General features: G+C 35.9%; 4 protein-coding genes across 8 annotated transcripts in view; 1 reads left to right on the plus strand and 3 right to left on the minus strand.

The window, feature by feature from the left end:
- Nucleotides 1–9517: 9517 nt before the first annotated feature.
- epb41a (erythrocyte membrane protein band 4.1a) lies at nt 9518–54665 on the plus strand. 4 transcript variants are annotated; one of them, XM_058046433.2, is made up of 21 exons: nt 9518–9694; nt 16572–16891; nt 18446–18763; nt 19307–19411; nt 20228–20270; nt 20355–20430; nt 21885–22103; nt 22177–22264; nt 23799–23951; nt 24040–24137; nt 25463–25638; nt 27216–27445; nt 27617–27691; nt 29084–29131; nt 31235–31297; nt 33621–33791; nt 49247–49375; nt 49480–49596; nt 50976–51056; nt 52244–52348; nt 54422–54665. In XM_058046433.2, the coding sequence occupies exons 1-20, from the start codon at nt 9676–9678 to the stop codon at nt 52340–52342; spliced, it is 2628 nt and encodes an 875-aa protein (XP_057902416.2). In that variant the 5' UTR covers nt 9518–9675; the 3' UTR covers nt 52343–52348; nt 54422–54665. The 4 variants fall into 4 exon arrangements, with proteins under 4 accessions (XP_057902416.2, XP_057902417.2, XP_078648028.1 ...); XM_058046434.2 differs by having other exon boundaries at nt 9519–9694; nt 49495–49596; XM_078791902.1 differs by lacking the exons at nt 9518–9694; nt 27617–27691; nt 29084–29131 and having other exon boundaries at nt 16590–16891.
- A 42036-nt stretch (nt 54666–96701) lies between these two features.
- tmem200b (transmembrane protein 200B) lies at nt 96702–106930 on the minus strand. The gene is made up of 2 exons (XM_078791904.1): nt 106672–106930; nt 96702–99038 (listed from the first exon to the last, which is right to left on the minus strand). The coding sequence occupies exon 2, from the start codon at nt 98985–98987 to the stop codon at nt 97788–97790; it is 1200 nt and encodes a 399-aa protein (XP_078648030.1). The 5' UTR covers nt 98988–99038; nt 106672–106930; the 3' UTR covers nt 96702–97787.
- Nucleotides 106931–110794: 3864 nt separating this feature from the next.
- lrrc71 (leucine rich repeat containing 71) lies at nt 110795–125120 on the minus strand. Its single transcript, XM_078792554.1, has 17 exons — nt 124900–125120; nt 124769–124807; nt 120603–120731; nt 120248–120355; nt 119060–119135; nt 117555–117629; nt 117404–117472; nt 117151–117310; nt 116989–117072; nt 115825–115923; nt 114715–114783; nt 113888–114016; nt 113722–113782; nt 111941–111984; nt 111733–111844; nt 111322–111413; nt 110795–110947 (listed from the first exon to the last, which is right to left on the minus strand). The coding sequence occupies exons 1-17, from the start codon at nt 124976–124978 to the stop codon at nt 110795–110797; spliced, it is 1578 nt and encodes a 525-aa protein (XP_078648680.1). The 5' UTR covers nt 124979–125120.
- An 899-nt stretch (nt 125121–126019) lies between these two features.
- Nucleotides 126020–138428, minus strand: part of ash1l (ash1 (absent, small, or homeotic)-like (Drosophila)) — a 41577-nt gene continuing 29168 nt past the window's right edge. For both annotated transcript variants that reach the window (XM_058046253.2, XM_058046254.2), the window contains exons 20-27: nt 137223–137480; nt 135442–135528; nt 135234–135324; nt 135031–135169; nt 134778–134950; nt 132621–132787; nt 130710–131160; nt 126020–128129 (exon numbers count right to left, since the gene is read on the minus strand). In XM_058046253.2, the coding sequence (XP_057902236.2) occupies nt 128038–128129; nt 130710–131160; nt 132621–132787; nt 134778–134950; nt 135031–135169; nt 135234–135324; nt 135442–135528; nt 137223–137480 (1458 nt within the window). In that variant the 3' untranslated portion in view covers nt 126020–128037. The remainder of the gene's footprint in view (nt 128130–130709; nt 131161–132620; nt 132788–134777; nt 134951–135030; nt 135170–135233; nt 135325–135441; nt 135529–137222; nt 137481–138428) is intronic.

A 138428-nucleotide genomic window follows, 5' to 3' on the forward strand; every position in this document is an offset into this window, starting at 1 on the left:
TTTAAAAATATATCATATTTTTCTTCCAATTTTTCCAATAGTTTTTTCCATAATTTTACAACTTAAAAATATACAATATTTTTTCCTTCCAATATTTTTTTTCCCAAACCAAATTTTTTGTTTTGATTTGTTTATTTTCCATAATTGTACAACTTAAAAATATATAATATTTTTTATAGACTATTTCAACTTTATGCTACTTAAATTATATATAGTTTTTAGGTTATTCTCATAAAATTGCGACTTTTTTTGTCATTACAATATGATTTTTTTTCCTCTAAATATTTTGACTTTTTTTCTCATGACGTGACAAGTTTTTTGGATGTTTGGAAAGTGCAAATATTATTATTTTTTGAACTACTAAAATAGTTGTCAACCAAAACCAAACAAATCATTTTGCTTGTAGACCAGTGTTGGTGTGTAAAATTCATGTGGTGTCCAATCATCACTGCTGTTATCATTGAACGAATGTTGGGAGAGTGGAAAGTATGGACTATAAAATGCTAAGATGCTAAGACGACAATTCCAAGATTCCTGGGTCCCAAATGGAGACAAAAGTCCAGACTCCTGACCTTAGCTTCACTGACTATGTTTGAGTGATAGAAATAAAAAGATAAGGATGGACTTGACACGGAAAAAAAAGATGCTGACGATTTGACCCAGCTGAGACAGCATGGACACTGGACTCAGTTCTTGGACTTGGTCAGCACTTTGTCAACAACAGAATCAAGGTACAGTCAGTACCAAAAGTTTGGTTCTACCTTTTTTTGTTTTTTAGTAATCAGCAGTAGAACATCGGTAAGTTTCAGGAAAATATCAGTTCCTCACTAGAAAAGGGACAGCTTTTGTAACAGTTCAAATATCTAAAAAACTCAACAACGGGGTTGTTTTACACCAAAACAAACATGTATTTACAAATATAACACTATGAATTAAAATGAAAATTAAAACAAACTTAAATTGTATTACTATAAAAATTAAAATTGTAATAAAAAAAAACTCTTAAACTATATTAGGAAAGCAGGAAGTGAACAAATGTAAGAGTTACTGATTGTAAAAGTACCAGATGGAGGGGTAGGATTTAATAAGCTTTTTGGAGTAAAATTAAAATTAAAATTAAAATTAAAATTAAAATTAAAATTAAAATTAAAATTAAAATTAAAATTAAAATTAAAATTAAAATTAAAATTAAAATTAAAATTAAAATTAAAATTAAAATTAAAATTAAAATTAAAATTAAAATTAAAATTAAAATTAAACTATATTAGGAAAGCAGGAAGTGAACAAATGTAACAGTTACTGATTGTAAAAGTACCAGATGGAGGGGTAGGATTTGATAAGCTTTTTGGAGTTAAATTAAAATTAAAATTAAAATTAAAATTAAAATTAAAATTAAAATTAAAATTAAAATTAAAATTAAAATTAAAATTAAAATTAAAATTAAAATTAAAATTAAAATTAAAATTAAAATTAAAATTAAAATTAAAATTAAAATTAAAATTAAACTATATTAGGAAAGCAGGAAGTGAACAAATGTAACAGTTACTGATTGTAAAAGTACCAGATGGAGGGGTAGGATTTGATAAGCTTTTTGGAGTTAAATTAAAATTAAAATTAAAATTAAAATTAAAATTAAAATTAAAATTAAAATTAAAATTAAAATTAAAATTAAAATTAAAATTAAAATTAAAATTAAAATTAAAATTAAAATTAAAATTAAAAAACAAACTTAAACTATATTAGGAAAGCAGGAAGTGAACAAATGTAACAGTTACTGATTGTAAAAGTACCAGATGGTACTAATTAGCTTTTTGGAGTTTAATTAAAATTAAAATTAAAATTAAAATTAAAATTAAAATTAAAATTAAAATTAAAATTAAAATTAAAATTAAAATTAAAATTAAAATTAAAATTAAAATTAAAATTAAAATTAAAATTAAAAAATTTACCCATTATTATTTACATAATTATTTACATAATGGATACCATAGCAATTTAAATTTTTATTTTTATTTTAATTTACAAATATATATATAATTATTAAATAATTACATTTACTTTATTTTTCACATTTGGAGCTGGACTGTGCGTGTTCACAGTTTACAGTGTGGGTGTTTAAATAAAAAAACAAAATTATATCTGGATAAAAATAATTAAGAAAAAAATATATATTATGAAAGCAGGAAGTGAACAAATGTAACAGTTACTGATTGTAAAAGTACCAGATGGAGGGGTAGGATTTAATAAGCTTTGCTTCTTCCTACTCCTTTTGGACATGTGGAACTGTGAACTGATTATGGGATGCATTCAATTGTAATCTGATGCATGTTCAAATGAAATTAAACCATTACCATTACCATATTCAGGTTTCTGTAATTACAACAATTTCAGTTTTGCTAAGAAACCAATCAAATGTGTTGCTGATGAACTTTCTTTTTTCTTTGTTTCTGCTTCCAATTTGCGTCACCGTGGGATCCGTGACTCCCGGTGATGATGTCCGAAATGTCCCCATCTGGTGAGTAAAGCGTCATGCATGACATTGATTGTGTTTCTTAATGTCATTCAAACATTTTAATCCTCTGTCACACTTCAGCCCGTAGTCACAGAGGTTTCATGTAAAATTTGGTTAACTAATTAATTAATCATTGAACTAATCTATGAACCATTATTAGTCAATTATGCATAGAATAGTGCTTCTGGCAATGGTTGAATTTCATTTGAACATGCATCAGATTACAATTGAATGCATCCCATAATCAGTTCACAGTTCCACATGTCCAAAAGGAGTAGGAAGAAGCAAAGCTTATTAAATCCTACGCCTCCATCTGGTACTTTTACAATCAGTAACTGTTACATTTGTTCACTTCCTGCTTTCCTAATATAGTTTTAATTTTAATTTTAATTTTAATTTTAATTTTAATTTTAATTTTAATTTTAATTTTAATTTTAATTTTAATTTTAATTTTAATTTTAATTTTAATTTTAATTTTAATTTTAATTTTAATTTTAATTTTAATTTTAACTAGGATTCGATTGAACCGTAAGGATTCGCTGAGTTAAGACACACCCTTAAGACTCATTGGTGACAATTCCTGATGACACGCCCCGCTTGGCCATCATTGGCTGCCGATGATCACGTGACATTGCTTGGCCAATCAGTGCTCCGGGTAATTTAGTGCATTTAAAAATGTATTCAAAGAGGTTATAATGATACACTCCAATGGCCACTAGGTGTCAGTAATGTTCCATTCATGAAACAATTCCACCGCAGGAAGTACTGTCCAGAACAGGAAGTAATTTTTTTTTTATTATGTGTACTATACTGCGATACCCCCGCAACCCTAGTGATTATAAGTGGCATAGAAAATGTATTTATTTCTACAATATTCATTAATAGAAATCTAAAGGTGACTATAGGGGTGTTATTTCAAGTCTAGAGTGCTCTAATAATGTTAGAAACTGTATTTAGAAGGTCGTATGTGATTTATAAACAAGGAATCCTACTTTGTGGAAATTTAGCTTGCTTTAACAACAAAAACTAACAACTATGTGTACATTGAGCATCGAATATTTCCTGTGTACTTCAAGTACCATGACTTTGTTTCCTTTGTGTGTACCAGCCAGCCATACTCGGCGAGTCAAATATTCAATCTAATTTTAGCGGCGTCAAGCAATGATTAATATTTGGCTATGAGGAGATAAAACCCATAACAGTAATTGAAACATTGGGAATGAGGTGATGTCAATTAATCCGGTTTAAGGTTAAGTACCCTTTCATCGCCATAGTTACATAAATGTCAAATACCTTGACCGACATCAAGGTTAGCGATCATTAGCATTCACAAGTCTTATTTTCTGTCTTATATGTCTTATTTTTTCTTATTATGTCCACTATAATGGATAAGGGTAACTATAGGGGTGTTATTTAATATGTAGAGGGCTCTAATAAACAGCTTATGGTGATTTTCTTCAACAGTATATAACACATGATTTGACTTGGTTCCCAAACAGGGATACTTGCCATGTAATGATACAGCTCACCACTAGAGGGTAGCATTTACATATGTGTCATTTTAAGACCCCCCCCTGAGAGTACGTCTATTTATAGTCTAGTTTCCGACCCCTGTCTGGGTGTTTTTTATTGTTATCCAGTACTTCCTATGAATGATTGTATTATGTCGTGCTGTGTGAGTGTATTACAGTAACACTTTACTGTGATTTTCTATGCAGTTTTTTTTCAGCACAGTATTTTGGCTAATGATGTATGGGAACAAAAATGGTTATTTTTAAGTCCTTCAGTATATGCAGTGTAATTTCTGAAAATATCAAAGTGGCCTGTGCATACTTTCTTTTTTCACTCTGAGGCCCCCACTGGACAGATTTGGACACCCTTGGTGTGCTATGCCTTTATATACCAAAAATTAAAATTAAAATTAAAATTAAAATTAAAATTAAAATTAAAATTAAAATTAAAATTAAAATTAAAATTAAAATTAAAATTAAAATTAAAATTAAAATTAAAATTAAAATTAAAATTAAAATTAGCACAAACAAGTGTGTATAATTAAAACAATAATAACTACGTCTTTGGTATGAGTTAATAACACAACAGGATGTACGCTAACCAGAAAATGAATGCAAACCAAGGCAAAATTTTAACCAAATAAATTAAAATTAAAATTAAAATTAAAATTAAAATTAAAATTAAAATTAAAATTAAAATTAAAATTAAAATTAAAATTAAAATTAAAATTAAAATTAAAATTAAAATTAAAATTAGCATAAACAAGTGTGTATAATTAAAACAATTATAACTACGTCTTTGGTACGAGTTAATAATACAACAGGATGTACGCTAACCAGAAAATGAATGCAAACCAAGGCAAAATTTTAACCAAATAAATTAAAATTAAAATTAAAATTAAAATTAAAATTAAAATTAAAATTAAAATTAAAATTAAAATTAAAATTAAAATTAAAATTAAAATTAAAATTAAAATTAAAATTAAAATAACAAAAACACTTAATTTTAATTTTTGTAAGTGATATGACCTAATAATAAATAATTAAATAATAAATTTTAATTTTAATTAAATTATATTAGGATAAAAATAAAAATAAAAAAATTTAAATTATATTAGGAAAGCAGGAAGTGAACAAATGTAACAGTTACTGATCGTAAAAGTACCAGATGGAGGGGTAGGATTTAATAAGCTTTGCTTCTTCCTACTCCTTTTGGACATGTGGAACTGTGAACTGATTATGGGATGCATTCAATTGTAATCTGATGCATGTTCAAATGAAATTAAACCATTACCATTACCATAACTAAGTAAACATGCAAGACCACAGTCCGACTTCCATAAAAAGATTCATGTTGTATTCATAATGTATACAAAAAATGAAGCATTCCCTAGTGAACAAGGTCTCGATTGTGTGCCGGGATTTGAATCCTGAAGAGTAGCGTCCTCCCGGCTCCTCCCCAGGGAGTTGCGGTGCTCGCTTGGTGACCGTCTGGCTCAGCACCTGCTCTTCACACTGGGATGAGAGAAGCCGCTATGATAGTGGGTGGGGGTGGGTGGGGGGGGAGGGGTACACGAGGGGCAAAGGGTGGCTCTTTTGTGTTGTGATGGGGGAAGGAGTGTATGTTTATGGAAAGCTGACTTACATACAGATGATACTTGGCACTTTTGTTGTGGACGTACTCTTCCTCGGACAAAATGCTGTCCTTTCACCCCGCCCTAAAAGGGTGGGTCCATGATGGTGGGTCCATGATGGCGGACCATGGTCATTTTATCTGAATGGAATGCTAACAAACATAATATCATTATGTTTTTTCTTCTTTAGAAAATAAATAGATTGAATCTTGCACCGAGTTCTCAATCTATACCTGTCTAATTTAATCGGACTGGTTTGATGACAGGCGAAAATTCTTGCAATTGATCCAATTCCCTGAGAATACGAGAATAGTGTGTCTTGTTTGGAAGTGGCTTGATGCCAGAAATTTGTAGACCATATCCAGGACTCCAGCCCCCCTCCAACCCCCAAGTCTTGAATAGGTTTTTTTTTGACAATGCTAACAAGGCTCCAGCTATTATTAGAAAAAACCTTTTATACTGCACAACTGAAAACATTGTACTAATAAGGGAGGGGGTCATTCTTTGGATTAGTTTAGCATCTGAAGTTGTTTGTTTATTTGACAAGCTCAAAATGAAAGAAAAACTTAAAAAAAAAAAACAACTTTAAAGATCTGTCCGTGTTGTTGTTGTTATGATTTGAAAGGAAGGCTATTCTTAGCATCTCTGCTTCACTGTCAGGCCATCCAGGTTCTAATACTTTTGGCAGGGTCAGTAACATACACATACAGTGGAATTAGGGCATTAGTGCATACAATTATTAGAGACCTCTAGACATGATATAACACCCCTATAGTAAATTTTACATCAGTGTAATGCAGTTTTTTTTTATCAGCAAATCAAATGATGAAAAAGATCAGGGACAGGAAGTGACATCAGGGGTTATGTCCGCAACGGTAACCCGTTTTTGGGTTTATTGTGAGAACTCAAACCCGCGATCAAAGCCTGTTGTCCCGGCGGTGAAGTCTGGTGCTTGTGTGTTATTAAATTACTGACACTTAGTGACCAGTGTTGAATAATAGGCCATAATCAACCATGTAACAGGTATGATTTATTCATGAATATATTTTTGAAAAACCATGGAAGAGTGGAGGCCACACAGCGAGGAGACCCGGGTTCGATTCCGCCCTTCCTCCCACATTCCAAAAACATGCAAGGTTAATTGGCGACTCCAAATTGTCCATAGGTATGAATGTGAGTGTGAATGGTTGTTTGTCTATATGTGCCCTGTGATTGGCTGGCCACCAGTCCAGGGTGTACCCCGCCTCTCGCCCCAGACAGCTGGGATAGGCTCCAGCACCCCCGTGACCCTCACCCTCGTGAGGATAAGCGGTAGAAAATGAATGAATGAAAATACAAATTCAGCAACACGGTGGACGAGTGGTTGGCGCGCAGACCTCACAGCTAGGAAACCCGAGTTCAATTCCACCCTTGGCTATCTCTGTGTAGAGTTTGCATGTTCTCCCTGTGCATGCGTGGGTTTCCTCCCACATTCCAAAAACATGTCTATGTCTCTTTATTTATCCATGTTTATGCTTGCAAAAAAAACCCCACTAAACTCATCACACAGTAACTTAACACTGCAAAAGTGTACCTAAAAATATACAAAGAAGTACCAATATGAGTTTTGAAGTTTCCCATTCTGCATTGTGTCTGAGCAAAGCAGTTCATTGGAGGACATGCGGCATAGAAAGTGGTTAGTGCGCAGGCCACGCAGCTAGGAAACCCGAGTTCAATTCCACCCTCAGCTATCTCTGTGTGGAGTTTGCATGTTCTCCCTGTGCATGTGTGGGTTTTCTCCAGGTACTCCGGGTTTCCTCCCACATTCCAAAAACATGCTAGGTTAATTAGCGACTCAAAATTATCCATAGGAATGAATGTGAGTGTGAATGGTTGTTTGTCTATATGTGCCCTGTGATTGGCTGGCCACCAGTCCAGGGTGAAGACAGCTGGGATAGGCTCCAGCACCCCCCCCCCGCGACCCTTGTGAGGATAAGCGGTATAAAATGAATGAGTCTGATTGCCGTAGCCATTACTTCCATCTTATAAGAAGTCGCAATAAAGCGCTAGCATATTACATTACGCAACAAATACAGTCCAAATACAACCATAACTACCATCCTCTCAGTCTCACGCGGTCTGTTAAATACCACATAGATCAACTCCCTAATCCAATTTAGGTTCCTTTTGAATTCATTGAAACGATTTGAGCCCCCACGCTTCCTTCATGTAGTCCCAATCACTGAGTGAAAATGGATGCATTGATTTTTATATGGCTGTGGGATCATCAGTATCCTTGGTTACTGGTGGTGATGGTGAAGCCCTGCAATGGACGGGAACACATCCAGGCTATGATTGGTGCAGGTTTTCCACTGCTCTATTTTCATTGGCTGGCTCCACAAACACATTTGTCTCATTGCATAGCAGTCTCCCCCCCGTGTGGGTTCATTATTCGTTAGCCCTGGGTTGTGTCTTACAGGGTTTATTAATCACGTTACACAACAGGTTGGAAGCTGTAAACACAGTGGAGGCTGGTGTCTGATGGCTTCTTGAGTGTGTGTCTTTTTATATTATTTTTTGAGAAATTAATATACGCCTCGGTTTGCGTATTTTTCAGTTAAGGTGAAAAAAATTCACACCGAAACGTTTCCTCGCTTTGTGTATACCTCGCATGCAATAGCACTTCTTTTTATTGGACAACGGCACATTCTAAAAATATAATTTAATATTTGCTATATTAATATAATATAAATATGAATAAATAATATATTCAATATAATAATATTTACTATAGAAAACAGCAAAAAAATTGAAACCAGCAGTAACTCAACAAGAATAATGTTAAAATATGAAAAGAAAAAAGATAAAAAGTCATAATTTTATAAGAATAATGTCAAATTATGAGGAAAATATAATATAAAGTCACATTATTATGAGAAACAGACAAAGCAAAATTATGAGAATAAAGTGAAAATATTATGGGCATAAAGTTCTAATTATGAGAAGAAACATTTACGAGAATTAATTTAAAATATGAAAAGAAAAAGTAGAAAAAGTCATAATTTTATAATAATAATGTCAAATTATGAGGACAATATCATATAAAGTAATTATTATGAGAAACAGACAAAACAAATAAAGTGAAAATGTTATGAGAATTACCTTTTTTGAGAATTAAGTTAAAATATGAAAAGAAAAAGGATCAAAAGTCATTATTTTATGAGAATAATGTAAATTATGTGGAAAATATAATATTAAGTCACATTATTATGAGAAACAGACAAAACAAATTTATGAGAATAGAGTGAAAATATTATGGGAATAAAGTTCTAATTATGAGAAGAAACATTTACGAGAATTAAGTTAAAATATGAAAAGAAAAACGATAAAAAGTCAGAATTTTAATAAGAATAATGTCAAATTATGAGGAAAATATAATCTAAAGTCACATTATTATGAGAAACAAACAAAAAAATATGAGAATAAAGTGAAAATATTATGGGAATAAAGTTCTAATTATGAGAAGAAACATTTATTAGAATTAAGTCAAAATATTGCAAAATAAAAACAAAATACATATTCTAAGGAGAAAACGTTGCAATAATTAGAGAAATAAAACAACCTGTATTGTTATTAGGAAAAATAATTGAAGTACATTTGAGTACCATAGAGTTGAAATATGAGAAAAATACGTTTTTCTAAGGTTGAAGAAAAAATAGAGCTGAGATTCATATTTCCAACTGCTGTACTCTAAAATCAAATATTATGAAATATTAATACTAATATTACTACTATGTATTAAATATCTAAACTAAAATATGTATACACTACCACGGTAGCGTCAAACTAACCATGCACGTCCACATCTCCCGTGCCTGTAAGACAACAAAGAGGGCGTACGCCTCGTTTTCCCAAACACATTGTTGGAAGCCGCTTGATAAACGCTTATGAATTACCACTCGGATAATATTACTTGAAGGGAATCCATTACCTTTGAGCACCTATTTTCCAACACATCGTCGTTTATATTTACTGCTGGATGGTCACAGCCGACCCGGGTGAGTGTTTTTTTTAACATCTCTACGATACCGCTGACATATTTTATTCACATTCAGCGCCATTTGCAGACAGGTACACCCACCGCCCCTTTTATTGTTGCCTCTTTTTTAAAAAACGAACACAGCGATTTACCGTGTGAAGAAAACGACTTACGGTGAAAAATAATAACACTAAAAGAATGATTTTTGGAACATTTAACGGTGCGGAGAAGTGTAGATGTGACTCACGTTTGGCTCGTTTGAAATCGTTGTGTTCGCTTTCGACGTTCGGATTTCGGACGCTACATTATTGTTCGAAATGAAGACGTATAGTCACTATCGACATATCGGGGAATCGTACTCCAACATGGTTGTTTTAATACCTGGATTTTACCGATTTTATCATTAAATTTGTAGGAAACGTAAAAAAACCCACCTCAAATAAAGATGCCCTTTTTTCCCCCTCAGAGTGAGACATCATATTCATTGCTTGTCAAAAGTTCACAAAGTTACAAGCCGAACCAATACAAATTAAATAAAATACTGTTTTATTATTATTATATTTTAATATGGCTGCATATCACACTTTTTAAATATACACTGATTTAATAAAGTAAGCTTAATATTAAATATTATCCTTAATGTGATGTAATGCAGCCCATTCCTGCAACCACAAATGTAAACATGATGGGTAGTTTGGTTGACTGGAAGTGTTATTTTTAATGAAGGATGATGAAGATGGATTAGTCATCACGGTGTTGGTGGTATGTGTCAGTAGACCAACTGTACTACAATGACACATCCGCAGATATTGTCATGGTTGTCAATAGTAACCAAGCATCCAAGAATCGCATCCTTTTGTAGTTAATAGAGGCAGATAACACAATGTACTGTACATAGATGGTGTATGATGAAAAATATGAAGAATCGTGTACCATGTTGGTCCCGGAGGTTGTGTTTCGACTTGTCATTGTGTTTTTTTTTTTTAACATATATGTACAGTATTTATTCATAAATCAAGCTGTTTTGTGGTTAAATATGGAATATTAGTCACAAGATGGTGGCTCCACTAGGATTATTATCACAATATTTTTAGGATGTATCACAATATATATATTTGTGGGTAGACATACTGTATATAAACACCACTATCATGCTACTGTAGGTGTTGGGATGCTAACATTGGACATTAGCATTGCTAGCATGCTAACATTAGCATAGTATGATTTTTAGCCATTTTCATTGCTAGACACTATTCTGGTAGGTGTTAGCATGTTAAAATTAGCATTGATAGCATGGTAGTGTTATGGTAGTGGTAGCGTTGTGCTATGTTTGTGGGTAGACATACTGTATGTAAACACCACTATCATGACACTGTTGGTGTTGGGATGCTAACATTGGGACATTAGCATTGCTAGCACGCTAACATTAACATAGTATGATTTTTAGCCATTTTCATAGCTAGACACTATTCTGCTAGGTGTTAGCATGTTAAAATTAGCATTGCTAGCATGGTAGTGTTATGGTAGTGGTAATCTTGTGCTATTTTTGTGGGTAGACATACTGTATATAAACACCACTATCATGCTACTGTAGGTGTTGGGATGCTAACATTGGGACATTAGTATTGCTAGCATGCTAACATTAGCATAGTACGATTTTTAGCCATTTTCATTGCTAGACACTATTTTGCTAGGTGTTAGCATGTTAGTGGTAGTGTTGTGCTATTTTTGTGGATAGGCATACTGTATATAAACATCACTATCATGCTACTGTAGGTGTTGGGATGCTAACATTGGGAAATTAGCCTTGCTAGCACGCTAACATTAACATAGTATGATTTTTAGCCATTTTCATAGCTAGACACTATTCTGCTAGGTGTTAGCATGTTAAAATTAGCATTTCTAGCATGGTAGTGTTATGGTAGTGGTAGTGTTGTGCTATTTTTGTGGGTAGACATACTGTATGTAAACACCACTATCATGACACTGTTGGTGTTGGGATGTTAACATTGGGACATTAGCCTTGCTAGCATGCTAACATTAACATAGTATGATTTTTAGCCATTTTCATAGCTAGACACTATTCTGCCAGGTGTTAGCATGTTAAAATTAGCATTGCTAGCATGGTAGTGTTATGGTAGTGGTAATCTTGTGCTATTTTTGTGGGTAGACATACTGTATATAAACACCACTATCATGCTACTGTAGGTGTTGGGATGCTAACATTGGGACATTAGTATTGCTAGCATGCTAACATTAGCATAGTACGATTTTTAGCCATTTTCATTGCTAGACACTATTTTGCTAGGTGTTAGCATGTTAAAATTAGCATTGCTAGCATGGTAGTGGTAGTGTTGTGCTATTTTTGTGGGTAGGCATACTGTATATAAACATCACTATCATGCTACTGTAGGTGTTGGGATGCTAACATTGGGACATTAGCATTGCTAGCATGATAGCATTAGCATAGTATGATTTTTAGCCATTTTCATTGCTAGACACTATTTTGCTAGGTGTTAGCATGTTAAAATTAGCATTGCTAGCATGGTAGTGGTAGTGTTGTGCTATTTTTGTGGGTAGGCATACTGTATATAAACATCACTATCATGCTACTGTAGGTGTTGGGATGCTAACATTGGGACATTAGCATTGCTAGCATGATAGCATTAGCATAGTACGATTTTTAGCCATTTTCATTGCTAGACACTATTTTGCTAGGTGTTAGCATGTTAAAATTAGCATTGCTAGCATGGTAGTGGTAGTGTTGTGCTATTTTTGTGGGTAGACATACCGTATATAAACACCACTATCATGCTACTGTCGGTGTTGGGATGCTAACATTGGGATGTTAGCATTGCTAGCATGCAAACATTAGTATAGTATAATTTTTAGCCATTTTCATTGCTAGACACTATTCTGCTAGATGTTAGCATGTTAAAATTAGCATTGCTAGCATGGTAGTGTTATCGTACTGTAAATTTGTGCTATTTTTGTGGGTAGACATACTGTATATAAACACCACTATCTATGCTAGCATTGGCACATTAGCATTGTTAGCATGTTAACATTAGCATAGTATCATTTTTAGCCATTGTCATAGGTTGACACAATGTTGCTAAGTGTTATCATGTTAAAATTAGCATGTTAGCATTGCTAGCAACTATAATACAGAATAGTTAAATATTAGTGTTAGTATTGTTTACTATATATATGTATGTGTGTGTGTGTGTATGCTTGTCTGTTTTGGTCTTATGTCTCTTCTGGTCAAATATTCGCTGCCTCTGATTTCATCTGGGTCAGGCCAGTTTCTGGATTTTCTCTGGATCCTGTGCTAAACAAGCATGTGTGTGTGTTTGTGCAGGAGGTTGGATGGGTGCGGCGCATAGTGTCCTTTAATCCCACACAGGGCCCGATTAATTTTAAAGCCGATTTCTGTCCTTAAGCTCACTTTCTAGCATGCAGGCATCAATACTCCCACTGTACTTAATCATAATGTATTTCTCAGAAATCTTTCAGGGCTGAGTTCAAGACTCATTTTGAATTCTTGAACATAGAAAATATATTGCTTCATTTTGATGTGTATTAGGTATTTTGATGTGTATTAGGTTGAGAATACACAATATAATACCATATAGTAAAAGAAAATGTTTAATGTTGTTAAGCCTTGTTTATTTTATTCTGCAATGGTGGTGCTTTGAATAGTGTTAAACTTGTGTTTCTAGCCATAACGTCTTAAGCATATGAAAAAATTGTTGACGTTTGATTTAAAACAAGCATGCTTCTTCATGGCATATTATTAGTAAAAAAAAAGTAATACAATATTACATATAGTTTGCATAAATTAAGCACAAAAGTAGCCCAATTAACTAAAATACAAATGTAAGGCATTAAGAAGACGCATTCAAAGACATTATGATGACATGTAGAATTCTAAACTGATTGCTAGGTGTCCGTAATGTTGGGTGAGACACACAAGCATCAGACCTACCAGCTAAAACTCAACTATGAATCGCTGAGGTCACTTCCTGTCCGACCCCACTCAGCACTCGTAGTACCAGAATGCATTTCCAGCATAACATGAGCACAATAATAATAATGCCCTTAAGGATCATTGCATGACACCAATGAGACAATAGCCATTGAAGGTGGTCGTTAATTCTTCATTTGTTCAGATCACCATCTCATTTTCAAGGATGACCTGACCAAAAAAAAATAGGAAGTAAAAAAAACATCAAGGAACTCCCAATACTGCATGTATTATTTTTGTCTTATATGTCTTCTTTACTCATATTATGTCTACTAAATTGGGAAATAGGAGCGTAAAGTTAACTATAGGGGTGTTATTTTATGTCTAGAGGGCTCTAATATTATTATCATTCTAGTCCTATTTCCCGCGTTTGTCAATGAGAATTCTTGTCAGATTTAAACTCTTGTGACACACCAACAAAGTACAATGTCTTATTTATAAATAAAATATAGTTAGAGCATAGAAAACCTGTTTAAACCTTCTAAATATGGTTTTAACATTATTAGAGCCCTTTCGACATGGAATAACACCCCTATAGTCACCTTTACACTTTTTTCATTCTCATTTTCTACCGCTTATCCTCACGAGGGAGTCTATCCCAGCTGTCTTCGGGCGAGAGGCGGGGTACACCCTGGACTGGTGGCCAGCCAATCACAGGGCACATATAGACAAACAACCATTCACACTCACATGGACAATTTGGAGTGGCCAATGAACCTAATTAACCTAGCATGTTTTTGGAATGTGGGAGGAAACCGGAGTACCCGGAGAAAACCCACGCATGCACGGGGGGAGACCATGCAAACTCCACACAGAGATGGCCGAGGGTGGGATTGAACTCGGGTTTCCAAGCTGTTAGGTCTGCGTGCTAACCACTTGATCGCCGTGCAGCCCTATTTCCCAATATAGTAAACATAATAAGATATAAGGCATAAATGGGACATTGTGTTTTTGTTATTAGTGATCATTGTGCCTGTTGTGAGATCATTCACACCTGCAATAAAAGCCAATCGGGTCTGGTGCTTGTGTGTCTCACCCAACATTACAGTAGCATTAGTGACCAGCGTAGCACCATTTATCATTGCAATGTCTTTGAATGCCTCATATTTGTATTTTACTTCATTACTTCAAACAAAGCTGAGATGTACGCTGTCTTTTCTTTCCGTTTAATACATTGCATTGATTTGTCGATATGTATATATTTTTTATTTTTAATGGGGGGGGGGCAAAAAGGTGCAACCCTGAAGTAAAAAGGGCAGACAGCGTCAGCAGCCTCACGCTGCTGAGCTCCAGCACATGCTGACTGAACATTCAGCCATGAGAACACGAACAGTTTGTTTTTATGAAAAGCGGTGTTTAGTTGCCCCCCCCCCCCCCCGGTGCTTTGGAGCCTACACTCGCTGTCTGTGCCCCGTCAGCGTTTGTGTGGCAACACACACTCCAGCACTGCAGGCAGAGCAGCTTCTGCAGCCTCACAGACTGGCAGCAGAACTGGATGGTGGTGATAGTGTGCTATTTTTGTGGGTAGACATACTGTATGTAAACACCGCTATCATGCTACTGTAGGTATCGGTATGCTAACAGTGGCACATTAGCATTGTTAGCATGTTAACATTAGCATAGTACGATTTTGAGCCATTTTCATAGCTAGACACTATTCTGCTAGGTGTTAGCATGTTAAAATTAGCATTGCTAGCATGGTAGTGTTATGGTAGTGGTAGTGTTGTGCTATTTTTGTGGGTAGACATACTGTATGTAAACACCACTATCATGCTACTGTACATGTTGGGATGCTAACATTGGGACATTAGCATTGCTAGCATGCTAACATGAGCATAGTACAATTTTGAGCCATTTTCATAGCTAGACACTATTCTGCTAGGTGTTAGCATGTTAAAATTAGCATTGCTAGCATGGTAGTGTTATGGTAGTGGTAGTGTTGTGCTATTTTTGCGGGTAGACATACTGTATGTAAACACCACTATCATGCTACTGTACGTGTTGGGATGCTAACATTGGGACATTAGCATTGCTAGCATGCTAACATTAGCATAGTACGATTTTGAGCCATTTTCATAGCTAGACACTATTCTGCTAGGTGTTATCATGTTAAAATTAGCATTGCTAGCATGGTAGTGTTATGGTAGTGGTAGCATTGTGCTATGTTTGTGGGTAGACACACTGTATGTAAAATTACATTATTTTTCCTCACAATATTACAAATTTATTCTCATAATTTTTTTCTTGTAAAAAAAATTGTAAAAAAAAATTGTAAAATTACAGTGCTTTTTTCCATTTCTGCTGTTTTTTTCCCCAACCATTTAAACATTCTTTTTGTAAATTCTCATCTCTGATTTAGGACTTTTTCTCCATAATATTTTGTCTTTTTCTCATAACATTACAACCTAATATTCTCAAAAATGTAACCTTTTTGTTTTGTTTTTTTCTTTGTTTACTTCAACATGATTATAAAATAATTTATAATTATTTTTCTGCATAATATACAAAAATGTAAAAATACAGCTTTTTCTCATTAGTTTGCGACTTCTTCCTCTTAATATTTTGACTTTATTTTTACAAAATGAATTTTTAAATTTTTGCTGTTTTTGTTTGGTTAGGTTACAGTTTAGGAACACCAATAAATGGATGCAAATGGCCTGAATGTTCCTGTATTAAATCAATGTACAGTAATTAATTATAATTTAGATTGTATGGTTGTTAGCTGGCTAGCTCGTTAGCTTGTTTGTTTTTTTTTATGCCATAAAATAATAATAATCGGATATGCGGTAGTGACATTTAATCTGTATCTGGGTTATCTGAATCACCATCCAGGATCTTTAATTTATCTTTTGTGTCCCTCTCCTCACAGTGGTCACCATGACAACAGACGAAGCAGAGAGTCACCAGAAGAAGCCAAGGCAGCAGGAGGAGGCTGGCCAGGAAGCCAAGCCATCCTCTCCAGAGGAGGAGAACCTCCGGCCTGGCGTCCGCACCTCTGCTGGCCGTGGCCTCTCCCGCCTCTTCTCGTCCTTCCTGAAGAGACATTCTCAGTGTGAGAGCGAGGGCGGGGACAAGGGGGAAAAGGACAAAGAAGAAGCCAAAGCTCCCATTGCTGACCCCGAGCCTGAGCTCAAGATAGACGGAGAGGTGGCTCACGACCAGCACTCGGTCAGCAGCGCCGAGGCCCAGGTTGAGTGGCTGAATTATTATTATGATTATTATTATTATTATGATTATTATTATGATTATTATTATGATTCTTCTTCTTCTTCTTCTTCTTCTTCTTCTTCTTCTTCTTCTTCTTCTTCTTGTTCTTCTTCTTGTTCTTCTTCTTGTTCTTCTTCTTCTTCTTCTTCTTCTTCTTCTTGTTCTTGTTCTTGTTCTTCTTCTTGTTCTTCTTCTTGTTCTTCTTCTTGTTCTTCTTCTTCTTCTTGTTCTTCTTCTTCTTCTTCTTCTTCTTCTTCTTCTACTTCTTCTTCTTCTTCTTCTTCTTCTTCTTCTTCTTGTTATTCTTGTTATTATTGTTATTATTGTTATTCTTCTTATTTTTTTAAATTAATTAATTAATTAATTAATTTTAATAGCATAGAGTCACCATATCAAAGACAAAATATATATATATTTTTTGTCTTTGATATGGTGACTCTATGCTATTAAAATTAATACATAAATTAATTAATAAAAAATACATAAATTAATTATTAATGACTATATATAAATATTGAGATTAATTGAGAATTGAGAACGATATAAAGCCATTTTTAAAACTTGTGGACTCCAGCAAACCACAGTGAGAGCTATGCATGATACTCTATGCTATTAAAATTAATAAATAAATAAATTTTAAAATTAATTAATTTTAATAGCATAGAAAAAAATCAATAAATTATTTAATTTTAATAGCAGAGTCACCATATCAAAGACAAAATATATATATATTTTTTGTCTTTGATATGGTGACTCTATGCTATTAAAATTAATACATAAATTAATTAATAAAAAATACATAAATTAATTATTAATGACTATATAAAAATATTGAGATTAATTGAGAATTGAGAACGATATAAAGCCATTTTTAAAACTTGTGGACTCCAGCAAACCACAGTGAGAGCTATTATCCACAAAGGGCAAAAACATGGAACATTGGGGAACCTTCCCAGGAGTGGCCGATCAACCAAAAAAAACCCCCAAAAACTGCGTTTTGACTCATATTGGCACTATGGGCATTTTCGTAATATTCGTAAAATATAAAGGTAGGCATAGTTTGTATATATTTTATTTTTATTTTCCTGAAATTAAGCATTTTTGAGCATGAAAATGGCTAGAATACAAATATAAAATGTATACTCATATCTCATTTATCTGACTGTAATAAATGCATTTCCACGATATAGGATTAAATGTTCATAAATAAAATATAATTAAATTAATTAATATATTTTTTTTTAAATAAGAGGTTTAACATTATTAAGAGTTCTGTAGACATGAAATAACACGCCTGTAGTCCACTCCGTTTACGCCACAGTGCAACTAGCGAGCTAACAAGCTAGCCAGCTAACAAGCTAATCAGTTAGCTTCAAATTTATTTCTTCTAAAATTAACCATCTATGCATTATGTGTACTCTACTGTCTATTATGTCTATTTTACTTGGTAATAGGAGTGTCGGGGTGTACTATAGGGGTGTTATTTCATGTCTAGAGAGCTCTAATAATGTTAACCCTATTTTTAATCTTTCTCAGGCCGCCCAGGTAGAGAAGAAAGAAGCTCAGAAGGAGGAGGAGGTGGTGGAGGAGGAGGGGAAGGAGGAGGCCGGGAAAGACAAAGAGACCGACAAGGAGAAAGCAGAGGTCTCCACGCTGGAGAAAGAGGAGGACAACAACAAGGAGGAGGAGACGGAGAAGGGGAAGGAGGGTGGCTCTGACGGCGGCAGTAACAGAGACAAAGAAGAGAAGGCCACGGAGGAGGAGCCGAAAATTCCCAAAACTCCACGTCGCCCCAAAACCATGCAGATTAAAGTCACCCTGCTGGATGACACTCTGTATGAGTGTGAGCTGGATGTAAGATACATCTCTTATTATTACACTTTAATATTCCACTTTTAAAGTGAATGATGCTGTTGCCGAGCAGAAATGAGGCTGCCTCACTTTGTTTGCAATTGCGCCTTGATTATGTCATTGCAGAAATGTTATGAATATTTCATAACAACTAAGTGTTATGGCTGAGCAGATAATAGCTTTCATGGAATTCCGCCGCTAGGCCGCGCTAGGCTATGCTAGGCTATGCTCCTCTCTGCGTTATTCGATGAATAAACCACCACAGTAAAGCCGTAAACGACAATTAAATGTTTTTTTCTCTGCTAAGTCATTTTTAAATACTTTTATTTAAAGGGGGGGGGGGCTGCACGGCGGTATAGTGGTTAGCGCACAGGCCTCACAGCTAGGAGACCAGGGTTCAATTCCACCCTCGGCCATCTGCATCATGCAAAGGTGCCTCTCTCCACCAAAGGGAGCCAGAGCCCAGAGGGAGGCTGATATCACTGCAGCGCCCTGGCAGCCACAACCAATGCAATGCTTTGCTGTTTCTCCTTGTCTTTGTCGCAGAAACACGCTAAAGGCCAGGAGCTGTTCACGAAAGTATCCGACCACCTCAATCTGCTGGAGAGAGACTATTATGGTCTGGTTATCTGGGAGATGCCCAACGTGAAGGTGAGCTGGGGGCGAACTGTCACTCATTTGTAGCCAGTTCAACAACCGTTATTAGCAACCTCTGCATTCCATAAGGACTGTAAAAACATAGCTACAGCATAGAAAATCTGTTAACGGCCTTCTAAGTGTGATTTTTAACATTATATGAATCCTCTAGATATGATATAGCACCCCTATAGTCACGTTTGCACTCATATTTCCCAATGTAGCAGACATAATAAGTGAAAGTGACAGTCAATAAAAAAAAAAATTAACATTAGAGCCCTCTAGATAAGAACTAACACCCCTAAAGTCACCTTTACTCTTGCATTAACCAATATAGTTCACATAAGAGGAAAAAAATCTTATTCATAAATGGAATAGTTTCATAACTGAGCATACAAAAACCTTACAAACTTCACATTATTAGAAGCCTCTAGATATGATATAGCACCCCTATAGTCACCTTTGCACTCATATTTCCCAATATAGCAGACGTAATAAGTGAAAATGACAGTTAATAATTTTTTTTTTAACATTAGAGCCCTCCAGATAAGAACTAACACCCCTAAAGTCACCTTTACTCTTGCATTAACCAATATAGTTCACATAAGAGGAAAAAAAAATCTTATTTATAATTTGAATAGTTTCACAGCTGAGCATACAAAAACCTTACAAACTTCAAATTATTAGAAGCCTCTAGATATGATATAGCACCCCTATAGTCACCTTTGCACTCATATTTCCCAATATAGCAGACGTAATAAGTGAAAATAACAGTTAATAAACATAAATAAGACATAATATACACTCACACATGTCTTATCGTTTTTTCAGACTTGGATGGACCTGACCAAGGAGATCCGCAGGCAGGTGCAAGGTAAGCACCGACGCTGTCCACAAAGACACCTGTCCTCATCTGTTTTGTAAGGCATGACATATTAACTAATATTTTCTTCTCAAGGTGCCAACTATAATTTCACATTCAATGTGAAATTTTATCCACCGGATCCAGCCCAACTGTCTGAAGACATCACAAGGTACTGAATATGCGTTGCAGGGATTTGGACAAAATCCATATTTTCATTTGCTAAATGAAGAAAAGAGTACAGTGACACTTCTGTGGTTATTCTGGATGCATTTACCTTACATTACATTACCTTAACAATGCCTGAAGTCATGAAGTCAGCCATGGCATGTCTGCTAAAGATAGAGTGATGAAAAGTTCTCCCATTTTGTGTGGAAGTGGTATTTTTGGGAGTTAAGTTAAGAAGAAATAGATTCAATGCTTGTTGGTTAGCTTGCTAGCTTGCTAGCTTGCAAAATAACTGGACATTTATTTTACCCATGGAATATCGCAATATATATTTTTTCTGGAATTAATTAATGAATAAATGATTGCCATTTTGTGGTAGAAGCTGGTCTATTTTTAGTCAAAACAATGAGATATTACCTTACATTACATTACCTTAAAAATGCCTGAAGTCATGAAGTCAGCCATGGCATGTCCGCTAAAGATAAAGTGAAGAAAAGTTCTCCCGTTTTGTGTGGAAGTGGTATTTTTGGGGGACTTCTTAAGTTAAGAAAAAATAGGTTCAATGCTCGTTGTTTAGCTTGCTAGCTTGCAAAATACCTGTACATTTTTTTTCCTCGTGGAATATCGCCATATATTAGTTTTTTGGGAATAAATTCATGAATAAATGATTGCCATTTTGTGGTAGACTATGGTCTATTTTTTGTCAAAACAATGAGATATTACCTTACATTACATTACCTTAACAATGCCTGAAGTCATGAAGTCAGCTATGGCATGTCTGCTAAAGATAAAGTGAAGAAAAGTTCTCCAATTTTGTGTGGAAGTGGTATTTTTTGGGGCTTCTTAAGTTAAGAAGAAATAGATTAAATGCTCGCTGGCTAGCTCGCGAAATAGCTGTACATTTATTTTCCCCATGGAATATCGCAATATCCATTTTCTCTGGAATTAATTAATGAATAAATGATGGCCGTTTTGTGGTAGACTATGGTCTATTTTTAGTCAAAACAATGAGATATTACCTTACATTACATTACCTTAACAATGCCTGAAGTCATGAAGTCAGCCATGGCATGTCTGCTTCTGGAAAAACACGTTTAAATTTAAATTTAACCCCAAATTTTTTGGGTTAAATTAACCCCTGTGTGTGTGGCCCCTCTTTTTCGTGACTTGACGCCCCCCCCCCCAGGAAATAGATACAAATAGTATCTATTGAAATACATTTTTTAATTTAAATTTAAATCTTCAATAATTTCACCATAAAGTGACGAAAAGTTCTCCCATTTTGTGTGGAAGTGGTATTTTTTTTGGGCTTCTTTAGTCAAGAAGAAATAGATTCAATGCTTGATGGTTAGCTTGCTAGCTTGCGAAATAGCTGGACATTTATTTCCCTCATGGAATATCGCAATATCTTATTTTTTTGGGAATTAAAGGACGTCATCTAATGTTTATCCTTTGCAGGTACTACTTGTGTCTGCAGCTACGCAAAGACATCCTGCAAGGGCGTCTGCCTTGCTCCTTCGTCACCTTGGCCCTGCTGGGTTCCTACGCCCTGCAGTCAGAACTGGGCGAGTACGACCCCGAGGTGCATGGCAGCGACTACACCAAGGAGATGAAGATGGCTAACGGGCAGACAAAGGAGCTGGAGGACAAGATGATGGAGCTGCACCGCACTTACAAGTCAGAACACCGATTTAAAAAATATGATATTATAAAAAATATCATATTAATTACAGTACTTCCGTTTTTGCAGGTCAATGAGCCCAGCTCAGGCCGACATGATGTTCCTTGAGAACGCCAAGAAGCTGTCCATGTATGGAGTTGACCTCCACCAGGCCAAGGTTAGCCATAAAGCCATAAAAATGCACATACAAGTCGTCATACATCAATATTACTTCATCCCCATAGTATAGGAATATATCCCAGCAATTTCAGTACTATAGATCAACATTCCATACATAGAAAAAAAACATGTAAGTACTTTACATAACAAGTCTGCCAGTGCGGGCCTTAACAACAGGCAAGCATGTGACTTGTCAGATTTTATAGGCGAAATCAGGTCAATCTGTTTGCATCAGGCTGGGGATTTAAGCCACACCAAACTTTAGAAGTCTTTGCTTCCCCCTTGTGGTTTTTTAGAAACAATACAAGATGATAATTCAAAGCACGGCTGCAAAAAACAGAACAGCATTTTAAGTCAACTTAACTGGAAAAAATAACAATTTAATATGAATAATAAAGTCTTATAATAAAGAGCGTGTGGGTCAAATAAAAAAGAATATGAAAATATTGGAAAGTGTCTAAAAATAATACATGGTATAGTCCAGATAACAGAGATTTATCTTAATATTCAAGTTTAGTAGTAATTACTGTAATACATTCAGTAATACAATATTGAACCAGTCATGATGTGCTATATATATATCACTATATTGACACTTACTATGGTACCCATTATTGGATGGTCATATCACCTCGTACTTCGGTATGTGACAAAAATAAAATAAAAAAAAAAAGTGATATAAATGTGATATGACCTAATAATAAATAATTAAATAATAAAAAATTATAAAAAACAACCTATATTAGGATTTAAAAAATTATAAATAAACTATATTAGGAAAGTAGAAAGTGGGGAGTGAGTGAGCGTAGTACAAATAAAAATAAATAAAAATAGTAGTACAAACAAAAATTAAATATTTTTTAAAATAAATAAAACAAAAAAACAACCAAAAAACTAACGAAAAAAAACAACTTAAACTGTATTAGGAAAGCAGGAAGTGAACAAATGTAACAGTTAGTGATTGTAAAAGTACCAGATGGAGGGGTAGGATTTAATAAGCTTTGCTTCTTCCTACTCCTTTTGGACATGTGGAACTGTGAACTGATTATGGGATGCATTCAATTGTAATCTGATGCATGTTCAAATGAAATTAAACCATTACCATTACCAATTAACATAGCATGTTTTTAGAATGTGGGAGGAAACCGGAGTGCAAATAAAAAAATAATAATAAAAATAGTAAAAATAAAAATAAAATTAAAACAATTAAAAATTACAAAATTTAAAAAACAAAAAAAGAAACAAAATAAAAAAAACAACTTAAACTATATTAGGAAAGCAGAAAGCAGGAAGTGAACAAATGTAACAGTTACTGATTGTAAAAGTACCAGATGGAGGGGTAGGATTTAATAAGCTTTGCTTCTTCCTACTCCTTTTGGACATGTGGAACTGTGAACTGATTATGGGATGCATTCAATTGTAATCTGATGTATGTTCAAATGAAATTAAACCATTACCATTACATTATACAGTGAATAACGTACATAATTGCGTCTAATGGAATCTGCTATTCTTTTGCCCGCCTATGTCAGGATCTCGATGGCGTTGACATCACGCTGGGAGTTTGTTCCAATGGACTCATGGTTTACAAGGACAAACTGAGGATCAACCGTTTTCCGTGGCCCAAAGTCCTGAAGGTGTCATACAAGCGCAGCAGCTTCTTCATCAAAATACGGCCATCGGAGGTAACCAGTCATAAAACACTCACCCCCACTCGAGACACTCCTCTTTGGGAGTCTTTTAACCGTCACATCCTTTCCTCGGTTTCAATAGGTTGAACAGTACGAGAGCGCTATCGGATTTAAACTTCCCAATTACAAAGCAGCAAAGAAACTGTGGAAAGTCTGCGTGGAACATCACACCTTCTTCAGGTAACATCTTTGGAGATTTGAGCCTACAGTCATGGTTAGTGAATGATACAAATATTAATATTATATCATGAATACATATTAATTAATTATATTATATATTAATTCATTAATTAATATTAAGGTCTGCTGTCTTAGTTTTCATTCATTCATTTTCTACCGCTTTTCCTCACGAGGGTCGCGGGGGGTTGCTGGAGCCTATCCCAGCTGTCTTCGGGGGCGAGAGGCGGGGTACACCCTGGACTGGTGGCCAGCCAATCACAGGGCACATATAGACAAACAACCATTCACACTCACATTCATACCTATGGACAATTTGGAGATGCCAGAGGGTGGAATCAAACTCAGTTCTCCTAGCTGTGGGGTCTGCGTGCTATTATTTCTAAATGGCAAAAATGCTACAATGCTAACATGCTAATGTGAACATGTTAACACCTACCATGATAGTGCTAAGTGTTCATATCAAGTGTCTACCCATGAAAACGGATAAAAATGCTATTATGATAAAAATGCTAACTTTAGCATGCTAACATCTAACATGATAATAGTGTTATAAAAATGTTTATACCTACAGTATGTTTTATCCCATGGAAATTGCAAAAAAAATGCTAGTATGCTAACATTAGCATGCTATTGTTAGCATGCTAACACCTACCATGAAGGCTAAATGCCCCAAACAAGTGATCTGATCCTGATCCTCATGAGGGTCGCGAGGGGTGCTGGAGCCTATCCCAGCTGTCTTTGGGGCGAGAGGCGGGGTACACCCTGGACTGGTGGCCAGCCAATCACAGGGCACATATAGACAAACAACCATTCACACTCACATTCATACCTATGGACAATTTGGAGTCGCCAATTAACCTAGCATGTTTTTGGAATGTGGGAGGAAACCGGAGTACCCGGAGAAAAGGCCGAGGGGGGAATTGAACCCTGGTCTCCTCGCTGTGAGGTCTGTCTGATGTCTGTCTGATGTCTCAGTTTTTATGATGGCAATTTGCATACACTCCAGAATATTATAATGACTAATAAACGAATGGCAGTTAATTGCTAAGTCCCTATTTGTCATGGAAATAAACTGAAACCCAAACATTTCCACTGCATTTCATCCCTGCCACAACAGCACCAGTTGATTTTTTTTTTATGCATTAAAATGTAAAACGGATCGGTGCCGACCCTAACACATTAGGAGGGTTAATTAACATGTGATAACAATCTCGAAAAACAATTAAGCAAAAATGAAAGCAATACTTGTGTCTTTCACAAAACGTTTAGCCATGACTGTAGATTACGGCGTGCTTGAGATCACTGCTGCTGATAAAACTACGCAGGCTCACGTCCACGGAGATGGTCACCACTCCCAGGAAGTTCTTGGCGTTGGGCTCCAAATTTCGCTACAGTGGTCGAACTCAGGCTCAGACCAAACAAGCCAGCTCTCTCATCGACAGACCGGCTCCACTTTTCCAGCGATCTTCCAGCAAGAGGAATTCTCGCAGCATGGATGGAGGTAGAGTATTCCTGGTATATAGTTGGTATTTATGTATACCGTCAATTCCGGACTATTGAGCCACACCCACTAAATATACTGTATAGGCTGCATTTGTCTAGACACACAGATGCACTATAAACCTTGCAATCACTTTTACCAGAAAGTAGTCCAAGGAGAAGCTGTAGTAATGGCAATAGTAATGGTTTTATTTCATTTGAACATGCATCAGATTACAATTGAGTGCATCCCATAATCAGTTCACAGTTCCACATGTCCAAAAATCAGTAACTGTTACATTTGTTCACTTCCTGCTTTCCTAATATAATTTAAGTTGTTTTTATTTTTTGTTTTTTTAATTTAATTTAATTTATTTAATTTTTTAATTTTATTTAATTTATATTTCATTTATAATAATTATTTTTTATTTTTACTACTATTTTTATTTTTATTAATTTTAATTTGTACTCCGGTTTCTTCCCACATTCCAAAAACATGCTGTTACAATTGAATGCATCCCATAATCAGTTCCCAGTTCCACATGTCCAAAAGGAGTAGGAAGAAGCAAAGCTTATTCAATCCTACCCCTCCATCTGGTACTTTTACAATCAGTAACTGTTACATTTGTTCACTTCCTGCTTTCCTAATATAATTTAAGTTGTTTTTTTTGTTTTTTTAATTTAATTTATTTAATTTTTTAATTTTATTTAATTTATATTTCATTTATAATAATTATTTTTTATTTTTACTACTATTTTTATTTTTATTAATTTTAATTTGTACTCCGGTTTCTTCCCACATTCCAAAAACATGCTGTTACAATTGAATGCATCCCATAATCAGTTCCCAGTTCCACATGTCCAAAAGGAGTAGGAAGAAGCAAAGCTTATTCAATCCTACCCCTCCATCTGGTACTTTTACAATCAGTAACTGTTACATTTGTTCACTTCCTGCTTTCCTAATATAATTTAAGTTGTTTTTTTTTTGTTTTTTTAATTTAAATTTTAATCCTAATATAATTTTATATTTAAAAATAATGATAATTAATTATAATAAATTAATAATTAATAATAATAATTTAAAATAAATATGTTTTCTTGGTTTGTTTATTTATTTTTCATCTTATTTTGTGTAGAAAAATAAAAAGTAAGATATTTGAGAACAGTGGGATGTTTTATCAGAGCTTATATTGTAAAAAATTGGAACCAAAGCAAAGTTTTTTTTTAAATTTTTTGTTTTTAATAAATTTGTTTTTGGGTTTTTGGGGGAAAACGTAAATAAATTGAGTTTGAGACCCCTGCAATATACAATTGTGCCATTGGAAATGAATGGCCATTTGGCGCCCTCTAATGGTGGGAAATCATATTAATCATTCTACTGTTCTACATGGTGACACATCACAGGAAATGGAGTGGTTGTTTTTTCCAACCTGATTGGTGCCGGTTCGATGCACCTTCCAACCAGGAGCTAACTTGCTAGCTGAAAAAGACAAAAATAAAAATAACTTTTGTTTACAGTTTGGCTTAGCGGAAGTTGTTTCGTATTAGCATTGCTTAGCATTGCCTTTGCTAGGTTGACCCTTTCTGTGTTCCTTCCAGCCATGGCGTCCACTCCAGACAACAAATCAAGCCGCCCAGTGAGCGCGCCCATCATGTCGCCCGTGTCTCCAGGGGAGAACACGCCGTCCCCGCTGCTACACAACCTTCACCTCGCCACGCGCAGCAACAGCTCCACACCCAAGTTCCACCGCTCTGTCGACAGGAAGTCGGACATCAAGGGATCCGCTAAAAATCAGAGCCCCAAACCCGATTCCACTCCAGAAATCAAGGTATAAACAATCTATTGATTTTGTTATTGTTATTGTGGAGCGAGACATGTGATCTTGCATCGGTCCGGCATTGGTCACATTAACCGACAGTGACTCGCAATGAAAAATATATTAACGGTGGTTTGGCTTGGAATTGAACATGATGTGTGTGAGCTGTGTCTGTACTACCAGACATTGGCCAGAAGAGAACGGAGGCATTCCCCCTCTGTGACCAAGACCAACGGGGAACGAGAGAAAAAGAGCCAGGTTTGTTTACAGAGTGCACGATCTGAGCAAAAGAGGGATTAGCATGTTAGCTACACAGTCGGGAAATCAGGAAGACCTGGGTTTGAATCTCCGCTTGTAAACAAACTAAAAACATTCCATGTGCTAGTTTCACCAAAAGCATTGAACTTCAAACCTGAAATGCCAGCGACGCTATGATGCCCAGGGCCCGGGGGCTTGTTCCTATCGGTGTTGTTTGATAAGTGCTGAATATTTGAGCTGTGATTTCATGACAGAATGCCGCTAAATTTCATAAAAAAAGTAGAAAATGAATCAGATTCAATATATATTGGTATCGACTTATAATAATTCTATGCATCGCTAATAAAAACACAAGCTACACAAGCTAAAACTCAACTCTGAACCCTATGATGTCACTTCCTGTCATGTCCTGCACATGCACATATCTTACTTATATCTTATATGTCATATCCTCTCTTGTTGTGGCACTATATTGGGTAATAGGAGTGTAAATGTCACTATAGGGGTGTTATTTCATGTCTAGAGGTCTCTAATAATGTTATAAAAACTGTCCTGAATAGGTTTTCTATGCTATAATTATGAAAAAAAATTAAATTTAGCTTAAAATTAGCTTGTGATATTGTGATATTCAGTTGGATTCTAACGCTTTTGTGATGAATTTAAAGCCGCATGAATGAAGTTGCATTATTTACAGTACTCACATTATTTATATAGCACAATTAGTACAACTAGTAAAGTAAAAATAAAATACAATAAATAAAGGTACAAATTGAATTTAATCCAAAACTAAAAGATAAGAAATAAATAAGAAATAAGAAATAAAATCGTAAAATAAAATATTAAAATACGTATTAAAATATTAAAAACAAGAAACAAAGCAATAAAAGTAAAAAAAAAACTAATTAAAATAAAAAGAAAGAACTAAAAGACACTCCGAGTTAAAATACTGAGAATAAAAGTGGGTTTTAAGCCAAATTCTTTTTTTTTTATTCAATTTTTCCCTTTGCTTATTTGCATCATGTTGAATTACATCATATGGCAAGAAATTGCACCATATTATATCGAATTGAATTGATTTGAACTAAATGATTATCGTATCGTTAAAGTATCGCATTGTATTGCCAGAAAATTCCATATATCGTTAAAATATCGTACTATCTCTGCAGTGCATACGAATCGTATCGCGTATCGAATCGTCCTCAGTGCTGAGATTCACACTCCTAATTTCCAGCATTGCATTGACTTTATACGGGAGAACATATTTGACACACTTTGTGCATGCATATTATTATCATTCATTATATATTTTTAAAAAATATTGTGATATCTGAGTGAATTCGAGGCAAAACAGTCCAACATAATTGTGTCTCTTTTCTCCGATGGGGGGAGCAGCACTCTCCTCAGGACAAAACAAAGATGGAGATGATGCGAGTGAGGAAGGTTAGCGTGTGTCTGCTAACACGGTGTTGTCATTGCCTGCTTGAGTTTTTCAACTTTTTTTTTTTTTTTTTTTTAAATTTTACGCACTGACGCTTTTGTACATGTTCAGCTACTAATTCATTTCCAACTGTGTTGTGTTTATTTTTGGATTTTTGGATTTCTTTTCATGGGACGGCACTAAAGAACTGATACTTTGATACAATTTACTGTCCCCTCAAATATAAACATGGCTAAAATAGTGTAGAGGGTTCTAATAATGTTAAAAGTAGCAACAGCTTCGTTAATTCAGTAGACAACATACATTGATGGTGTGTATTAAAAAAAAAAAGATTTGCACTGCACTGTTTTGCATCAACAGTTGCATCACTGTTGATATTTAAAAAAAAACATTAAAAAAAAAAAAAAAAAAATTTTTTTTACCAAAAAAAAAACAAAAAAATTGACACAAGTATTGTTTTCATTTTGCTTAATTGTTTTTCAAGATTGTATCACATGTTAATTAACTCTCCTTTTGTGTTAGGGTCGGCACCGACCCGTTTTACATTTTAATGCATAAAAAGAATCACATAACATTTGTTTATTGCATCAATGCTTTTTGACTTTGTCCGGAAACTCAATTTCGACAAAAATAAAACAAAAAAAATAATTTTTACAAAAAAAAATTAATTAAAAAAAAATTACAAAAAATTGACACAAGTATTGTTTTCATTTTGCTTAATTGTTTTTCAAGATTGTATCACATGTTAATTAACCCTCCTTTTGTGTTAGGGTCGGCACTGACCCGTTTTACATTTTAATGCATAAAAAGAATCACATAATGTTTGTTTATTGCATTAATTTTTTTACAAAAAAATTTACAAAAAAAATAATTTACAAAAAAAATAATTTTAACAAAATAAAAATAATAATAACAAAAAAATATATTAATTAATTTATTAATTAATTAAAATAATATGACTATAAAGCAATATTTTTGAGCTCACAACCGAAATAATAAGTGTACAATTAGCCAACACAATGACAACCAGCTCCTCTTCTCATCATGGAAGCTTCAGGGGATTCTCATTTTGACCGTTTTTTTTTTCCAGTATACATGTGACGTGAATTCACTCATTTGATTGGCTGATTTTCACATTTACAATTTGGATCATGGAAAGAATGGCAACAAGTACACTGAACCAAGATCTGGACCTGTTCTGGTTTTTGATTTCAGTTTATACTAAAGTTCTGTTGCTGAAAACAATAACTTTTTCTTACCTTATCTTGACATTAATATATATATATATGGGTCATAATTCACCCCAACACCATAGATGTTTCTTTAGTGATTAATACTAAAATGAGTAAATAAATAAAACTAATTTAAGAGATATGTTCTATAGCCCTCAGTAATAGCCAGGTAAGAAAATAACCTTCAATTTAATATGATATATATATTTTTATATATAATATTCTTTTTATATATATATAATATTATTTATATATATATAAATATAAATATATATTTTTTATTTATATTATTTAAAATTTAAATTATATATATATATATATATAATATTCTTTTGAGGTTCATTTTACCATTTTTGGAAATTGAAATGGAGGGGTATAGTGACAAAAAAAGGCCTACATGCCCACACCAAAAGTATTAAAACCAATATTTTCATGGATGAGGAAGCCTAAGAAGGTAACCAAGACATGAGAAGCAAATTTAATGGTAACTTATTGTTTTTTTAGTGTATTTTATACCTGATTTAATACATGAGTCAAAACCTTCTTTGTAATAGTTTTTCTTTTTAATTGTAGTATTTTTTTAATATTCTGTAAAGCACTTTGTGTTGCATGTCATTGCAGGAAAAGTGCTCTACAAATAAAGTTAAATTTGATTTGCATGTTTAGCATGTGTGTTCCCCTTTGCTTGCAATGGGAATGTTCCCCACCACTTTTTATTTTTTATTTTTCATGATTCATGTTTTTTTACCCAGGTGGGTGCTGTTCATTGTATTCCATTGCAAATCCAACGCAGTATTCATTTATTAGGTTTGATTACAAAATATCTCAACCGGATGTTTCATTTTTTTTTTTTTTTTTTTCAATTTTCTGCAGAAACGAGCTAAGAAACTTGAGGGTGAAACTATTTATATCAGACATAGCAATTTGATGTTGGAGGTTTGTATGGACTTTTTGGATGTTTGCTTCTGTTTCACTGCTTGCGTCATTCCTTTTTTTTTTTTTTTTTTTTACTTTGACTCTTCTGTTTCTCTTTATTCACTGTATTGTTTTCAGCTTAACCCCAAAGGCTTGCAATGCACCATTTTCCTCTCTGACTCTGATGCAAGTAGCTTCACTTTTTCTTTCACATTGTCATCTGTCATGTATTTATATTTATACTACATAATCTATATGACTGGGAGAAGTTATCCTTTGTAAGGTTAAACTGGGTCTGCAGCATTAGTGCTGAAACGAATAAGACATTGGCGAGTGTCATTCATCAGTTTGAGGAAGTTGGACTCAAACCGAAACGTACTGTAAATCATAAGAAAGAATATAAATCCAGTTAGTCTGGGCTTATATGATTATCTATTTCAGGATCAATGGCGCTTAAAAGTACCAAATTGTCCTTCCTGTCATATATATTATGTGTACATAAACAACCTTGCATGCTGTTGTTTTCATGGTCCTGTCCCTTTAATTGGGACTCCTTGTTTTTCCATTGTGTACACCCCACATCGTTTCATTTAGCACATACTCTGAAATCATTTTCAAGTATTTGGACAAAGTGGTTTTTAGGATTTTGATGGTCTTTTAGGAATTTGATGATGAAATAAGTTGAATGTTGCAGCCAGATCACAGCCCAATTTAGCCGGGGTGTCCAACTGTCCAATCATTAGTATCAACTTGGGTCAAAAATATATTAGGAAAGCAGGAAGTGAACAAATGTAACAGTTACTGATTGTAAAAGTACCAGATGGAGGGGTAGGATTTAATAGGCTTTGCTTCTTCCTACTCCTTTTGGACATGTGGAACTGTGAACTGATTATGGGATGCATTCAATTGTAATCTGATGCATGTTCAAATGAAATTAAACCATTACCATTACCAATTAACATAGCATGTTTTTGGAATGTGGGAGGAAACCGGAGTACAAATAAAAATAAAAATTAAAAAAATAGTTGTAAAAATACAATTTAAAAATTTTTAAATTTAAAAAAATTAAAAAATAAAACAAAAAACAACTTAAACCCTATTAGGAAAGCAGGAAGTGAACAAATGTTACAGTTACTGATTGTAAAAGTACCAGATGGAGGGGTAGGATTTAATAAGCTGTGCTTCTTCCTACTCCTTTTGGACATGTGGAACTGTGAACTGATTATGGGATGCATTCAATTGTAATCTGATGCATGTTCAAATGAAATAAAACCATTACCATTACCAATTAACATAGCATATTTTTAGAATGTGGTAGGAAACCGGAGTACAAAAAAAATAGTAGTAAAAATAAAAATTTAAATTTTAAAAAATTTCAAAATAATTAATTATATTTTTAAATATTTTTAATAATTATTAATTAAATTAAAAATAAAACAAAAAAAAACACAAAAGCTACTTAAATTATATTATGAAAGCAGGAAGTGAACAAATGTAACAGTTACTGATTGTAAAAGTACCAGATGGAGGGGTGGGATTTAATAAGCTTTGCTTCTTCCTACTCCTTTTGGACATGCGGAACTGTGAACTGATTATGGGATAAAATTGTAAATTTTTTAAATAAAAAAAATAATTAATTATAATAATATTTTTAGATATTTTTTAATAATAATCAATTAAATAAAAAAAAACTTAAATTATATTAGGAAAGCAGGAAGTGAACAAATGTAAGAGTTACTGATAGGATTTAATGAGCTCTGCTTCTTCCTACTCCTTTTGGACATGTGGAACTGTGAACTGATTATGGGATGCATTCAATTGTAATCTGATGCATGTTCAAATGAAATTAAACCATTACCATTACCAAATAACATAGCATGTTTTTGGAATGTGGGAGGAAACCGGAGTACAAATTAAAATAATAAAATAAAAATAGTAGTAAAAATAAAATGTTAAATTTTTTAAATAAAAAAATAATTAATTATAAAAATATTTTTAGATATTTTTTAAATAATAACCAATTAAATAAAAAAACCAAAAAACCACTTAAATTATATTAGGAAAGCAGGAAGTGAACAAATGTAACAGCTACTGATTGTAAAAGTACCAGATGGAGGGGTAGGATTTAATAAGCTTTGCTTCTTCCTACTCCTTTTAGACATGTGGAACTGTGAACTGATTATGTGATGCATTCAATTGTAATCTGATGCATGTTCAAATGAAATTAAACCATTACCATTACCAAAACCCTAAACCTATCATTGTCCAAATATCTTACTAAATGCATCTTTCCCATCTATGGGACTTTTCCCTACCCGACGCTAACATCCTGTCCCTTCTTAAGGACGTGGATAAAACCCAAACGGAGATCATGCGTCACCACACGAGCATCAGTGAGCTGAAGAGGAGTTTCATGGAGTCGGTACCTGAACCTCGACCCAGCGAGTGGGACAAGCGCCTTTCCACCAACTCGCCTTTTCGCACGGCAAACGTCAACGGTCAGCTACAACCAGCGGTGAGTCCGTCACACTGGAGAACCCCAGTCTGATTGCTTCTTGGTTCTACGTGGAGGAAAAAAAAAATGTCGGCATGCATGAAGCATTAATACGATATTAATTTTGAGACAATTCCACAGCCATGCCATCCGTCATCACAGACAAAGGCGGGATTTTGGCCAGTAATTTTATACTGTAGTAATCATATGTAGAAATAAACAATATAGGCCACATAAAGACCGCAATGGAACCTTGGTTAGCGTTATTAATCCGTTCCAGAAGGTCCGTGTAAAAACCGACATACGTGTGGATACGCCGGGGTTGCCTTTACACGTCTGTAAATGGTTAAAACATGTGCAAACATCGATAAATAGCTTGTTTATAGTCTAAATCGGTGAATACATTGAGTTATTTTTGTCCTCCTGTGGTGTCACTAAAACTACAAATATGGACGCCAGTCGCCGTTCTGCTTGAATTTGCTTCTCTGCAGAAAAAAGCTAATTTTCACTTTTTTTTTGGTTAACATCAGGTGTTTAAATTAAAATTAAAAAAACATTTATTTTAAATTATTTTAAATTATTATTATTATTATTATTATTATTATTATTATTATTATTATTATTATTATTATTATTATTATTATTATTATTATTATTATTATTATTATTATATTAGGATTAAAATTATACTTATTATAAAAGTAACCTTAAAGAGCAGAGAATCGAACCCAGGTCTTCCCGATCTCCTGACTGTGTGGCCTACATGCTAACCACTCGACCGCCATGCCGCCAATTATCAATTTATAATAATAATAATAATAATAATAATAATAATAATAATAATAATAATAATAATTGTTATTATTATTATTATTATATTAGGATTAAAATTATACTTATAGTAAAAGTAACCTTAAAGGGCTTTTTGGGGGGGGGGGCATGCAAAATCCACAGAGAGATGCCTAAGCAGAAAATCAAACCCAGGTCTTCCCAATCTCCTGACTGTGTGGCCTACATGCTAACCACTCAACCGCCGTGCCGCCAATTATCAATTCATTATAATTAATTATTATAAATTAATTATATATTATTATATATTATTATATATTATTATATATTATTATATATTATTATTATTGTTATTATTATTATTATATTAGGATTCAAATTAAAATTATACTTATAATAAAAGTAGCTTTTGGGGGAGGGGGGCATGCAAAATCCACACAGAGATGCCCAAGCCTAGAATCGAACCCAGGTCTTCCCGATCTCCTGACTGTGTGGCCTACATGCTAACCACTCGTCCACCATGCGCCACTAGCAAGGACCTTTTGTGCTAAATGAATAAATGAATGACATTACTAACACAAAAATGAAGATACGCACCATATATGTAGCTTTTATGTACATTGTTAATGCTAACAGCTAACCAAGGTTCCACTGTAGTGTCGGTTTAGAAGTGGGGATGTTGCTGTTTTTTTTTTCCCCCACTTGCTTTAAATGCCCACGGTCAAATTCCAAGCTATTACAGTATACATAAGTTAATTACATAACATTACATCAGTTATCTTCAGGACTTTGTTGTTTTTTTTTTTTCTTCCTTCTGCAATACCCAATGTAATTAATTAGGAATCAAACCCTACATTACCGCCCCGTGACAAAATATGGGATTTTTTTTTTTAACAGTGATGTGTCTTGTTCTTTTTCTTGTTGGACTCTACACTGATGTTCCACTTGATGGCGCTGTTGGCTTCTGTCATTGCAACGCTTCTGCATGATAGTAAGAGCAATAGCAGTGAGGCGGGGCGGGCGGAGGGAGGGGGGGCTATATGGCTTACTGTAAGACCTTTTTTTTTTTTTTTTTTTTTGGCGTGCCTGTGCGCAGTGTTACGACACCAGCTACATAAAAACTAGCTGTGTGCCGCATGTGAAGGGAAAAAAAAAGGTGCATTGCATTTGGTTGTCTGGCCGAGGCTTGCAGAGGTCTTACTTAATCCATCCCGGTCCACAAGGAGATTCCCAGAGGCTCACTTGCAGGAATGAGATCACCAAACAGTCTTGAATCCCAGATCTGGAAATAACTTTGCTGTGGCTTTGCTCTTAAAAAATGGCTGCTGCTGAGTGGCATGGCTGGGCACAACCCCCGATGGTTTCTCCGCATGTTCCTTGAGCCTGGTTGGATCAGTGGAAGTTCCAAGAGCAAAAGAACAATGGGAAATAAGACATCTGTCATCCGACACTTCCTGTTTGTCTCAGATATTGCTGTCCCATCATCTTTCCCCAAATAAGTTTCGGCAATTCTCATTTCTTAAACTCAAAATACATTTCACTTCCAGACGATGTACAGTAGATCATATGGCGTTGCTATTATCATAATTCCTCAAATGCTACGTCTCAATGTATTACAGGGTCTAGACCAGGGGTGGGCAAACTTTTTGACTCGCGGGCCGCATTGATATGACAAAATTTACGGGGGGGGGGCAGACTATATATTTTACACGTAACAGTCCACCTGGTATTATTGTATCTGTAAAATTGTCATGCAATCTGCTATTATTATTTATTATTTTATATTTATATTTAAATATTTTAAAAATAATAAAATATTATAATAATTACAATAAAATTAAAATAATAATAATAATAATTATTATATTATTATTATGTAAAATATGCAAATATAACAATAATATTATATATAATTAATATAATAATTAGCATTAATATAATAATAAATAATAATATATAATAAAAATCATAATAATCTAATAATCAATAATAATCTAATAATAATTATAATAATTATAATAATTATAATAATCATAATAATTATAATAATTATAATAATAATTAATAATACTTTGGAAAGATTGGGCGGGCCGTATTCAAACACTTGGCAGGCCAGATGTGGCCCCCGGGCCGTAGTTTGCCAAACTCAATTTACTTGGGGGGGCATTGGAGCTCGGGTCTGGGTGAGACTGGGCCTCATCAGGTTTTCCAAAAAAAAAAACGCATTTATTAAAAACAAATTTTTTTTTAAAACGTCCATTTTTCTACAAGAAAAGCTCTGATAAAACATTCCACTGTTCTCAAATATCTTACTTTTTATTTTTCTACACAAAATAAGATGAAAAATTAATGAACAAATCAAGAATAAAGAAAATCAATCAGTAATAAATAAATAAATATAATAATAATAATAATAAAACAGCAAATAATAAAAACTTAAACCACATATAGTTGGTGGGTAGACTAATTATATTTTTCAGATTAAAATGAACAAAGCATTATTAGAGCCCTGTAGACGTGACAAAACACGACTATAGTCACATTTATATATTTTTTTATTTACAACATATTGCGCAACTGCAGGGTCTTGAGACACATGCTAACTCGCAAACTAGAGAGCTAGCGACCTAAACGGTAAGCCTTCAAGTTATTTCCTTTAAACTTAAATAGTCAAAAACGTACCACTTCCACACGGATAGGGAGGATAATTATTAACAGTTATTTAACCGGTAAAAAGCGGTAGAAAATGAATGAATGTGAATATATAACTCCATCTACTGGTCACATTTGGTATTACAGTTTACTGCGTGACCTTCCTGTGACCTCTCCATGCGCCCTCCATGATGAGGTCAGTGCCTCTGATGGTGACACCCTATAAATTCTGTCTTATGGGCCATTATTTTTCGCTGAGCGCGTGGCAATGTTGATTTATTGTCACCGCCTTCCCCTGAGCTCCAATTTTCATTTTCTTCCGACGCTGCTCTGAATTAGCCGTTGCTCTGCAGCATCGAGGCTGGTGTGTGTTTTTTTTTTCCCGCAAATTGGGTTACACAGCTAAATGTCCCAATCAGATTAACCGGCGACAAGATAAGCAATACAATAATCTCCAGTGAGACGGCTTGCATGTTTGTGTAAGTGAAGACGCGGCACCAAGTAGATTAGGGACCTTTGGAAATCTGTTTTGTTTTTTCCAAATTCCAAAAACAGGTTGTATCCAACCATAAAACGGCAATGATTTATTAATTTTATGTATTGTCGAAGTGGCAAAGTTTTACTGTTGCTTGTTAGCTTTCTTTGTTATGAGTGAACAACGGTAGTTAAAGAGAGAATCGGATTTTCATTGCAAATGTTCACTTTGCTATGTGATTGTAACCAGTTATTTAATTAGTTAATTAGTTAATTGGGGTTGATTTAGTTAATAAAACCGGTAGTGTGGTTAGCGCGCAGACCGCGGTTCAATTCCACGCTCGGCCATCTCTGTGCGGAGTTTGCATGTTCTCCCCGTGCATGCGTGGGTTTTTTTTTCCGGGTACTCCGGTTTTCCTCCCACATTCCAAAAAACATGCTAGGTTAATTAGCGACTCCCAAATTGTCCATAGGTATGAATGTGAGTGTGAATGTCTTACTGAGAACAAACTTTGCTTACAGAACTCGATTCATCACACTGCAACTTCATACTCAATGAATGTGAGTGTGAATGGTTGTTTGTCTATATGTGCCCTGCGATTGGCTGGCCACCAGTCCAGGGTGTATTCCGCCTCTCGCCTGAAGACAGCTGTGATAGGCTCCAGAACCCCCGCGATCCTCGTTAGGATAAGCGGTCGAAATTTAAAAATTTTAAAATTTTAAAATTTTAAAATTTAAAAATTTTAAAATTTTAAAATTTTAAAATTTAAAAATTTTAAAATTTTAAAATTTTAAAATTTTAAAATTTAAAAATTTAAAATTTTTAAAATTTTTAAAATTTTAAAATTTAAAAATTTAAAAATTTTAAAATTTAAACAAAAAACAACAACAAACAAAACAACTCAAACTATATTAGGAAAGCAGGAAGTGAACAAATGTAACAGTTACTGATTGTAAAAGTACCAGATGGAGGGGTAGGATTTAATAAGCTTTGCTTCTTCCTACTCCTTTTGGACATGTGGAACTGTGAACTGATTATGGGATGCATTCAATTGTAATCTGATGCATGTTCAAATGAAATTAAACCATTACCAATTAACATAGCATGTTTTTAGAATGTGGGAGGAAACCGGAGTACAAATAAAATATAAAAATAGTAGTAAAATAAAAATTTAAAAATTTAAAAATTTAAAAATTTAAAAATTTAAAAATTTAAAAATTTAAAAATTTAAAAATTTAAAAATTTAAAAATTTAAAAATTTAAAAATTTAAAAATTTAAAAATTTAAAAACAACAAAAACAAACAAACAAAACAACTTAAACTATATTAGGAAAGCAGGAAGTGAACAAATATAACAGTTACTGATTGTAAAAGTACCAGATGGAGGGGTAGGATTTAATAAGCTTTGCTTCTTCCTACTCCTTTTGGACATGTGGAATTGTGAACTGATTATGGGATGCATTCAATTGTAATCTGATGCATGTTCAAATGAAATTAAACCATTACCATTATTTACAAAAATATACAAAGTATGTAATAATGTGTGAGATTCACAATGGTTCCTTTCAGCTGATAACTACTCCATCGAGTCTTGGCGACCCGCTAATTAGAAGAGGTAGTTATACTAGTAGTAATACTCAATATACTAATTGCCTAAGGTATCTAGAATATAACAATTAATATAGAGATTAATTAACATTAATGTTTAAAAACCCGACATATTCCTTGCAGATCCAATACCTCCGTACTTTCCCTTTAAATGTCTCATCCATTCACTACCATCTTCCTGATGACCATATTCCACTTGTCTGTTCATTGTTATTTGTCTCTCCTGGTCTTCCACTGCTGTGCACAGCGAGGGAGGCCGTCTCTGTTCGGACACAAGGTAAGAGCGTATAGCCTGTCCCCGACACCAGGGGGATCTCCGCCGCTCAGACGTGGCTTTCCGCTGGACGATGAGGACAGTGAGTTACATTGGGTTGATGAAGGGGAGGAGGATGATGATGAGGAGGAAGAAGAGGAGGAACAGGAACAGGAACAAGCCCGGGGTCACACGTTAGAGGTGACTCTCAGAGTGCCAGATGAGGTGAGGAGCTTGGGCAGCCCCGGCGAGCTAAGCCCATCCAGGCTCCACGGACACCACAGGCGCTCTCGGATGTCCTTCTTCCTGTCAGGGCTGCTGGCGATGGCCCTGACCATGCTGTGGTTGCTTCTGATTTGAAATACAAATCGATGCGACGAGGCGTCCTCGCTCAAATACCGCTTCCATCCCTCTACCTCAAAGTTCCTAACGGATTCAATGTCATGGTTTTTATTTCAGCTGGCCTCATTGCTATGGTTGAACATATTTTAGGGTCATTTTAGCGGCCTAAAATGCCTGATTTCATGGCAGCTTTTTCACAAAGTTGCTTATTTTATTCAATAACGTGTCATCCGCTTGTGATTTTATGAATTGGTTATCAATATTTGAATATATAATCGTTGTACGTTTAACCCCAAACAGCACAGGATCTAACAAATCTAACAACATCCTTTATTTGCATATTTAAACCCTTCCATAGTGATGGGAGTTGCAGTTTTTGTTGTGCTAAAATTGCATGAGAAAGTTGTGATTTTTTTTCCTTGTCTAATTATATGAACGTTAAGTTGCTGTGTGATGAGTTTAGCGTTTTTTTTTGTAAGATGATAATTATATCTATCGTTGAAGAACGAGTAGCGTCGTTAAGATGAGAACAAATCAAGACAAACCACTTCGTCGGAATTCATAAGCTCGGCTCCTTTTTTCCTTGGCGGTATGACGTGATGTGAATTTTATTGTGCTGAAATTGCGAGAGAAAGTTGTGATTTTTTTTGTGTGTGTGTAATTATTTGAACGTTAAGTTGCTGTGTGATGAGTTTAGCGTTTTTTTGTAAGATGATAATTATAGGCGGGAAACTTGTTGAAGAACGAGTAGCGTCGTTAAGATGAGAACAAATCAAGACAAACCACTTCGTCGGAATTCATAAGCTCGGCTCCTTTTTTCCTTGGCGGTATGACGTGATGTGAATTTTATTGTGCTGAAATTGCGAGAGAAAGTTGTGATTTTTTTTGTGTGTGTGTAATTATTTGAACGTTAAGTTGCTGTGTGATGAGTTTAGCGGTTTTTTTTGTAAGATGATAATTATAGGCGGGAAACTTGTTGAAGAACGAGTAGCGTCGTTAAGATGAGAACAAATCAAGACAAACCACTTCGTCGGAATTCATAAGCTCGGCTCCTTTTTTCCTTGGCGGTATGACGTGATGTGAATTTTATTGTGCTGAAATTGCGAGAGAAAGTTGTGATTTTTTTGTGTGTGTGTAATTATTTGAACGTTAAGTTGCTGTGTGATGAGTTTAGCGTTTTTTTGTAAGATGATAATTATAGGCGGGAAACTTGTTGAAGAACGAGTAGCGTCGTTAAGATGAGAACAAATCAAGACAAACCACTTCGTCGGAATTCATAAGCTCGGCTCCTTTTTTCCTTGGCGGTATGACGTGATGTGAATTTTATTGTGCTGAAATTGTGAGAGAAAGTTGTGATTTTTTTGTGTGTGTGTAATTATTTGAACGTTAAGTTGCTGTGTGATGAGTTTAGCGTTTTTTGTAAGATGATAATTATAGGCGGGAAACTTGTTGAAGAACGAGTAGCGTCCTTAAAATGAGAACAAATCAAGACAAACCACTTCGTCGGAATTCATAAGCTCGGCTCCTTTTTTCCTTGGCGGTATGACGTGATGTGAATTTTATTGTGCTGAAATTGCGAGAGAAAGTTGTGATTTTTTTGTGTGTGTGTAATTATTTGAACGTTAAGTTGCTGTGTGATGAGTTTAGCGTTTTTTTTGTAAGAGGGTAATTATAGGCAGGAAACTTGTTGAAGAACGAGTAGCGTCGTTAAGATGAGAACAAATCAAGACAAACCACTTCGTCGGAATTCATAAGCTCGGCTCCTTTTCTCCTTGGCGGTATGACGTGATGTGAATTTTATTGTGCTGAAATTGCGAGAGAAAGTTGTGATTTTTTTGTGTGTGTGTAATTATTTGAACGTTAAGTTGCTGTGTGATGAGTTTAGCATTTTTTTGTAAGATGATAATTATAGGCGGGAAACTTGTTGAAGAATGAGTAGCGTCATTAAGATAAGAACAAATCAAGACAAACCAATTCGTCGGAATTCTTAAGCTCGGCTCCTTTTTTCCCTTGGCGGTATGATGTGAATTGCGAGAGAAAGTAGTGATTTTTTTCCTTGCGTGTAATTATTTGAACGTTAAGTTGCTGTGTGATGAGTTTAGCGTTCTTTGTAAGATTATAATTATCGGCGGGAAACAAGGTGGAACCTTGGTTAGCGTCGTTAAAGCCCCTGTTAAGATAAGAATGAATCAAGACAAGCCAATTCGTAAACTCTGCTCCTTTTTTCCTTGGCGGTATGACGTGATATGAATTTTATTGTGCTAAAATTGCGAGAGAAAGTTGTGATTTTTTTCCTTGCGTGTAATTATTTGAACGTTAAGTTGCTGTGTGATGAGTTTAGCGTTCTTTGTAAGATGATAATTATAAGCGGGAAACTTGTTCTCGTAAAGCTCGGCTCCTTTTTTCCTTGGCAGTATGACGTGATGTGAATTTTGTTGAGCTGAAATTGCGAGAGAAAGTTGTGATTTTTTTCCTTGTCTAATTATATGAACGTTAAGTTGCTGTGTGATGAGTTTAGCATTCTTTGTGAGATCTACAGCTTTGTCAGCCTACAGCTTCTTGGTTTCAGCACCTATTTTTGTCTTTTGTTTTTATTGAGTTTGGAAACAAAACTGTTGAAAATGACGTGCACGATGGGCCAAGTTTAAGCAGACAATCACGCCAAAATTTCTCAGGACAATACTTGACGGATCGTTCCAGCATTGGTTCCATCTTCAGTCAGTGTGGAATGAAAATAGTTGATCAGATTCTGCCTAGGGAATAATTATTGGAATTCTTGGACTACTCTCAGTAAGAGACATGGAGAGATTCACTCCGAAAAATGTGACGCCAGGACTGTGGATTATCGGGAATAGAATTGTATAATGTCAATTTATCTATGAAATGAAGTTGCTGCGTGATGAGTTTAGCACTTTTGTATTTGACATTGTACGTGATGCATTCACTGTTGGCTGCATGACACTTATCGTTATCTTCTTGCTCAAGGTGAAGTTTACAAATGTATTGCCTTTGTTGTTTGTGGCAATGGTGCAGCACCGCTGGAATACACAATACCGTATATCAATGAAGGCATGCTATCATTTGGATTATTTGTCCATTTATCCAGAAGAACATTTGTGTGTGGTCACCGATTGTTACACCCGCAAACGTAATAACTGCCCTGTGGGCGAACATGTGCGTTTTAGTTTACAGTATATTATTGTATGTGTGATTTTGTGTGTATATGGGGAAGAAATAATCAAAAGAAATAATCAAAATATAATAATAGTAATAATAATTTTATTAAAACAATTGCAATTTTCACAATTATGTTATCTTTTTAAATTAAAATAAATTATAATTTAATAATTAACGATTCCTATAATGTGTTCAAATGATATTTTTTGAATAATATTTTTCCCAGAAAAAAAAAATATTTTCCTAAAATCCTCAAAATGACATCTACACCTTCTCCCTCATTAAACGAAGAAAGAACAAACAACAAAGATCATTATTTTGTCTCATATTACATTTGTGGGAAGTTATTACTTTTACAGTTTTTCACTTTCCAACATATGTAATAAATTTCCCACAAACGTAATAAAAAATTGCCTTCTGCAAACGTAATACTAAATTATTACATTTTGTTTGTGGGCGTACATGTGCGTTTTAGTTACAGTATATTATTGTATGTGTGATTTTGTGTGTATATGGGGAAGAAATAATAAAATAATAATAATAGTAGTAATAAAATGTTATTAAAACAATTGCAATTATCACAATAATGTTATCTTTTTAAATTTTAAATAAATTATAATTTAATTAATTAAATTTTTTTTATGTATTCAAACGATACTCTTTTTTTTCCCACAAAAAAAGAAAAGATCATTATTTTGTCTCATATTACATTTGTGGGAAGTTATTACCTTTACAGTTTTTCACTTTCCCACATATGTAATAATTTCCTGCAAATGTAATAACTATTACATTCAGTATTACTTTTTACATTTGCGGGATTATTACATTCAAAGCTGCAGATTTGTATTACGTTTGTGGGCAGTTATTACGTTTGCGGGCGTAACACCGATATTAAAAAATAAGAGAGCCAGTAATTCCACACCACCAAGGTCTCTAAAACTAGCCATGCCGTTATGGTACCGAGCTTTATACATACCGTACGACATGACTTGATGAATTGGGAAGCTGGAGTATCACTTACCTAAACTGAAAACGAAACCCATCATTTTATGGGTCGGCCTCGCCAAACTTTACAGGAGACGCAGTTTCATTTTCTCTGAACGTTTACTAAAAAGCCAGACTCATTCATCAGACTGCCAAGTAGAGAAGTCTGAGTCATCGTTCTAAAGGACACTAAACTAATTTGTTCAGTGTCATTCTGTTGTAGTGTTGTGCTCTTCGGATAAAAACCCATTTTTGCACAAAATGTTTGCAAAGAATGATTTTATTCCACAATACAATCCCATTCAGTGATTAAGTGGAGTGGCCCTCCGCGTCTTCCATATTCAGCCGTCCGTTGTTTAGAGCGGTATATTGCTTCCGGACTTTGAGTGGTGTCAAAAAGTGTTTATTTTTTTTGCAAGTTTGTAACATTATCAAACTAACTCAAATATCGGTCAATGAAACAGCATGATTTATTAATGAATAGATGTGAAAATTTGTGGCGAGGGACTACTGTACATAGATTGTATGCATAGTTTGCTTTTGGATAAAACTGCCATCTTATAAAGTTTATTTTTTTTTTATGTTTTTTTTTTAATGCTACATTGTACACTGCCTCCCTGATTTTACCGACCACTTTAGGGGTTTGTATTGTGCTTCTGACAGTGAATAACTACAATTGGCCAGTTGCTACAAAAGAGTATTAACATTCCAAGGCTGTGCGTTTATAATTTATAATAACAGATGTATAAAATGATAGTAAATCAATGAACATTGCGGTGAAAGATGCTGCTGGCATGCGGACTTAAAGGTAAAGACTTATTGTGCTGTTTATATCAAGCTTAGCCAAAAACAAGAAAAAGCACTTCTTGCGGTTGGATTTCTCCTTTTTACCAGCAAGGAAGTATTTTGGGGAAAAATTATACTGATATGGAATATTCCACCATCCTCTCAAAAGACAATAACACAGACAATTGCAAGACTCAAAGTGACTGAAACTACATTGGAGTTCAGGAAGTGTTATTAAATTGTTTGCATTACCTTTATAATGTCTTAAAGTACACTGCCTGAGCCAAAAAAAAAAAAAGGTTTGAATCCAGCCTCTCACTGGATAATTACTGCATGGGTGATTATTTTTCAGCCGGAAACAAATGACGCCGTTAGTAGTTTCATCATTGACGCAACATCTAAGGCAGAGGTCGCAACCAGTAGCTCAGGGGCTGGTTTTTGAGTAGCTCACCAAAGGTCAAAATATATTTGCTTTAGCTCGTAGTTATTATGCCGCTATTGAATAACAAACGAGCACAAGATAGCATGGAGACAAGGACCTCACAGAGATTTGCTTTATAAATACATAAAGTACACAATTGGAGTTGTGGATACAGTTAAATTCGGCCATTCGGCTGTGGTGTTTTTGTGTCCTTGTTGTGTGGATACAGTTAAATATTATTATTACACCTATAGAGCCAGACTAATATCTCAGTACATTTTCAGTTTCACTTTCAGTCCTACTTGGTCGGACACAAGAAATTATTAAATGACTCACACATGTTTGCCATGCATCTTCACCATTCGGCTGTGGTGTTTTTGTGTCCTTGTTGTTTGGATACAGTTAAATATTATTATTATTATTATTATATAATTAGCTATTATTATATTCCTTAGCTTATCTTACTGATTATTGGTACTGTGTTGCTATCGGATAAAAAATGTATTTTTTTATTATTTTATTATTATTATTTTAAAAAAATTTAATACTTTTTGAAATAATTTAATATTTTTTTAAAAAATTATTAAATTATAATTAGCTATTATTATTATATTCCTTAGCTTTTCTTACTGATTATTGGTACTGAGTTGCTATTGGATAAAATTTTAATTTTTGTATTATTTTATTATTATTATTTTAATAAGATTTAATAAATGTTTTAATAACATTTTTAAAATTTTATTTTTAAAATTTTATTAAATTATTTAAAATTTTTATTATTTTATTAGCTATTATTATTATATTCCTTAGCTTTTCTTACTGATTCTTGGTACTGTGTTGCTGTCGGAAAAGTAGTCAATGATCACACTCACTAAAAGGTTTTAAACTGTATAAAAAAAAAAAATAAAATTTAATTTAAATAAATTCCAATAGCTTTTACCACAGCGATAAGGTAAATTTTGTTTTTTGGGGTTGAAATAAGCAAAGAAAATAAATATTACAGAAAGGAGCGGTATAAAGGATAAAATTGGTTGGAGAAAACAAATTGACATTGTGCCACAGTAAATGCGTGCCATAAACTAAGCCAAAACTGGTCCAGTGAGCATAAATATCAAGTGTTGAACCTTTTTACGGCAAGGCAGTGTATATTATGTGTGGAAGAAAAAGTCCTCTGCTTGTATTATTTTGTTGAAAGTATAAAAATGGAAAAGAGAAAGGACGTACGTTTGCATGTTGGAGACTGAATTGAATATTTGTTTTTATTTAGTGTGGTGCACGTTCATGAAATAAAAATAAATGAAAGATTTTAAGAGATAACTCAATGGCATGGATTTTTTTTTTTTACTGACTGACGGCTTCCCCTTACAGGAATTGAAACCTTAACCTTCCTCTTGTGTTAGCTTTCTAGTCTCATGTCGGGTCGGTCCTACTTGGTCGGACAAAAGAAATTATTAAATGACTTGCCCGTTTGCCATGCATTTTCACCATTCGGCTGTGGTGTTTTTGTGTCCTTGTTGTGTGGATATAGTTAAATATTATTACACCTATAGAGCCAGACTAATATCTCGGTACATTTTCAGTTTCACTTTCAGTTCTACTTGGTCGGACACAAGAAATTATTAAATGACTCACACATGTTTGCCATGCATCTTCACCATTCAGCTGTGGTGTTTTTGTGTCCTTGTTGTGTAGATACAGTTAAATATTATTATTACACTTATAGGGCCAGACTAATAGCGCGGTACATTTTCAGTTTCACTTTCAGTTCTACTTGGTCGGACACAAGAAATTATGAAATGACTCACATGTTTGCCATGCATCTTCACCATTCGGCTGTGGTGTTTTTGTGTCCTTGTTGTGTGGATACAGTTAAATATTATTATTACACCTATAGAGCCAGACTAATATCTCGGTACATTTTCAGTTTCACTTTCAGTCCTACTTGGCCGGACACAAGAAATTATTAAATGACTCACACATGTTTGCCATGCATCTTCACCATTCGGCTGTGGTGTTTTTGTGTCCTTGTTGTGTGGATACAGTTAAATATTATTATTACACCTATAGAGCCAGACTAATATCTCGGTACATTTTCAGTTTCACTTTCAGTCCTACTTGGCCGGACACAAGAAATTATTATATGACTCACACATGTTTGCCATGCATCTTCACCATTCGGCTGTGGTGTTTTTGTGTCCTTGTTGTGTGGATACAGTTAAATATTATTATTACACCTATAGAGCCAGACTAATATCTCGGTACATTTTCAGTTTCACTTTCAGTCCTACTTGGCCGGACACAAGAAATTATTATATGACTCACACATGTTTGCCATGCATCTTCACCATTCGGCTGTGGTGTTTTTGTGTCCTTGTTGTGTGGATACAGTTAAATATTATTATTACACCTATAGAGCCAGATTAATATCTCAGTACATTTTCAGTTTCACTTTCAGTCCTACACAAGAAATGATTAAATGACTCACACATGTTTGCCATGCATCTTCACCATTCGGCTGTGGTGTTTTTGTGTCCTTGTTGTGTGGATACAGTTAAATATTATTATTACACCTATAGAGCCAGACTAATATCTCGGTACATTTTCAGTTTCACTTTCAGTCATACTTGGCCGGACACAAGAAATTATTAAATGACTCACACATGTTTGCCATGCATCTTCACCATTCGGCTGTGGTGTTTTTGTGTCCTTGTTGTGTGGATACAGTTAAATATTATTATTACACCTATAGAGCCAGATTAATATCTCAGTACATTTTCAGTTTCACTTTCAGTCCTACACAAGAAATGATTAAATGACTCACACATGTTTGCCATGCATCTTCACCATTCGGCTGTGGTGTTTTTGTGTCCTTGTTGTGTGGATACAGTTAAATATTATTATTACACCTATAGAGCCAGACTAATATCTCGGTACATTTTCAGTTTCACTTTCAGTCCTACTTGGCCGGACACAAGAAATTATTATATGACTCACACATGTTTGCCATGCATCTTCACCATTCGGCTGTGGTGTTTTTGTGTCCTTGTTGTGTGGATACAGTTAAATATTATTATTACACCTATAGAGCCAGATTAATATCTCAGTACATTTTCAGTTTCACTTTCAGTCCTACACAAGAAATGATTAAATGACTCACACATGTTTGCCATGCATCTTCACCATTCGGCTGTGGTGTTTTTGTGTCCTTGTTGTGTGGATACAGTTAAATATTATTATTACACCTATAGAGCCAGACTAATATCTCGGTACATTTTCAGTTTCACTTTCAGTCATACTTGGCCGGACACAAGAAATTATTAAATGACTCACACATGTTTGCCATGCATCTTCACCATTCGGCTGTGGTGTTTTTGTGTCCTTGTTGTGTGGATACAGTTAAATATTATTATTACACCTATAGAGCCAGATTAATATCTCAGTACATTTTCAGTTTCACTTTCAGTCCTACACAAGAAATGATTAAATGACTCACACATGTTTGCCATGCATCTTCACCATTCGGCTGTGGTGTTTTTGTGTCCTTGTTGTTGTATTGAAGGTTGCGGGTTCGATCCTCCAGATACTGAACCCCCAGTTGCTCCAGATGCTGCGTCATCAGTAGTGCTAACAATGTGATAGAGATAAAATGTGGTGTGCCCCAAGGATCAATTTTAGGCCCCATTCTTTTTAATTTATATATGCTCCCACTTGGCAGTGTTATCAGTTTTTTGGTTTTTTTTTTGTTTTATTTTGTTGAAATAGATTTTCCTGACATAGTCAAAAAGCCTTGATGCAATAAATAAATGTTATGTGATTATTTTTATGTATTAAAATATAAAACGGAAGTCTAACACAAGAGGAAGGTTAACCAAAATCGGGACAACACTGTTGTTGTTGTTAGCATAGTGGGTTTTGTAGCCTGAATATGTTGTGTTTAGTGTCTTTCCAAGTCTTAGAGAGTTTGTCTCTGACTCTGTTCGTCTTTCCAGTCTCCGGTTTTGAAGACCCAGACAATCACCATCTCAGATGTCACCAACTCTCTGAGAGGAACTGTGGCCTACAAGGACGTCCCTTTAGTTCACACTGAAACCAAGACCATTACATACGAGTCAGCGCAGGTAAGTGGAATACTACATTCCCAATTAAAATACTTCTTCTACCTTGTATTTATATTTTTTTTTAGTTCATTTATGCTCGGAAACTGGAGTCTAACACTGAAAAGGTTTCTCTCCCACAGCCGGTGGACACCTTGGCGGAGCGGGACTCGGGGGTTCTGCTGAGTGCCCAGACCATCACATCGGAGACCATCAGCACAACCACCACCACCCAGATCACCAAGGTCTGCCTCATGACTCGACAACTCGATACCGATCAATATTGCAATTTGCTTGAATGCTGATGATTGATCACCGCTGTCAGTCAACCCAACCCTTCCCAGTTAGAGAGATGTTATGTAAATAAGTCATTCCATCTTCGTTCAAATCCATATGTGCATACCATGATACTAAATCACAAGCAGGACTCCACTTAGCTGTCAAATTATTTTGATTTTATCAAGTAAAAATAAACAAAAAAAACACAAAAGTAATCTCCATCTTCCCAACACGTCCCCAACAGGACATTAGGATGTGACATTTGGAACGCTGGTGCTCTAAAATGTGAATTCCCAAGATAAACAACTACTCTATACGGAGCATAAATCAAAAAAAAAAAGAAGGAATACAATAGTATTGATTGAAATACCAAGTACTGCATCAGAAAGTTGCAGTGAGCAGGCTCCATTATTGCTATATACGCATAAGCAGCCGCCTTGGTTAGCATGTTTTTCAGTTAACATCAAAAATTTTGCCTCGGTTAATGTACATTTTCTGGTTAGCGGCTTGTTGTGCTATACATACACTAAGAATACACTGTTATTAATTTATTTTTATCATAAACCGCCCTTGTGACTAGCTTGCTAGCTTACGAAATGGCATCTATACGTGGCTCAAAAATGTTAACACACAACATGTTTTAATATTTTTATATGCATAAAATAATTCTAAATTTATATATTGTAATTTCCGTTGCAAAAGACGCACCGGTGTTTAAGCCGCACCCACTAAATTTCGAGACAAACACAAATTTGTACGTATATAAGCCACACCGAACACGCATGTCTGTGTCATAAAATGGCATATCGTGGCATGAACAAGTCCGTGAGGAGCCAATCATGAAAAAAAATTCAAAAAAAAATTGGAAACGACAGTTGGTCATTACTCAATATAACAGTCTGACTTACGGTGTCGTCTTACAAAAGAACACTAAATTCATCACACAGTAACTTAACGCTCAAAAGGTAGCCAGGAAACATACAATACATTTGGATTGAAAATGGATGGATGGCTGGCTCAGTAATGCTGCCTTTGTTCACGTGACACAGTAGCGGAGAGGGAGGCTGACATCACTGCAGCACCAATGAAATGCATTATGGGAAAAAAATTTGAATAAATTTTTTTTTTTAATTTTAAACACTTATTGGTACTATACAAACGTGTTTTTCAACAGTTTTACAACAGTTGGAGAATTTTTAGTTTTCCAGCCTTATTATAGGCGCTTAATTGTGTAAAATGCCACTAGCTAATAATAACAAAAGTTGGCGTAATTAAAATTAAATTAAATTAAATAAATTGATAATAAACCTCGTTCCGTACTTCTCATACCATGTTTCTGTACTAGACCGTCAAAGGAGGAATCTCTGAGACTCGCATAGAGAAGAGGATCGTGATTACTGGAGACACCAAAATTGACCACGATAAGGTAAATTGTGGTTTCTTCTAAGATCCAAGTCCCCAATTGTGCATTCATTGATGAGCGGAAGTGCCCACACCAGTCCGGGTAGGGTCCAATCCAGCAGGGGGAGACCAAGTGTTTGGGATGGAGGTGTTCTTTCCTTTTCCCTACTTCTGATGTAGCCTGACATCTGTGGCTCCACGGGAATGGGAAGCAGGCATCCTGTCACTATCCGAAGGCGAGTGTGTGGGGGGCCACCCGCTCAAAACACCTAATGGGGGCGCATTACCCCTGGCTAAAGGTCCTGGCTAAAGTAGCTAAAGGTCTGCAGTAGAGAACAGCAGAACGAGGGCATTGTAGGCATAAGTTCTAAGTTCCATACTTACATTTTCTTCTGTTTATCCGGGGGGTCCGGATGTGCCCGGGGTCAGCAGTTTCAGTAGCCACTTCATCATACTCTTCCAGGTGACCCCACGGATCTGATCCGAGTAAGAAAACTTGACCTACCCACGTTTTCCCACGACCGGACTCAGTCTCAGTCTTCGATCTCCAGCTGACTTATAGATTCAGATTGCGGAGTGCCATCTCCGGGTCAAGGATAAGATCCCGTCCCACGAGGAGGAGTTTTAAGTACCTCGCGGAACACAAGATTGAAAGGCGGATTGCAGTGATGGGGACTGAAAGCCGGGCTGAAATCCAAAGCTCTTAATTTATTGGACGATTTATGTTCCTATTCTCATTTATGGTCTTGAGCTTTGGGTAGGAACCGATTGCAGGGTACAAGCGGTCGTAAGAGTTTCTCTGAGAAACTTAGAAGCTAGATGAAGTAGATTCCGGATTCTTCCGGACGCCTGTCTATGGAGGTGTTCAGGGCACGTCCGACTGATAAAGAAAACTAGCCCGGAAAGACCCAGGACACGGTGCAGATACTAAGTCTCTTAGCTGGCCTGGGGATGCGTCAAGATCTGCCCGGATCTGCATGCGACCAGACCTTGGATAAGCAGAAGATGTATGGATGTATATATTGACAGGACATAATACAACATCAATTTACCAGATGATCGTTAAAAACCGTTTGGTCTAACTATGTGACACCAAGAGGTCAGGAACCCTGACCTGACTGGCGTTAGTTAGCCAAGGTTGGTGTAGACCGTCATCTCCACGTTGTTCTGCTGAACAAACCTGTTATTGTTGCTGTGTCCCATGTTGTTCAGGCTTTGGCTCAGGCAATTAAAGAAGCAAAAGAACAACACCCAGACATGTCGGTCACTAAAGTGGTTGTCCACCAGGAAACGGAGATTTCTCCCGAGTAAGACGAGGTGAGTGTCCACACTCCGTCTTTTTATATACGTTCCGTCAATCCAACTTCATATCCCTCATGAAAAATGATCCATGTGCAAGAAACATTACATTTACATTCATTTAAGTCACGCCCAACATTTTTAAACATAATACAGTGGAACCTCGGTTAGCGCACGCCCTCGTTTGCATACTTTTTTTCGGTTGGCGTAAATTATCGTGCGCATTTTGAGAATCAGGATCAGAATTGCCTTTATTGTCATTGTATTGCATACAACGGTGCATTTTGTAGAAAGTAAAATAAAAATAAAAAAATTAAAAATAAAATAAAATAGAAAAAAAAAAAAACTAAAATAAGGAATAGCAATATAAATATAAAAGTGGCAGGTGCTGTTCAAAATAAGTGTAAATATATGTACATCAAAAACAATAACCTATGCATTAACAAAATGTTGAATTGCAGTCAAACAAAATACAGTGGAACCTCGGTTAGCGCACGCCCTGGTTTGCATACTTTTTTTCGGTTGGCGTAAATTATGGTGCGCATTTTAAGAATCAGGATCAGAATTGCCTTTATTGTCATTGTATTGCATACAACGGTGCATTTTGTAGAAAGTAAAATAAAAATTAAAAAAATTAAAAAAAATAAAAATATAATAAAAAATAAAAAAAAATAAAAAAAATAAAATAAGGAATACCAATATAAATATAAAAGTGGCAGGTGCTGTTCAAAATAAGTGTAAATATATGTACATCAAAAACAATAACCTATGCAGTAACAAAATGTTGAATTGCAGTCAAACCAAATACAGTGGAACCTCGGTTAGCGCACGCCCTGGTTTGCATACTTTTTTTGGGTTGGCGTAAATTATGGTGCGCATTTTAAGAATCAGAATCAGAATTGCCTTTATTGTCATTGTATTGCATACAATGGTGCATTTTGTAGAAAGTAAAATAAAAAATAAAAATTAAAAAATAAAAAATAAAATAAGATAGAAAAAAATAATAATAAAATAAGGAATAACAATATAAATATAAAATTGGCAGGTGCTGTTCAAAATAAGTGTAAATATATGTACATCAAAAACAATAACCTATGCATTAACAAAATGTTGAATTGCAGTCAAACAAAATACAGTGGAACCTCGGTTAGCGCACGCCCTGGTTTGCATACTTTTTTTTTGGTTGGCATAAATTATGGTGCGCATCTTAAGAATCAGAATCAGAATTGCCTTTATTGTCATTGTATTGCATACAACGGTGCATTTTGTAGAAAGTAAAATAAAAAATAAAATAAATAAAAATAAATAAATTATTTAATTAAATAAAATAGAAAAAAAAAATTTAAAAATAAAACAAGGAATACCAATATAAATATAAAAGTGGCAGGTGCTGTTCAAAATAAGTGTAAATATATGTACATCAAAAACAATAACCTATGCAGTAACAAAATGTAGAATTGCAGTCAAACAAAATACAGTGGAACCTCGGTTAGCGCATGCCCTGGTTTGCATACTTTTTTTCGGTTGGCGTAAATTATGGTGCACATCTTCAGAATCGCTTTTATTGTCACTATTTAATGCGTTTTTACGGAAATGTAGTATTGCTATTTTGGACAATTTATTTGAATTGAGTCACAATTTTTCATTTGTAGTGTATATTAATCAAAAATCACGCTAACGGTAAACATTGATTGAATACGATTATATACGAATTCGTATATACGAATACGAAATACGATTGAATTGACAAAATAACTAAACAGGAAGATGTGTGTAAAACTAGAATGCTAAATATTTTGGATTACTTCATATTAAAAAATTGATTTGGTTAGAGACGACACTAACCAAGGTTCCACCGTACTGCAATTATTAATAAAGTGCAACCATATCATAACTTATAGTCCAGAAAATACGGTACTTACAAATTTTTTAGTTTGTTTTTATGGCTTAAAATTATGGCTTAAAAAGTTTTTATGTCTTAAAATTGTTAGGGATTATAAAAAAAACATTGAATGCTTGCTGCTCTATCCACTGATTCTCTCTTTTTCTTCCTCCATTTTCTTATGACGACTGCCACCTTGAACCTGTCAGCTACCCCCACCCCCCTCCCCCCACACTACCACTACCACACTCACTTTTTTACCTCAGACCTCTGAGCCACCCCCCCAACAACACTCACTGCCTTTGATAGAAATCACCAAGACCACATCAGACGGACTAACTTGCACCGCTGGACTATGAACTTTAACGTTCTGACGGAAAATTCCCAAGAATCTTCTCAGTTCCCTGTCTTGTTCCACTTACTGCCAAAAAAAAAAAAAAAGTTTTTTTAAAAGAAAGAATTAAAAAAAAAAAAAAAAAAAGTACAGCTGTTGTGAAATAACACTTCTCCGATTTGGAGATTTTTAGAAATTTTTCAAAAAAAAAAAAAAAAGGGCATTTGGTCTTTTAAATCTTGAAGATAAACTGTACTTTATTTTTCTACAGCTTTTCTTACCAACAATTGGTTATCAGCAATGTGGAGTTTTTAAACAATGTGGTCAAACAGCATCAACGCACAGGGAATGTGGGGGGGTTTCTTGGGACGGTACACGTCCAATTCCCATTTGTACAGTCCGTGTTTCAGTTTCCCTTTCAATGTGAAGAAGTTTTTTTTTTTTTTCAATATCGGAAAAAAAATTTTTTCCTTTCTCTTACCTTATTTAATTAATGTTAAATTAATTGTTTGGTATTTATTGTTGTCGTGCTTGTAACTAACGAGATATTGACATTATTTATTCTCACCTGCACTGTAAGAGCATACATATTGTACCTATTATTATTATTATTATTATTATTATTATTATTATTATTATTATTATTATTATTATTATTATTATTATTATTATTATTATTATTATTATTTTCTTTTAGCAGCATTGGACACGTGTATTCCTATTCAGCGTGGCAGTACTTTGGTATCCGGTGGTAGTACACGTACACAAAAAAATTTATTGAAGCCACATCATTACTAATTCGGTTTTACCCTGCTGGAGGCTATACAGTGGAACCTTGGTTAGTGTACGGAAATTTACGCCGCAATTTTGCCTTGGTTTGCGTACATTTTTCCCGTTAGCATAGCTCCTTGTGTATACTGTGTATACACTACGGTTAAAAAAATAAAAATACAACCCCAATTAGCGTCTTATTCGGCTAAAAATGTAGAAATTTTGGCATACATTTTCCAGTTAGCGTACAATAGTACAAACACAAACAGTGGAAACAGTGGAACCTCAGTTAGCGTGTTTTTTAGTCCATGTCGAACATACATTTTCCGCATTTTTATCATACTATTTTGTTGTATTATCAAAAAAAAACATGAATCTAACAGTGTTTTTAATGTATTTTTTAAATCACAAAACATCCTTAGCTTCTAGCAAAGGAGCTAGCTTACTGACAAAAATGGCTCCATTTTGGATTACTTATGCGAGAAACACGATTTAAATGAAGAAATAACAAAACAGGAAGTTGTGTGTAAAACTAGAATGCTAAATATTTTTGGATTATTTCATATTAAAGAATTTATTTGGTTAGAGACGACGCTAACCAAGGTTCCACTGTACTGCAATTATTAATAAAGTGCAACCTTCCAATTACCTTTTGACTTCTGTAAAAATAAAACAAAAACTGCAACAACAACAAAAATTAATCTCTCAATCGCGTTTACATTTTAATGCGTTTTTTACGAAAATGTAGTATTGCAATTTATTTGAATTCGGTCACAATTTTTCATTTGTAGTGTATATTAATCAAAAATCACGCTAACGGTAAATATCATGAGCAATCGCATTTAATTAATTAATTAATTTTGCGCCTTCACTGCATCACGTTATATTATTTATTAAGAAATCATGCTGTATCGTGTTTGAATACGCCCTATTATTTAAAAAAAAAATATTCATAACAAAACACATTCTTGCCTATGTTAAGAAATTAATTAATTTGAATTAAAATACAAATATAAGGCATTCAGAAGACACATTGTTATGATATGTAGTATTCTACACTGGTCACTAGGTGTCAGTAATGTTACATTATTGAGAATGCTAAGTTCACGTTATGTCTTGTTTATTGTCTTATTTTCTGATTATCGCTGCAATATTGGGAAATAGGGGTGTAAATGTGACTATAGGGGTGTTATATCATGTCCGGAGGGCTCTAAATTATGTTAAAAAACCTTATTTAGAAGGTTTAAAAAACGCATTTGCTACAAAACTATTTCATTCTTCTTTACCACGGTCAGGTCTGGAACCAAAGAACCGTGATAAATGAGGGATTACTAAGTATGACCTCGAAGTATGAGGTCTTTTTGGCGCTTTATCCATATTTTACTGAGTTTTTAATCTTTTTAAGTTGTATAACTTGGGAACATTCGGCTTTGTGGGTAATGTACTTCATTAAATACAAACATATCATGATTTAGAAGTTGCGTTACCATCGTGTACGTTATCACACGGGTATCCAAGAGGTGCAACGCAAGGTGATAAGTGAAGTCCATGTCAATCGAGGGTGGTGGCGCATTAAAATAAGACAATATGATTCAACTACAGAAACCTCAGTTAGGATAGGCGGACATCAGTTTGCCTCCATGTTTCATTTTTCCATGTACATGTGTAACTACATCTACAAATACCAGGTATTTTTTCAATTCTAAAAATGTGATATTTTTGTAAGAAATGTCCCAGGCCTTAGATGCTGTTTTCACCTCCAATTGAAACTGCTGGTTACTATTGTTTAGGCAACATAGTAGAAGTGCAGTATATGTATATTGTTCTGTACGTTTAAAGTAGTCATGTGGGTTAGGTAGTCAACAAAGGGAGTATTTATACATCTTTTTGGAAGGTTTCTTATACCCGCAAATGTAATAACTGCCCACAAACGTATATAATAAAATAATAAATATAATAAAATTTGCCTACTGCAAACGTAATACTGAATTTCCTGAATTTCCATGTGCGTTTTAGTTACAATATAGTATTGTATGTGTGATTTTGTGTGTATATGAAATAATCAAAAGAAATAATAAAATATAATAAAAATAGTAATAAAATTTTACTAAAACAATTGCAATTATCAAAATTTATGTTATCTTTTTTCATTTAAAATAAATTATAATTTAATTAATTAAAGATTTTTTTAATGTATTCAAATTATACTCTTTGAATATTTTTTCCACAAAAAAAATTATTTTGTTAAAATCCTCGAAATAACATCTATACGTTCTCCCTCATTAAAAGAAGAAAGAACAAACAACAAAGATGATTATTTTGTCTCATATTACATTTGTGGGAAGTTATTACCTTTACAGTTTTTCACTTTCCCACATATGTAATAATTTCTTGCAAATGTTACATTTTGTTTGTGGGCGTACATGTGCGTTTTAGTTACAGTATTTTATTTTATGTGTTATTTTGTGTGTATGTGGGGAAGAAATAATCAAAAGAAATAATAAAATATAATAATAATAATAATAAAATTTTATTAAAACAATTGCAATTAGCACAATTATGTTATCTTTTTAAATTTAAAATAAATTATAATTTAATAATTCAAGATTCCTATAATGTATTCAAATGATATTTTTTGAATAATATTTTTTCCACAAAAAAAAGAAAAATAATTATTTTGTTAAAATCCTCGAAAAAACATCTATACGTTCTCCCTCATTAAAAGAAAGAACAAACAACAACAAAGATTATTATTTTGTCTCATATTACATTTGTGGGAAGTTATTACCTTTACAGTTTTTCACTTTCCCACATATGTAATAATTTCTTGCAAATGTTACATTTAGTTTGTGGGCGTACATGTGCGTTTTAGTCACAGTATTTTATTGTATGTGTGATTTTGTGTGTATGTGGGGAAGAAATAATCAAAAGAAATAATAAAATATAATAATAGTAATCACATTTTATTAAAACAATTGCAATTATCACAATTGTGTTATGTTTTTAAATTTAAAATAAATTCTAATTTAATAATTAAATATTCCTATAATGTATTCAAATGATATTTCTTCCAAAAAAAAAAAAGAAAAAAAAGAATTATTTTGTTAAAATCCTCAAAATGACATCTACACATTCTCCGTCATTAAAAGAAGAAACAACAAAGATTATTATTTTGTCTCATATTACATTTGTGGGAAGTTATTACCTTTACAGTTTTTCACTTTCCCACATATGTAATAATTTCTTACAAATGTAATAACTATTACATTCAGTATTATTTTTGCAGTAGGCAAATTTTATTACGTTTGTGGGAAATTTATTACATTTGCGGGATTATTATTACAGTCAAAGCTGCAGATTTATATTACGTTTTTGGGCAGATATTACATTTGCGGGTGTAACAATGTAATAATCCATCAAATGTAATAAATTTATCACAAACGTAATAAAATCTGCCTACTGCAAACGTAATACTGACAAATACTACAAATGTAACAACAACAACAAAGATGATTATTTTGTCTCATATTACATTTGTGGGAAGTTATTACCTTTACAGTTTTTCACTTTCCCACATATGTAATGAAATTCAGTATTACGTTTGCAGTAGGCAAACTTTGCAAATTTATTACATTTGCGGGATTATTATTACATTTAAAAATGCAGATTTTTATTATTAAATTTATTACGTTTACGGGTGCAACAAGTTTTGTCATGTTTAAGCACGGTCATGCTAAACCCTTTTTGCTAATATCAAAAAACTCAAAAAAGTGTATTTTCCATCCCATCTTTTTGTACAAATTCTGGCAGTTGCATCTTTGTGTATTGCATGCATGCAAACAAATTTACACTGCAGTCAAACGATATGAATAATTAATCGAGAGACACACTTAACATTATTTACTTTGGCTTATGGAATCCTGTTTTTTGCACATTCCCAACATGATGCAATATTCTGTATAGTTCCCCAAGAGGTAGTATATCGTTGAGTATGCTGTTGTCTCTATCATGGCGTTGGAGCAACATTTTTCTATGTTCTTTGTTTAGCTGGTTAGCCATCACCATCACCATCACCATCAAGAACATGTAGTACAAGAGCAACATTGAATAAAATGGATTTTATCCTGTGTGTTGTCAATAGTTATTTTTTCCCAAAGCATGGAATGGAATGGAATGGAATGGAATGGAATGGTGGTGCTCTAAAATGTGAATTAGCTGTGACCTCACAACTAGGAGACCCGAGTTCAATCCCACCCTCGGCTATCTCTGTGTAGAGTTTGCATGTTCTCCCCGTGCATGCGTGGGTTTTCTCCGGGTACTCCGGTTTCCTCCCACATTCCAAAAACATGCTAGGTTAATTAGCGTAACTAAGTAACTTAGCATTACTCGCATTTTAATCTCTTTTCATCAGTAGACAAATATATAAACACTTAGCACTATCATGCTAGATGTTAGCATGTTAACATTAGCATAGTAGCATATTTATCTGTTTTCATAGGTAAAAACATATATCAAGACTTACCCCACCATGGTTGGTGTTAGCATGCTGGTGTTAGTATGCTAGCAAGTTGACATTAGCATAGTAGCATTTTTAGCCATTTTCATAGATAGACACTTATATAAAGACTTAGCACTATAAAACTAATGTGCTAACATTAGCTTGGTAGCATTACTCGCATTTTAATCTCTTCATCAGTAGACAATTATATAAACACTTAGCACTATCATGCTAGGTGTTAGCATTGCTAGCATGTTAACATTAGCATTGTAGCATATTTATTTTCATAGGTAAAAACATATATCAAGACTTACCCCACCATGGTTGGTGTTAGCATGCTGGTGTTAGTATGCTAGCAAGTTGACATTAGCATAGTAGCATTTTTAGCCATTTTCATAGACACTTATATAAAGACTTAGCACTATGATACTAATGTGCTAACATTAGCATGGTAGCATTACTCGCATTTTAATCTCTTTTCATCAGTAGACAAATATTTAAACACTTAGCACTATCATGCTAGGTGTTAGCATTGCTAGCATGTTAACATTAGCATAGTAGCATATTTATCTGTTTTCATAGGTAAAACCTTATATCAAGGCTTACCCCACCATGGTTGGTGTTAGCATGCTGGTGTTAGTATGCTAGCAAGTTGACATTAGCATAGTAGCATTTTTAGCCATTTTCATAGATAGACACTTATATAAAGACTTAGCACTATAAAACTAATGTGCTAACATTAGCTTGGTAGCATTACTCGCATTTTAATCTCTTTTCATCAGTAGACAAATATATAAACACTTAGCACTATCATGCTAGGTGTTAGCATTGCTAGCATGTTAACATTAGCATAGTAGCATATTTATCTGTTTTCATAGGTAAAACCTTATATCAAGACTTACCCCACCATGGTTGGTGTTAGCATGCTGGTGTTAGTATGCTAGCAAGTTGACATTAGCATACTAGCATTTTTAGCCATTTTCATAGATAGACACTTATATAAAGACTTAGCACTATAAAACTAATGTGCTAACATTAGCTTGGTAGCATTACTCGCATTTTAATCTCTTCATCAGTAGACAATTATATAAACACTTAGCACTATCATGCTAGGTGTTAGCATTGCTAGCATGTTAACATTAGCATTGTAGCACATTTATCTGTTTTCATAGGTAAAAACATATATCAAGACTTACCCCACCATGGTTGGTGTTAGTATGCTGGTGTTAGTATGCTAGCAAGTTGACATTAGCATAGTAGCATTTTTAGCCATTTTCATAGATAGACACTTATATAAAGACTTAGCACTATGATGCTAATGTGCTAACATTAGCATGGTAGCATTACTCGCATTTTAATCTCTTCATCAGTAGACAATTATATAAACACTTAGCACTATCATGCTAGGTGTTAGCATTGCTAGCATGTTAACATTAGCATTGTAGCATATTTATCTATTTTCATAGGTAAAAACATATATCAAGACTTACCCCACCATGGTTGGTGTTAGTATGCTGATGTTAGTATGCTAGCAAGTTGACATTAGCATAGTAGCATTTTTTATCTATTTTCATAGGTAAAAACATATATCAAGACTTACCCCACCATGCTTGGTGTTAGCATGCTGATATCCCCCGCGACCCTCGTGAGGATAAGCGGTAGAAAATGAATAAATAGTGTTGAGTGTTAAGATGCTGTGTGATGATTTTAGCGATTTTAAGTGATTCCTGCGATTTCCAATGTGTGGAGTTACCCAGTCCTCACGGATGTGAACCTGTGAAGCTTATATAGTGTATGCACAAATGGGCTCAAACATCGGAAAGTCATATGCACTGGAAATTAAAACATCCGTATCATAATCACCGGAATCTCCTGGGAAATAACTTTTTTAATTCCTCATTATTCCGTATAATTTATGTCAGCACACCTACCGGAGATGGGATGTGTTTATTTTTTGTGCAGCCCCTGCAATGACAGCCTGGAAACAAAATGAAAGCAACCATTGTCACGACTCCACGTCTCTCGTGTCTCATTTCAGCCTTTCAACCCAATCAGGCTTCATCACAAACGCTTTAAAGTGACGGTTGCAGGCTGTCAAAGGCGATGTTGACGTACACGGCTACAGACCGTCTTTTGGTCATCCCCCCCCCCCCCCCCTAACACGAGACTTATTTTGTTCCCAAAATCCTTATTTCACCCTTCTGCCTTCTAATCCTGACTGAAGGACGGAAGAACAGATCCCGGAGCTTTAAGAACCGCACTGCAGGGTAGCGCCCAAAATAGCAACTACAACACAACACGGCTACATTATGGGACATATGTTGTAGACCGCATGGACGCCAACTATCAGCGTGAAATATTCATCGTGGAATTCATCTTTTATATTCGTCTATTTATTGATCAAATAAGAACCGAATGTGTTTTATTGTAAAATCATCAAAGCTTAAATGAAGGGTGTCCAAAATGCGGCCTGGGAGCCAATAAAGTTAAAATATTATGGGAATAAAGTCATAATTACAAGAAATTTCCAAGAATAAAGTTGGAATGGAAAATTAAAAAAAACAGCAAAAATTAAGAAAAAAAATCTGTAATTTTAGGAAAGAATTTTAAAAATTTTTAACAAAAAGGAAAAGCGCACTTTTACAAGAATAAACATATAAATGTTATTAAATAAAATATGACAAAAATATTCATAAAGGAAAACGAATGTAATTTGAATAAGTTAGTCGGAAAAAGTCCAAATATTATGGAAATAAAGTCATAATTACAAGAAATCTCCAAGAATAAAGTTGGAATGGAAAATTAAAAAACAGCAAAAATGAAGAAAAAAAATCTAGAAGCCAAAAATGTACCACTTCCACACAGAACGAGAGGATAACCTTTTTTTTATGCCCTGTGATTGGTTAGCGACCAGTCCAGATTGTACCCCGCCTCCCGTGTGAAGGATAAAGAAGCCAAAAATGTACCACTTCCACACAGAACAAGAGGATAACCTTTTTTTTACTGCCCTGTGGTTGGCTAGCGACCAGTCCAGGTTGTACCCCGCCTCCCGTGTGAAGAACAAAGAGGTCGAAAATGTACCACTTCCACACAGAACGAGAGGAAAACCTTTTTTTCATGCCCTGTGATTGGCTAGCGACCAGTCCAGATTGTACCCCGCCTCCCGTGTGAAGAACAAAGAGGTCGAAAATGTACCACTTCCACACAGAACGAGAGGATAACCTTTTTTTAATGCCCTGTGGTTGGCTAGTGACCAGTCCAGATTGTAACCCGCCGCCCGTGTGAAGGATAAAGAAGCCAAAAATGTACCACTTCCACACAGAACGAGAGGAAAACCTTTTTTTTTCATCCCCTGTGATTGGCTAGCGACCAGTCCAGGTTGTACCCCGCCTCCCGTGTGAAGAACAAAGAGGTCGAAAATGTACCACTTCCACACAGAACGAGAGGAAAACCTTTTTTTAATGCCCTGTGATTGGCTAGCGACCAGTCCAGGTTGTACCCCGCCTCCCGTGTGAAGGATAAAGAAGCCAAAAATGTACCACTTCCACACAGAATGAGAGGAAAACCTTTTTTTTCATCCCCTGTGATTGGCTAGCGACCAGTCCAGGTTGTGCCCCACCTCCCGTGTGAAGAACAAAGAGGTCGAAAATGTACCACTTCCACACAGAACGAGAGGATAACCTTTTTTTTAATGCCCTGTGATTGGCTAGTGACCAGTCCAGATTGTAACCCGCCGCCCGTGTGAAGGATAAAGAAGCCAAAAATGTACCACTTCCACACAGAACGAGAGGAAAACCTTTTTTTTTCATCCCCTGTGATTGGCTAGCGACCAGTCCAGGTTGTACCCCGCCTCCCGTGTGAAGAACAAAGAAGCCAAAAATGTACCACTTCCACACAGAACGAGAGGAAAACCTTTTTTTTCATCCCCTGTGATTGGCTAGCGACCAGTCCAGGTTGTACCCCGCCTCCCGTGTGAAGAACAAAGAGGTCGAAAATGTACCACTTCCACACAGAACGAGAGGAAAACCTTTTTTTAATGCCCTGTGATTGGCTAGCGACCAGTCCAGGTTGTACCCCGCCTCCCGTGTGAAGGATAAAGAAGCCAAAAATGTACCACTTCCACACAGAATGAGAGGAAAACCTTTTTTTTCATCCCCTGTGATTGGCTAGCGACCAGTCCAGATTGTACCCCGCCTCCCGTGTGAAGGATAAAGAAGCTAAAAATGTACCACTTCCACACAGAATGAGAGGAAAACCTTTTTTTTCATCCCCTGTGATTGGCTAGCGACCAGTCCAGATTATACCCCGCCTCCCGTGTGAAGAACAAAGGGGTCGAAAATGTACCACTTCCACACAGAACGAGAGGAAAACCTTTTTTTAATGCCCTGTGATTGGCTAGCGACCAGTCCAGGTTGTACCCCGCCTCCCGTGTGAAGGATAAAGAAGCCAAAAATGTACCACTTCCACACAGAATGAGAGGAAAACCTTTTTTTTCATCCCCTGTGATTGGCTAGCGACCAGTCCAGATTTTACCCCGCCTCCCGTGTGAAGAACAAAGAGGTCGAAAATGTACCACTTCCACACAGAACGAGAGGATAACCTTTTTTTAATGGAATTTGGAATTATTTTTTACAAATATTTCCTTGGTGATGGTTTGAATACGGCGACTGCCTTCAGCAGCATTTTTATCTTTATGAAATCATATTTCATGGGCTCATTTCCCCAGCCCCCGGCCCCCCCCCCCCCGTCTCCCCACAGCCCAAAATGATCTTCTGCCAATGGAAACGGTTGCCTGCGGTTGATGTGGTGATCAGTCCTGGATGTCATCATAGATGTCTGCAAACATTCTGCAAGCTCAGATGGCTTTCCATCTCCATTAGCGTCTGTTCCACACGCCGCTAGTTCGAGTCTACACCTGCCTGCTCAGTGGGGGATGCCACTTTTTTTTTTTTTTTTTTCCACAGTGGAATTTGAGAATATTATTAGTTTATGTTTCACTCCATGTAGCACATTTTGCATCATAAGGCTGACTATTATGTATTTAATCCTCAACTCATTGAATTATTGCGTGGGTGAAATGTGTTTGACTTCCTCTAGCAGCCAATTGGCGGTGCGGTGGAACAGATTGTCGAGCTTTGCATGCTTACTTTGACGATGCGGCATTAGCCGTAAAAAAAAATATATATATATATCAGTAAGCGCAGATTGGCTCTGCACATTTGGTGATGTAAGCAAAGCTGACGGGGCACCGTGCGAGGGACGGTTGCACAACATGCTCGCAGTCAACGATGCAACCCTCTCAGTCATCTTCGGTTCTAATCAAAATAACCAAAATGGGAATATTTGAATTTGCATGAAAAACACATTATTGCCACATTGTTTTGTAGTGTTAATAGCTAAAGTTAAAGCTAGCTTCTGGTCTTCGGAGTACAAATGTGACTTTTTTTTTTTTTACCACAGTGACATTTTGTTTTAAAAAGAAACCAGCAATGCAATTAGTTCTGAGCTCGTTTTTGTCCCACAGGGAAGTGGACATCACATTCAGATTCAGTGATTCCCATTTAGCATTCCTGGTACATTGCGCTGCGTGCGAGGTGTTACCATGCTAATGTTAGTATGTTAGCATTACTCGCATTTTAGTCTCTTTTCATCAGTAGGCATGTTAGCATTGCTAGCATGTTGACATTAGCATAGTAGCATTTATAGCCATTGTCATAGATAGACACTTGTATAGACACTTGTAAGACTTAGCACTATGATACTAATATGCTAACATGCTAATGTTGCTAATGCTAATTATTTGTATTTTAATCTCTCTTCATCAATAGACAAATATATAAACAGTTAGCACTATCTGTTAGCATTATCATGCTAGGTCTTAGCATGTTAGCATTGCTAGCATGTCAACATTAGTATAGTAGCCTTTTTAGCCATTTTCATAGGTAGACACTTATATAAAGACAACACTATGATTCTAATATGCTAACATTAGCATGGTAGCATTACCCGCATTTTAATCTCTTTTCATCAGTAGACAAATATATAAACACTTAGCACTATCATGCTAGCTGTTAGCATGTTAGCATTGCTAACATGTTTCCATTAGCATAGTAGCATATTTATCTATTTTCATTGGTAAAAACTTATATCAAGTCTTACGCCACCATGCTTGGTGTTAGCATGCTGATGTTAGTGTGGTAGCATTGCTAGCATGTTGACATTAGCATAGTAGCTTATTTAGCCTTAGCACTATGGTACTAATGTGGTAACATTAGCATGTTAGCATTACTCGCATTTTAAGCTCTTTTCATCAGTAGACAAATATATAAACACTTAGCACAATCATGACAGGTGTTAGCATGTTAGCATTGCTAGCATATCAACATTAGCATAGTAGCATATTTATCTATTTTCATTGGTAAAAACATATCAAGATTTACCCTACCATGCTTGGTATTAGCATGCTGATGTTAGTATGTTGGCATTGCTAGCATGTTAACATTATCATAGTAGCATTTTCAGCCATTTTCATAGGTAGACACTTATATAAAGACTTAGCACTATGGTACTAATGTGCTAACATTAGCATGTTAGCATTACTCGCATTTTAATCTCTTTTCATCAGTAGACAAATATATAAACACTTAGCACTATCATGCTAGGTGTTAGCATTGCTAGCATGTTAACATTAGCATAGTAGCATATTTATTTATTTTCATAGGTAAAAACATATTTAGACTTACCCCACCAAGCTTGGTGTTATCATGCTGATGTTAGTATGTTGGCATTGCTAGCATGTTAACATTAGCATAATAGCATTTTTAGCAATTTTCATCGGTAGACACTTACATAAAGACTTAGCGCTACAGTACTATTACTTGCATTTTAATGTCTTTTCATCAGTAGACAAATATATAAACACTTAGCATCAGCATCATGCTAGGTGTTAGCATGTTAGCATTGCTAGCATATCAACATTAGCATAGTAGCATATTTATTTTCATAGGAAAAACATGTCAAGACTTACCCCACCGTGTTTGGGTGTTAGCACCCTGATGTTAATATGTTAGCATTGCTAGCATGTTAACATTAGCATAATAGCATTTTTAGCAATTTTCATCGGTAGACACTTACATAAAGACTTAGCGCTATAGTACTATTACTCGTATTTTAATCTCTTTTCATCAGTAGACAAATATATAAACACTTAGCAGCATCATGTTAGGTGTTAGCATATTAGCATTGCTAACATATCAACATTAGCATAGTAGCATATTTATTTTCATAGGAAAAACATGTCAAGACTTACCCCACCATGCTTGGGTGTTAGCACGCTGACGTTAGTATGTTAGCATTGCTAGCATGTTAACATTAGCATAATAGCATTTTTAGCAATTTTCATCGGTAGACACTTACATAAAGACTTAGCGCTATAGTACTATTACTCGTATTTTAATCTCTTTTCATCAGTAGACAAATATATAAACACTTAGCAGCATCATGCTAGGTGTTAGCATGTTAGCATTGCTAGCATATCAACATTAGCATAGTAGCATATTTATTTTCATAGGAAAAACATGTCAAGACTTACCCCACCGTGCTTGGGTGTTAGCACGCTGATGTTAATATGTTAGCATTGCTAGCATGTTAACATTAGCATAATAGCATTTTTAGCAATTTTCATCGGTAGACACTTACATAAAGACTTAGCGCTATAGTACTATTACTCGCATTTTAATCTGTTTTCATCAGTAGACAAATATATAAACACTTAGCAGCATCATGCTAGGTGTTAGCATGTTAGCATTGCTAGCATATCAACATTAGCATAGTAGCATATTTATTTTCATAGGAAAAACATGTCAAGACTTACCCCACCGTGTTTGGGTGTTAGCACCCTGATGTTAATATGTTAGCATTGCTAGCATGTTAACATTAGCATAATAGCATTTTTAGCAATTTTCATCGGTAGACACTTACATAAAGACTTAGCGCTATAGTACTATTACTCGCATTTTAATCTGTTTTCATCAGTAGACAAATATATAAACACTTAGCAGCATCATGCTAGGTGTTAGCATGTTAGCATTGCTAGCATATCAACATTAGCATAGTAGCATATTTATTTTCATAGGAAAAACATGTCAAGACTTACCCCACCATGCTTGGGTGTTAGCACGCTGATGTTAATATGTTAGCATTGCTAGCATGTTAACATTAGCCTAATAGCATTTTTAGCAATTTTCATCGGTAGACACTTACATAAAGACTTAGCGCTATAGTGCTATTACTCGCATTTTAATCTCTTTTCATCAGTAGACAAATATATAAACACTTAGCAGCATCATGCTAGGTGTTAGCATATTAGCATTGCTAACATATCAACATTAGCATAGTAGCATATTTATTTTCATAGGAAAAACATGTCAAGACTTACCCCACCGTGTTTGGGTGTTAGCACGCTGATGTTAATATGTTAGCATTGCTAGCATGTTAACATTAGCATAGTATCATTACACTAACTGGCAGGCGCCACGATCGAAGTCACCATATGAATACGGCCTGTATGTTGCGTCATTAATATCGGCCTGCTGTCAGCCCCTTTGGCTGTGTGAGCTTCCTAGTTAGAGCAATGTGCATCTTTCCTTCTTACGGCGTTACATAACTTTTCCTGCAATATGCTGAGTCATGCTTCCTGCAAGGGTGGTCGCGGTTCAACGTAATTGGCGTCTAAAGCCTTTTTTTCTAAGTGAATCTTAATGAATAGCATGTTTTCATAGCACGGCCATCAGTGAGATCTTACGCTTGGAACAAGAGGAGGCCTTCACCTAAGCCTGGAGGAACCACCCCCGCCCCCCCCCCAGACCCCGACCACCCCCACCACCCCCACCCGGTAAACATCTGGATGGCCTTGTTTTGTTCTTCACGTTAATTTGGTTGAGTTACAAGATGAATCACCTGCCTGTGTTGTTTTATTCCATAATAATAATAATAACCAAGTTATTATTATTATTATGGAATAATAACCTCTGGGTTCTATCTGCTCTTTAGAGTCGGAAAAAAAAAACAACGAAACTTCGAGATCGTATCGCCGAAAAACAGCCGCTACTTCCTGAGGGTAGATTTACAAAATAAAAAAAAAAGCTGTTGTTTCTATTAATTTTTATAAACGGACTGAATGCTTAGCATGTTGTTAGCATGCTGTTAGCATGTTGTTAGCATGTTGTTAGCATGTTCCTCCTCTCAGGCAGAGGCTTACAGCGGTTTCATACCTCGGCCTTCATTGGCGATTTAAGCCCCTCGTTTTTATCACTGAAAGAAAAAGTTAAAACCTTCAAAAAATATATATCAAATATGAAAGTCATAATTATGAGATAAAGTCAAAATGATCAGATGAAAATGTGAAATATGAGATAAAAAGTCGAAATTATGAGAAACGATTCAAAATGTTGAGATGAAAAGTTTAAATTACAAGATAAAAATTAAAAAATTATGAGAAAAAGTCAAGATGATGAGATGAAAAGTTGAAATTATGACATAAAAAAGTCACAAATCTGAAATCGGAAAGTCATAATTATGAAATTAAAAGTCAAAATTATGAGATGAAATGTCATAATTATCAAAAAGAATGTCATATTATGAGGTAAGAAGTCAAAATTATGAGGAAAAAACTCAAAACTTTTCAACGAAGAGATGAAAAGTTTTAATTATGAGCTAAAAAGTCATAATTATGAAATTAAAAGTTATAATTATGAGATGAAATGTCATAATTATCCAAAAGAATGTCATATTTTTGAGATAAAAAAATATCAGAAAATATTCACAATGATGAGATGAAAAGTTTAAATTATGACATAAAAGTCATAGTTATGAAATCGGAAAGTCATAATTATGAAATAAAAAGTCATAATTATGAGATGAAGTGTCATAAATATCAAAAAGAATATCAAATTTATGAGATAAAAAGTCAAAATTATGAGAAAAAAATTCCAAATGCTGAGATGAAAAGTTTTAATTATGAGATAAAAACTCATAATTATCAATTAGGAAAGTCGTAATTATGAAATTAAAAGTCATAATTATGAGATGAAATGTCATAATTATCAAAAAGAATGTCATATTTTTTAGATTAAAAAAATATCGGAAAAAATTCACAATGATGAGATGAAAAGTTTAAATTGTGACATAATAGTCATAATTATGAAATCAGAAAGTCATAATTATGAAATTAAGTCATAATTATGAAATTAAAAGTCATAATTATGAAATTAAAAGTTATAAATATGAGATGAAATGTCATAATTAGAATGTCATATTTTTTAGATTAAAAAAATATCAGAAAAAATTCACAATGATGAGATGAAAAGTTTAAATTATGACATAAAAATCATAATTATGAAATCGGAAAGTCATAATTATGAAATTAAAAGTCATAATTATGAAATCGGAAAGTCAGAATTATGAAATTAAAAGTCATAATTATGAGATGAAATGTCAAAATTATGAGAAAAAATTCCAAATGCTGAGATGAAAAGTTTTAATTATGAGATGAAAACTCATAATTATCAATTAGGAAAGTCGTAATTATGAAATTAAAAGTCATAATCATGAGATGAAATGTCATAATTATCAAATAGGGAAGTCATAATGATGAGATAAAAAGTCAAAATGATCTGCTAATTATGAATTTCCTATTTGCTAATTATGACTTATGTATGAGATCAAAAGTATTATATAAAAAGTCGTTGTTATGAAATAAAAAGTCCTAATTATCAAATACAAAAGTCATATTTATGACCCCGCTTAGCTCCCTTGGCGTTGGGACACATTTACAGCAACACACAAAAGCAAATACAAGTGTAAAGGTGACTATAGGGATGCTATTTCATGTATACAGGGCTCTAATAATGTCAAAAAAATGCATTTGCAAGGTCTTAAAACTGGTTTTCTAAGCTCTAACTATAAAAGTACTTAAGTCATTCCCTCTCAAGTTAGCGTGCCTCAAGTTAACTCGAAATAACGGTGAGTTGAAAGAATTATTTTCCTTTTGGGAAGCATTTTGCAAACATATAAACAAATCCACGGTGCTGTTTTAATAACCCAGAAAGTATAAGCATGCAGCATAAAAACACATCCGTCACGTCTTATTGTCTTATTGTATATTGCTGATTAGACGTTTACCACCGGCTCTGCAAAGCGTGGCCGAGTTGTGCAATAAACGGAGACTCCGGCCCTACAAATCAAAAACGTCCATGAATCATCTGCCTGGGTGCCTCCGTGAAGATAGTCAATCAGAAAGATGAATGAATGTCCAGCCCATAAAAATGAATCAGTGAACATTGCATCAATATCTACAAAATATGATTCCATATAAAGCCCAATACCAGGAATACCGGAAGTTGAATTATAGTGGAGAATTCTTCTGAAGTAAAGGAAGGCTCCACGGGGGTCGAGTGGTTAGCACAGAGACCTCACAGCTAGGAGGCCAGGGTTCGATTCCACCTTCGTGCATCTCTGTGTGGAGTTTGCATGTTCTCGGTGGGTTTTTTTTTCTTTGTGTTCATGAATTAGGGTTTTAAGTTTAACAAAAAAAGTTAGACATTGACTTTGTTAAAACGGCAAATTAAAATGGCGGTGTTTGACTGCGCCGATTTTTGACAAAAATCATAAGGGGGTTAGTTATTTAAAGATGAAACCTCACACACGCTCAACAGGGGCACCAGAAGCATCCAAAAATGGCATAAAATGCCAGATTTTGAATTTGGTGATTTTTGACAAAAAACGTAAGGGGTTAGTATGTCGTTTTTTTTCATTTTTTTCAACTTGCTTCTAATGCACTTTTCTGTTCAAAAATAAAGATGAAACCTCACACACGCTCAACAGGGGCCCCAGAAGCCCCCAAAAATGGCATAAAATGCAGGAGTTTGAATTTTGTCATTTTTGACAAAAAACGTAAGGGGTTAGTATGTCGTTTTTTTTCATTTTTTCAACTTGCTTGAAATGCACTTCTCTGTTGAAAAATAAAGATGAAACCTCACACACGCTCAACAGGGGACCCAGAAGCATCCAAAAATGGCATAAAATGCCAGATTTTGAATTTGGTCATTTTTGAAAAAAACGTAAGGGGTTAGTATGTCGTTTTTTTTCATTTTTTCAACTTGCTTGAAATGCACTTTTCTGTTCAAAAATAAAGATGAAACCTCACACACGCTCAACAGGGGCGCCAGAAGCACCCAAAAATGGCATAAAATGCCAGAGTTTGACGGCGTTGATTTTTGACAAAAAACGTAAGGGGTTAGTATGTCGTTTTTTTCAGTTTTTTCAACTTGCTTTTAAAGCACTTTTCTGTCAAAAATAAAAGTGGAAACCTCACACACGCTCAACAGGGGCCCCAGAAGCCCCCAAAAATGGCATAAAAAGCAAGAGTTTGATTTTTGTCATTTTTGACAAAAAACGTAAGGGGTTAGTATGTCGTTTTTTTCATTTTTTTCAACTTGCTTGAAATGCACTTTTCTGTTCAAAAATAAAGATGAAACCTCACACACGCTCACAAGGGCCCCAGAAGCCCCCAAAAATGGCATAAAATGCAGGAGTTTGAATTTTGTCATTTTTGACAAAAAACGTAAGGAGTTAGTATGTCGTTTTTTTTCATTTTTTCAACTTGCTTGAAATGCACTTCTCTGTTGAAAAATAAAGATGAAACCTCACACACGCTCAACAGGGTCCCCAGAAGCACGCAAAAATGGCATAAAATGCCAGAGTTTGACGGCGTTGATTTTTGACAAAAAACGTAAGGGGTTAGTATGTCGTTTTTTTCAGTTTTTTCAACTTGCTTTTAAAGCACTTTTCTGTCAAAAATAAAAGTGGAAACCTCACACACGCTCAACAGGGGCCCAAGAAGCCCCCAAAAATGGCATAAAATGCAAGAGTTTGATTTTTGTCATTTTTGACAAAAAACGTAAGGGGTTTGTGTATCGTTTTTTTTCATTTTTTCAACTTGCTTGTAAAGCACTTTTCTGACAAAAATAAAAGTGGAAACCTCACACACGCTCAACAGGGGCCCCAGAAGCATCCAAAAATGGCATAAAATGCCAGAGTTTGAATTTGGTGATTTTTGAAAAAAACGTAAGGGGTTAGTATGTCGTTTTTTTTCATTTTTTCAACTTGCTTGAAATGCACTTTTCTGTTAAAAAATAAAGATGAAACCTCACACACGCTCAACAGGGGACCCAGAAGCATCCAAAAATGGCATAAAATGCCAGATTTTGAATTTGGTCATTTTTGAAAAAAACGTAAGGGGTTAGTATGTCGTTTTTTTTCATTTTTTCAACTTGCTTGAAATGCACTTTTCAGTTCAAAAATAAAGATGAAACCTCACACAGGCTCAACAGGGGCGCCAGAAGCACCCAAAAATGGCATAAAATGCCAGAGTTTGATGGAGTTGATTTTTGACAAAAAACGTAAGGGGTTGTATGTCGTTTTTTTTCATTTTTTTCAACTTGCTTCTAATGCACTTTTCTGTTCAAAAATAAAGATGAAACATCACACATGCTCAACAGGGGCCCCAGAAGCACCCAAAAATGGCATAAAATGCCAGAGTTTGAATTTTCTCATTTTTGACAAAAAACGTAAGGGGTTAGTATGTCGTTTTTTTTCATTTTTTCAACTTGCTTGTAAAGCACTTTTCTGACAAAAATAAAAGTGGAAACCTCACACACGCTCAACAGGGGACCCAGAAGCATCCAAAAATGGCATAAAATGCCAGAGTTTGAATTTGGTGATTTTTGAAAAAAACGTAAGGGGTTAGTATGTCGTTTTTTTTCATTTTTTTCAACTTGCTTGAAATGCACTTTTCTGTTCAAAAATAAAGATGAAACCTCACACACGCTCAACAGGGGCCCCAGAAGCCCCCAAAAATGGCATAAAATGCAGGAGTTTGAATTTTGTCATTTTTGACAAAAAACGTAAGGGGTTAGTATGTCGTTTTTTTTCATTTTTTCAACTTGCTTGAAATGCACTTCTCTGTTGAAAAATAAAGATGAAACCTCACACACGCTCAACAGGGGCCCCAGAAGCACCCAAAAATGGCATAAAATGCCAGAGTTTGACGGCGTTGATTTTTGACAAAAAACGTAAGGGGTTAGTATGTCGTTTTTTTCATTTTTTCAACTTGCGTGAAATGCACTTCTCTGTTGAAAAATAAGGATGAAACCTCACACACGCTGAACAGGGGACAGAGAAGCATCCAAAAATGGCATAAAATGCCAGATTTTGAATTTGGTGATTTTTGACAAAAAACGTAAGGGGTTAGTATGTCGTTTTTTTCATTTTTTTCAACTTGCTTTTTATGCACTTTTCTGTTAAAAAATAAAGATGAAACCTCACACACGCTCACAAGGGCCCCAGAAGCCCCCAAAAATGGCATAAAATGCAGGAGTTTGAATTTTGTCATTTTTGACAAAAAACGTAAGGGGTTAGTATGTCATTTTTTTAATTTTTTCAACTTTCTTGAAATGCACTTTTCTGTTGAAAAATAAAGATGAAACCTCACACACGCTCAACAGGGGCGCCAGAAGCACCCAAAAATGGCATAAAATGCAAGAGTTTGAATTTTGTCATTTTTGACAAAAAACGTAAGGGGTTAGTATGTCGTTTTTTTCATTTTTTTCCAACTTGCTTGAAATGCACTTTTCTGTTGAAAAATAAAGATGAAACCTCACACACGCTCAACAGGGGCGCCAGAAGCACCCAAAAATGGCATAAAATGCCAGAGTTTGAATTTGGTCATTTTTGACAAAAAACGTAAGGGGTTAGTATGTCATTTTTTTAAATTTTTTCAACTTGCTTGAAATGCACTTTTCTGTTGAAAAATAAAGATGAAACCTCACACACGCTCAACAGGGGCGCCAGAAGCATCCAAAAATGGCATAAAATGCAGGAGTTCGAATTTTGTCATTTTTGACAAAAAACGTAAGGGGTTAGTATGTCGTTTTTTTTTTTTTTTTCAACTTGCTTGAAATGCACTTTTCTGTTGAAAAATAAAGATGAAACCTCACACACGCTCAACAGGGGCCCCAGAAGCCCCCAAAAATGGCATAAAATGCAGGAGTTTGAATTTTGTCATTTTTGACAAAAAACGTAAGGGGTTAGTATGTCATTTTTTTAATTTTTTCAACTTTCTTGAAATGCACTTTTCTGTTGAAAAATAAAGATGAAACCTCACACACGCTCAACAGGGGCCCCAGAAGCCCCCAAAAATGGCATAAAATGCAGGAGTTTGAATTTTGTCATTTTTGACAAAAAACGTAAGGGGTTAGTATGTCATTTTTTTAATTTTTTCAACTTTCTTGAAATGCACTTTTCTGTTGAAAAATAAAGATGAAACCTCACACACGCTCAACAGGGGCCCCAGAAGCACCCAAAAGTGGCATAATATGCCAGAGTTTGATGGAGTTGATTTTTGACAAAAAACGTAAGGGGTTAGTATGTCGTTTTTTTTCATTTTTTCAACTTGCTTGAAATGCACTTTTCTGTTCAAAAATAAAGATGAAACCTCACACAGGCTCAACAAGGGCGCCAGAAGCACCCAAAAATGGCCTAAATGCCAGAGTTTGATGGAGTTGATTTTTGACAAAAAACGTAAGGGGTTAGTATGTCGTTTTTTTTCATTTTTTCAACTTGCTTCTAATGCACTTTTCTGTTCAAAAATAAAGATGAAACCTCACACACGCTCAACAGGGGCCCCAGAAGCACCCAAAAATGGCATAAAATGCCAGAGTTTGAATTTTCTCATTTTTGACAAAAAACGTAAGGGGTTAGTATGTCGTTTTTTTTCATTTTTTCAACTTGCTTCTAATGCACTTTTCTGTTCAAAAATAAAGATGAAACCTCACACACGCTCAACAGGGGCCCCAGAAGCACCCAAAAATGGCATAAAATGCCAGAGTTTGAATTTTCTCATTTTTGACAAAAAACGTAAGGGGTTAGTATGTCGTTTTTTTCATTTTTTTCAACTTGCTTGAAATGCACTTTTCTGTTCAAAAATAAAGATGAAACCTCACACACGCTCACAAGGGCCCCAGAAGCCCCCAAAAATGGCATAAAATGCAGGAGTTTGAATTTTGTCATTTTTGACAAAAAACGTAAGGAGTTAGTATGTCGTTTTTTTTCATTTTTTCAACTTGCTTGAAATGCACTTCTCTGTTGAAAAATAAAGATGAAACCTCACACACGCTCAACAGGGTCCCCAGAAGCACGCAAAAATGGCATAAAATGCCAGAGTTTGACGGCGTTGATTTTTGACAAAAAACGTAAGGGGTTAGTATGTCGTTTTTTTCAGTTTTTTCAACTTGCTTTTAAAGCACTTTTCTGTCAAAAATAAAAGTGGAAACCTCACACACGCTCAACAGGGGCCCAAGAAGCCCCCAAAAATGGCATAAAATGCAAGAGTTTGATTTTTGTCATTTTTGACAAAAAACGTAAGGGGTTTGTGTATCGTTTTTTTTCATTTTTTCAACTTGCTTGTAAAGCACTTTTCTGACAAAAATAAAAGTGGAAACCTCACACACGCTCAACAGGGGACCCAGAAGCATCCAAAAATGGCATAAAATGCCAGAGTTTGAATTTGGTGATTTTTGAAAAAAACGTAAGGGGTTAGTATGTCGTTTTTTTTCATTTTTTCAACTTGCTTGAAATGCACTTTTCTGTTAAAAAATAAAGATGAAACCTCACACACGCTCAACAGGGGACCCAGAAGCATCCAAAAATGGCATAAAATGCCAGATTTTGAATTTGGTCATTTTTGAAAAAAACGTAAGGGGTTAGTATGTCGTTTTTTTTCATTTTTTCAACTTGCTTGAAATGCACTTTTCAGTTCAAAAATAAAGATGAAACCTCACACAGGCTCAACAGGGGCGCCAGAAGCACCCAAAAATGGCATAAAATGCCAGAGTTTGATGGAGTTGATTTTTGACAAAAAACGTAAGGGGTTAGTATGTCGTTTTTTTTTCATTTTTTCAACTTGCTTGAAATGCACTTTTCTGTTCAAAAATAAAGATGAAACATCACACACGCTCAACAGGGGCCCCAGAAGCACCCAAAAATGGCATAATATGCCAGAGTTTGATGGAGTTGATTTTTGACAAAAAACGTAAGGGGTTGTATGTCGTTTTTTTTCATTTTTTTCAACTTGCTTCTAATGCACTTTTCTGTTCAAAAATAAAGATGAAACCTCACTCACGCTCAACAGGGGCCCCAGAAGCACCCAAAAATGGCATAAAATGCCAGAGTTTGAATTTTCTCATTTTTGACAAAAAACGTAAGGGGTTAGTATGTCGTTTTTTTTCATTTTTTCAACTTGCTTGTAAAGCACTTTTCTGACAAAAATAAAAGTGGAAACCTCACACACGCTCAACAGGGGACCCAGAAGCATCCAAAAATGGCATAAAATGCCAGAGTTTGAATTTGGTGATTTTTGAAAAAAACGTAAGGGGTTAGTATGTCGTTTTTTTTCATTTTTTTCAACTTGCTTGAAATGCACTTTTCTGTTCAAAAATAAAGATGAAACCTCACACACGCTCAACAGGGGCCCCAGAAGCCCCCAAAAATGGCATAAAATGCAGGAGTTTGAATTTTGTCATTTTTGACAAAAAACGTAAGGGGTTAGTATGTCGTTTTTTTTCATTTTTTCAACTTGCTTGAAATGCACTTCTCTGTTGAAAAATAAAGATGAAACCTCACACACGCTCAACAGGGGCCCCAGAAGCACCCAAAAATGGCATAAAATGCCAGAGTTTGACGGCGTTGATTTTTGACAAAAAACGTAAGGGGTTAGTATGTCGTTTTTTTCATTTTTTCAACTTGCGTGAAATGCACTTCTCTGTTGAAAAATAAGGATGAAACCTCACACACGCTGAACAGGGGACAGAGAAGCATCCAAAAATGGCATAAAATGCCAGATTTTGAATTTGGTGATTTTTGACAAAAAACGTAAGGGGTTAGTATGTCGTTTTTTTTCATTTTTTTCAACTTGCTTTTTATGCACTTTTCTGTTAAAAAATAAAGATGAAACCTCACACACGCTCACAAGGGCCCCAGAAGCCCCCAAAAATGGCATAAAATGCAGGAGTTTGAATTTTGTCATTTTTGACAAAAAACGTAAGGGGTTAGTATGTCATTTTTTTAATTTTTTCAACTTTCTTGAAATGCACTTTTCTGTTGAAAAATAAAGATGAAACCTCACACACGCTCAACAGGGGCGCCAGAAGCACCCAAAAATGGCATAAAATGCCAGAGTTTGACGGCGTTGATTTTTGACAAAAAACGTAAGGGGTTAGTATGTCGTTTTTTTCATATTTTTCAACTTGCTTTTAAAGCACTTTTCTGTCAAAAACAAAAGTGGAAACCTCACACACGCTCAACAGGGGCACCAGAAGCACCCAAAAATGGCATAAAATGCCAGAGTTTGAATTTTGTCATTTTTGACAAAAAAACGTATGTCATTTTTTTAATTTTTTCAACTTGCTTGAAATGCATTTTTCTGTTGAAAAATAAAGATGAAACCTCACACACGCTCAACAGGGGCCCCAGAAGCACCCAAAAATGGCATAAAATGCCAGAGTTTGAATTTTGTCATTTTTGACAAAAAAACGTAAGGGGTTAGTATGTCATTTTTTTAATTTTTTCAACTTTCTTGAAATGCACTTTTCTGTTGAAAAATAAAGATGAAACCTCACACACGCTCAACAGGGGCGCCAGAAGCACCCAAAAATGGCATAAAATGCCAGAGTTTGAATTTTGTCATTTTTGACAAAAAACGTAAGGGGTTAGTATGTCGTTTTTTTCATTTTTTTCCAACTTGCTTGAAATGCACTTTTCTGTTGAAAAATAAAGATGAAACCTCACACACGCTCAACAGGGGCGCCAGAAGCACCCAAAAATGGCATAAAATGCCAGAGTTTGAATTTTGTCATTTTTGACAAAAAAACGTAACAATTTTTCTGAGCCCCATCACTGCATTGCAGTCGGAGAGTTCACGGATGATTATGGCCAACGAGCACTCCTTTTCAGTAACCTTAAGTAACCTTTCCAACAAGATGCATTTCACCATTGTATGTTTTTCAAGCTACTGTCAGCAAAAGGAGGGAACGTTTGAACTGAATGGCTCGTCTATGCTGAAGAATCGATGATGTGGTTGTTAAATGGAAAAGAGTAAAATCAGCACAGTTTCTGGAGGTAATTTAGTGATGGTCTGGATTCATGGCAGCCCATCAGCCCGTCTGCAGACACCTGACTTTCACTTTTTTTTTTTTTTCTGCAATCAGCCTGCTAAGCAGTCCTGAGGCGGTGAGCACTGACAGTACAGGAGCACGCCTCAAAAAACACCACAGAAACAAGCTCGTTTTTTTTTTTTTCTTCGTGTTTACCGGCAACAATCAACAATCCAAGTCTGATGCAATTGTAGCATCAGAATGGTGAGAATGTTAGGAGTCGGTACTCGCTCCAAAAAGGTTGAGTGAAGAAAGGAACTGGTATTTATTGAAATCAGGGGGGGGGGGTGAAAGCAGGGCAGTGATGAAAAAAAAAAAAAAAAAAAAAACGGCGTGATGGAAGGAACACTTGATGTTAGCTGACTGAATGGAAGTAAACTCCTACGGTGGAAAAAATGCATCTCGGGACGCAAGGGTGTAATTCCATCACTGTGGGAAACCTGCACACTGTGCATGTAACATACTGTACAAAGACAGAACACCGTAATGCATAAGGCTAAAAACAACCAATTAGCTAAAAATGTCATCCAATACTTTTCTACAAGAGAGGAGAAATATGATCTCAGGGAAGAACTACATTTGAAAAAATTAAAATTAAAATTAAAATTAAAATTAAAATTAAAATTAAAATTAAAATTAAAATTAAAATTAAAATTAAAATTAAAATTAAAAGTAAAATTTAAATTTGTCATTATTTTAGGATCCAAATAAAAAGTAAAATACAAAAAAAAAATTTAAAAAATTTAAAAAAAAAAAACTTTAAACTATATTAGGAAAGCAGGAAGTGAACAAATGTAACAGTTACTGATTGTAAAAATACCAGATGGAAGGGTAGGATTTAATAAGCTTTGCTTCTTCCTACTCCTTTTGGACATGTGGAACTGGGAACTGATTATGGGATGTTCAAATGAAATTAAACCATTACCGTTCACAACCACATTCATAATCAGTGGGAATTGAACCCACTCTAGCTGGCAAACTCAACTATCGACGGCCGAAACCAGACTAGCCCGTACCAGTACCTGAACACTTACCTTTTACCTGTTTATGATGTACATGCAGCTTATCCTTCTCCAGGAAATGTTCTGGTACTTTGTTGTAAAAGTCTGATGACCTCTTGGTGAGCTTGGTGAGATAATCCTCCATCTTGGCAGGCAAATTCATTTATTCATTCAGCAGACCTAGTGAGGACTGTTGTGGTTCCATATTTAGTATCTATGCTGGTTCCGACACATAAAGACACACTGAGACCAAGTGGAGGGATGACATCTTTATTCCACATGTCTTCAACTGTCAGGTAGCAGTACTTGGTAGCAGTAGTCAATATAGATAGATTGCTCTAATACACTACAAGGACGCAGATCATGCACATAAAACAATTTGTTAAACAGTGAGTCCATGATGTAGCGAGGTCGGCAGCGTATGACATTTCTATGTATTTTATCGTCTGATTAACAATAAGGATGTCAGAAAAATGTTAAAACCTCACACATGCTCAACAGCAACCCAGCAGCATCCAAAAATGGCATAAAATGCCAGAGTTTGGATTTTGTGATTTTTGACAAAAAACGTAAGGGGTTAGTATGTTGTTTTTTTCTGTTTTTTTCAACTTGCTTCTAATGCACTTTTCTGGTCAAAAACACAGTGGAAACCTCACTCACGCTCAACATGGGCCCAAGAATCACACAAAAATGGCATAAAATGCCAGAGTTGGAATTTTGTCATTTTTGACAAAAAACGTAAGGGGTTAGTCGTTTTTTTCATTTTTTTCAACTTGCTTCTAATGCACTTTTTTGGTGAAAAAAACAAAAGAAACCTCACACACGCTCAACAGGGGCCCCAGAAGCATCCAAAAATGGCATAAAATGCCAGAGTTTGAGGGTGGGGACTTTTGACAAAAAACGTAAGGGGTTAGTATGTCGTTTTTTTCATTTTTTTCAACTTGCTTCTAATGCACTTTTCTGTCAAAAATAAAAGTGGAAACCTCACACACGCTCAACAGGGGACCCAGAAGCACCCAAAAATGGCATAAAATGCCAGAGTTTGAATTTTGGGATTTTTGACAAAAAACGTAAGGGTATGTCGTTTTTTTCATTTTTTTCAACTTGCTTGTAATGCACTTTTTTGGTGAAAAAAACAAAAGAAACCTCACACACGCTCAACAGGGGCCCCAGAAGCATCCAAAAATGGCATAAAATGCCAGAGTTTGAATTTTGGGATTTTTGACAAAAAACGTAAGGGTATGTCGTTTTTTTCATTTTTTTTCAACTTGCTTGTAATGCACTTTTTTGGTGAAAAAAACAAAAGAAACCTCACACACGCTCAACAGGGGCCCCAGAAGCATCCAAAAATGGCATAAAATGCCAGAGTTTGAGGGTGGTGACTTTTGACAAAAAACGTAAGGGGTTAGTATGTCGTTTTTTTAATTTTTTTCAACTTGCTTCTAATGCACTTTTCTGTCAAAAATAAAAGTGGAAACCTCACACACGCTCAACAGGGGACCCAGAAGCACCCAAAAATGGCATAAAATGCCAGAGTTTGAATTTTGGGATTTTTGACAAAAAACGTAAGGGTATGTCGTTTTTTTCAGCTTTTTTCAACTTGCTTCTAATGCACTTTTCTGGTCAAAAAAAACAAGGGAAACCTCACACACACTCAACAGGGGCCCCAGAAGCACCCAAAAATGGCATAAAATGGCGGTGTTAGAGGATGCTGATTTTTGACAAAAAACGTAAGGGGTTAGTATGTCGTTTTTTTCATTTTTTTCAACTTGCTTTTAAAGCACTTTTCTGTCAAAAATAAAAGTGGAAACCTCACACACACTCAACAGGGGACCCAGAAGCATCCAAAAATGGCATAAAATGCCAGATTTTTAATTTGGTGATTTTTGAAAAAAACGTAAGGGGTGAGTATGTCGTTTTTTTAAATTTTTTTCAACTTGCTTTTAAAGCACTTTTCTGTCAAAAATTAAAGTGGAAACCTCACACACGCTCAACGGGGGACCCAGAAGCATCCAAAAATGGCATAAAATGCCAGATTTTTAATTTGGTGATTTTTGAAAAAAACGTAAGGGGTTAGTATGTCGTTTTTTTTCATTTTTTTCAACTTGCTTCTAATGCACTTTTCTGGTCACAAACACGGTGGAAACCTCACACACGCTCAACAGGGGCCTCAGAAGCACCCAAAAACGGCATAAAATGTTGGTGTTGCGGGCGTTGATTTTTGACAAAAAACGTAAGGGGTTAGTATGTCGTTTTTTTCATTTTTTTTCAACTTGCTTCTAATGCACTTTTTTGGTCCAAAAAATTAGGAAACCTCACACACACGCTCAACAGGGACCCATGAAGCACCCAAAAACAGCATAAAATGTTGGTGTTTGCGGGCGTTGATTTTTGACAAAAAACGCATGTCGTTTTTTTCATTTTTTTCAACTTGCTTTTAAAGCACTTTTCTGTCAAAAATAAAAGTGGAAACCTCACACACGCTCAACAGGGGACCCAGAAGCATCCAAAAATGGCGTAAAATGCCAGATTTTTAATTTGGTGATTTTTGAAAAAAACGTAAGGGGTTAGTATGTCGTTTTTTTTTAATTTTTTTCAACTTGCTTTTAAAGCACTTTTCTGTCAAAAATTAAAGTGGAAACCTCACACACGCTCAACAGGGGACCCAGAAGCATCCAAAAATGGCATAAAATGCCAAATTTTGAATTTGGTGATTTTTGAAAAAAACGTAAGGGGTTAGTATGTCGTTTTTTTTCATTTTTTTCAACTTGCTTCTAATGCACTTTTCTGGTCACAAACACGGTGGAAACCTCACACACGCTCAACAGGGGCCCCAGAAGCACCCAAAAACGGCATAAAATGTTGGTGTTTGCGGGCGTTGATTTTTGACAAAAAACGTAAGGGGTTAGTATGTCGTTTTTTTCATTTTTTTTCAACTTGCTTCTAATGCACTTTTCTGTCAAAAATAAAAGTGGAAACCTCACACACGCTCAACAGGGGACCCAGAAGCACCCAAAAATGGCATAAAATGCCAGAGTTTGAATTTTGGGATTTTTGACAAAAAACGTAAGGGTATGTCGTTTTTTTCATTTTTTTCAACTTGCTTGTAATGCACTTTTTTGGTGAAAAAAACAAAAGAAACCTCACACACGCTCAACAGGGGCCCCAGAAGCATCCAAAAATGGCATAAAATGCCAGAGTTTGAATTTTGGGATTTTTGACAAAAAACGTAAGGGTATGTCGTTTTTTTCATTTTTTTTCAACTTGCTTGTAATGCACTTTTTTGGTGAAAAAAACAAAAGAAACCTCACACACGCTCAACAGGGGCCCCAGAAGCATCCAAAAATGGCATAAAATGCCAGAGTTTGAGGGTGGTGACTTTTGACAAAAAACGTAAGGGGTTAGTATGTCGTTTTTTTAATTTTTTTCAACTTGCTTCTAATGCACTTTTCTGTCAAAAATAAAAGTGGAAACCTCACACACGCTCAACAGGGGACCCAGAAGCACCCAAAAATGGCATAAAATGCCAGAGTTTGAATTTTGGGATTTTTGACAAAAAACGTAAGGGTATGTCGTTTTTTTCAGTTTTTTTCAACTTGCTTCTAATGCACTTTTCTGGTCAAAAAAAACAAGGGAAACCTCACACACACTCAACAGGGGCCCCAGAAGCACCCAAAAACGGCATAAAATGGCGGTGTTAGAGGATGCTGATTTTTGACAAAAAACGTAAGGGGTTAGTATGTCGTTTTTTTCATTTTTTTCAACTTGCTTTTAAAGCACTTTTCTGTCAAAAATAAAAGTGGAAACCTCACACACACTCAACAGGGGACCCAGAAGCATCCAAAAATGGCATAAAATGCCAGCTTTTTAATTTGGTGATTTTTGAAAAAAACGTAAGGGGTGAGTATGTCGTTTTTTTAAATTTTTTTCAACTTGCTTTTAAAGCACTTTTCTGTCAAAAATTAAAGTGGAAACCTCACACACGCTCAACGGGGGACCCAGAAGCATCCAAAAATGGCATAAAATGCCAGATTTTTAATTTGGTGATTTTTGAAAAAAACGTAAGGGGTTAGTATGTCGTTTTTTTTCATTTTTTTTCAACTTGCTTCTAATGCACTTTTCTGGTCACAAACACGGTGGAAACCTCACACACGCTCAACAGGGGCCTCAGAAGCACCCAAAAACGGCATAAAATGTTGGTGTTGCGGGCGTTGATTTTTGACAAAAAACGTAAGGGGTTAGTATGTCGTTTTTTTCATTTTTTTTCAACTTGCTTCTAATGCACTTTTTTGGTCCAAAAAATTAGGAAACCTCACACACACGCTCAACAGGGACCCATGAAGCACCCAAAAACAGCATAAAATGTTGGTGTTTGCGGGCGTTGATTTTTGACAAAAAACGCATGTCGTTTTTTTCATTTTTTTCAACTTGCTTTTAAAGCACTTTTCTGTCAAAAATAAAAGTGGAAACCTCACACACGCTCAACAGGGGACCCAGAAGCATCCAAAAATGGCATAAAATGCCAGATTTTTAATTTGGTGATTTTTGAAAAAAACGTAAGGGGTTAGTATGTCGTTTTTTTTTTATTTTTTTCAACTTGCTTTTAAAGCACTTTTCTGTCAAAAATTAAAGTGGAAACCTCACACACGCTCAACAGGGGACCCAGAAGCATCCAAAAATGGCATAAAATGCCAAATTTTGAATTTGGTGATTTTTGAAAAAAACGTAAGGGGTTAGTATGTCGTTTTTTTTCATTTTTTTCAACTTGCTTCTAATGCACTTTTCTGGTCACAAACACGGTGGAAACCTCACACACGCTCAACAGGGGCCCCAGAAGCACCCAAAAACGGCATAAAATGTTGGTGTTTGCGGGCGTTGATTTTTGACAAAAAACGTAAGGGGTTAGTATGTCATTTTTTTCATTTTTTTTCAACTTGCTTCTAATGCACTTTTTTGGTCCAAAACATTAGGAAACCTCACACACACGCTCAACAGGGACCCATGAAGCACCCAAAAACAGCATAAAATGTTGGTGTTTGCGGGCGTTGATTTTTGACAAAAAACGTAAGGGGTTAGTATGTCGTTTTTTTCATTTCTTTCAACTTGCTTTTAAAGCACTTTTCTGTCAAAAATAAAAATGGAAACCTCTCACACGTTCAACAGGGGACCCAGAAGCATCCAAAAATGGCATAAAATGCCAGATTTTTAATTTGGTGATTTTTGACAAAAAACGTAAGGGGTTAGTATGTCGTTTTTTTCATTTTTTTCAACTTGCTTCTAATGCACTTTTCTGGTCACAAACACGGTGGAAACCTCACACACGCTCAACAGGGGCCCCAGAAGGACCCAAAAACGGCATAAAATGTTGGTGTTTGCGGGCGTTGATTTTTGACAAAAAATGTAAGGGGTTAGTATGTCGTTTTTTTCATTTTTTTCATCTTGCTTCTAATGCACTTTTTTGGTCCAAAAAATTAGGAAACCTCACACACACGCTCAACAGGGACCCATGAAGCACCCAAAAACAGCATAAAATGTTGGTGTTTGCGGGCGTTGATTTTTGACAAAAAACGGAAGGGGTTAGTATGTCGTTTTTTTCATTTCTTTCAACTTGCTTTTAAAGCACTTTTCTGTCAAAAATAAAAATGGAAACCTCTCACACGTTCAACAGGGGACCCAGAAGCATCCAAAAATGGCATAAAATGCCAGATTTTTAATTTGGTGATTTTTGACAAAAAAACGTAAGGGGTTAGTATGTCGTTTTTTTCATTTTTTTCAACTTGCTTCTAATGCACTTTTCTGGTCACAAACACGGTGGAAACCTCACACACGCTCAACAGGGGCCCCAGAAGCACCCAAAAACGGCATAAAACGTTGGTGTTTGCGGGCGTTGATTTTTGACAAAAAACGTAAGGGTATGTCGTTTTTTTCATTTTTTTCAACTTGCTTTTAAAGCACTTTTCTGTCAAAAATAAAAATGGAAACCTCACACACGCTCAACAGGGGACCCATAAACATCCAAAAATGGCATAAAATGCCAGATTTTGAATTTGGTGATTAGTATGTCGTTTTTTTTCATTTTTTTCAACTTGCTTCTAATGCACTTTTCTGTGGAAACCTCACACACGCTCAACAGGGGACCCAGAAGCATCCAAAAATGGCATAAAATGGCAGATTTTTAATTTGGTGATTTTTGAAAAAAACGTAAGGGGTTAGTATGTCGTTTTTTTCATTTTTTTCAACTTGCTTCTAATGCACTTTTTTGGTCCAAAAAATTAGGAAACCTCACACACACGCTCAACAGGGACCCATGAAGCACCCAAAAACGGCATAAAATGGCGGTGGTTGACGGCGCCGATTTTTGCCAAAAATGACAAGGGGTTAATATGTTCCACTTTAATGGTTTTAAACATAATTCTGTCTCATGCACGTCTTTGAGAAGATGATTCCGTGTGTAACTGCGAAGTTGGAATTCGGAGCGTCGATGGCGTATAAGTTGGTGTGAGACAACAGCGTCTGTCATCTCCTCTGACTCATCTCCTCGACCAATGAGGAGATGAGCTGCTTAGCACCGACGCTAGTCACTTCATAATAAAAGACCATTAGCTCCGAGTAGCTTTGACGCCGGGATTAAGCTGGTGTTGCGTTTTTGACAGCGCCAATACCAACATGTCGTATAAAAGCGACCCCGTACCGCTGGGGCATATTAAATAATGCAACACATTAGCAGTATATTTGCTATGGTATATATATATATATATATATATATATATATACACACTTAGCACCATACTGGCAAGGTTAACAAATACATAAATAAAAAAAAAGATCACTTTCCCTTTACTGGGAAATGAAAGGGCAAAGATTTACTGCTTAATGTGGAGAATAATATCACGCCACGGTTATTTATCATCGCATGATTTGCCTCTCGCATGGACTATGAAGATAATCTCTCCGATGCAATGTGACACACGAGTGGGTGCATTTTCAGCGGGTTCACTCGTGCCTACAGCGCACAGTCATCTATGTGCGAACGCGCTGTCTTGGAGTTCACTGACAGATTAGCTTTGCTATCGCTAGACTGCAGTCATGCAATGCGAAAAAGAAATAAATAAATAAATAAAAATGACGCGGAGCCACATCACCGGATCCCTCTCTAATCCACTTTACAGTGGTGGTGGGATGTGGTCTCCGTGGACGGCGAAGGAGTGAGATGTCACGGGGAGGCTGAGAAGCTAGTATGGGAAAGTAAAGCTCATCGGTTATGGATGGCCCCACTTTGGCATGGCGCAGACACCGCAGGTTGCAGTATTTTAACCCCCCTCCCCTCCGTGATGACAGATTGCTCTGTCACCACAAGCCAATTAGGATTAAAATGAAAAATTAAAATTGAATATTTTAAATTGTTAAAATAGAAAATAGAAAATATTTTAAATATTTTTAATATTTTAAATTGAATATTTTAAATATATTTAATATATTTTAAATATATATATATGTATATGAATATTTTTAAAAATTAAATATGGGTTTGAACATTATTAGAGGCCTCTGGACATGAAATAACACCCCTATAGTCACCTTTACACTCGCATTAACCAATACTTTGAGCGAGAGGACTGGTCTACAAAAATTTTAATTTTAATTTTAATTTTAATTTTAATTTTAATTTTAATTTTAATTTTAATTTTAATTTTAATTTTAATTTTAATTTTAATTTTTTAAATAATTTAAATATTTTTTTAAATAATTTAAATAATTTTTTCTAATAATTTAAATTTTAAAAAAAATTTAGGATTAAAAATTAAAAAAAACAAACTTCAATTATTTTAGGAAAGCAGGAAGTGAACAAATGTAACAGCTACTGATTGTAAAAGTACCAGATGTGTCACGATGTGGGCGTCACCCTCTCGTGACAGCTCCTTTAGTTTCCTTCCTTGCCTCTGTTCCGGGTTTTCGTGCCCTTATTTTGGTAACTACTTCCTTTCTTGTTCCCTTCCGTTTTCTCTCTGACTCTTTTCACACACCTGTCTCTAATTTCCACACTCCCTATTTAGTTCAGGTGTGTGCTCTTTCGTTTGTGGCTTCATTGTCTTTGTGTTTGGTTTGCCTGGTAGTTGCTGTATGCATAGCTTTAAAGTGTCATTCAATTCCTTTAGGGGTAGGATTTAATAAGCTTTGCTTCTTCCTACTCCTTTTGGACATGTGGAACTGTGAACTGATTATGGGATGCATTCAATTGTAATCTGATGCATGTTCAAATGAAATTAAACCATTACCATTACCAATTAACATAGCATGTTTTTGGAATGTGGGAGGAAACCGGAGTACAAATAAAAATAAATAAAAATAGTAGTAAAAATAAAATAAAAATAAAATAAAACAAAACAAAAAAAAACAACTTAAACTACATTAGGAAAGCAGGAAGTGAACAAATGTAACAGTTATGGATTGTCAAAGTAATGTTGTATGTGGGAGGAAACCGAAGTACAAATAAAAATAAGTAAAAATAGTAGTAAAAATAAAAATAAAACAAAATGAAAAAAACAACTTAAACTATATTAGGAAAGCAGGAAGTGAACAAATGTTACAGTTACTGATTGTAAAAGTACCAGATGGAGGGGTAGGATTTAATAAGCTTTGCTTCTTCCTACTCCTTTTGGACATGTGGAACTGTGAACTGATTATGGGATGCATTCAATTGTAATCTGATGCATGTTCAAATGAAATTAAACCATTACCATTACCATTACCATTACCATATATTTGTAGGAAAGGGAAGTAGCTCGGGTTTATATAAATAATGCGGGGGACAGCTCTGTCTTCTCGCTCTGCATCCATGCAGCAGAAACATTAAAGTGACGGTGAGGGACGGGAGAACAATACAGCGGAGTCGTGTCTGATCTCCGCCCCGCAGGGAAACTGCTTGCAGCGTTGCAAAGTCCTTCAATTACTTTCATCAGGTCTAAGGCCTGCCACAAGAATGCAGCGTTCAATTGCATGTGAAACAATGCTCGCTGGGTCGATGCTGATATGCTGCATAAAGGCAAAATAGTTTGACCTAATGTCTGAATTTTTTTTTTTTTTTGTTCTAGTTCACCCAGGCTGCCCTCTGTCACTTTTATGGGTGGAATTTCTAGGTGCGGTCAAGTCACGAAAAAGGCGTCCAGTCTTGGGATCTGTTCTTTACTGATCTGTTCTTTACCTTGGTAAGGCGCCTTCAGTTGGTACATTTGTTCACCTCCTTCTTTCCTAATATAGTTTATTTTTTCATTTATTTAAAATTTTAATTTTTATCCTAATATCAATTTAAATTGAAATTGAAATTTAATTTTAATTTTAATTTTAATTTTAATTTTAATTTTAATTTTAATTTTAATTTTAATTTTAATTTTAATTTTAATTTTAATTTTAATTTTAATTTTAATTTTAATTTTAATTTTAATTTTAATTGAAATTGAAATTGAAATTGAAATTGAAATTTAATTTTCAATTTTAATTTGCAATTTTAATTTGCAATTTTAATTTGCAATTTTAATTTTCAATTTTAATTTTCAATTTCAATTTTCAATTTCAATTTTCAATTTCAATTTTCAATTTCAATTTTCAATTTTCAATTTCAATTTTCAATTTTCAATTTTCAATTTTTAATTTTCAATTTTTAATTTTCAATTTTCAATTTTCAATTTTCAATTTTCAATTTTCAATTTTCAATTTTTAATTTTTAATTTTTAATTTTTAATTTTAATTTTTAATTTTAATTTTAATTGAAATTGAAATTGAAATTGAAATTGAAATTGAAATTTCAAAAGTGATGTGGTGCTATTCAACGGGCCGTCAAATTGATCGCCGTCTTGAATTGGGCAACACAATTTTTTTTAATTAGTCGCCACATCCTTTTGCACAGTGTTGCTGAGAGTGCTACTAGCTTCCCAGCATGCTTTGCTGCACTCGTTTTGTAAAAAGTTGTTAAAATGAGTGTAAAGAGTGTTATTTTGTGTGTAGAGGGCTCTAACGATGCTCAAAAACTCTTTTTTTAAAAAAACAAAAAAAGGTACCACGGTCCAGTTAATCCCAATAAATGAGGTATTACTGTACTATGAGAGTATGAGTACTTAACTAAAAGTCCACTATGAAGCCAGTTCCTGTCCTGTACAAAAATTACCTGTCCTTATTTTTTATATTGTCACTATATTGGGTGTAAATTGGACTGTAGGGGTGTTATTTCATCCTTTGAGGGCTCTAATTTTTTTTTTGCTAAAGTATTTAGAAAGTTTTAAACAGGTTTTCTATGCTCAAACTACTGAAAATATTCTATATTTGGAACCAATTGACCACAATAAATGTGAGATTACTGTAGCATGAAAGTACAAGACATACTTTATGTATTTTGGATGATGTCACGTTGACAGACACGACTCCGGACATTGTGATTGCCCCCCCCCCCCCCCCCCCCCCCAGCAAGAGACTGTGAATATCAGCGTCCTTCAAGGACTGCAGCACCTTCGTGACCTGCTGGGCTGTTTCAAGTGTTCTTGAGGTTATTCAGGGACACGGGAGGCCTCCAGCAGACATCCTCTTCTCTTTTGTGTCTGGCAGGTCCCATATTTAAGACGACAGGCCCCCCCACCCCACCCCCCTCGTTCCTAACTCCATGGTGTGATGCTCCAAGCCAAGCACAAATCTGTTTTGTTGAGTGTCTGGGCAGCCTTTGAAAATATTTTTTTTTAATAATTTTGACATCGGTAATGGTAATGGTTTAATTTCATTTGAACATGCATCAGATTACAATTGAATGCATCCCATAATCAGTTCACAGTTCCACATGTCCAAAAGGAGTAGGAAGAAGCAAAGCTTATTAAATCCTACCCCTCCATCTGGTACTTTTACAATCAGTAACTGTTACATTTGTTCACTTCCTGCTTTCATAATATAGTTTAAGTAATTTTAATTTTAATTTTAATTTTAATTTTAATTTTAATTTTAATTTTAATTTTAATTTTAATTTTAATTTTAATTTTAATTTTAATTTTAATTTTAATCATAATTTGATTCCACATACTGAAATGCTATGGCTTTTTAACGTAGTCCTAGCATAGAAGTGTTTCAAATGTACTTCTTCCCTGAGATCATATTTAAGTATTGGATGACATTTTTAGCTAATTGGTTATTTTTAGCCTTATGCATTATTTTAGCTGTTTGAAAATGAACTATATCAAATAAGGAGTTAGTATGTTCTCTGTAGGCGGCATTATGAATTATCCTTACTGGCCTTTTTTTGCAGTACATTTAGCGAGTGAAGATTGCTTTTATAGTTATTACTATTATTATTATTACCATTATTTAATCTATGATATCCCTACTTGGTCCAAACAGGAATTGAATGACCAGAATTGATGATGAAGATGATGGATGATGGAAGCGAGGAAAAGCTCTCGTCTTATCTGATGTTGTCCATCCAAAATTGATAGCCTTATGTAAGACGACTGAAGGGGGAAATGCACGGCGTTGAGATTCAAAGCGAAACTAGAGAGATTCATTATTCTGTTTGAATAGCAGATAGTGTGAAACACACACACACACACACACACACATCTTCCATTTTGTCTTGGCATTCATGACTGCAACGGTTCATCTCCATCACTCAGGTGCTGGGCCACACCCCTCATTTCGGGGGGGTTTAAGATATTTAACTGCATAGCAGACCCACACCCATTTTGCATCCACTTCAGCATAATATTAAGGAAGCATATGTATAATAAACCCTCACTTATCGCAGTTAAAACTTCTAAATACAGTTTTTAAACATTATTAGAGCCCTCTACAGATGAAATAACACCCCTATAGTCACTTTGGCACTCCTTTTAGCCAATATAGAAGTCAAAGTATCGGTTACTAAAATACTAATACTAGTTTTAGTATTTGTATTGTTTATGCACCTTTTGAGTATTAAGTTGCAGTGTGATGAATCGAGAAAACCCATGCATGCACGGGGAGAACATGCAAACTCCACACAGAGATGGCCGAGGGTGGAATTGAACCCTGGTCTCCTAGCTGTGCCACTACCCCCTTGCGAAATTAGTATTTTAGTATTAGTATTTTAGTATCAGTATAAATTAGTATTAGTATTTGTATTGTTTATACACCTTTTGAGTATTAAGTTGCAGTGTGATGAATCGAGTGCTGTTAGCAAAGTGTTTGTTCTCAGAAAGACATTCACACTCACATTCATACCTATGGACAATTTGGAGTGGCTAATTAACCTAGCATGTTTTTGGAATGTGGGAGGAAACCGGAGTACCCGGAGAAAACCCACGCATGCACGGGGAGAACATGCAAACTCCACACAGAGGGTGGAATTGAACCCTGGTCTACTAGCTGTGCCACCCCCTTGCAAAATTAGTCTTTTAGTATCAGTATAAATGAGTATTAATATTTGTATTGTTTATACACCTTTTGAGTATTAAGTTGCAGTGTGATGAATCAAGTGCTGTTAGCAAAGGGTTTGTTCACACGTGCACGGGGAGAACATGTAAAGTCCACACAGAGATGACCGAGGGTGGAATTGAACCCTGGTCTCCTAGCTGTGAGATCTGCGCGCTAACCACTCGACCGCCGTGCAGCCGCCTGATTTATTAATGAATGTATTTTAGTGAAATAGCAAAAAAAAAGTGATGCGGGAGTGTCCTATTTTCTATTATTTAGTCTACTATATTGGATAAAACGAGTGTAAAGGTGACTATAGGGGTGCTATTTTATGTCTAAAGCGCTCTAATAATGTTACAAATAGTATTTACAAGGTTTTTCTATGCTGTAAACTACCAAAATATTCCATTTATAAATAAGTAAAAAAAAAATATGACAGTCAGGTTTGGAACCAATTAACCACGATAAAGCAGAGATTACTTTACAGATGCTACAGGTTGAGGGTGACACCCCCCCCCCCCCAAGGCACTGATGAGCCACGCTGTGCCTCTGTGTGTCTCCACACACACACACACAGAGACACAACTACAGTTTTAGTCATTTTCATTTGCTTAGGACGGAGCTGCAGAGGGCAGCTGGTGCCCCGCCTGCTGGCTTTATGAGCTGTTAGAAAGCCGGGGGCCATTTTTTAAACAACCAATTAAATGAGAAGTGATCACAGGGGAATGCATACCTGCCCAGAAGGAACCATTAAATCTAATAAGAGGGGAAAAAAAAAAAACAAAAAAACATTTGGAAGCTCTGCTGAGGATAATTGCAGCCAGGGAATCCCCCCCCCCCCCCACCTTACCCACCCGTCACACTGTTTAAAATATTGTGCTGCTCACTGAACTGGGAATGAGGTTTGTAGCCTGAGAAATAATACGGTGGAAAAGCCAAGGGTGCTTAAACGTGAGAAATATGGGGTTGTCGATACACAACAAGGTTGCCGTTACATTGTCGCTTTGAATAAATGAGATGACATCGCAGGATTTTTCCGAAAAAAAAAAAAAAAACACGCATGCATGGGGAGAACATGCAAACTCCACACAGACATGGCCGAGGGTGGAATTGAACCCTGGTCTCCTAGCTGTGCCGCCACCTTGCGAAATTAGTATTTTAGTATTAGTATTTTAGTATCAGTATAAATTAGTGTTAGTATTGTTTATAAACCTTTTGAGTATTAAGTTGCAGTGTGATGAATCGAGTGCTGTGGGAGGGTGGGATTGAACACCGGTCTCCGAGCTGTGAGGTCTGCGCGCTGTAAAGATGACTTTTTGCTTCAGAGCTTCTTGGACACTACAATGCAAATCATTATAAGCAGCTGGTGGAAAACCTCCGCTGTGTGGCCTGCGCACTAACCACTTTCTATGCCGCATGTCCTCCAATGAACTGCTTTGCTCAGACGCAATGCAGAATGGGAAACTTTTGGTACTTCTTTGTATATTTTTACGTTCACCTTTGGAGTGTTAAGTTACTGTGTGATGAGTTTAGTGGTTTTTTTTGCAAGCATAAACATGAAGCAATCCGGAGTACCCGGCGAAAACCCACGCATGCACGGGGAGAACATGCAAACTCTACACAGAGATGGCTGAAGGTGGAATTGAACCCTGGTCTCCTAGCTGTGTGGCCTGCGCACTCACCACTTTCTATGCCGCATGTCCTCCAATGAACTGCTTTGCTCAGACACAATGCAGAATGGGAAACTTCAAAACTCATATTGGTACTTCTTTGTATATTTTTAGGTTCACCTTTGGAGTGTTAAGTTACTGTGTGATGAGTTTAGTGTTTTTTTTGCAAGCATAAACATGGCTAAATAAACATGGAGGAAACCGGAGTACCCGGAGAAAACCCACGCATGCGCGGGGAGAACATGCAAACTCTACACAGAGATGGCCGAAGGTGGAATTGAACTCGGGTCTCCTAGCTGTGTGGCCTGCGCACTCACCACTTTCTATGCCGCATGTCCTCCAATGAACTGCTTTGCTCAGACACAATGTAGAATGGGAAACTTCAAAACTCATATTGGTACTTCTTTGTATATTTTTAGGTTCACCTTTGGAGTGTTAAGTTACTGTGTGATGAGTTTAGTGTTTTTTTTTTGCAAGCATAAACATAGCTAAATAAACATGGAGGAAACCGGAGTACCCGGAGAAAACCCACGCATGCACGGGGCAAACTCCACACACCTTTGGAGTGTTAAGTTGCTGTGTGATGAGTTTAGTGTTTTGAGATGGCCGAGGGTGGAATTGAACCCTGGTCTCCGAGCTGTGAGGTCTGCGCGCTGTAAAGATGACTATAGGGGTGTTATTTCATGTCTAGAAGGCTCTAATACATAATAACTTCACTACTTTTGGGTCTGGAAGTAATAAACCAGGGATTACTGTAATATTAAACACAGAATAATTTAAGGTAATATTGGATTAAAATCCTGATGTTAACCAACATCTGCGTATACTGTTATAAAATATACAGTATATATATAGTATATTTATATATATATATATATATATATATATATATATGGTGCCGTTATATTGTCGGTTTGAATAAATGAGATGACATCACAGGTTTTGCTCAACCTTATATTTTCAACACAGGAAGCGGACATGGTCGTTAAATGCAGAGTAGTCGCCGACAACGTACAGGAAGTGGCATTGATTGTCCCGTCACGCCACTGCTACTGTATTGCTTGGGGTACAGGTAGAACACACAAACAGGCGTCACACATGGGGAGTATTTCACAGAGAGAGGTCACCTCTGCACACATGGATTTACGGGAGTGGTGGTGGTGGGGGGGGGCGTGAGGGGGGGGGGGGGGTTACGTGGACAGTGATTCATACTACCCCATCCCTCTGCAGCGTCGATGACCTCACTAAATCTGGCTGGAGCTGTGGTTTTTTTGCCTTGTCTGCACAATCAAATTGGTCAACTGGATCAAAGGGGGGACGTGTGTGTGCATATATAAGTGTTTATGTGTGTGTGTGTGTGTGTGTGTGTGGGAGGACTCGCCTCATAAATACCTGGGAGACAATCGGCATGAGACCAGAGGGAGAAAAAAAAGTCATCTTGAACCACCAAAGATCTGCGTTACTGTTAAACAAAGATTCCCAGTTTATTACAGCTTTAGTCTCTTTCATCTTGGCATCGGTTGACACGACGATGCGTTTGTGTACACTGGGATGTCCAAACTTCCACACACAGAGGACCTCGTACCGGATATCAAAGGATGCGGCGGCACTTTGATATTTTTATGTACAGTAATCACTCATTTATTTCCACAAAGTAGGATTCCTGCGGTTCTAAATACGCTTTTTAACATAATTAGAGCACTCTAGACATGAAATAACACCCCTATAGTCAACGTTACACTCATTTATTCATTCATTTTCTACCGATTGTCCTCACGGGAGTCGCGGTGGTGCTGGAGACTATCCCAGCTGTCTTCGGGCGAGAGGCGGGGTACACCCTGGACTGGTTTGTCATATAGACAAACAACCATTCACACTCACATTCATACCTATGGACAATTTGGAGTCGCTAATTAACCTAGCATGTTTTTGGAATGTGGGAGGAAACCGAAAAACCCACGCATGCACGGGGAGAACATGCAAACTTCACACAAAGATGGCCGAAAGTGGAATTGAACTCGGGTCTCCTAGCTGTGTGGCCTGTGCGCTAACCACTTTCTATGCCGCATGTCCTCCAATGAACTGCTTTGCTCAGACGCAATGCAGAATGGGAAAACTTCAAAACTCATATTGGTACTTCTTTGTATATTTTTAGGTACACCTTTGGAGTGTTAAGTTACTGTGTGATGAGTTTAGTGTTTTTTTGCAAGCATAAACATGGCTAAATAAACTAATAGACATAGACATGTTTTTGGAATGTGGGAGGAAACCGGAGGACCCGGAGAAAACCCACGCATGCACGGGGAGAACATGCAAACTTCACACAAAGATGGCCGAAAGTGGAATTGAACTCGGGTCTCCTAGCTGTGTGGCCTGCGCACTAACCACTTTCTATGCCGCATGTCCTCCAATGAACTGCTTTGCTCAGACGCAATGCAGAATGGGAAAACTTCAAAACTCATATTGGTACTTCTTTGTATATTTTTAGGTACACCTTTGCAGTGTTAAGTTACTGTGTGATGAGTTTAGTGTTTTTTTGCAAGCATAAACATGGCTAAATAAACTAATAGACATAGACATGTTTTTGGAATGTGGGAGGAAACCGGAGTACCCGGAGAAAACCCACGCATGCACGGGGAGAACATGCAAACTTCACACAAAGATGGCCGAAAGTGGAATTGAACTCGGGTCTCCTAGCTGTGTGGCCTGCGCGCTAACCACTTTCTATGCCGCATGTCCTCCAATGAACTGCTTTGCTCAGACACAATGCAGAATGGGAAATTTCAAAACTCATATTGGTACTTCTTTGTATATTTTTAGGTACACCTTTGGAGTGTTAAGTTACTGTGTGATGAGTTTAGTGTTTTTTTTTTGCAAGCATAAACATGGCGAAATAAACTAATAGACATACACATAGAATTGAACTCAGGTCTCCTAGCTGTGAGGTCTGCGTGTTGTAAAGATGACTATAGGGGTGTTATTTCATGTCTAGAAGGCTCTAATAAATAATAACTTCACTTTTGGGTCTGGAAGTAATAAACCAGGGATTACTGTAATATTAAACACAGAATACTTTAAGGTAATATTGGATTAAAATCCCGATGTTATTGACATCGTTTAACCAACATCTGCGTATACGGTCATAATAGAAGAATATGCAAATATTATAAACTAATACGACCAAAGATGCATTAAACTGGGATCCATTCTTTAAATGGTATTGCAATATTTGTACACATAAAAACCCCAACACAGACATTATTAATATACAGCATACTCTACAGTACATAACTGACATGCATCGGATATGGAGAGCGGGATTCTCGTTATATATCAGTCAATCAACACTTAACGGGTCCAGAGACCAGGTAGTTTGGCTAAAACAGGACTGCACAGTGAAAACAGACCCTCTGCTGGGCCTTGGTAAAATAATAAAAACTGATTATTTCTGCCAACCTGAACGTTTCGGAGAATTGCTTAGCTCAGCGATGACAGTATTGGGTCAGTGTATTGTTCTCGTACGGTCGCGAATGCATCACAGAGCACGAAGTCCGTGTGTCAGTCATAGTTCAGAACCGCAAAAAAATTATACAACTCGGACTGGGAACCATCACTGGAACGGTCCGGATCCAAAACTCCTATCCCACTGAGAACACTGTTGCTCTAACTGGTCCAGAAGTTTATCCACCGAGTCCTCTTTGTTCTCCAGTTTCAGGTAGCGTCTCCCAATGCCCAGGTCTAACCGAGGCCAGCTTTGGCGAGTCTGCTCCTCGGTGACATCCATGACCTGCCCGGGGATGTTAATGCAAACCCTCGAATGCGGGTCTGGGGTCATAACCGCCGGTTGAGTAGTACGACCGCGCTCTCTGTTAATGGTTTTTTCCATAGACAAAACGGTTCCGGTCGTGTACGGTTTAGTCCTGTAGCTCATGCTCTGGCAACGTCGAGGCTGAGCGCTCGGGGTATCCGCATCGTCCAATCCGAGCGTGGACATGGAGCTGGCGGACATCAGGCAATTGTTGAGCTTGGAAAACGGAACCGGTTTGGTTTTACAGCCGGAACTGAGCTCCGTTTCGAACTGTGTGGAGTTACACGACGATGAATCGGTGGAAGGCGGAGGTACCGACTCTTGATGATGGACGGCTTCTGTGTGCAGGACTGGTTGCTGGTAAATTCCCTCCGCTGTGTCCTTCTTAGTGCTACCGGGTCTGGTCTGCAGCAAAGGTTCCGACCTCACCAGCTGCTGTCGACAGAAGCTATTGAGTTGGGCGGCGGGTAAACTGCTCACCCATTGATGTTTCGCCATGGAGTTAGCCGCCGCTATTTCTTGAAGGTCTGCCGAGGGAACGGCGGCAGACACGGAGCAGATGACACTTCGCATCTGCGCCAGAAGCATCTGAGTCTCCCGGTCTCGGTTCTCATACAGGACTGTGTTAGCGCAAATAAGAATAAAGAGCCCAACCCCCATGATGACCGGACCCAGCAGCTTCATCCGTTCGCTGTGGATCAAGCTGACCGTCGATAGGAAACTCTTCGCTCCCAGACTCCAATTCCTCGACGTTTCGGAAACATTGTTCCCTTCCGCGGATCCCAGGATGGAAAAACGTGACATTCGGTATCCGGCCACGGCTAACGCAACGCCCACCAGGACGACAATGACGCCCAAAATCAGGAATGCTCCAGCGATGGAACGTAACCGAAGCTTTCCTCGGATCACGCTGTTCTTCTTCTTTCGTCCACATAAGGAAAAACGAGGCTTCCGTCGGCGGGAAGGCGACGTCGTAGCGCCCTTGGTCTTTTGGGTCTTCATGATGTGGGTCACTCCAGAGCTTTTGGCTCCAGGTGACACCCAGTCAGAGCCCTTTGGAAGCAGAATAAATGTACTATTAAAAAAAACCCTGATCATAATAAATAATTCAAATAATTCAAAATAGTGAAAGATTAAATGAACATTTATCCAACATCCAACAATGCGTTCGATGCCAAACTCAAGGCTGCCATCTGGTGTTCTTTTATGTGGACTATGAAAGCCTGGGGAATCAGGAGCATCGTGGCGAAACTGACCCAAAACTCAGATCTTACATTTTTACTAATATGGCACAGCACCACACAAAAATGTAGCTTTTTTTGGTCATTAACTCAGATTAATTGCTGATCACTGGTATAGATGACTGTGATTGGCTGGCCACCAGTCCGGGGTGTGAAAAACAAAAACATGCTAAGTTAATTAGCCACTCCAAATTGTCCATAGGTATGAATGTGAGTGTGAATGGTTGTTTGTCTATATGTGCCCTGTGATTGGCTGGCCACCAGTCCAGGGTGTACCCCACCTCTCGCTCGAAAACAGCTGGGATAGGCTCCAGCACCCCCCCCCCGACCCTCATGAGGATAAGCGGTAGAAAACGAATGAATGATTGGTATAGATGAGAGACATTATGTTGGAGTTAATAAATCACTATACAGTAGAACCTTGGTTAGTGTACATATTTTCAGTTAACAACCAAAATGTATGCCAAAATTTTGCTTGGATTTGCGTACAATTTTGAGTTAGCGTACAACATAGGTAAGTTTTAGGGAAATATCAGTTCCCAACAAAAAAAAGAGAGAAAAGGGCTATTTGTGAAAAGCTAAATGTCAAGCATCACATAAATATTTTGCCAAAATGTCTAAATAACAATGCCAAAAAATTGTTGCATTTGCATACGTTTTATTTTTTATTATGAGTTAATAAATCACTATACAGTTGAACCTTGGTTAGTGTACATATTTTCAGTTAACAACCAAAATTTATGCCAAAATTTCGCTTGGATTTGCGTACAATTTTGAGTTAGCGTACAACATAGGTAAGTTTGAGGGAAATATCAGTTCCCAACAAAAAAAGAGAGAAAAGGGCTATTTGTGAAAAGCTAAATGTCAAGCATCACATAAATATTTCGCCAAAATGTCTAAATAACAATGCCAAAAAATTGTTGGATTTGCATACGTTTTATTTTTTATTATGAGTTAATAAATCACTATACAGTTGAACCTTGGTTAGTGTACATATTTTCAGTTAACAACCAAAATGTATGCCAAAATTTCGCTTGGATTTGCGTACAATTTTGAGTTAGCGTACAACATGTCTTGCGTCTTGTCATGTTATTAATACACATTAAAACACAAAACATCTTTCATCAGAAAAAAAAGTTTGTTCTACCTTTTTCCATTCTTTAGTAATCGGCAGTAGAACATAGGTAAGTTTGAGGAAAATATCAGTTCCCAACCAAAAAAAGAGAGAAGAGGGCTATTTGTGAAAAGCTAAATTTCAAGCATAACACAAATTTAGTCGTAAATATTTAGCCAAAATGTCATGATTCCATTCATGATTTCATAAATCACTTTAGAGTGAAACCTTGGTTAGCAAACATATTTTCAGTTAACAACCAATGTATGCCCGAATTTTGGCTGGATTTGAATACGTTTTTGAGTTAGCGTACAACATGTCTCGCGTCTTGTCATGCTATTAATACACTGTGTAAGCCCAACACAAAATGTTGTTAGCATCATATTAGCTTCTAACCAACCTTTAACGTTACGTTTACCTTCATGGAAGACATGATTGTTGTCAATAGTTTTTCTCACCGTACATCTTTACTTTTCTCCAGCAAAATAAGCCAAAACGGAGCCAAAGAAAATTATTTTTCCTCTTCTTAAGTTTATTCTTGGAAAACCAAACTTTTTTTTTCCTCTTAACTCATTCAATCCCATCCATTTTGGGTGATTTTGACTGATTTTGAAGATTAGTCTTTCATCAGAAAAAATGTTTTTTTTAATTTTGTTTCTACCTTTTTCCGTTCTTTATTATCAGCAATAGGTAAGTTTTAGGAAAATATCAGTTCCCAACAAAAAAAAAAAGTGTACCGGACTCGAATAATGTTAAAACTTGTATTTAGAAAGTCATAAACTCTAACTACAGAAATATGATAAACTACAGAAATATGATGTTTATTATTGTTAAAGCCTACTTTGCGGTCAATTAACGGTGATTTTATGAACAGAAAGATAAGTGACAGGTCATTTAAAAAAAAAAGGAAATATGGTGGAGACGTCTAAAATGAAAGAACGTACAAAAAAAAGTCTCAAAACAAACAGGAAGTCAGCCATTTTTATCGGAAACGGCCATATTGGGCAAAAACATCATATGAACAGTTCGTGTGAGGTTCCAAAGGCCCGTTGAACGCTTCTCACAGCTTTAATTTCATTTTAAATTTGTCACGTAATGCGGCGGGGCCGCGGTGCTGAAAGGATGGCAGTGAGAATTACAAATGAGGCATTCAAATCCTTGCGCTCAAGGCCGCGATGGGCTCCATTAGAGGCGGCAATCCGTCTTCTAATGTCATCGAATATTCCGCCGACACTCTGCCCTGTGAAAGCCCTGTCAGAGAACACCTAATCGTGTAAGTGGACTAAAGTAAACAGGAAGAAAGACATATTTGACAAATACATGGCCACCCTGGGGCCCTTTTGCCATCCTGGACACTTCACCAAACATGATCTCTTCTATGGTGGAGTTGCATCATCACCTCCTTTGTACCTCTTGCGCAAAAAGACGTCTTTCGAAGTGAGCGGTCGGGTTGAAAAAAAACAAAAATATGTCTTTGGTGGCGAATTAGTGAATTTTTTTTGACTTTTTTGTCTTTTTGCTCAAATATTTTGACTTTATTCAATAATATTTTTATATATATTTTATACTCATAATATTATACCTTTTGCTATTTGTTGTTTTGTTTGTTTCTCATAATATAATGACTTCAAAAACATATCACCTTCTTTTTTTGAATATTTCAACTTCATTTTTTTAAGAATATTCCAATGTTATTCTTGCAAAATTATGCTTAAAATTTTTTTGGGGGGATTATTTTTTCTTTTTACTTTTTTCTCTAAATATTTAACCTATAGCCAAAGACACAACTCTGTTAACGAATGAGTTAATTTTTGGACTTTTTTGTCTTTTTGCCCAAATATTTTGACTTTATTCTCATAGTATTTTGCCTTTATACTCATAATATTATACCTTTTTCCATTTGTTGTTTTGTTCGTTTCTCATAATATAATGACTTCAAAAACATAACACCTTCTTTCTTGAATATTTCTACTTCATTTTTTTCTTTAGAATATTCCAATGTTATTCTTGCAAAATTATGTTTTTTTAAAAAAGAATTTCGATTATTTTTTCTTTTTACTTTTTTCTCTAAATATTTAATCTATAGCCAAAGACACAACTCTGGTAACGAATGAGTTAATTTTTGGACTTATTCCTCTTTTTGCCCAAATATTTTGACTTTATTCCCATAATATTTAGCCTTTATACTCATAATATTATACCTTTTTCCATTTGTTGTTTTGTTTGTTTCTTATAATATAATGACTTCAAAAACATAACACCTTCTTTCTTTAATATTTCAACTTCATTTTTTTCTTTAGAATATTCCGATGTTATTCTTGCAAAATTGTGCTTTTTAAAAATTTTTTCAATGTTTTTTTCTTTTTACTTTTTTCTCCAAATATTTAATCTATAGCCAAAGACACAACTCTGGTAACGAATGAGTTAATTTTTGGACTTATTCCTCTTTTTGCCCAAATATTTTGACTTTATTCCCATAATATTTTGCCTTTATACTCATAATATTATACCTTTTTCCATTTGTTGTTTTGTTTGTTTCTTATAATATAATGACTTCAAAAACATAACACCTTCTTTTCTTTCTTAAATATTTATACTTCATTTTTTTCTTTAGAATATTCCAATGTTATTCTTGCAAAATTATGCTTTTTAAAAAAAAATTTGATTATTTTTTCCTTTTCCTTTTTTCTCTAAATATTTAATCTATAGCCAAAGACACAAACTCCTAAAACTAAAATGATTCCAAAAATAGAACAACAGGAACCTGGCATCAAATGAAAAAAAACCCTTTGGGAAACATTTGCCCTCTAAAGTCATAAAAACAAGGGAATTTGAACGGGCATGGCGCTAAACAAAAAAAAAATGCTCTCACTATGAAAACATTCCATTTATTAACAATGAATCAATGTTGCATCTTTTCATGATGGCCACCAGCGGATCCAAGAATTCCTGATAAGGTCATCCGCCGTTACTCAGTGGTTGTTTAGCACACTCATTCAGCGTTAATCACCGCTGAAAAATAATTGCGGTGGAACTCCTTAGACTGTTCCAAATGTTCCCTCTCGGTGGGAAGCTTGTAAAGTTAAGCAAATAGGAGAAACACATGCAATGCATGCTGGACTACAGGCAAGGGGCGGCGCCCTGGGGGTGGATCTTTAGCTTGATTACGAGGGCCCTGAAACACTGAGAGGGAAACCCCGAAATCTTTGTTTGGAATATGAAGCTATATTAAATTACTGAGAGTTTGAATGCTGTTTATTGACCTATTATTAGTATTAGTTATCAAAACATTTGCATACATAAGATAATTGTACATATTATTGGTCCAAATTATGTATTTTCAAACGTAGAAATTGTTAAATAGCCAAAAATATCTCTAATGTAGTGTAATATCTGTGACGTGTACCCCTTTAAGAGGCGGAGCCTGGGAAGTGACACGTGACATGAGCTAATTACAAGAGTGCCATTGTAGTAGCATTCTACTACTGATCTTTAGCTTGATTACAAGGCCCCTGAAAAACTGAGAGGGAAGCCCCGAAATCTTTGTTTGGAATATGAAGCTATATTAAATTACTGAGAGAATTAATGCTGTTTAATGACCTATTATTAGTATTAGTCGTCAAAGCATATGCATACATAAGCAAATTGTACATATGATTAGTCCAAATTATGTATTTTCAATCGTAGATATTGTTAAATAGCCAAAAATATCTCTAATGTAGCGTAATATCTGTGACGTGTACCCCTTTAAGAGGCGGAGCCTGGGAAGTGACACGTGACATGAGCTAATTACAAGAGTGCCATTGCAGTAGCATTCTACTACTGATCTTTAGCTTGATTACAAGGCCCCTGAAAGACTGAGAGGGAAACCCCGAAATCTTTGTTTGGAATATGAAGCTATATTAAATTACTGTGAGAATTAATTAACTATGTTATTTTCAAACGTAGAAATTGTTAAATAGCCAAAAATATCTCTAATGTAGTGTAATATCTGTGACGTGTACCCCTTTAAGAGGCGGAGCCTAGGAAGTCACTGTGTGACGTCAGCTAACTACGAGTGCCATTGCAGTGTAGCATTCTACTACACGGCCACTAGGTGTCAGGAATATGCTGTTGTGCTAACGTGTGAGTATATGTAATGTCTTATTTATGTTTAATATGTCTTATTTTCCATGATTATGTCCACTATATTGGTTTAAAAGGGTCTAATATTGTGCTCTCACTATGAAAATATTCCATTTATAAATAAAATTCACTTGTGGATTCGATTTTTTTGAATTTTGTATAGTTTTTTTGAAGGTACCAATAGAAATGAATCCATTAGTAAGTCACATAGAAGTGGTGGTAAGCCACATCCGTAGCCACAGCTGCCCTGGGATAGACTAATGGAAACAACGGCCTCTCCGACCATAGCAATGGAGGCAAGGTGGGTGAAGTGTCTTGCCCAAGGACACAACAACAGTGACTGGGTGCATGATCAAACCAACAACTTTACAGTTTTTGGATGACCTGCTCAACCTCCTGAGACCCTGGTCCTGGTCTGTCGGGTCTGGAAGAAACTACGATGTACTAGGGGTTGAAACCGGGTGGGAAGGAAGAACAAAGTAACCACTTCCGCATGGAATGGGAGGAAAACCTACTTTTCAAGATTATTGTTATTATTATTATTATATATGATTATTATTATTATTTTTGACAGTCTGTATGTAACAAGGGCCAACTGTACTAGGGTTTGAAACCAAGTTAGAAGAAAGGACAAAATAACCACTTCCGCATTGAATGGGAGGAAAACCTTGTTTTCAATATTATTATTATATATGATTATTATTATTATTATTATTGACAGAATGTATGTAACAAGTGCCAACTGTACAAGGATTTGAAACCGAGTTAGAGGAAAGAACAAAGTAACCACTTCCACATGGAATGGGAGGAAAACCTTCTTTTCAATATTATTATTATTATTATTATTATTATTTTATAACCGAGTTAAACCGAGTTACAAGAAAGGACAAAATAACCACTTCCACATGGAATGGGAGGAAAACCTTCTTTTCAATATTATTATTATTATAAATGATTATTATTATTTTAGACAGAATGTATGGAACAAGGTACTAGGGTTTGAAACCGAGTGAGAAGGAAAGACAAAGTAACCACTTCCACATGGAATGGGAGGAAAACCTTCTTTTCAATATTATTATTATTATTATTATATATGATGATTATTATTTTAGACAGAATGTATGTAACAAGGGCCAACTTTACTAGGGTTTGAAACCGGGTGAGAAGGAAAGACAAAGTAACCACTTCCGCATGGAATTGGAGGAAAACCTATTCAGTTTTATTATTATTATTATTATTATATGTGATTATTATTATTATTTTTGACAGAATGTATGGAACAAGGGCCAACTGTACTAGGGTTTGAAATCGAGTTAGATGAAAGGACAAAGTAACCACTTCCGCATGGAATGGGAGGAAAACCAATTTTTTTCAATATTATTATTATTATATATGATTATTATTATTTTTGACAGAATGTATGTAACAAGCGCCAAGCGAGTTAGAGGAAAGGAAAAAATAACCACTTCCGCATGGAATGGGAGGAAAACCTATTTTTTTCAATATTATTATTATTATATATGATTATTATTTTTGACAGAATGTATGTAACAAGGGCCAAGCGAGTTAGAGGAAAGGAAAAAATAACCACTTCCGCATGGAATGGGAGGAAAACCTATTTTTTCAATATTATTATTATTATCTATGATTATTATTATTTTTGACAGAATGTATGTAACAAGGGCCAAGCGAGTTAGAGGAAAGGACAAAGTAACCACTTCCGCATGGAATGGGAGGAAACCCTTTTTTTTTTTTCAATATGTCATATCAGAATTAATTCTTCATTCAAATGCATTTTGAATTGTTTTCTGCATCCGGACCTCCAGTTATCCATTTTCTATACCGCTTACCCTCACTCGGGTGTTGGGGGGGGGGGGCAATCGTTTTTACATGTTTACAGTTTGCTGCAGGAAACCTGGACGGCTTCCTGGTCTGGTGTGAGAACCCACCAGTTGATGCTTGACCGTGGAGATCCCTGCCTGACGTCAAGGTTAAAGAGAGTCACGTCAATGACAACATCTCCCCCTTTCCCATCCAAACACGGCATTTTAAAACTACATGTGCACAATCCACTCAGGAGAAGACGAGTGGAGTGTGAGGGTAAGCGGTGGGAAATCCGGCGTCCACAGTTGCAGTAATGCAGCACGCATCCATTAAACATGAGCACCAACACATGGCATGGCATGCAACACTTGTGTAAACTTGCCTGAATCCCCCCAAATCCTGTTGCCGCCTGCTCATAGTTTGAGCACACACCAGGAGATCCTAATCATTTTTCCCAGGGTGTCACGTCTCCTGGAAAAGCGGATAATCCGGACTGAGTGGACCAGAGTGGTGGGAAAAGGTGGGGGGGGGGTGTTTTTTTTGTTGAGCCCAAAAAAAGGACGCTAAAAAAAAAAGACAAAAGACTTTACTCCTTTTGCGTCTCCTCCGCAAACACCGCTTCCTTCCTTCTCATCCCGAGGAGGCTGTCATGCAGCAGGGAGCCCCTCTGAAGTCTGCCCGCCCGCCCGCCCGCCCGCAGCAGCCCCCGTCCATCCGCGTTTCACATCACCGCCAACCCTCCACAATAAGAGCTGCGGTTTTCAAAATAACGGTGTAGAAAAATATATCCATATTGAAGCCAATTTTATACGGGTTGTAAGCATTTTTAAGGATAAAAATAGCATTGAGAAGATGTGATGATGTGTAGTACACTATGCTGCTCACTAGGTGTCAGTAATGTTACTGCATACTGAAACTTTTCCACTTTTATGGCCTATAAATGTCGTTAGAATGTTGTATTATTGTGCTAAATGATGCTAAAGTTTCAGATAATTATGGAAGTGAGCCCTAAAGAATAATGGAAGTGAGCCCTAAAAGACTCAAAACGCTCTGTTTCAGAGGGCGTGGTTTAAACTGGATGTCTGTGATGTCACAGAATGCTGTGCTTCCTTATATGGGTGTGCGTTGTATAAGCCAGACAAGCTCTGATTCTGTGTTTACGTTGTTAGTAATGTCTCCCAGGAAGTGTTTCTTCAGGTGTAGGGGACTGACGTCACTCCAATTCTGACTTCCTTATATGGGCATGCCCAGTTAGCCAATGGCAACCTTGCTTTCCTAAAGAGGCAAACATACCAATGTCGGGTTTGGAAGCAATTAACCACAATGGACTAGGGTTTGAAACCAAGTGAGAAGAAAGGACAAAGTAACCACTTCCGCATGGAATGGGAGGAAAACCCTTTTTTCAATATGTCATGTCAGGATGTATGTAACAAGGGCCAACTGTACTAGGGTTTGAAACCGAGTGAGAAGAAAGGACAAAGTAACCACTTCCACATGGAATGGGTGGAAAACCTTCTTTTCAATATTATTATTATTATTATTATTATTATTATTATTATTATTATTATTTTTGACAGAATGTATGTAACAAGGGCCAACTGTACTAGGGTTTGAAAGCGAGTTAGAAGAAAGGACAAAGTAACCACTTCCACATGGAATGGGAGGAAAACCTTCTTTTCAATATTATTATTGTTATTATTATATATGATTATTATTATTATTTTTGACAGAATGTATGTAACAAGGGCCAACTGTACTAGGGTTTGAAAGCAAGTTAGACGAAAGGACAAAGTAACCACTTCCGCATGGAATGGGAGGAAAACCTTCTTTTCAATATTATTATTGTTATTATTATATATGATTATTATTATTTTTGACAGAATGTATGTAACAAGGGTCAACTGTACTAGGGTTTGAAAGCGAGTTAGAAGAAAGGACAAAGTAACCACTTCCACATGGAATGGGAGGAAAACCTTCTTTTCAATATTATTATTATTGTTAGTAATGTCTCCCAGGAAGTGTTTCTTCAGGTGTAAGGGAAAAGCTACATTTGTTTACAATTCCTAACGATGTTCTACTTGACTTCCTTATATGGGCATGCCCAGTTGACCAATGGCAACCTTGCTTTCCTAAAAAGGCAAGCATACCAATACTGCATTCTTATGCTGATATCAGGTCGATAATTATCGGACATGCCTAATTTATTCAAATACAGGAGTGTAAATTTGGCTGTAGGGGTGTTACATTATGTCTGAAGGGCTCTAATAATGTCACAAAGCCTATTTAGAAGGTCATAACAAGCATTTCTATGCTGTAACTATGAAAATATTTTATTTATGAATAAAAAAAATCTTACTTTGAACACATTTCTCACTCAGCTTGCAAGGTCAAAAGCACTCTTAAGCATTTGTAATTTAAACACGGAATATCGCTCATTAGATATAAATACAGATCCATATTTTAACATTCCCACGGAGAAAAGGACCAGATTGCCTTTTGAACAAAAATTCTGTTGACTAATGAGCCAAAAATGTTTTTAAAATAAGCTCCACCAGGAGGATGGGAAGTATTTGGATATTTTAAAACACACACACACACACATAAGCTATCAAACACGTTGCAGTGTTGATGTTTAATGACTTGTGAGTATGAATTTTTTAAAGTGTGTATGCCATCTGCTCAGGCTCAGTTCGCTCAACGCTGAAATGTGAGCCGTATGACAGCATGCCTGGAAAAAGAAAGAAAACGCTATATTTGGTCTTGTTTGTATTTTTTTTTTTATCCAAATATTTCAGAGCTGGTGCCAGTAGTGGAGGCTAAGATGGAGTATTTAGTGTTCATTAAACTCCTTGAATAAACCAGGGAGTCTAAGTACACAATCCACAACCGTCTAAGCAAAAGTGTAGGAATTTTGTCATCATAATTGTGTTCATGATCTGAATGCTCCAATGAAATATTCATGAGTCAGTTATTATATCTGTGAAATGTGTTGATTTTTCTTTTCATCCGCAGTGCTTAAAGGCTGCCAACACAGACGACTATTTGTCGCCATCTAGTGGAATAATACGGTAACGTACCAGGAAGTGAAGAGATCTGTTTTAAAATCACCGAACTATGTATATTGAAGCCCGTTTCCGCCAGAAAAAAATTAAATATTACAAATTTTGATAAGAAACTCATAGTTATGACATAAAAAATCAAAGTCACAAGCTAAGAAAGTCATAGTTATTAAGTAAAAAGTCGAAATTATGAAATCCAAACTGCGCATGTGCTGAAACGCCAGTGAAGAAGGGAAGCACATGCGCAGTTTGGATCTAATAATATGGACTTTTTTAGCCTTCCCTATCTCGTAATTGACTTTTTACTTCATAATTATGACTTGCTTATCTCATAATTATAACTTTATTATCTCTTAATTTCGACTTTTTATCTCATAACTTCTGTTATTTTTAAAAATCTCATACGACGTACCTGTTGGGATATTTTTTAATCTTTAATCTTCTTTAATATAATTATTCTGAAAACAACTCTGTAAAAAACAAATAAGTAGTCAAAACTCCAGAAACGATGACAAGATATGAACTTTGTTATGATAAGATACACAATCAATGTTTTACTGTAGCAGATAATCCTGAGCAACGTCAATGTTGTCATTTCCCATCTGTAACGCTGTCGCTTACCACTAGATGGCGGTATTTAACATGTTGGACTTTTTTTTTTTCTGTATATGGCAAAGGAGGGCCGCATAGTGAAAAATTAAAGGATGTTATTTGAAGAAAATATTAATCTTTTTTTGGCTTTTATTTTAATATAATATAACTTTTAACCCAAACCTGACTGTTTGTTTGTTTCATAATATTACTACTCTTAAAATATAACATATTTTTTCTTTAATATTTCAACTCTATACTACCAAAATTGAATTATTTTGTATATTATATATAAAATATACATATATATTTCGATATTACCATTTCATTCTCATAAGTTTTTTCCCTTTTTCTCATCAGAATATTTTTTTAATTAAATAAAAAATAAATACAATAAATTTTATAATTTTTATAATTTTTTTCTCTTCATATTTTGACATTATTTTTGAGGTATTAAAACTGTTTTTTTTTTTATTTTCCAACTATTTCGAATTTCTTCAGGTAAATTTTCTTCTCGTAATTATGACTTTTTTCCATAATATTTTGACTTTATTCTCATAACAATATAATTTGTTCCATCGCATAATTTTCACAAAATTCTAACTTAATTGTTATATTTTTCTAATAATAAAAAGAAATAAAAAATTCTTTCATATATGCTGCTATAATGAAATTATTTTTCCTCATAATATTACAACGTTTTTCCCTTTATTCTTATTATTATTCTTTTTTTTTTTTGTGAAATGATACGTTTAGAAACACTTAGAAAGGCTGAATTGTGCACACGAGGGAAGAGATTTTATTGGAATAAAATAATAAAACAATCTTACCGATATAATGTATCAAATCTAACTCTTATTTCTCTCCTTTCGTTTCACCGTCTGAGCAATGCGACCCCTCACCCTCCTCTTCCTCTTCCTCTTCCCTTTTTTTGTTCAGCGGGTCCCTGAGTGCCATCACTTCCTGTATCTTTACGTAGGGCTCACACTCTGCGGCAAAGTGGTTTCTCTAAACCGGAGAGACATCAGAAATCTTCACTGACGCTGAACACTGAAGACAGTGAACAGTCCAGACAATAAAGGAGAAGGCTTGACAAGAACCACGTTCGAATCCTGGAGTGGTCAAACCTCTGCGATTTTTTCCAAAGAAAATCTGCAGTGCGAGTTCTAAGACTTGAGTTGCCAAGCAACAGCCTCCAAATCTTTAGGGACAAAATCCCTTCTGAGATGTCCACAATCCCGTTGTTGAACATCAGCAAGCCAACGGAGGTTTCTCCACATTTTGGACACTAAATACTTCTTTTCTTTAGATACTCTGTCTCTCGCTGCTAAAATAAACCTTCCCAGTAAAAATGAGTGGATGTGGATGTGGATGAGACCCACCTGGAGACAAAGACGCAGCAGACCTTTACCTCCATCTTGCATCTGCAAGGATGACAGGAACTGTGGTAGAGACAGCTCCGTTATCCTGTTACCTACACAAATATATATATAGCATTAATACCCTGAAGCAAAGTGTAATACAGTAGAACCTTGGCTAGCATCATCTCTTCCAGAAGGTCCGACTCTAACCAAAACATTCATACTCTAACCAAATACATGATGCCCATAAGTGATCATGTAAATTCGACTCAACTCAACAATCAGGATCAAAACTAGCAGACTGCTTTAGCTTTTTCTAAAAGTGGTGCATTCAGGTGCATCACATGTCTCCTCGGATATAAGTGGACACACCCACACATGCACATTGGAATCCTCCTGACTGTGTGACCAGCATGCTAAGCGGGTACTCACCTGCCAGGTTGAGGGAGGCGAGGCTGGAGTTCCCGGGAAGAATGAGATCTCCATTCCTGTGTTCCAGGGAATCACTCACGAGCAGATTCGGCATCTCAACTGTTTTTTTCTGCTGATGGGAGTAGAAGACACGCAAATGCTAAATTTAGCAAGTTGAATATTGATATATTTATCATATATATTTTATCAATACTGGAGTGGATGATACCTCTTGATCAGTTACTTGTCCTCTTTCGTCATTGTCTTGACCGTCTGCTTGGTCGATTGGAGGAAGCAAGAAAAATACTTTTTATTTCATAATTATGGCTTGCTTATGTCATAATTATAACTTTATTATCTCTTAATTTCGACTTTTTATCTCATAACTTCTATTTTTTTTTTTAAAAACAAGATTCGCCTTGAACAATAAAAATACATATATAATTATTCTGAAAAAAAATATTGTAAAAACAATATAAAATGGAATTTTGCATCATAATTGTGTTCATGATTTGAATGCACCAATGAAATATTCACGAGTCGGTTATTATATCTGTGAAATGTGTTGATTTTTCTTTTCAACCGCAGTGCTAAGGCTGCCAACACAGACGACTATTTGTCGCCATCTAGTGGAATAATACGGTAACGTACCAGGAAGTGAAGAGATCTGTTTTAAAATCACCGAGCTATGTATATTGAAGCCCGTTTCCGCCAGAAAAAAAATGAAATATTAAAAATGTAGATAAGAAACTCATAGTTATGAAATAAAAAATCAAAGTCAAAAGATAAGAAAGTCATAGTTATTAAGTAAAAAGTCTACATTTTGAGATCCTAACTGCGCATGTGCCGAAACTCCAGTGAAGAAGGCAGCACATGCGCAGTCTGGATCTAATAATATGGACTTTTTAGCCTTCCCTATCTCGTAATTGACTTTTTACTTCATAATTATGACTTGCTTATCTCATAATTAGAACTTTATTATCTCTTAATTTCGACTTTTTATCTCATAACGTCTATTATTTGTTTAAATCTCATACGACGTACCCTTTGGGATATTTTTTAATCTTTCCGTGGCGGATTGACGACAAGATTCGCCTTGAACATTAAAAATACAAAAATAATTATTCTGAAAATAACTCTGTAAAAACAAATAAGTAGTCAAAACTCAAGAAACGATGACAAGATATGAACTTTGTTATGATACGATACTGTAACAGTAAATAATATTATTTTTAATTTAATAATATTACTACTCTTATTACTACTCTTAAAATATAGCATATTTCAACTAGATACAAAATTCAATTATTTTTATATTATATATAAAATATTATTTCTATATTACCATTTTATTCTCATAAAATTTTTCATTTTTACTCATCAGAATAATTTTTTTTTCTTCATATTTTGACATTATTTTTTAGATATTAAAGCAATTTTTTTTCATTTTCCAACTATTTTGAATTTCTTCTGGTAAATTTTCTTCTCGTAATTATGATTTTTTCCATAATATTTTGACTTTATTCTCATAACATTATAACTTGTTCTACCGCATAATTTTCCCCAAATTATAACTTAAAAAATTAATAATAATAAAAATAAATAAATAAATAAAAAACTCTTTCATATATGCTACTATAATGAAATTATTTTTCCTCATAATATTACAATGTTTTTCCCTTTAATCTTGTAATTACATGTTGGATTTTTTTTTGTGGTGAAATGATATGTTTAGAAACACTTTAGAAAGGCTGAATTGTGCACATGAGGGAAGAGATTTTATTGGAATAATTACTACTATATATTACTATATTACTACTCTTAAAATATAACATATTTCATATTTTTATTTTGTATATTATATATAAAATATACATATATATTTCTATATTACCATTTTATTCTCATAAAATGTTTGATAAAATTGAATAAAATGTCGATTGGAGGAAGCAAGAAAATGTATGAAAACATGAATGGGAAAAAAAGTATTAATACGTCATAGCTAATCACCTTTTTTTGAACACTTTTGGTCTTTTCCCGGCGCACGTTTCCCCTCCGGTTTTGATGACTCCTAAGGAAAAAAAAATAAAAATAATAATAATAATAATACAACCTTGAAAAAGGACAGCCATCTGACTGTTCATTCATTCAATCATATACTTTATTTACGTCATACCCGTTTTTTAGCCGTGCTTTTGCTCTCTCCTTTGCCGGAGCTAAGTGAAGCGGCGCTAGCTGCAGAAGGGAGATGGTCAGCGGGCAGCTTGGCAACAGACGATGGGTCAACATCTGCTGGAGAAGACGACTGAAAAAAGGCATAAAGTATGTGAAATATTATGTTGAAATATTCATAGGCCGTATGGTTGCCACCGTGCAATTTCTTTATTCACGAGGCAAGTGTGAAACGTTTTGTTTCAAAATAAATGCAGTCATCAAGCAGAATTGCCAAAGAAATAAGTGAATATTTGGTCTGTGAGATTTGCGGAGTACCGCTAGGCACTGTTGTTGCACACCTATTTATTTATTTATTTGTGTTTGACCTTAGTCGACTATGGACATAATCTAATGAATCAGATTTGACGATGAAAATCCTTAGTCAAAGTATATGCAAAAATAAAAAAAATAAAAATAAAAATAAAAATAAAAATAAAAATAAAAATAAAAATAAAAATAAAAATAAAAATAAAAATAAAAATAAAAATAAAAATAAAAATAAAAATAAATAAATAAATAAAAATAAATTAGGAAAGCAGGAAGCGAACAAATGTAACAGTTACTGATTGTAAAAGTACCAGATGGAGGGGTAGGATTTAATAAGCTTTGCTTCTTCCTACTCCTTTTGGACATGTGGAACTGTGAACTGATTATGGGATGCATTCAATTGTAATCTGATGCATGTTCAAATGAAATTAAACCATTACCATTTATCTAACACCATAACAAAACAATGAAACATTTAAAAATAAAATAAAAATAAAATAAAATGGAATAAAATGGACTCACCATAGATGCCAATTTCTCCTCCTCAGTCAGCCATTGTGGTTGTAACTTGGCTTGTCGAAAAAGTTTGCTCTGATGAACAGAAAAAGGCTGATGTCACTAAAGGCCAGCTAGCTGGCCCTGAGAGGTAAACATTTTTTTTGCTCATTTGTAACCTGTATAAGCGAAATAAAAATTTTTTTTAAATGTGACCCAGGCCTCTCTCGTACGTGGATGCAGTGGAACCTCGGTTAGCGTGTTTTTCGTCAGAAATTCACAACAAAATTTGACCTCAGTTTGCGTACATTTTTTTCCAATTAGCGTATAATATGTGCAAGTCCAACTTAGCGTCCTAGCATTCAATTGTTAGCATCCTATTAGCTTGCTAATACATGAAAACAGGAAGCTCTGTCACTGTTCTATGATGATGTCATCAGCCACTAAATGTAGTTCTTTGCTAACTAAAACAGTTACAGCACAAGTCTGAAAATTGTTGACACACTTGTATGGTTTTTAACTTTTATTGTACTTTTATTGTACTTTTATTTTAGCTTTATTTTAGCTTTATTTTAGCTTTATTTTAGCTTTACTTTAGCTTTACTTTAGCTTTACTTTAACTTTACTTTAACTTTACTTTAACTTTACTTTAACTTTACTTTAACTTTACTTTAACTTTACTTTAACTTTACTTTAACTTTACTTTAACTTTACTTTAACTTTACTTTAACTTTACTTTAACTTTACTTTTACTTTTACTTTTACTTTTACTTTTACTTTTACTTTTACTTTTACTTTTACTTTTACTTTTACTTTACTTTTACTTTACTTTTACTTTACTTTTACTTTACTTTTACTTTAACTTTTACTTTAACTTTACTTTACTTAATGCCGCTAACCAAGGTTTCATTGCAAAAATCCAAAATGTATCCAATGCTACTGTAGTCTGAATGTTCCGTTAACGTATATCAAACCTTTACATCACAGAAAAGTTCTTCTGTACCCCCTAATGGACCCCCCCTTGTCTGAAGAACCAGACTTGGCTGTGGACTACATACACTGTACCGGCTCCTTATGCTTGTGCCACGTATTGCATTGACATTAACCACATAAAAAGATCCAAAAAGGGAATCATACCATGAAGCGTGAACGTAGCTTTACACAATACGTCTTCTCCAGAAGCATTTTCCTTCTTTCCACAGTTTCTTCATGGGTAAGCACAATCTCGCCAAGAACCTGATAATAGAAAGAGTCAGTAAGGACATACACTACCGCTTAAAAACGATGCACTGCAACAAACTTGCAACTGTGCGAGAGGACAAATATCTGAGAGTGTGTAGTTTAAGACAAAGATGCCTCACAGCACGAAATAGTACCCGTCAAACGCCAGATTACAACTGAGCGCATCCCATAATCAGTTCACAGTTCCACATGTCCAAAAGGAGTAGGAAGAAGCAAAGTTTATTAAATCCTACCCCTCCAGCTGGTACTTTTACAATCAGTAACTGTTACATTTGTTCACTTCCTGCTTTCCCAATATAGTTTAAGTTTGTTTTTTTTTGTTTTTAAATTTTTTGATTGTAATTTTAATTTGTATCCTAATATAATTTTAATTTTAATTTGTATCCTAATATAATTTTAATTTTAATTTTAATTTTAATTTTAATTTTAATTTTAATTTTAATTTTAATTTTAATTTTAATTTTAATTTTAATTTTAATTTTAATTTTAATTTTAATTTTTTTAATTGTAATTTTAATTTGTATCCTAATATAATTTAAGTTAGTTTTTTAATTTTAATTTGTATCCTCATATAATTTAAGTTAGTTTTTTAATTTTAATTTTAATTTTAATTTTAATTTTTTTGTTTTCAATTTTTTTAATTGTAATTTTAATTTTTTTGTTTTTAAATTTTTTAATTATAATTTTAATTTGTATCCTAATATAATTTAAGTTAGTTTTTTAATTTTAATTTTAATTTTAATTTTAATTTTAATTTTAATTTTAATTTTAATTTTAATTTTAATTTTAATTTTAATTTTAATTTTAATTTTAATTTTTTAGCTAATTGGTTATTTTTAGCTAATTGGTTATTTTTAGCCTTATGGATTATTTTAGCTGTTTGAAGATGAACTATATCAGCAAGTTGAAGTATTTGTGATTTTAGAAATAAAGACTTAGTATGTTCTCTGTAGGCGGCATTATGAATTATCCTTACTGACCTTTTTTGCAGTACATTTAGCGAGTGAAGACAGTGTAGATACGTTAAAAAAAAAAAGCACATCTCAGGTCAATAACTACCATAGCCAGTTCCGTCGCCCCCGAGTCGCCAATCTGATTGTTGGAAAGTGAGAGGAACAGCAAAGTACGATTGAAACGCAGGCCCTGAAAATGACAACAAAAGAGTCATGAACCGATTTGAGTCGTCTGAGTCGTACACAGTCACTTACACTGTAGTCGTACCTTTGCAATGTACACAGCACCGGCATCCCCGATATGGTTGAATGACAGGTTCAGTGAAACGAGGCTCCAGTTTGCATATCTGTTTGTTGAGAGAGCCAACCCAAGAAGGCGTGCGCCCTCGTCTCCGATCTGGTTGTTGCGCAGGTACAAGTGTGTGAGACTTGTAAATAAAGAAGTACACAAAAGGAATCGGATTTAGTTGACATCGGGTTTTGTAGTGCAAGGGTGATTTTTTTAAAAGATTGACACTCACACGCTTCCTTCCGATAAAAGATGGTGGTGGCTGTGTTCTAAGAGAGGGTTGCCTTCTAAAGTTACAACCCTATTAAAATTCAGTGTATGAATTACATTGAAGAGGGATTCAGACCTGGATTCAAGTCAAGTCAAAGAACTGCTCAACTCACCTGAGACTCAAGCTTAGAGATATAGCCTCTGATAGCGTGATAACCATTGGATCCGTCAATCCTGCCTGCCAAAAACTGGACAATGGTGAAAAATGAAACACAGATAGTAATAATATTTGCGGAATGATATTTGTGACCGGTGGCGTGCGGTGAGGTTCATGGCTGGTGAGGTACTGACTGCTTTGTCAGTTTTTTTTAATGTTTTTGGAATGTGGGAGGAAACCGGAGTACCCGGAGAAAACCCATACATGCATGGGGAGAACATGCAAACTCCACACAGAGATGGCCGAGAGTGGAATCGAACTCAGGTCTGGTAGCTGTGAGGCCTGCGAGCTAACCACTTCCTCGCCGTGTAGCCGCCGAGTCACTAAAACGGTAGCAGAAATTGACTTTGTCCTTGGACACTACAATGCAGATCATTATAAGCAGCTGGTGGAAAACTTCCGGAAGTCAGCCAAACAACCATTCACACTCACATTCATACCTATGGACAATTTGGAGTCGCCAATTAAATTAGCATGTTTTTGGAATGTGGGAGGAAACCGGAGTACCCGGAGAAAACCCACGCATGCACGGGGAGAACATGGAAACGCCACACAGAGATGGCCGAGAGTGGAATCAAACTCAGGTCTGGTAGCTGTGAGGCCTGCGCGCTAACCACTCACTCACCGTGCAGCCGCCAAATCACTAAAACATTAGCAGAAATTGACTTTGTTCTTGGACACTACAATGCAGATGATTATAAGCAGCTGGTGGAAAACCTCCAGAAGTCCGACAAACAACCATTCACACTCACATTCATACCTATGGACAATTTGGAGTCGCCAATTAAATTAGCATGTTTTTGGAATGTGGGAGGAAACCGGAGTACCCGGAGAAAACCCACGCATGCACAGGGAGAACATGCAAACTCCACACAGAGATGGCCGAGAGTGGAATCGAACTCAGGTCTGGTAGCTGTGAGGCCTGCGAGCTAACCACTTCCTCGCCGTGTAGCCGCCGAGTCACTAAAACGGTAGCAGAAATTGACTTTGTCCTTGGACACTACAATGCAGATGATTATAAGCAGCTGGTGGAAAACCTCCAGAAGTCCGACAAACAACCATTCACACTCACATTCATACCTATGGACAATTTGGAGTCGCCAATTAAATTAGCATGTTTTTGGAATGTGGGAGGAAACCCACGCATGCACGGGGAGAACATGGAAACGCCACACAGAGATGGCCGAGAGTGGAATCAAACTCAGGTCTGGTAGCTGTGAGGCCTGCGCACTAACCACTCACTCACCGTGCAGCCGCCAAATCACTAAAACATTAGCAGAAATTGACTTTGTTCTTGGACACTACAATGCAGATCATTATAAGCAGCTGGTGGAAAACCTACCGAAGTCCTACAAAGCAGTTGGCTTTGAAGATACATTTATTTAATGTTATCACTAGTGTGCCTCACCCCACCCCCCACCCCCGCCCCCACCCCACCGCAGGTCACCGCTCGTGGCTTACTCAAGGCTGTGCAGCGTATGAATGGAGGAAATCATCTTGCTCAGCACTCGGATGACCTGTTCTTCTACTTTCCATCCTGTGAATAATCATACCAACATGATACTGTCATTCATGGTCACTCTACAAGTCAAGCATACTGGTACCAGTCATGGTACCATAATGGTGCATTCTGCAGACTTGCATAGGCAACCCAGATTCGTTTCCCTGCCAATGCTCACCACCCAACCATTGGATCGTTCCAGTGAGAGATCACTGGAAAGTACATTGGAAATTAGGTCAATGAACTGTAACTGTTACATTTGTTCACTTCCTGCTTTCCTAATATAGTTTAAGTTTGTTTTTTTTGTTTTTTCATTTTTTGACACGTACCGATTTTAATTTAATTTAATTTAATTTAATTTAATTTAATTTAATTTAATTTAATTTAATTTAATTTAATTTAATTTAATTTAAAATTTAATTAATAAAAATTAGCATTAATAAAAATTAATAAATTAATTTTTAATTAATAAAAATTAATAAATTAATTTTTAATTTTAATTTTAATTTTAATTTTAATTTTAATTTTAATTTTAATTTTAATTTTAATTTTAATTTTAATTTTAATTTTTGTCACATACCAAAGTACGAGCTGATATGATTATCCAATGACATAATGGGTATCATAGTAACTGTCAATAAAGTGATATATATAGCACATCATGACTGGTTCAAGCTTATTAAATCCTACCTCTCCGTCTGGTACTTTTACAATCAGTAACTGTTACATTTGTTCACTTCCTGCTTTCCTAATATAGTTTAAGGGGTTTTTTTTGTATTTTATTTAATTTTTTGTCATGTACCGAAGTATGAGGTGATATGACCATCCAATCCAATCCTGCTTTTCTAATATAGTTTGAGTATTTATTTTATTTCTTAATTATTTTATATTTATTATTATTAATATTTTTATTCAGTATTTATTCATTAATTTTAATTTTAATTTTAATTTTAATTTTAATTTTAATTTTAATTTTAATTTTAATTTTAATTTTAATTTTAATTTTAATTTTAATTTTAATTTTAATTTTAATTTTAATTTTAATTTTAATTTTAATTTTAATTTTAATTTTAGTAGTATTTTTTAAAGTAAAATGAGGTGTAATGTCTAGAAGTATTTGTCTGATGTGTGTTGGAAAGACTCTTTACCAAAAACCTTCATGCTCTTTGGACTGAACGGGTCTCCATTCTCCAGCTCCACTTGGAGGGCCGGTTTCAACGCATCAGATACGGCCTTTTTGTGGGCCTGCCTGCCACCTGAAGAAACATGAAACGATTAAATATACAGTACTTTGGTAGAAATGGGTTTCGAACAAAACAGATATTGCAAATGTACTTGAAGGTGACATTGTACAAGAGACCTTGCGGAAGTAACTTAAACCCTAATACCCAATCCCCACCCATCGGGAGGAGTCCCCAGTGACCCAGTACACACTGAAAAGACATAGACTGTGTACTATGTGTACTGTGTGTACTGTGTTAATCATAAAAAGGTGATGCTTACCTGTGACGACTTCTTTGAATTCTGCGTTGGTGTTAGACTTGGTCTTCAAAGTTGGAACATCTTTCATCTCCACAAGAGCACAGAGCCCAGGAAAATCGGTCATCACATTACCAGAGCATTCATAGTCATCTGTGAAGACCGGGTGCAGGGCAACATTAAAGCAGTGAGGTCCAAAGTGCAGCCTGGGGGCCATTTTTGGCAGGAAGGTGCCGTTTTTTTTGTATTCTTATTGGCTTTTTGCATGTTGTAAAAAAAATAAAGGGAATGAATAAATTGGCATTTTTAACACACAAGACAGGATTTGAACCACACTTTAAGTACTTTAAGCACACTATTAGCAATTCTATGTTTGATCAAAGTTACTTAAGATTTGTCAGATCTAACACAATGTTAATCGTATTTCACTGCTTCCTGGTTCAGCACTATGAGTTCACTATAAGTGAAATGGACTTGAGTTCAACTCGCCAGGAGTGCCGTATAAAGTTAGGACACTTCCAAGGTCTCCTGACTGCCAGGAAGGGGGCAAAAAAATTGGTACAACAGGGTTATTTTGGGTTATTTGCTTTAGACTACTGAGTGTCACGCACATACGGGCGAATATTGTTCAGTGTTACATTAGGTAAGTCGCACATGGCAGACATGATTGTTTTGGGTTTGACACACCTGATATATATATATATATTATATATATATATGCCGATTTTAACAGAAATCGGCATATCAATCAGATTATTTACATGACTACTCAACATAAACGATTGCTAGTAGCAGTTACGACCCCTGTCATCATTATTATTAAGTTTTATCAGTTTCAGTTTTCATTGGGAAAAAGTTACAACAGTTATAAATATCATGCAAAATCAAAATGTGACTCAGTTAAAGTGCATTCTCAGTCCTATATTATGTCATATTAGTTTTCATAAAATGCGCTTATGGATCCATTATTGTGTATCATAACACCCCAAGATCATAATCAGCCAAATGTGCCTTTTGGAGTTACCAATTTTGACAAGAAAAAAATAGATTTTCCAAAGTTTTTTTTATATTCATTGTATAAATATGACGTTATGCTGTTAGAAATGCATATTAAAAAATTAAAAAATTAAAAAATTAAAAAATTAAAAAATTAAAAAATTAAAAAATTAAAAAATTAAAAAATTAAAAAATTAAAAAATTAAAAAATTAAAAAATTAAAAAAATAAAAAATTAAAAAATCAAATAAAATAAAAAATTAACAAATAAAATTAAAAATAAAAAATTAAAAAATAATAAACTGCCAGCAGACAATGGAAAAAAAATATATATGTATATATATATTAATAGCAAAGTGATTATGACATATACATTTCCAGAAAGATATTTTGTTATTCCTTTCCCAGTAACATATTTTTTTTACGATGAAATTAGGTATATTAAATCTGCAAAAGTTGCATTTTCATATCTAAATAAAATGTAAACAAATGATATATGGTTCTCTATACCTTATAAATAAACCACAAGTAATTTTCCCAACTTCTAAAAACATTTTATTTACTTCCAGAAAACATGAAAATGACATAACAGGGTTTTGGGTTTTATTTTAGGATAATATTTTTTTTTATCAATATCAATTATCCATTTATGTATTATTTATGATTTCAATCAGAAACGTGATCATTCCACTTCAGGGAATATGAACTTGAATAAATGTTATCAGCTCAACTTCCAGTGATGTAACCCGGACGGTCCTGGCTCACATTGACTTTCAGGGGTTTCGTTAAAGTGAAGCGGTGCCTCTGATTGAAGCGTAGAACTGGACCTGACCCTGGTTTGAATCTTTGTGTTCCTCCATTTCTTTCTGTTGGCCATCTTCTCTCTTTGACTTTGCTCGTTATCGCACTTCTTCTTTCCTGCCTCTCTGTCTTTGTTCCATTTGTCCCTCCCTTGCTCAAGGTACTTTCTTCTTCTTTCCGGGTTCGCATCACGGCGCGCCCGATATTTCTTTGCTATCTCGGCTCCGCTTGACCTGATTCCTTGAAAAAGACAATTCAAAAAGGTTGCCTTAACTCCCATAACTGAAATATGTGTCATAATGTGTCAATATATCGTTGACCAGGTGCTTAATGATGTGGCCATCATCATGAGCAGCGCAGTCCGGCGCAGCGCGGCGCACCCACTCAAATAAGGAGGAGAGACAATTCAAAAGGTTGCCTTAACTCCCGTGTCATAATGTACTTAGAGATAAAGGGCTATATATCGTAGACCAGGTGCAAAGAGATGTGGCCATCATCATGAGCAGCGGAGTCCGGCGCAGCACGGCGCACCCACTCAAAGAGGGAGGAGAGACAATTCAAAAGGTTGCCTTAACTCCCGTGTCATAATGTGCTTAGAGATAAAGGGCTATATATCGTAGACCAGGTGCGAAGAGATGTGGCCATCATCATGAGCAGCGGAGTCCGGCGCAGCGCGGCGCACCCACTCAAAGAGAGAGGAGAGACAATTCAAAAGGTTGCTTTCACTTCCATAACTGAAATATGTGTCATAACGTGCTTAGAGATAAAGGGCTATATATCGTAGACCAGGCGCTAAGAGATGTGGACATCATCATGAGCAGCGCAGTCCGGCGCAGCGCGGCGCACCCACTCAAAGAGGGAGGAGAGACAATTCAAAAGGTTGCCTTAACTCCCGTGCCATAATGTGCTTAGAGATAAAGGATCATATATCGTAGACCAGGTGCTAAGTGATGTGGACATCATCATGAGCAGCGCAGTCCGGCGCAGCGCGGCGCACACCCACTCAAAGAGGAAGGAGAGACAATTCAAAAGGTTGCCTTCACTTCCATAACTGAAATATGTGTCATAACGTGCTTAGAGATAAAGGGCTATATATCGTAGACCAGGCGCTAAGAGATGTGGACATCATCATGAGCAGCGCAGTCCGGCGCAGCGCGGCGCACCCACTCAAAGAGGGAGGAGAGACAATTCAAAAGGTTGCCTTAACTCCCGTGTCATAATGTGCTTAGAGATAAAGGGCCATATATCGTAGACCAGGCGCTAAGAGATGTGGACATCATCATGAGCAGCGCAGTCCGGCGCAGCGCGGCGCACCCACTCAAAGAGGGAGGAGAGAAGATGTGGCTCATTTGCATACTAACAGTAATTGGATGTTTACTGAGGGAGGGCAGGGAGGGCTATGAAAAAGTATCCAGCACAGGAATGGAGATGAGCGATTCTTTTTTTTTTTTTTTAGGGGAGTCGGTCCCGGTTGGCATCATACTTTCAGCTGCCATCAGGTTGAATTCCTATTACGCATGACGGCTTTGATCTGACATCAGATGTGATGAGACAATTACTACAAAAAAAATGTACATACTGGTTCAGACACTTACGTTAATGAGTGATTGTTGGTTGCATTGTAATGTGCCTTACACTCTGAAAAACCTGCAATGTGATTTTTTTTGGTTGATGTGTCTGAACTGTGCAGGGTGCGCCTCCCCAGGTGCGCCGCCACGCCAAACTCGGTGCAGCCCAGTCTACTAAATTGGCTGCGCACAGTGGTGCGCTGGATGAAATTACCACTGTGTCGGGTGCGCCACGCTCCGCAACAAAATTAGAGCCCAAATAGTTGAATAGTTTCTGTGCCTAAATATATAAAATTGTGAGCCAAAAAGAGATGGAAAATTGGTTAGAATTAGTTTATACAATATGGGCCAAGGTAGGAAGGGGATTGTTATGTAAAATGTAGCATATGTCCATGTCTTTTTGGCTAAAGTTAGCATTATTACATCGGCATGATGACTGTGTACGCTTAACAAATATAGTTTAAAAAAAATTTAAGTGATTATGTTAAATCTTATTTCATCAAGCTTGACACCATTGCACTATAAACATAAGATGAATAAAAGGTATATAAAGGGTGACTACTTACTAGAAAAGTAGCTGATGTTCATTTCCTCCATTGACGAAAATGGAGGCAATGGGAAAGTGACGTCACTGCTCATATCTATGATTCCTTAAAGGGAAAGTTCCCTTATAATGACAGGCGACATTAAAATATAATAGTAATATTATTTATATAAGACTCATTTTAATCATATAACCGGGCGAGGACGATACAATCATATTAACAGACACCAAAAGGCACTTTTGGCTGATTATTTACCCCACGATATAGACCAATGTACTTACCAAACGTCCGAGTAGCCGATGTTTCATTGCTAGGAGCTCCTGTGGAACAATAGGACAATTTTTTTTTAATAATAATGCAGTAGTTGTGTCAAATAGTCTGTAAAACATTTAAGTTGACAGATGAAATCTACCTGTTTGGACCGGAGCCGGCTCTTCAACTTCTGGGGCAGTTTTCTCTGACTTCTCTTTAGCTTGTTTCTTCCTCGCCATGTTTATGTCTTTACAGTGTTGCCAGGGGAGGCGGAAACTACGCGTAACTATGGCAACGTTCTATGTAAGCAACGCGAGACTTAATAGCCAGACACATATCTGTCAACTCTGCCGTTTACACCGGGGAACTACTGTATTTTGTCATTATTTCTTGATGTCAGCCCGTTTTAATGGCTTGTCGTGTTTTAAGTTTCACGGATAAAGAGCGGCACAGCTTTCAGGCCGCTCGGAAACACTCGGGAAACATCGGAGAACATCCGGTAGACGGTGAAGTCGGGGAGTTTCATCTTCACAGTAAAAGCGCGGCTACTACAAGTAGCTTACATAGCAAATTAAAAGCACAAAATGAATAAAAACATCATTCATACTAGCCTGGAGTTTGTTTTCCATTGAGACGATTATCATAGTGTTTGAACCAGAATTTCCCCGACTTTTCCTGGAAAGTTTTCAACGAATCTTTGAATTTAACACATTGTTATGCCGCGAAGTACACTCCTAAAAATGGACCTGACGGAAGCCATTGAGGATAATTCCGTATATATGTGGTTCCTATTGTGTATAAAACAAAAACAAGCACAATGTAACCGAGGTTTTCATCAAAATGACCAATATGGTCTTGTTAAAGTTGAATAGGAAGGAAGGACGACTACCAACAACACACTTCCGTCCTTCACAGTAAAAGCCCAGCGCGTGCTAAACAGATTAACGAAGGAACATCGTCAAATTAGTAAAAGTAAAAAAAAAAAGAGTTTGTTTTTACGACGCCGAATTCACACACGATATTAGCATATGGGAACAACAATGAGCTGAAAAAACGGGGAAAAATATAATAGTATTTGTGGCAGCATCGGACAAACATGTATACAATTATGCTGCGTTCAAGGACTCGGGGAAAAAATACCTAATGAAGCAATGAACACAAAACAAACATGCATAAAACCTGGGTTAAAACAGTGTATTACTTTCTAAACTGATATGTATTAATGATTTACAAAACTATATATTTTTTTAGTTTTTTTTTCAAGTAAATTAAAACAATAATTCACGATAATGTAGTGCTTTTTTTATTAAAAAACAAACAAAAAAACAAATATAAAACAAAAAAGTAAAAACCAACAGCTTTTTTTCCCCATGACTTAAGAATCATAATTACAAACCTTTAATAACGAGTGGGAGAGGTTATTTCTTTTTTTTTTTTCTTTTGTTTTTTGACAAACTGTACACATCACAAAATGCCAGTCTGCCATTTACAATGCTTGCATCTTATTTTGTGATTGTCTAAAAAGAAAGGAAACAAATCACAGGAAAAAAAAAACAAAACAAAACACAAATACAAGTACAAGCATCATTATATACGATGACCGCTATCACAAAAAACAGAACCATTTCCTATTTGAAAGATGAAAAAACATCATCGATAATAATAAAACAGGAACGTGTTCATGGTTTCCGTCGGTTTCACTTTTGTTTCTGTCACTGCTCAAAAATATTTTAACATTTTTCATGTTGGCTTGTTTTTTTAGTGTTCAACACTTTGCAGCAAAAAGAAGGAGTGCATTCCTCCTTTTATAAAAGCATTATTATTATTATTATTATTATTATTAACAATATTCTGCATCACTGCCGTGTGTCCCGATGCCTTTCTTTTCGACATTCTTCTCACTCATGCAAAATATTAGCATGAATTTCATTTCCAGGCAAACAAAACATGTTTTTTTTTATGCTGTGAGGACAGATTACGGTGAGATTTATAAGACATAATAATAAAAAAAAAGTGTCTTCATAATAGCAATATGAAGAACTTAAAATATTAGCATTATTATAATAATTGCAATACATTTAGGGCTGTACAGTACAATAAGAAACACAAAATGTCAAGATATTGCTTTTGGAGAAAACCCCTCAAATGTGTTTTTATGTACATAAGTTGGCACTGTACAGAAAAAAAAACGTATGGTGGATTTGTGGTCAGTTTATAAGATCGGGACACCGCAGTTTGTCCCTTTTATGTGTTTGAAGTGGGTGTAAAGAAGAGGAGGGGCTTGTCAGATATTCTATTCAAAACATTCTCCATGGCAACAAACACAAAAAAAAAAGACAAAAAAAAAAAAAAAAAAAAATTCCCCTTCCCAAATATACAGTATACGCTTGTCTCACGGAATATAAGAAAATATTACCATCACGATACATTTCATGTTAAGCGTTGTTTTCCATAGTTTTGTTTTTAAATCGTTAATTGCCATTAAGCCCTTGTTTTTTTTTCGTAATTTTTTTTTCTTTACAAAAAAAAAAAAAAAAAAAAAAAAAAAGAAATCTGGTAGACTTACATATACACTAAAAGTGTAAAAACAGGAAGTCGGACAGACAGCACACGGCCGAGTAAGGCGTTACAGTTCAAGCCGGTGCACACGTCCCACCTGATTTAGTTAAGCTGGTGAATCACATCGTTTTGGAAAAGATGAGCATCTTTCCAGGGGGGGGGAGGGCAAAACATTTATAAAAAAAAAAAAAAAAAAAAACCTTAACAAGACATTTGGAAAAAAAAAAAAAAAAAAGCACACATCCGGTTTTGAAAAGTATGCTGACTACAGTATAACAAGGGGGGGGAAAAAATGACGATAAAACTGCATCATCCAGTACTTTAGTGTGTTTTTCGTTACGGATACATTGACACGGAGCTTCACGATATATATATCCATCCATGGTACCAAAAAGTGCAGTTCATCCGCCCCTTTTTTTCCTCATGAGCAGCATCTCCTTCTCTGTTAAGTCTGCAATTTCTGACATTGCAGCAAGTTGGCCACAAGGGGGAGCAATTCATCATCTGCCATTGACTTGACTTGACTTGACTTGACTTGACGCCAATCAATGTGAGAGCTAATTAATTTTTAAAGTCATGAATCCAAACCACCTTCAATCATCTCGGGAGTCTTTGTGAAGGTGAAATAGGAGATCCGAAAGATGCATTATGGTCTGGAAGGGTCCCCCCCCACGCCCCCCCCCCCCCCAGCAAGGATCATTTCCTGTCTTGCTTAAGAAGGCAAGGTAAAGTAGAAATGTTATTTTCGGTCGACAAAATCACCAAATCCTAGTGTCCGTCGCCGTAGGCGTCGCCCTGCGCCCTCCTCCAGGAGATAAGTGACATCTACGGCTGTTGGAAGAACACAAAAAAAAAAGCGGGCGCTTAGGAGTTTTGATAGAGATAGATAGATAGCGGAAAAAAGGTAAAAGTATACATAAGAGAAACAAAGAAAAAAAAAAAAAAAAGGGGTTCTTCTGGTTCATCCTCAATGTGCTAAAAAAAGGTTTGGAGGCATTCTTTCAAGGGTGTGTGTCCAAAAAATACTCAGGTGTTCTGAAGTCATTTTTTTTTGTGGGGGGGGGGGGGGGGGGGGGGGGGGGGGCAGGGTGGTCGGTCTTTGTGAGATGAAGAGTCCTTACGTTTTCCTAATTTTTTTTTTCTCGAAATATCATTAGCCGATGTCACTTTTGATGCTTTGTCCTTCAATGAATCCTGCAGACACGCTGCCAACTGTCATAAAAATATGATTAAAACGATTCGAATGTGATGATAATAATAATAATAATAATAATAAATGTAATAAATATGTCTTTGCTGTGTACAATTAAACGGCTTTGATCGTATAGACAGGTAAGACCCAAGTCTTAACCACAACCTCATTGGATGCAGTACTACTGTACGGTAATCCCTCCTTTATCACGGGTCATTGATTCCATAACCGATCATGGGAAATTAATTTTCCACAAAGTAGGATTACTTTTTTTTTTTTTTTAAATGGAATATTTCTGTAGTTACAGCACAAAAAAAAAAAAAATTGTGACGTTCTAAATAGTTTTTAACATTTTGAGAGCCCTCTGGAAATGAAATAACACCCCTATAGTAACCTTTACGGTCCTATTACTCAATTTAGCAGGCATAACAATAATAAAAAAGAGGGGCGTTGAGTTTAAAATAATAATAATTAAAATCATTTATTTTAAACGTGTTTTTGCAACATTCTAAATAGTTTTTAAAATTTTAAGAGCCCTCTGGAAATGAAATAACACCCCTATAGTACCCTTTACACTCCTATTACTCAATTTAGCAGGCATAACAATAAAAAACAAGGGGGGAGGGGGTTGAGTTTAAAATAATAATAATTAAAATCATTTATTTTAAACGTGTTTTTGCAACCTTCTAAATGGTTTTTAACATTTTAAGAGCCCTCTGGAAATGAAATAACACCCCTATAGTAACCTTTACGGTCCTATTACTCAATTTAGCAGGCATAACAATAAAAAACAAGGGGGGAGGGGGTTGAGTTTAAAATAATAATAATTAAAATCATTTATTTTAAACGTGTTTTTGCAACCTTCTAAATAGTTTTTAACATTTTAAGAGCCCTCTGGAAATGAAATAACACCCCTATAGTAAGCTTTACACTCCTATTACTCAATTTAGCAGGCATAACAATAAAAAAGGGGGGGGGGGGCGACGACAATAAGTGACATCAGGGTTTTTGGCCTACATTGTTGGCCTGTGATGAGGTCAGTCAAACCTGCAATAAAAGCCTGTTGTTCCGGCCATCAAGTCTGGTGCTTGTGTGTCTCACTGTCACTTTGTGACCAGTGTACAATACTACAGATAATAATCTTTGAATGCATCTTCTGAATGCCTTATATTTGTATTCTGGAATCAATTAACCGCAATGAAAGAGGAACAACTATACATATTACGTGTTTGAATGCGTTTTCTGAATGCCTTAGGTTAGTATTTAATTATTTTGGTCATTTTTTTGGCCTGAAAATGCTTAAGTTAAGCAAAAAATACATAGAATTTACCTTTATTTTTTTAAACTAATAAAGGGATTATCCACGAAAACAGCAATATTTATATTTGCAAAAACCGTGTTAGAGTGAAGCCTTGTGAATTTTCCACAAAGTAGGATTCCTTGTTTTTTTTAAATTGAATATTTCTGTAGTTACAGCACAAAAAAATAATAATTTTGCGGCCTTCTAAATAGTTTTTAACATTTTGAGAGCCCTCTGGAAATGAAATAACACCCCTATAGTAACCTTTACGGTCCTATTAATCAATTTAGCAGGCATAACAATAAAACAATAAAGTCTGCCATCAAGTCTGGTGCTTGTGTGTCTCACTGAACATTACAGAAACATTACTTTGGAATCAATTAACCGCAATGAAAGAGGAACAACTATACATATTACGTGTTTGAATGTGTTTTCTGAATGCCTTAGGTTAGTATTTAATTATTTTGGTCATTTTTTTGGCCTGAAAATGCTTAAGTTAAGCAAAAAATACATAGAATTTACCTTTTTTTTTTTTTTTTTTTTTTTACAAATAAAGGGCTTATCCTTTGGAAAAAACGAATTAGAGTGAATCTGTGGAATTCCAAGTGCAAAGTGGCGAGGGATTACTGTCCCGCAAATCAATTGTGTTTGCAGAAGAATGAGAGTAAGACTGCAGCTCGGACAAAGCAGGTAAAAAAAAACAAAAAAAAAACGATAAATTAGAGAAAAGTCACGATGGAGCACAATATGACGACTCGCCGCTTTCCGTCTGTTCACATTCGAGTTCACCTTCTTTGCGTCAAAACAAAAGCTCAGCTTCCGTTCGACTCCCATCTTTAGCATTGAGAAAGCGTTATGAAGCAAAAGACCTCTCAATCATCTGCTGACCTACCACCCTGCTTTGTGTCTGCTCCCTCACCATTCTTGTTGGGTGTTCTGTGCAGCAAATCCAACAGAATCTTGTTGAGACGCTCCCGCTGGGCCTCCCGCCTGCCCAGCGCCGGGTGGTGGAGCGGCGAGTAAGCCGAAGAGGTTGGCTGCTCGAGCATCTCCTCTATCCGTTCTGTGGAGCTCTCCTCCAGCTCCTTCTGCTCCTCGGCTTCAGTCCCTTCCCCTTCTTCTTCTTCTTCTTCATCCTCGTCCTCGTCCCCGTCGGCTCGTCGAGGCTTGGCCTGTGAAAGTTCAGGAACGTCCGGAGCCCCGTCCGTGATGTTGTCGTCGGGTCTCCCGTCTTCAGCCTGAGGCGGGAAGTCCTCGCCCCTCTCACATGAAGAGCCGTCGTCCTCGCAGCCTTCAGATCCTTTGGAACGCTCACTTTTCCATGCCGAGCGACCCCCGTTTCTCTTGTAGTTGTTGGGTACATAGTGAGGCTGCACAAAGAGAATTACAATAAAGTTTTTTAGAAAAAAAAAAAAAAACATGTTGGTACATTCTGATACATACATACACAGATGAAAACTACTCCAACATGAAGTCAATACTCATTCATTTTGTACCGCTTATCCTCACGAGGGTCGCAGGGGATGCTGGAGCCTATCCCAGCAGGTGGTGGCCAGCCAATCACAGGGCACATATAGACAAACAACCATTCACACTCACATTCATACCTATGGACAATTTGGAGTTGGAATTGAACTCAGGTCTCATAGCAGTGAGGCCTGCGCGTTAACCACTCGCTTGCCGTGCAGCCGCCAAGTCGCTAAAACGGTAGCAGAAATCGACTTTTTGCTTCAGGGTTTCTTGGACACTACAATGCAGATCATTATAAGCAGCTGGTGGAAAACCTCCGGAAGTCCTACAAAAGCCCTTGGCTTCAATATGTCACTGAAGATTCATTCATTCATTTTCTACCACTTATCCTCACAAGAGTCGTGGGGGTGCTGGAGCCTATCCCAGCTGTCTTTTGGGGCGAGAGGCGGGGTACACCCTGGACTGGTGGCCAGCCAATCACAGGGCACATATAGACAAACAACCATTCACACTCACATTCATACCTATGGACAATTAACCTAACCTGTTTTTGGAATGTGGGAGGAAACCGGAGTACCCGGAGAAAACCCATGCATGCACGGGGAGAACATGCAAACTCCACACAGAGATGACCGAGGGTGGAATTGAACTCTGGTCTCCAGGCTGTGAGGTCTAAATTACTTGCTAAAATATTGATGTCGTTAGGGTGTACAAACATTTTTTGCAACCTTCTAAATATGCTTTTTAACATTATTAGAGCCCTGTAAAAATGAAATAACACCCCTATAGCCACCTTAATATTCATATTACCCAATGTAGTAGACATAATAACAGAATTAGACATTTAAGACAGACAGAGAAAACCCACACATGCACGGGGAGAACATGCAAAACTCCACACAGAGATGGCCGAGGGTGGAATTGAACCCTGGTCTCCTTGCTGTGAGGTCTGTGCGCTAACCACTCAACCGACGTGAAGCCAATTTCTTATTTATAAATCTGATATTTTTGTAGTTAAAAAAACTGTTTACAACCTTCTAAATACAGTTTTGAACATTATTAGAGCCCTCCAGACATTAACTAACACCCCTATGATCAGCTTTAGACATGGATTACTCAATATAGCAGACTTAAAAACAGAAAACAGAAAAGCCATGTTATGTGTTGTGTTGTGCTTGGTGAGCTGAATGGAGGTCGGACAGGAAGTGACGTCGGGAGTTGGGTTTTACCACGGCGTGGGTTACGGACGGAAGAGTGAGGTCATTGAAACCTCCTCCTAGTAGGTTTAGTAAAAGGTTGCGCTGTTTATAGGGTAAAGTCTTAGGTGTTAGCAACCAATAAAGCAAAGCAAATGTCTTACTGAGAAGTCTCTCTTGGGTGTCAGTCGCTTGGGGAAATGGTTGAAGGCGTACGGCTTGGTGCACACTGGGTAGCGGTTACGATGGATCTTGTAGAAAAGGTGAGCCGACTTGTCCAAGCGATAATCGCAGATATACACATCTGGCTCCTTCACACCCTTTGGTCGTCCTGGAGGTGGAAAATGAAGCGTATTAGTCCAGACAGGCAAACAATAGGGGGGGAAAAAAAACAGGGAAGTCTGATATCTAAAGATCTACATATAAAATATATTCATAATATATATTAAAAAATAATAAATAAAAACACCTAAACTATATTAGGAAAGCAGGAAGTGAACAAATGTACCAGTTATTGTGTCATTGTATGATCATATCACCTCGTACTTCGGAACGTGACAAAAAAAACACAAAAAAACCCAAAAAACAAACTTAAACTATATTAGGAAAGCAGGAAGTGAACAAATGTACCAGTTATTGTGTCATTGTATGATCATATCACCTCGTACTTCGGAACGTGACAAAAAAAACAAAAAACAAACTTAAACTATATTAGGAAAGCAGGAAGTGAACAAATGTAACAGTTATTGTGTCATTGTATGATCATATCACCTCGTACTTCGGAACGTGACAAAAAAAACACAAAAAAAAACAAAAAACAAACTTAAACTATATTAGGAAAGCAGGAAGTGAACAAATGTAACAGTTATTGTGTCATTGTATGATCATATCACCTCGTACTTCGGAACGTGACAAAAAAAACACACAAAAAAACAAAAAAACAAACTTAAACTATATTAGGAAAGCAGGAAGTGAACAAATGGAACAGTTATTGTGTCATTGTATGATCATATCACCTCGTACTTCGGAACGTGACAAAAAAAACACACAAAAAAACAAAAAAACAAACTTAAACTATATTAGGAAAGCAGGAAGTGAACAAATGGAACAGTTATTGTGTCATTGTATGATCATATCACCTCGTACTTCGGAACGTGACAAAAAAAACACAAAAAAAAAACAAAAAACAAACTTAAACTATATTAGGAAAGCAGGAAGTGAACAAATGTAACAGTTATTGTGTCATTGTATGATCATATCACCTCGTACTTCGGAACGTGACAAAAAAAACACAAAAAACCCCAAAAAACAAACTTAAACTATATTAGGAAAGCAGGAAGTGAACAAATGGAACAGTTATTGTGTCATTGTATGATCATATCACCTCATACTTCGGAACGTGACAAAAAAAACACACAAAAAAAACAAAAAACAAACTTAAACTATATTAGGAAAGCAGGAAGTGAACAAATGGAACAGTTATTGTGTCATTGTATGATCATATCACCTCGTACTTCGGAACGTGACAAAAAAAACCCAAAAAAACCCAAAAAACAAACTTAAACTATATTATGAAAGCAGGAAGTGAACAAATGTAACAGTTATTGTGTCATTGTATGATCATATCACCTCGTACTTCGGAACGTGACAAAAAAAACACAAAAACCCCCAAAAAACAAACTTAAACTATATTAGGAAAGCAGGAAGTGAACAAATGTAACAGTTACTGATTGTAAAAGTACCAGATGGAGGGGTAGGATTTAATAAGCTTTGCTTCTTCCTACTCCTCTTGGACATGTGGAACTGTGAACTGATTATGGGATGCATTCAATTGTAATCTGATGCATGTTCAAATGAAATTAAACCATTACCATTACCATAAATAGGTGTAATACTATATTTAGAAGTATTATGTACATGTATCAATATGTACATATTGTCAATATGCAATCCGTATAAGAAATGCAAACAATTCTACCCATGTGCACAACGTGTATGTATCTTGTTGTTCCGGCAATCAAGTCTGGTGCTTGTGTGTCTCACCCAACTTCACAGTGGGATTGGGCGATATGGACTTTAACATATATCTCACAATATTTTTGGCCGTGTTAAGCTTGGAAATTCTTAATTTAGACAAAAAAACAACAACATAAAATGCCCTTAAATATGCATTTTTCAAATAATAAAAGACCATATTCAACCACAAAACAGAATATTATGGATATATTAAAAAAAAAAAAACTGTGCCAGAGTGAAGCCGTGCAATTCAAAGTGTGACGTGAGGTACGAAACCCAAAAATTAAACGAAGACGTTTTCTCACCTTTACAGTATGTGTAGAGATCGAGAACACAGCAGGGTGCCACCACTGCTTCGAGAGGGATGATCTCGTAGAGCGGCATGCGAAATAACTCGTTCTGGTAGAAGCGGCGTGACGGCGAATGGTGTGTCTCGTGAGGGCGGAAGTAGTGGTGGCCAAAGGCAAAGCGCTCGCCCCTTGGTCGGGTAAGATGACAAAGAGCAGTCAAAAGTTTAATCATAGAAGGTGAATATTGGTTGATTTGATGGATTATTACTTTTCATTTTTCCAGAGTTTCTCAATGCGGAAGATGTCGAGTTTGTCTCGGTTGATGTGAGACAGGAGGCGGTACGACTGTCTGACGGGCTGACCCTCGGGTGTGCGTCTGCTGTCTCTCATGAGGTACACACAATCCCCTGCGTATACACACACACACACGGGTTACTTTTTGCAACCACTATAAAAAATGTCTAACCATACCTTGGTGTAGAAGCAGGTCATCTCTTAAGAGGCAGATGTAATACACGGAGCCGGCCTGGGCGTAGCTGGGTTGAGGCAGCATGGGCACTTCCTGTATTGTAAAAAAACAAAGAAAGAAAGAAAGAATAATTTCAATGTCCAGGGGGGGTTGTGACGGAAACGTGACTTGGAGCCAGCATCATGTTCTGGCATCCTCTCACTGACATACTCTGTCCACTGGCCTCGGCTCACACTGCTCACACAGGTAGTGCTCCACCTCCGTCTCCAACCGCATGCAATCACAATGCTGCCAAACCTACAACACAAACATATTCGCCGTTATGCTGATGGAAAAAAAAACACATTGCTGTTGTATGTCAGTGGAAGTAACAACAACATGCTTGCTATTGTTTCTTTTCATGATGCAGTAATCCCTTGTTTATCTGTCTTCGGGCGAGAGGCGGGGTGATTGCCAGCCAATCACAGGGCACATATAGACAAACAACCATTCACACTCACATTCATACCTATGGAGTAAACCCACGCATGCACGGGGAGAACATGCAAACTCCACACAGAGATGGCCGAGGGTGGAATTGAACCCTGTTCTCTTTGCTGTGAGGTCTGCGCGCCAACCACTCGACCACCATGAAGCCAATTTCTTATTTATTCATTCATTCATTTTCTACCGCTTTTCCTCACGAGGGTAAAGGGGGTGCTGGAACCTATCCCAGCTGTCTTCGGGCGAGAGGCGGGGCAAACCCTGGACTGGTGGCCAGCCAATCACAGGGCACATATAGACAAACAACCATTCACACTCACATTCATACATATGGACAATTTGGAGTCGCTAATTAACCTAGCAGGTTTTTGGAATGTGGGAGGAAACCGGAGTACCCGGAGAAAACCCACGCAAACTCCACACAGAGATGGCCGAGGGTGGAATTGAACCCTGGTCTCCTAGCTGTGAGGTCTGCGCGCTAACTGCTTGACCGCTGTGCAGCCTTTCACAAGAATTACTTACTAAATTACTTACTAAAATATTTATGTCGTTAGGGTGTACAAAATTTTTTTGCAACCTTCTAAATATGCTTTTTAACATTATTAGAGCCCTATAAAAATGAAATAACACCCCTATAGCCACCTTAATATTCATATTAGCCAATGTAGTAGACATAATAACAGAATTAGACATTTAAGACAGACAGAGAAAACCCACGCATGCACGGGGAGAACATGCAAACTCCACACAGAGATGGCAGAGGGTGGAATTGAACCCTGGTCTCCTTGCTGTGAGGTCTACGCGCTAACCACTCGTCCGCCTTGAAGCCAATTTCTTATTTATAAATCAGATATTTTTGTAGTTAAAAAAAACTGTTTACAATCTTCTAAATACAGTTTTGAACATTATTAGAGCCCTCCAGACATTAACTAACACCCCTATGATCAGCTTTAGACTTGGATTACTCAATACAGTAGACTTAAAAACAGAAAACAGAAAAGCCATGTTGTGTGGGGTTGTATATGTGTTGTGTTGTGTTGTGCTTGGTGAGCTGAATGGGGGGGCGGACAGGAAGTGACGTCGGGAGTTCAGTTTTACCATGGCGTGGGTTACGGACGGAGGAGTAGCTTGTGCCCGTAAGTGAGGGAATTCAAACCTGCAATAAAAGCCTGTTGTTCCATGATCAAGTCTGGTGCTTGTGTGTCTCACCCTACATTCCAGTAACATTACGAACACTTACTGACCAGCGTACAATACTAGGAATAATTACATATTTGAATGCATCTTCTGAATGCATTTTTATGCTTAACAATGCTTAAATTAGCCAAAACAGTACTTGATTATGTATATTTTTGACTATAATAATTGGCCGTAGTCAACCACAAGGCAGCATGAGTTGGTGAGCATAAGCGGGATCGACTGGAAGTGGGTTCAAAAATGTATAATTCCGATAAGATCATATAAGGAATCTCCGTTATTGCGTAATAGTACTTCCGTCCGTTCCTTACCATACACTTTTCACACTGGATCATCAGGCCTTCGTCCTTGTACATCTCACAGATGCAGCGGATGACGTCGTCATCCTTGTCATGAGATCCATGGTGGTGGCCGTGGTCCCGCTCGAGTGAGTCGGAGCTGTCGGCCTCGCTGGCGGTCTCGCCCACAATCTCATCGATCTGCACTGCAGCCTCATTACGTGCGCTGTAGTAGGCTTTCCGCAGCCGGCACACATCCCTGCCGATTGATGACTTCCTGCCGTAGTATTTCTGTTGTGGAAAAACAAAACAGTTGTATAGCGGTTACTCTACGAGGTTGAAGTAGCTAGCGGCGCCCCACTTCGGTGCTAAATGAATGTAGACAACGCCATTTGCAACGCTTGACGGTGATGTTGTGAAAGTAACATCTTGTGGTAACACAGTACAATAAAGTACACAAAATGACAGTAGTTAATGAGGAAATAACCTAGTAAAGTCTAAGCACGACCCATAAGTTCCTCAAAAGTTCCTCAAAGTCAGAATGACAACACTTAAGTATGTTTACCAGAAAATCACTAACATGATGTCAGCTGGTCCTTTTGTGGCAGGGCTGAAATGCAGTGGAAACGTTTTGTTTGGTATTAAGTTCATTCTCATGACAAAGAGACACATCCTAGACACTCGCATGTATTATTTGAAGCATCCAGATAACACTTTGGAATTATTATTGAGCTGATAAACTCAACTGGGATAACGATAATGAAGTAACACGTTTTGTTTTAGATGTACAAGTACACCATAAATACCACATTGGGTTCATGCAAGAGGAAATAACCTAGTAAAGTCCAAGCACAACTCATAAGTTCCTCAAAGTCAGAATGACAACACTGAAGTATGTATACCAGAGAATCACTAACATGATGTCAGCTGGTCCTTTTGTGGCAGGGCTGAAATGCTGTGGAAATGTTTTGTTTGGTATTAAGTTCATTCTCATGACAAAGAGACACATCCTAAACACTTGCATGTATTATTTGAAGCATCCAGATAACACTTTGTAATTATTATCGGGCTGATAAACTAAACTAGGATAACGATAATGAAGTAACACGTTTTGTTTTAGATGTACAAGTACACCATAAATACCACATTGGGTTCATGCAAGAGGAAATAACCTAGTTGAGTCTAAGCACGACCCATAAGTTCCTCAAAAGTTCCTCAAAGTCAGAATGACAACACTTA

Source organism: Doryrhamphus excisus, linkage group LG7 (genome assembly GCF_037039965.1).
Source record: "Doryrhamphus excisus strain RoL-2023G ecotype Guam linkage group LG7, RoL_Dexc_Guam_v1.1, whole genome shotgun sequence".
Classification (NCBI taxonomy): Eukaryota; Metazoa; Chordata; class Actinopteri; order Syngnathiformes; family Syngnathidae; genus Doryrhamphus; species Doryrhamphus excisus.

Bases quoted from the DNA above. Each gene is read 5' to 3' on its own strand.
- lrrc71 (XM_078792554.1), bottom strand. From the start codon at position 124,978: ATGGCGAGGAAGAAACAAGCTAAAGAGAAGTCAGAGAAAACTGCCCCA. The intron at 111,985-113,721 runs GTGATTAGCTAT...TCGACCAAGCAG, and splicing joins CCAAAAGTGTTCAAAAAAAG to ACGGTCAAGACAATGACGAA. The intron at 110,948-111,321 runs GTGGGTCTCATC...TCTCCGGTTTAG, and splicing joins TGCTGCGTCTTTGTCTCCAG to AGAAACCACTTTGCCGCAGA.
- epb41a (XM_058046433.2), top strand. The intron at 22,265-23,798 runs GTTAGCCATAAA...CGCCTATGTCAG, and splicing joins TTGACCTCCACCAGGCCAAG to GATCTCGATGGCGTTGACAT. The intron at 33,792-49,246 runs GTGAGTCCGTCA...TCGTCTTTCCAG, and splicing joins ACGGTCAGCTACAACCAGCG to TCTCCGGTTTTGAAGACCCA.
- tmem200b (XM_078791904.1), bottom strand. From the start codon at position 98,987: ATGAAGACCCAAAAGACCAAGGGCGCTACGACGTCGCCTTCCCGCCGA.